At 34.2% G+C, this 121,896-nt stretch overlaps 12 protein-coding genes across 22 annotated transcripts in view; 7 read left to right on the forward strand and 5 right to left on the reverse strand.

Annotated features, from left to right (window-relative positions):
• Window positions 1-1,466, forward strand: part of LOC111010604 (Putative lysine decarboxylase family protein) — a 3,032-nt gene extending 1,566 nt beyond the window's left edge. Inside the window, exons 2-4 of the mRNA XM_022284088.2 lie at window positions 266-394; window positions 601-785; window positions 867-1,466. Coding sequence (XP_022139780.1) covers window positions 266-394; window positions 601-785; window positions 867-1,248 — 696 coding nt within the window. The 3' untranslated portion in view covers window positions 1,249-1,466. The remainder of the gene's footprint in view (window positions 1-265; window positions 395-600; window positions 786-866) is intronic.
• Window positions 1,467-3,163: 1,697 nt separating this feature from the next.
• Window positions 3,164-7,826, reverse strand: LOC111010364 (tornado 1). Its single transcript, XM_022283737.2, has 3 exons — window positions 6,141-7,826; window positions 4,792-6,032; window positions 3,164-4,705 (listed from the first exon to the last, which is right to left on the reverse strand). The coding sequence occupies exons 1-3, from the start codon at window positions 7,633-7,635 to the stop codon at window positions 3,338-3,340; spliced, it is 4,104 nt and encodes a 1,367-aa protein (XP_022139429.1). The 5' UTR covers window positions 7,636-7,826; the 3' UTR covers window positions 3,164-3,337.
• A 3,180-nt stretch (window positions 7,827-11,006) lies between these two features.
• Window positions 11,007-14,269, forward strand: LOC111010584 (Ribosomal protein S10p/S20e family protein). The gene is made up of 4 exons (XM_022284053.2): window positions 11,007-11,361; window positions 11,643-11,702; window positions 12,300-12,630; window positions 14,001-14,269. Exons 1-3 carry the CDS (start codon window positions 11,113-11,115, stop codon window positions 12,609-12,611), a joined length of 621 nt encoding a protein of 206 aa, XP_022139745.1. The 5' UTR covers window positions 11,007-11,112; the 3' UTR covers window positions 12,612-12,630; window positions 14,001-14,269.
• Window positions 14,270-23,448: 9,179 nt separating this feature from the next.
• LOC148208078 (serine acetyltransferase 1, chloroplastic-like) lies at window positions 23,449-24,904 on the forward strand. Its single transcript, XM_088119345.1, has one exon. The coding sequence runs from the start codon at window positions 23,587-23,589 to the stop codon at window positions 24,655-24,657; it is 1,071 nt and encodes a 356-aa protein (XP_087975471.1). The 5' UTR covers window positions 23,449-23,586; the 3' UTR covers window positions 24,658-24,904.
• Window positions 24,905-28,437: 3,533 nt separating this feature from the next.
• On the forward strand, window positions 28,438-35,695 carry LOC111010529 (ABC transporter C family member 3). Of its 2 annotated transcripts, XR_015788762.1 has the most exons (11): window positions 28,438-31,185; window positions 31,339-31,425; window positions 31,510-32,154; window positions 32,249-32,413; window positions 32,562-32,856; window positions 32,952-33,166; window positions 33,265-33,570; window positions 33,658-33,721; window positions 33,810-34,049; window positions 34,133-34,342; window positions 34,969-35,695. XR_015788762.1 is itself a non-coding variant. In XM_088119558.1 (10 exons), the coding sequence occupies exons 1-10, from the start codon at window positions 28,780-28,782 to the stop codon at window positions 34,234-34,236; spliced, it is 4,527 nt and encodes a 1,508-aa protein (XP_087975684.1). In that variant the 5' UTR covers window positions 28,438-28,779; the 3' UTR covers window positions 34,237-34,488. The 2 variants fall into 2 exon arrangements, 1 of the variants encoding a protein (XP_087975684.1); XM_088119558.1 differs by lacking the exon at window positions 34,969-35,695 and having other exon boundaries at window positions 34,133-34,488.
• Window positions 35,696-41,247: 5,552 nt separating this feature from the next.
• Window positions 41,248-47,204, forward strand: LOC111010499 (ABC transporter C family member 3). Its single transcript, XM_022283955.2, has 10 exons — window positions 41,248-43,978; window positions 44,133-44,219; window positions 44,303-44,947; window positions 45,043-45,207; window positions 45,308-45,602; window positions 45,695-45,909; window positions 46,009-46,314; window positions 46,403-46,466; window positions 46,555-46,794; window positions 46,878-47,204. Exons 1-10 carry the CDS (start codon window positions 41,579-41,581, stop codon window positions 46,979-46,981), a joined length of 4,521 nt encoding a protein of 1,506 aa, XP_022139647.2. The 5' UTR covers window positions 41,248-41,578; the 3' UTR covers window positions 46,982-47,204.
• Window positions 47,205-51,783: 4,579 nt separating this feature from the next.
• LOC111010328 (uncharacterized) lies at window positions 51,784-58,831 on the reverse strand. Its single transcript, XM_088120218.1, has 8 exons — window positions 58,561-58,831; window positions 55,917-56,000; window positions 54,696-54,763; window positions 53,871-53,983; window positions 53,157-53,263; window positions 52,712-52,761; window positions 52,513-52,595; window positions 51,784-52,117 (listed from the first exon to the last, which is right to left on the reverse strand). Exons 2-8 carry the CDS (start codon window positions 55,972-55,974, stop codon window positions 52,003-52,005), a joined length of 594 nt encoding a protein of 197 aa, XP_087976344.1. The 5' UTR covers window positions 55,975-56,000; window positions 58,561-58,831; the 3' UTR covers window positions 51,784-52,002.
• Window positions 58,832-60,728: 1,897 nt separating this feature from the next.
• On the forward strand, window positions 60,729-76,345 carry LOC111010379 (DUF21 domain-containing protein At1g55930, chloroplastic). Of its 2 annotated transcripts, XM_088120288.1 has the most exons (15): window positions 60,729-61,720; window positions 64,095-64,192; window positions 64,281-64,374; window positions 66,556-66,633; window positions 66,762-66,865; window positions 67,000-67,081; window positions 67,673-67,812; window positions 68,186-68,264; window positions 68,373-68,436; window positions 68,892-68,983; window positions 71,000-71,065; window positions 71,204-71,320; window positions 71,435-71,454; window positions 74,205-74,372; window positions 75,073-75,214. In XM_088120288.1, exons 1-15 carry the CDS (start codon window positions 61,157-61,159, stop codon window positions 75,077-75,079), a joined length of 1,773 nt encoding a protein of 590 aa, XP_087976414.1. In that variant the 5' UTR covers window positions 60,729-61,156; the 3' UTR covers window positions 75,080-75,214. The 2 variants fall into 2 exon arrangements, with proteins under 2 accessions (XP_087976414.1, XP_022139452.1); XM_022283760.2 differs by lacking the exon at window positions 71,435-71,454 and having other exon boundaries at window positions 60,733-61,720; window positions 75,073-76,345.
• Window positions 76,346-78,119: 1,774 nt separating this feature from the next.
• Window positions 78,120-85,434, reverse strand: LOC111010437 (ARM repeat superfamily protein). Of its 9 annotated transcripts, none has more exons than XR_015789081.1 (3): window positions 83,745-85,434; window positions 80,956-81,032; window positions 78,120-78,727 (listed from the first exon to the last, which is right to left on the reverse strand). XR_015789081.1 is itself a non-coding variant. In XM_022283871.2 (2 exons), exon 1 carries the CDS (start codon window positions 85,170-85,172, stop codon window positions 83,757-83,759), a length of 1,416 nt encoding a protein of 471 aa, XP_022139563.1. In that variant the 5' UTR covers window positions 85,173-85,434; the 3' UTR covers window positions 78,120-78,727; window positions 83,745-83,756. The 9 variants fall into 9 exon arrangements, 2 of the variants coding, with proteins under 2 accessions (XP_022139563.1, XP_087976415.1); XR_015789080.1 differs by having other exon boundaries at window positions 81,688-85,433; XR_015789078.1 differs by having other exon boundaries at window positions 78,120-80,278; window positions 81,688-85,433.
• A 3,547-nt stretch (window positions 85,435-88,981) lies between these two features.
• Window positions 88,982-92,255, reverse strand: LOC111010507 (Mitochondrial transcription termination factor family protein). The gene is made up of 5 exons (XM_022283966.2): window positions 91,874-92,255; window positions 91,218-91,302; window positions 90,975-91,147; window positions 90,194-90,886; window positions 88,982-89,904 (listed from the first exon to the last, which is right to left on the reverse strand). Exons 1-5 carry the CDS (start codon window positions 92,162-92,164, stop codon window positions 89,590-89,592), a joined length of 1,557 nt encoding a protein of 518 aa, XP_022139658.1. The 5' UTR covers window positions 92,165-92,255; the 3' UTR covers window positions 88,982-89,589.
• Window positions 92,256-93,080: 825 nt separating this feature from the next.
• LOC111010469 (FRIGIDA-like protein 1) lies at window positions 93,081-96,935 on the reverse strand. Its single transcript, XM_022283917.1, has 3 exons — window positions 95,911-96,935; window positions 94,976-95,151; window positions 93,081-94,864 (listed from the first exon to the last, which is right to left on the reverse strand). The coding sequence occupies exons 1-3, from the start codon at window positions 96,719-96,721 to the stop codon at window positions 94,124-94,126; spliced, it is 1,728 nt and encodes a 575-aa protein (XP_022139609.1). The 5' UTR covers window positions 96,722-96,935; the 3' UTR covers window positions 93,081-94,123.
• Window positions 96,936-101,426: 4,491 nt separating this feature from the next.
• On the forward strand, window positions 101,427-104,659 carry LOC111010350 (Protein kinase superfamily protein). The gene is made up of 3 exons (XM_022283719.2): window positions 101,427-101,674; window positions 102,693-103,199; window positions 104,009-104,659. Exons 2-3 carry the CDS (start codon window positions 102,693-102,695, stop codon window positions 104,402-104,404), a joined length of 903 nt encoding a protein of 300 aa, XP_022139411.1. The 5' UTR covers window positions 101,427-101,674; the 3' UTR covers window positions 104,405-104,659.
• The last annotated feature ends 17,237 nt before the right edge of the window (window positions 104,660-121,896 follow it).

The following is a 121,896-nucleotide window of genomic DNA, read 5'->3' on the forward strand; positions in this document are numbered from 1 at the left end:
GGGTTAGGCACATTTATGACTGGTTGGTCTTTGGAATTCTCTAACTTGATTTCGAGGAGGGTATTAATAATACCACTTATTCAAGTTCAGAAAATATTAGACGAAATGAAAATTTTTAAAGTTAAATTTCACTTAATTTTCCTTTTTCTTAGCAATACAATCATCTAGCTAATGAAATAAGTTGGTTTATTTTCTGATTGAAATTTTGAACATTATTTTACCTTGCCCAACAGTTGTTTATTTATTTTCTTCTATTGTATTTAAGGTTAGAACAGAGATAGCAAAATGCTATGAATTAATAAGCAGACTAGGTAGAGGAGTTGTTTATCTCGGTTCGTCAAGGATGGGACCTGATCACGCTCATTACCAGGAAGCGTTCGAATTGAGTAGAGAGGTAAGCCCATTCTCCATCGTTTATGATTAAGTTAAGAGGAAAATACATGACAATCAACCGGTAGGTATCACAGTTCAACTGTTACGAAGAGCAGAACATCAAAACTTAGATGCTTACATGTGAAAAGTTGTGATGAAATGCAAAAAACAGATAAAATAAATAACTTTCAATTTTGTGAGTCTATTTCTCAAATCCGTGCTATGCAGATTTCAGAACTTTTGGATTGCACTACTTGGTCAGGTGTCGGTCCAGGCCTTATGGATGCGGTTACAAAAGGCGCTCTGCAGGCAGGAAATCCTGTAGGTGGATTCAAAATTGGTAGAGAATCTGGTGAATGGACATCCTCAAAGTTTCATCCGTACCTACCTTCAGAATCTTATTTTACTTGCAGGTGAAAGACATAGATCCTATAGTTATCTGACAGCACATAACAGTCGATCCTCTCCTGATTGAACTGCTTTATGTAATTCAGGTTTTTCTCTGCAAGAAAGCACGGGCTTGTAGATGCTGGAGTTAGAAGCTGTAGTTCTGATAGGACTGCTTTTGTTACTCTCCCCGGTGGCATCGGTACATTCGACGAGGTGTTTGAGATTCTAGCTTTGATTCAGCTTAGGAGAATAGGGTCAGAACTTCCTGTTCCCTTCCTGCTGATGAACTATGACTCTTTCTACTCGAAGTTACTCGAATTTTTCGATGATTGTGAAAACTGGGGTACCTTGGCCAAGGGAGAGGTCGATTCGCTTTGGAAAGTCTGTGACAATAATGCCGAAGCCCTGGCGTATTTGGCCAGTTTTTACAATCTATCTCCTCATGACAGGGTCAAGAATGAAGTTGGATTGGGAAGCACACATTGAAATCGAGTACTACAACTTGAGAAGTGAAATAATTTTCTACGGTAAATCGACACGATCTTCTTCTCATTACCCCTTATTCTTCTACAAGTGCAATGTAATCGTTTAAAATCGTTATTGTAGCGGTATATTTAACAGGAAAAGGATTGAAGATGCATCGAAACCTCGAGGGAGTATAACGAGCAATAATTCCTTGGGCATTGCTCTTTGCTTGCTTACAACTTGTTCTCTAAATTAGGAAAATATTTTTCACCTGAAAGATGAAAGGAACTTTTTGAGAGGGAATTGTTTGGTTGCTTAGGATTTCAAGTGATTTTAAATTAATTTTGTTGTTAAAAAATTTTAAAATAAATTACTTATTCAATAAATTACTTTTTTTTTTGTCATTTCTAGCGAACATGAAACAAAGTAATTTAATTATAATAATTTTTAAATTATTCTCGTTCCAAATGAGATAAATAATTTAAAATTATATTTTGAATTTCAAATTACAAGATTTAAGAGCACTTCTTGAAACTTTCTTAATACCAAATAGAAGGTAAAGGAATCAAAGGGAAAATATACCATTGTCAAAGGCCAAAGACTATTGAAGTGAAGTGTATTATGGTTTTAAATATTTGTTGATACGTCGACATTTTCATTGACGTATCCGTGTTTCCAAAGTACAAGAAAATCAACAAAATATAAAAAATATGAACGAAATGTCATTAATATATACACAATATTAATATTAATTATTTTTAACTAATTTAGAAATAGGAAAATGTTTATTCGTTAATTTAAATATTTTTTACAATTTTTTAACTTTTCTAACTTTTATAGAAATATCCGTGATTGACATTTTATCAATATTTTCATCAATATTTCCATGAAATCGAGACTTCGACATTTCCATCGACATCGACATTTAAAACATTGATTGTAGTTCATTTATAATCGTGTTTCTTGAACACAATTTATCACGATGCCAACAAATATTACAATTTGCTAAAAAATTACCATACTTTTGTCATTAACTTACATATCATCATATCAAATTTATTGGGTGCCAACCTTGTGGATGTATGGTGCACGACACATGTAATCTGCCATTCGGATTTTTGACTCATTTTCACTTTTTACCTTTGTAAAATTATAAAATATCCCTCCATCAATTTAAAATCGCTAAAGCTAGCACACTTGGCGTATATCTTTTGTTGGAAAGATCAAAGAAAGAAAGGAATTACTAATTAACACATTCCGTCCTAATTAACCGTAGTCCTTTTTGGACCAATGAACCACCTATGATGATTAATACGTACCTTGATCGATACAAAAATTTTGTTTAACTATTTATTTTTCATAAAAAAAAAGATAAATTTTTTTTTCTTCTCCCATTTTATTATGCATTTCCCTCCTATACTTGTTAAAGATATATATATAAAAACATATGTAAGTACTATCACTTCCAGCAACCAAATCTTATAAGGTAAATTTCTAGACTTTACATTAAAAAAATGTTCCTTTATTTTATTTAAACAAGACTTAATTGTTAAACATCCCTACTTTCTTTTAAAAGGTGATTGATTCAAATCTTATCCCAATATAATATTCTAAGAAAAATTATTTTATAACATTACTTGAATTTGTGTGGTAAAGTCACAATCAATATCAAAGTAAATTCGATTAAAAAAGGACCCCACGAATGCCTAAAAAAAACAGTAGACCAAAGTGAATAAGTGAGAAAGTTTAGTACCAAAAAGAGGATTTCAACTTTTTTTTATGGTACAAAATTCATCTAGCAATATAACTAGTTTATGCTATTAGTTGTAATTTCCTCTGTACAATATATACCATCATTTGTGACGAGTCTGTCAAAGCGAGCATAATTCAGCGATAATTGACATTTGTGGTGAGCCCGAGGAATGTCTCCTTTCGATCAAGCTTTTCAAACTAAAATAGCTTTATTTTGGCCCCGACGTTAGAAATTCAAAACAATGGACTATAGAATTTCCACAAGAAATAATTTCAGTAGAAGATCTAAGCTTGGGAGAAAATTTTATTGTTGTAAATTTTGATGTTAGTTTGCATATTATGAATTATGTTGGGCATTTCAAATGGGAACTTCAATAATTTCATGTGCTCTGAGGCTCATGTGCCTTCTGCAGATCCATGCAATGTGACCATCATCCCGGTATCTCACCCTCCACAGCCCGAACTTCTCGGCAATGTCTTTTCCGGTTGAACATCTTTGTTCTCTCAAGTAATCCATAACCCATTGCTGTGCTGTTCTAAGATCTTGGTGAATGTCCCCAGCTCTGCTTCTTCCCCTGCGTCCCATAGCTGCAGCCCCAACCGCTCCTGCAGCTGCTGCCCCGTAAAAAAGAGACGAATCGGCTAGATGCGCAACCTCCCGACTCAAATCTGGGATCATGTGCCCCATTCCTATTGCTACCTGGGCTCCTATTCTGAGAGAGAATGTTACCAGTTTCATGAACTTTGTCATGTATGGAGCTAAAGACCTGACTGCCATATTGTCAATCTGCATTACTTCACAGCCTATCTGATCTTCAACCACATGCATTTCCCTTCGGAACTCGCATAACATGTGTAGTCGGAGAGCATTCATTCCGGAAATCAGGTTGGTAATCAATCTTCTTGAGTAGTTTTCTGTTCTAACAAAATAGAACATGTTGGGTACTCTCCTTTCTTCGATTTCGACGTTGTAATTCACTAGGTAGTTCACTTTGCGATGAAGCTCAAGTAGGAGTCTATGCTCATAATATCTTAGACCTTTTATCTCCTGCTTTAAGTCTCTGATTTCTTGTTCAATGATCTTTAATCTCTGCAAAACAGCTTCGACTCCTTTTGCAATTCCACCAAAGGTTGCTTCGACTTTGTCCGTTTCGTCATTGGATAGCGACTGATCTACTACTTCTAAGTTGTTTTCATGTGGGACTTGCAGTTCAACGGCAAGGTTGTAAAGGTCATGATACCTCCTATGCAAAACTTCCCGGAAATCATCATCGGATAAGAGGTCTCGAGCAAAATCAAAGCCAACTGCAAGAATTTCTCTACCTCCATCTGACACGGGGCACCATGTGTGCTGATATTCATACATCCCCTCAGCAGGAACGGAAAGCAATGCTAGTTTCAGTTGTTGGATGGAGACATGTTGGATTTTCCTGTGTCTCGGTGGTATCAAATTTCTCACGCATTCAGGCCTGATAATGCTTTCGGTCAAGATGATGCCATGGCAGAGGTCGTGAATTGCAGGGATTATAAGCTGCTGGATAAATCGAAGAGTCTCCGTCAAGCTCTTTGTGGAGCACGCCAAGACATCGATATAGTACCCCATTTGGCCTCCAAGCTCTACCCTGACATAAATGCCATTGATGTTTATTGTGATCAGGTATTTCTCCAAACTATAAGTTGCTACATATTGGTTCCTTAGTCCCATGATTTTGTTATGCAGATGCACCTGTATTTCCAACAGAAAACCAAATGATTAGTTATTCAAAACTCACAATGTTCCATCAGAGAGAGAGAGAACAAGAGAATTCTTGCCTGTAGTCGCGGAAAAAAGCCAGGAGTTAGAAACATATGGCTCGAATCATCACACTCTAGGTGTCTCCCTGCGTAGATGCAGTCGGGCATACTTAATGGCCATCTCTGCGGCTTTCCTCTACCCTCTTCGAGAACTGAGGGGATTAACAATGGGGAATTCTGGTCGGATTGGTCTTGTTCGTAACAAAGTTCCAGTTTGAGCATCATTCCCACTACGTCGCTAGCTTGTAAGTTTTCGAATACCTTCGAACTCATGGCCGGGATCTGGCTCTGTAACTTACCTCTTAAAACTTTTTCCAGTTCTTTCCTACTGATAAATCCACTATTGTTGGTTGATTGGCTTTTAAATTCTAATCTGATTAGTTGGCCAAGAACTTCTCCACAGAACCAATCACAATCTAATATTATAAATCCTAATTCTTCAAAGTAAATCACCTCTCCTTGGTCATGTAAGCATCTAGCAATAGCCTTCCTCCTCGTTTCGATCTTATCTTTACTGCCACGCCTCGAGCGGATTCGTAGCTGTGGAATCTGAAGTTGACATAGATCTTGAAACTCTTTCCATCTCATTGCTGGCTTGTTGTAGTTTTCTGATCTCCAGTCTGTCAAAATTTGTATCAGTTCATTACATAGCTGGTAAACTCGCGGAACTCTTTGGAGGATAGTCCGACTCGTTCTCTGAAGGTGATGCAAGAGTTTATTTACTGATGCTGACGAGCGTGCATCGACCGTAAATACTGTCGGGTAGATGTCGACAAAACCTTGGAATTTGTCTCTCAATCCCTGAATCGAAGTCAAAGTTTGCTGCAAGTCATGTGAAGGTTGAATGAGTTTGTCATGATGTGTGAGAACCAAAGTTACATTTGGAAGCACGCATTGTTGTGCTGCTTTTTTCGAGTTGGAGACTATGAACCTTAGCCAATACTGGACATCTTCTTCTATCTCTGTCGGATGTTTCAGTTCTTTGTTACCTGGTTTCCTGAATAAACTGCTGATGATCACAAAAACTGATGCACTTCCTGGCCCTGGAAACATGAGATCTTGGAGAGAACAGAATTCATGCTGACCAGCTAGATTCCAAATTGATAATTTTATGTCTTCATCTTTGAAAGTTTTTATCTTCATTCCAACTGTTCTTACTGCCTGTTCAACTGGAGCCACTAAAGATCTGACTTGGTCTGTGAAGGGAAGTTTTGAAGAACAAAAGTTCTGTAATATGGAGTTACTCAAAGTAGTTTTACCTGAATTTGGGTGTCCAAAGTTAGTTTGATGGTTCAATTTCAAACTATATAAAGTTTAAGAGTAAACTTTCAGGTTTATAAGCTTCATGAAATAGACAATGTTCTTACCTGCATATTCTTGCCCACAGAAGAAAATCCTACAACTTTTTGGCTCTGTCAAGGTCATGTCCAATGAATCTGCCTGGGGCTCGAGATCGGTGTTCCCGTTCTGTCCTAATCTTTGGTAAACTCTATCGGCTTTCCCGGAAGTTTGAAGAGGAGTTCCTGAGAGGTCGATGTCTTCGATCCAGGGGTTCACCTCGAGCATCTCCATTATTGTCTGCAACACCATGTCTCCATCTACACCTTTGGATCCGCGTAACGATAGGTGTCTCAAGGAGGCGTTCTTTTCTAAACTTCTGAAGATTCTTACTACGTCGTTGGGTCTCAAGGTATGATCATCGTATATCCCGAGATGAGTTAGAGTTTCGTTTGTCGTTAGCATCCGTAAAATGGCTGCAAGCCCATCTCTTCCTATCTTATTTTTCCGACCTCCAAATGTTACATATTTGAGAGTTATGTTTGCTTGAAGTTGCAGGGCCGAGAACCGGCTTAAAGGGCAGAGTAAATGCTCGACTCCGATGCCCGTAAACAAGTTTCCATCAAGAAACAAACTCTGCAAGTGCTTGTTCTTGAAAAGTCCAGCTGCTACATGCAGAATTGCCTCATCTCTTAAGTGAGTTTTTGACAACTTCACCTCCTTCAGGCATTGGTTTTGCTCCAACGCCCGTCGGAACTCCTTTGCCCACCGAGATTTCAACCGGATTCCAGTCATGTCCAGCGTCTTAACCGTTGAGTTTAACCCGAGCGCACAGGCAACCCTGCAAGCGCCATTTATGTCGAGCCTATAGATTCTGAGTGTGCTATTACCAGGCACAAACTCAACCACCTTTGAACTTTTTCCTCCATTTTCTCCACTCCAAATGTGCACTTCCATATTCCTATTCATGGCCAAAACTGCAGATATCAATGGGGTTATAGTGATTGAATTTGAGTCAAAAATGGACAACAACTTCAGAGTTGAGTTTTCTTCGACCATCTTCGAGAGTTCTTCCGCTCCTTTCAACCCGATCGAGTCCTCCCAAATCTGTAACTCCTCCAACGAACCATTCTCCTTCAAACCAGAGGCAATCAAACCAACCCCAACTGACCCAATTCCGCATTCTGAAAACATAACCTCCTTCATCCCTTTGTTCGTCCTCAAAACACGACACAACTCCACCAAGCATTCTTTACTCAATCTGTTTCGTCGAAACACAACTTGCCTAACACTCAAATTACCATCAAGCAACTCACAAAGCTCTCGCAATTGCTCGAGTTCCCAATCGACAAGATTGAATTCCAAGCTTCTGAGGGAGCTGTGGCAGCTCAAGGCTGTGAGAAAGCAAGACAAGTATGGAATGTCATCTCTGGAGAGGTCAATTTTCATGGAGTCTTCGGTTTCGACACGGCAGCAGGAAGCAGACTGAGAAAGGTGGAAGGACAGGCTCTGAGGGCCGGGGCTGTCGGGTCCAAGAGCGTTCAATGCCCGATCGAGATCGCCATGGCTCTGGTCAGAAGCCATTGATGGGGAGAAAGCTGAGAGCTGAGAGCTCTCCTTTGTGAAACTGATTTTTGCTTTATTGGGAGGGAAAAAGAAAAATAAGCATTTTTTTTTTATTTTTGTGAGAATTTCAAGATGGAGACTTTTTGTCAAAGAATGATTTGATGATTTACAACTGTAAAATCATATGCAATTATTTAAGACGGGTTTTACTTTCGGTGCAACTGTCTTTCAACTTCTTTCTAATTAACTGTTTTTGTTTTTTAATTTTTAATTTACACTATTAAAATTTAAAATATGAATAAGTGGTGAAATTAAATTAACAGTGTTTTAAATAAATTAAAAATTTACGGGCGAACTAATAAATTAATTAGATTGAATTTAACCAATAAAAATGTTTTGACTAATTAGTATTCAAGATGACAGTAATAACCAATTCCAAGAGAAACAAAATCATCCAACCATAGAAATTCACATTAGCCACAAATTTCCAAAATAAAAAATATATATAATTGAAGGTATTAGTTTTACTTATTCAAGGGTCCAATTTAAGTTTAAGGGTAAAAGGAAATAAAAAATTTCTTTTAATTTAAAGATTCTAATAATTCATATGGTTAATGGGTATTAAAAAAGATATATAGATATGTTGATGCGTGGATTTCGGTCCTCCGGTCCACTTCCTCGCACCCACCAAACTTGTTGATCCGGGACTAGTACCTGCAAAACCAAATCGAGCTAAACCGGTGTGACTCTAGTCACACGAGCTCCGATGCTTAAGTTAGCAAGAGAATAACGTAAATGTAGACAACTTTTTAGATCCTCTTGCCTGTAAGGCTGGATCAATACTTATAGCATGAAGTTATTCCAGAACCTTCCGTAGCTAACCCTAATTCACCGTTGCAGGGCCTGGGCGAAATCGTCGATCAAAGATGGGGATCACTGGCTGGGCCGTGAGCCGAGCACGGCTCGGGACCGAGCCCCGGGTCGGGACCGAGCCCTTCGTGGCTCAGTGGGCTTCCCTCCGGTCGCTTTCCTCGTTCTCTGCCCCGGCGTTAGGTCATTCTTTGGGCCGGCCCGTTATGTCACGGGCCGGTCTTCCCCAATTAGACTTCAACTCCTTGTTTGTTTTGGGTCGTTTTTGTTCTCCATAACAAGATCATAATAGTATCATGTTTTTGTTCACATCATCGATGAAACTAAAAAAGTAAGGTAAATTTAATATTTTTATTTTATTCTCCAACAAATACTTCAATCCACAAATTCAATAATTTCGACTCTTCGTCATTGTGGTATTCTTAAATAATATATGCTAAAACGACTAATAAAACTCGATTAGAGCGAAAATAATCTAATCGAATTTTCTTTAGGTTACTAATAATTAAAAAATATAATATAAGTTTTGTGATGAAGTGATTGTGAAATATTTGGCATTAGGGTATTAATCTTAGCAAAGGAAAGCATTTCTTCCATCAAACTTATTCCATTGGCTTGAAAAGTTTGGTACCAAGGAATAGGAATAACTTATTTGCCCTAATTCCTTGCCTTGCTTGGATTCATATTGGTTGGGCACAAGAAAGTAATAGACCGATAACAGTTTTGTTTTTAGTTTTACGATTCAAAAAGTTAAGTTAATTTGGTAGTATTTGTTCTCCTATGTTTTTTAACGGGTATAATTACTATTTCAACTAAGTTTTAAAACTGAAAAAGTATGACCTATTTGAAAATATCTACGAACTTTGATAGTTTTTATTTTTAGTATAATAAATGTGGGTTTGGAAATTTGAACCTTCGATCTCGAGGGAAATAGTAATACCTTAACCATTGAATTATGTTCGTCAGTGGCTAGAATTTGATACTTGTATCTATTCCGTCACTAAATTTTGGTTATTAACACCGTTAATCAAATGATGATATAAGATATCTCTCTAACTCTACAAGACATGACATCCAAATAACAAAAGAAAGTAGACTGACTAGGTTAAATAAAGTGTTACGGGTCAAGGCAGGTGGGTTAAAAAAATTGTTCATTCTGACCCAACCCCATGTTTGGTCCATGGGCTTTCTACCTACAATTCTACGGCCCCATGGTTACATTTTGTTTTTTTTTTTATAAAAATACAATTTTTTTTCTTTTTCTTAATATATTTTATTTTTATTACTTTTTTTCTTTTTCAACGTCTTCCTTACCAAGGTTTGAAATGTTGAGCAATGGAAATCTCGACATCGACAGATATTTCAAGAAGAAACTTGTAAATTATGAAAATTAATATAAATTATTTAAATTAATAAATGAGAGTTTAATTGTATAATTAAGTTATAGTTGACCATTTTTAATCATCAAATCTAAACATGTAAGTAATATTTATATTGAAATATCGATGTTGATAAAAATTTCATAAATAACACAGAGACATGTGAAAATTGGTGAAAATTGTTGGAATTGAGAGTTTAGTTAATAAATAAAATTTTAATTGTAGCTTAATTAGACAAAAATTCAACCATTTCAATCTCAAACTTTGGTAAATTTAAGTAATGTTGATGTTTTTTAAATTATGAGAAAAATGAAATAATTTTATAATTTTACTACATGACAGAAATAATTTTAATATTTTTCTACCCGAAATAATTTTAGTATAAATATACGAGTACAAATATTTGAATAATATAGTAATTTAAAAAAATAAATATACAAGATTTGAAATTATAAATTATTATTTTAAAACAACAAATAATGTAAAAAATAATATCGATAAATAAAAATAAAAATAATGAGAATGTTGAGAGAGAGGAGATAGTCAATTGAGGTCAATCCCACATTAGTCCAATGGAAATGTAGAAATTCAAATTATGGTTGAAAAATATATAAATTAAGAAAGGTAAATTAAAAAATAGATAGATTAATTGCCTTCTAAAAATTTGGCCACAAATTTAATTAGATTATATCTTGTATTTAACCTTTTGCTAAAAAATAAATAAATAAAGTATGTCAAACTCAGACTATCCAATCATGCACTCAAACACAGGTTACACAAATCCATGTTACCTCAATCTTGCATGCCAAACACTGGTTATTCAAACTCAGACTACACAACACCCCAACATCAAACCCCAAAGTTAACAAATCCAGGCTACTGATTTCAAACCTATGGACTAAACACCCCCTAATAGTCGTCGGATGTTGGTTCATAAACATACTAAAAATATCGTTTTTAAATTCTCTCTCATATATGTGTTGGTATAGAATACGTTGCTCTGACTCTCTAGATTAACTCTCTTGATGGGCCCAGGCCCAAGCCCAATTCAACAAACAGATCCATTGCAATCATGAATTGGGCCTGTCATGACCATGGCCCAAAACAAATGGCAATTTTCTGCTGAATTGAAGAAAATTTCACACAGAGAAATTGATTTGGATAACGCTGGGACTGGGCGAGTAAAGTCGCGAGCTTCTCTTCCATTCTTGCAGAGCTTCCGCCATCGATAACCAGAGCAAGTTCAATGGCTATTTCTTCTCTCTCTGCCTCCATAATTCCATCTCCTACTCTATTGGGTCCTTTGTCATCTCTTTCTTCTAAACCTAGACTTCTTCCCTTCTCTGGTTCCTCTTCTACTGCTCTGAAGCTCAAACCCCTTCAATTTTCATCGTCTTCGACAAGGGTTTATGCCGCTCCTGAAGTTCTCGACTCCTCGGATACCATCGAACCGCCTCCGGAAATCCTGGAGGGCTCTGGAGCTTCCACTCTCGAGGTTTGTGACAATGTTGTTCGGCTAGAATTGTAGTTTGGAAGGGGAGCAAAAAGTAACAATTTCTTTTTACATTCTAGAAGGTGTAACAACGTTCTAAAAGGTTGTAATGGTTCTGGGTTTTGTACATTTTCTTTTCCTTTTTGGGAATTGTGGGTCGGAATCAGGATGTGATAGACTAATGTTTCAATTGATAGACTAATGGATCTATTTTTAATTGAAAATATAATGGATTAGATGTTGCTCCCATTTTTGTTTTATGGTATGTTCATGTTCATGTGTAGGGTGAAGAATATGAGACGCCTGGGACTTCAGCGCTTAGCATTGGTGAAGATGTGGACAGGGTAATTTTTATGTTTTACTCCAGCATCTTGTAGCTTACTAAAGATATAAAATGGTCTGCAAGCAACTCTTAGATATATATCGGTTCTGATGGGTAAAGAAAAAGTGCCAGAAACCATACAATGAAATCATTTAATGAGATTGTATAAGTATCATTATCCTGCCTGGGTTATCAGGCCAGGTTACGAGTGGCTAGCAAATCGATGGGTTATAGTATTACTTAAAAGGCTAAGTATGAAGTGATGGATCTTATGCAACAATGACAGTTCCTATTCTAGTGGGATTGTGTGGAATGTTACATTACAGTTTTCCAGATTCCTTTCTATCCTCAAACCTCCTCCTCAACCGAATTACTGAATATTTCTCCCATTTGTGACTTGTTGATCAGGATGTCCCACTTTGTATCTTTTTTGTTCTCCATATGGTCTTCATCCGATTGGCATGTTGCATTACGTGATTTGTTCGATTATCTGTGCTATGGAGTGTGTTTAGTGACTTAGTTTAGCTAGTTAGTGTTGTTCTTGTAGGTTACTAGTGTCCATATTTTTCTTACGTTTTGCAGATCCTTATGAACTAAAGATGTTTTTGGTTGGTTTCAGCTGGCGCCGAAGCAGAAAATTCGAATTAAACTAAGGTCTTACTGGGTTCCACTCATTGAAGATTCCTGCAAACAGATAATGGATGCTGCAAGGAGTACAAATGCAAAAATCATGGGTCCTGTGCCATTACCTACCAAAAAGCGCATCTATTGTGTTATTAAGTCTCCTCATGTTCATAAAGATTCGAGATTCCATTTCGAAACCCGAACTCACCAGCGCCTAATCGATATTTTGTACCCCACTGCCCAAACAATCGACTCGTTGATGCAACTTGATCTTCCTGCTGGTGTTGATGTGGAGGTCAAACTATGAAGAGAACAGCTTCAGCTAGGTAAAGTTAACTTCCATAAGTCTATTACATTGTCCTTCATGATGCCATTTTACATTGCACTCTGCAAAACAAGTCTATTTACAGCCAGTTGTTTTTTTCTCTTTCTCTATTTTTTTTCAAGAATTCAACCATTACTGGTTCTGCAACACTGTAAAATGCTTGGCAGCATTTCTAAATTTGGCTATATCAGTAAAATTTAGTGATGATGCAGGGAGGCAGATAATCTCACTGTTTTTAGTCTATTGATGTTAGTTTGTCAGAGAGAAAAATTGACCACTGTGAAGAGTCTACCAGTATTATGTGCTATGTAGCGAGCTTTATTTTCTTCATAATTGATAACCTTGTTTTTCATGGAAAAGTCTTGTTCGCTTACGTAATTGATCATCTAGATTGAAATAATACATACTTGTCAATCAGTGGAATGCAGGAATGAGCTGATCTGGGACGCTGCAACATTTGTTGGTTTTTATATGTCAAAAACTAAGGGCCCTTTTGATAACCATTAACCATTTCGTTTTTTGTTTTTTGTTTTGACAAATTAAGTTCAGAAACATTACTTTCGCCTATGTGTTTCTTTGTTTTGTTGTATAGTTTTCATAAACATTTTCAAAATCTATGCCAAATTTTGAAAAGAAATAAAAAACGTAGTTTCTATTTTTGAAAATTGGCTAAGAATTTGAATATGTTTCCAAGAAAGGTGAAAAACTTTCCAATGAAATTGTACAAAAACAAGTGGAATTTTTTAAAACAGAAAACTAAAAACGCAATGGTTTTCAAACAACTACTAATTAGGGAATTTGACTAAGAATTCAAATATGTTCTCCTGTGATGAAGATGGTGGAGGATAGTGCAATACAGCGGCTCTAGGTCTGAGGCGGAAAAGAAGTTGATGCTTGAGATTTAGGTCTTTGATGGAGCTAGGATGAAAAAGGAGAGGAGATGTGGGCTTTGTTTTGAACATTCATAGCAAGGAAATAGAAGGAAGAGTTGGTTATTTGAATTTGTATCTTTTTCATGGGAAGGGATGGCTTTAGCACAGGAAAGAGATGGCTTTATTTTGATTTGGAAACTTCGCATAAAATAGCTTTCAAGTTTAGAGATGGATTTTTCTTCATCTAGTAGTTGCTAAATTGGTCCCTGGTTGATGAAGATTGCATATACCATTTCATTTCCATTTTTTTTTTGCCGAGTCATTTGGGAACTTCTCCCCCTCATTTTCTGTTTGCTAATGGAGGAGCTAGTTTTGCATTTCGTTCATACCGATAGTCATCGGGCAGTCATTTCGATATATTCCCGACTTTTTTGTATGGCTACACCCCATCTTCTCATTCTTTCTTTAACACTTTTTGGTTGGTTTCTTGCATGTCAAGGTTATGGATTTCTGAAGATGTAACTACTGGGATAAAACGGAGCCTGATTGAACGGGTTGTAGAGCCGATAGCTAGTCCCCGTTACATGTTTCTTTGCTTGAGTTTCTATGCCAGTTTGACAATGGGAGCAAGGAAAATATAGGACTGTTGTAATCACATCTTTTTGTTGGTTATTTGCTGCTATGCAGCCTTGTTAATCATTTGTATTAACTGTGTTTTGTATTTTTTTTTGGTACTTAATGGAGCAATGAAAAATATGCATTATCAAATGTTGTCGAGTAGAAAACCTTTTTTTTTTTTTTTCCTCTTTGATAATGATTTTGCTTCTAGTTTTCACTTTTATTTAATGAATGAAGTGGTTTATGACCAACTCCTTTGTATTATTTAACTATTTATATTACGAGACCTTAAATAAAAATGTTGAGACTTCAGTTTTATGAAAATGTCGATAAAAATATCGATACACCATCAACGTTGATGGATGTTTAAAAAATATATATAATTAAAAATATTACAAAAATGATTAAAATGAAGGAAAAAAACATTTTATCCTTCTTAAATAAATTTAAAATATTTATTATGATTATTATGCCTAATTTAATGATGTATATTTTTTATTTTTTTAACATCTTGTCGATGGTTAGACTCACCCCTATAAAAATGTTTGACATTTCGACGGAAATTTAATATTTTTATTATATTTAATAAATATGGTGGTTTTGCTAATATTTGGGTGGAAAATATTTTTATCACTAAATTTGATAGTTGTATTTATACCATCAAATTGAATTTTAGACTTAGACAAAGGTAGCAATTTTTACTTTCTATTTAAATTTTGCTACATTCACCTGTTAATTTTAAGAAAAAGCAAAATAGATATTTCCTAGCACTCACTAATTTCAACGGAGAATAAAAAAAGTTTTTACAAATAAATTCTTTAATATAATTCGAGCTCTCTATATTTTTTCAAGCCCTACCAATTTTATACTAAATATATGTTTACATTATGAGAATATTTTTTTTAACAATTATTTAAACGAATGCCATAGAAAGAATATTTTTATTTATGCTCTGTTTGGTATCTGAGATTTCGAGAGATTTAAAAATCAATCTTGTTTGGTATCATGATTTTGAATGGAATGATTTGAAATCTTACCGAATCAAAATCTTGAATTGGTGAAATTTTAATTATCTTTTCCTTTCCCGTGAATATTAAAATAAAAATTTTTAGTTTAATTCATTTCAACTCATTGTTTTAAATAAGTTGAAAATTTTTTAAAAATCATTTCTTTAATTTTTTTACACCAAAAGGATTAGTTAATTTTTATGAACGACATGTTTTTAATTAAAATTTAAATCACTTTTCTTACGAAATTCATGGTCTCATAAATAAATAGCATTTGACCTTTACACGCAATCACGATCATCATTAAAGTTTTCAAAAGAAAAACTAGAAAATTGTTTTAGAAAAGGTCTCCCTGGTGAATTTTGGGGACCATGTTTAAGCATGAATTATTTTTCCCTCTCATTATTTTTAATTATTATTATTTTTTACGTAATTTCTAAGCATGAGTTTGAAACTCCAAGAGTAGTTGATATAATCTTCAACCCATGAGGTTTTTTAATTCTTCCCTAACACATTTTTTTTAAATAAAACAATATGACGTTATAAATAAAGGGAGAATTCGAACTCATAACTTATAAACAAGACTCTAATACTTGACTGTTGAAAGTACTAATACACTTGACCGCTAGAATTATGCTAAAGATTAGTAATTGGAACAGAAGCTCTTAAGCACTAGCAAATTGATTAAAATGAGTGACGAACATTTTGAAGTTGAAATCTAAGTTTATCTCCGACCACCTAAATGGTGCACGATAAAATGTGAGTGCTCAGATATTAGTGGCGGAAAATGACGTCAAAGTTTCTAGAGTATTCAAAAGGATTGGAAAGTGAGTTCGTAGACAAATGGTTACAGAGAGCAATTAATTTCATTTCCTTTAGGTAGCTCTTAAAATTATAGGGATTATTTTTTCACAATTCTATAAGTGCAATGAAAGGTTAGGGGCAATTTGCCCTAAATATAGATAGAGTTGTGCATAAATTCTCCCATAGAATTGGGCCTTGAGAGAGAAAAGTTTATCAACAAAAAGGAAAAATGATGTGAAGTGTGAGAAGAATATACCAATAAGATTCTAGAGAATCTTATCATCATTATTTATTGTAAATATTTTATGGAAGAGATGCCTACTTCTTCTAAACCCCACAATATAATAGTGATGTATCAATATCTTCTTAAATATGGAAAAAGTGGTGGCAACTCAAGAATTCAATTTCAACATCAATGGTACTCCAAACAAAAAAAAAAATCAACATCAATGAAAATGTCCAACTCTTGATTTCATATTCATAGGGATATTGGTGTAGTTGATGGATTTTTTAGAAAAATTGTAGATGGTTAGGGATGAAATGAAGTCTTAATTTGCGAACGAGAGACAAGAAAGTCAAAGTTTTTGGATTTACAAATGATTCAAAAGGTTGAGCCCGTAGACATGAAATCTATGAGTCATATGCATAGACCGCACGCCATTAATCAAGTTTGTGGTTGTATATTGGGCCAACCTTATGGGCCGACCAATCCAGGTTGAAACCAAAGGACAACTGTGAGCTTGACAACTTCGTCAATTATTTTATAGGGCTAATCGAGATATCCAATTTAAATTCCAAACATTTTGGGAATTCAAAAGGCGAAGGTTTCGATTCAGTCAAGGTATGATACGAAATTCTAACTATCACTATGTTTCATGCCGACTCAATTTTGACTTAAACATAGAAGTGGGTGTGTAATCTTTCTCTACTTTGTAAGTTAAGTTGTATCCATTTATTTATAACTTTGTGTGAGATGTGTACGGAGGAGATTTAAAACATCCAACGTGTTAAGAATGAATAAAATTGGTAAATTTTTTAACACTCCCTCACTGGTGATGAAATAACAATGTAAGGATTCGAATATAAGACCTTGCTCTAATACTATGTTAAAGATGAATAAACCATCCCTTAACCCAAATAAGCTCATGGATGAGATAAATTTTCTAACATAGACCTTTAAGGTTAATTATCAAATGATTAAAAACATACATTTTTACAAAAGTGATTAAAAAATAATATTATCTTGTTAAAAGGGCTATTCAGCCCAAAAACCCTAAAAACAATATTGTTTGATGATGTCAGCCCATTAACGAAAATAGTATTTTAACAAATTTTTTTTGTAACACGATGAGAAAATAAAATAAATAAAAATAAGAGTTAAATAATAAGAATTGTGATTTAATATTGTGATTTAATTAGAATCAAAGTCAAAATTGTTTCTTGTCAAGAAAGAAAAAAGAGCACAAATGTGAAATTGACTTGGCAGCCTCAATCACACGTCATTGGTTACATAATGAAAAGGCAAACAAGTTTAGCCACGTCACCATTTGCGTCACAGCTGCACTTTTAGCTGTTACTTTATCATGCAATTTTTGTTGAGAGAGCAAAAATTTAAGACTCGATGGAAATAATTTTTTTAAATTTTATTAAATTTTGAATTTTGATAGATGGTGTTTGGGGGAGAGAATATTCTGGACACGTGGAGGACCCCTATTGGTGTTCCAAGATGACTCATGAGTCATGCCCAGCTCGGACCGCCGAGGTCACCACCACTAGCGTTGACAGATGCTAAGTATGAGGGCCGAGGTGAACCTGGCCGAGGTCCGACCTACCGGGAAGCTCGGTAGGGGCCGATGTGAGCTACTGTCGGCGGCGTGATTATCGGGTGTAACCGTCAGGCCCGAGATTAGCGGGTGTAACCGACGGTCCCGAGATTACCGGGTGTAACCGTCGCGAGATTAGCGGGACTACCACCCATAAGTAGAGGACCTCACTCCACGATCAGGTACGATGATTTCTGACCTCGAACTATACTGGGAATCCGACCTATACTGACTTGATCGTCGGAGTGCTCACCTTTTTGTGCAGGTCCGCCCAAGTATTCAACTCGGTCCGGAGGCCGAGTTCGAGCTGCAATCTGAAATACACTGCTGTGCATATCCTTGCATAAACATATGGTAACATTAATGTTAAAAATTAAATTAATCAATTATTTAAGAATTAATATTAAATCATAACAAATACACAAATTAAACTCATTTTACCCAAAATTTTAATTTCACCATTTATTTAATTTTATAGTTTAATTTGAAAGAGTACTTTTTTTAAAAGATTAAACTATAAATCTAGTTCTTAAACTTCTATGTTTTTCTTTTTATGTATCTTTTTAATCCCTTTCATCAATATCATTAACATAATATTGGCATGCCATTATTAACTAAACTCGGTATGAGAATTTTTAACATTAATTTTTTTTAACTAAATAATATTTTAAAAATCACGAATCCATAAAATAAAATAATATATTAACTAATTACATATCAAAATATTAATAGAAAAATAGATACTAAAGAAGTTGCAAAAAATTTCTTGCCAATATCTATCCTACTATTAGCCACATCATACCGACTATAAAAAATTATTTAATTAAATAGGCTTCATCAGCATTTCGTTAATAATATATTAATAATAAGAACTAGAAGAATTTATAAAAACCAACCTTAAAAAATATAAGGGAAGAAAGTTTTATTGATCATTTATAGTTTAATAAAATTTTAAAAGTTAATTTCACATAGATTAAAAAAATAATTATTTTTCCTTTATGATGTACCTAGGTTTGATTCTCCTAGAATCTTTGGAGCATTCATTGCACCAAACTTTATACATTTAAATAATTAATTAACAACCTTTCTAGTCTTTGTAGAGATTCAATGATTAACCATTAATATTTTGTCTGTGTTAGGAAAATGTACATTGCCAATATTCAGTGTTTCTTGACATATTGCTTTTGATTTTTTTTCAGACTTAAATAATCTAAGATTGTAATCTTAAAAAAATTTGTTCTTTTAAAAAGCGAAAACGTTTATTAAAAATAAGAAACTAGAAACTGTGACGAAATACTTATATTACTCAATATAAATTAGCATGTGCTTATCATGAAATTTGAATCAATGAGAGAGGGAACATAGAAATCATGTGCACGCTTGAGCCAACGGACCAAAGATTTATTTTGATTAATGTAGGACAATTTATAAAATTTAATCTAACATTTCTCAAACTTCAGAAACAAGAAACAAAAAATAAGAAATACAAAATAGGAACATTACTCAAAATTAAGCTCTTACTTTAAAAATTATTTAACTTTTTGTCCAACAACCTTAATCTTTTATTCTTGTATTTCTTAAAATACATATTAAAGATTAAATTTATCCTAACTATCAAATTTTTAAGATAAATTATTGCATTATAGATGTAGAGAGACAATTCGACCTTATAATATGTGAGAGAAGTAACATATACTTTACTAGTTGAGTTTTGCTCACATCTCAAGATCATCTCTATAAAATTACTTTATACGAATCAAACTCGACCATAATCAATACCCGATTCGAGACCAGAAAAAAGTCAAATTGATTTATTGTCCCCTTTTGAAAACAAGTGGACTATAGGAGAATAAAGACATATAGATATAGAACTTTTTCTTTTCTTTTTTTTTTCCCAATAATTTCCATTGTTGGGAAATTTTACAATATTTTGTTTGTGAAGACTAAGGACCATTGGATTGATGGGTCCTTTTTTTCCCTTTTAATATCTTTTGTGGTGGTGGAGAGAGAGAGAAAAAAGGGAGAAATTCAAAATCATTTTCAAACCAAACAATGACAAATGTTTGGAGGATAGTGAAGGAAGAACTACAACTACACATTGTTGATTCTAAGCATATACAAGTGGAGGAAACATTTGGTTGAATTTTTTAGTGGCTTTTGATGAACATGACCTTTTGAATTTGGATTTTGCTTTCATTTTATCCCCCATTGAATATTGTATAATAACCCCATTTTTTTTTCTTTTTCAGAAATGAAAAATCTATGAGATTCCCATTTCAAAGATATTTTGGAATTTATACGATTAAAAAATCATTGTTTTGTAATACATGAGAGAGAGACGTGTTCTCTTTAACTTAAATGAATCGATAACTCTTCTTGAATGTTACCGAATATAACTGTCAATCAACAATTAGTCCACACTGATGAAGTTTTACTCATGTCTTTAGTACTTTCTTGTCACGGTAATGATGAATCGATAACTCTTGTTGAATGTTACCGAATATAACTGTTAATCAACAATTAGTCCACACTGATGAAGTTTTACTCATGTCTTTAGTACTTTCTTGTCACGGTAATGGTCATATCAAGTACATGTGATATCTTGTTATTTAACCAAAATGGCTCTCTACTATCTTTTGACAAGTAAAAAATTCATATTTCTAGGTAATTTCCTTTGTTTTATTGAGTGATTGGAAAATAACTTTTTTTTAATACAACATGTAAGGGTGGAGATTCAAACTCACGACTTTTTAATCGAAAATAGGTACCTTAACCAGTTGAGTTAAACTCATGTTCGCGACTGGAAAATGACTTACAACTTGAAAACTAATGATTTTAACTCAATGCATATTGTTGGAGGTGAATTATCGTCTGCTACGTGTCAACATCAGAGGTCATCCCTCATTATTCATGAAGGGAAGAACTCGATGAGCATTATCGTTCAGAAGATTCTAGACAACTCGACATGTTTTGCCGAGCCAAATGATGTTTCACCCCTCAACCGACCTTCTCACAAGACGAGCCAATATCTGCACCAAACAGAATCGCAGACACCAGCGTGATTCTCAGGGTAGTCGAAGAGTCGTTGGAACGCTGTCAGAAGCTCACCGCTACAAATAGATATCCCCGCCTCTTGTGCTAGGTATGCAAAACTATATTATCTCTATAAGTGATGATTTGAGCGTTGGGGTGCTAACTCTATTTTGTAGGGTTCTTCTGTTGACATTATATTTGTCCAAATTTTGTTGGAGGTTTTGATCATTTTCTTAATCAAAACACAAGTAAATAAGTTAATATATCCTTAAATTAAAGTACTACTTCCACAATTTATTTTACACAACTTTTGAGTTAATTTACTTGGATTAGCCTAACTCAAATATTACGTGTAGTTAGATCAAGTTTAATACATTGATTAAATCAAGGTATTTAAGAACTGATAAATTTACAACTTTAATGTATTTAATACATTGCTTAGGCATCCATTCATTGTTTGGTGGGCGGTACATACCTGTTATGAGGGATCGCTTATATCGTTGGGATTCTTCTGTTCCTGCTTCCTATGTATTTTGTGCTGGCAGGGAGTCTCGGGATTATCTATTCTTTGAGTGCCCCTTTAGTTGGGAGGTCTGGTCTGGCATGATTGCTTAGGCTGGTTCTTCTCATCGGATTTCATATTAGTCTACCGAACTTGCTTGGGTTTGTCACATTAGTACTAAGAAGTCTGCTCGTCGTCGTGTGTGGCACTTGGTTTGGACTTTGACTATTTCTTTTATCTGGAGGAAGCGTAATGCTAAAATTCTGCAGGTGGGAGGGGTCGATCGCCTTCTATCCTCTCGTGCGCCTTAAAAGCTGAGGTCTATTATCGTTATACTAAAGCATGTCGTTTGAGTTCTGATCATTTGTTTATCTTGGTCTGTGATTTGTTTTCTTGATTTACTTTTTTTTCTTCTTGTCTTATATTTTCCCTTTGAGTGTTGTGCCTCGATCTCGAGCCGTAAGATCTTTCGGATTGGTCTTTTATTTTTATGTGAAAAATCCACCCTCCAGAGTATGAACTAAATTATCTTTTTGGACTTTTCTCATTAAAATTCAAAAGAAAATTTGAGGAAAAAAACTATCTTGATGGAAAAAACAAAAACTTTTTTTTTGTTTGATTTACTTTAAATGATAATAAAAAAAATAAAAAAAAAAAGTTGTAAAAGACATTTGAATCGTGGCATCAACATAAGTGATAAATCAATCTTTCCACTACATCCTAAAAAATCGATTAAGTATTAGAAAATATCTACGAAATATTTTTAATATACACGAAATATTAATGATAAAAATTTTAAATTTATCTTAAAATGGTGAAATACTCATTTTAATTGAATTGAATTTTATTACTTTTTAAAAAAATATACATCGATATCAATATCTTATCGATATATTGTCGTAAGCAATTCTATAAAATTGAAACTTTGACATTTTCATCAATATTGACGTTTAAAATTTTGGTTCTAGTAGGATTTTTCACTAGCATGTGCAATTGGGAAAATTGTTTTTAGAAAAAAATCGTTGTTTAAAGAAAAATTTGTCAAAACTAAATAGTAAGGACACCTATTGATCTTCATCTCGAGGTCGGGAGTTCAAACCCTCCTACCGCAATTTGGTGTACGTATTAATAAATAACTCTAAAGAACAGGTATGGATATACATATTTTATTTCTTTGTTCTAAATAATATAAAATTGTTTGGAAATCAGTTTTGAAATAATTCCTCACCTTTCTTTGTTGAATGTCTACATCTAATACTTTAGAGAGAGAGACGCAACATTTATTTATTATTGTGACAGAGATAAATTATCTTTAATAGTATTTGACTAAAAATAGATAATACGTTATATTTTGAGATAGAGATTAAAAATAATTAAAAAAGAAAAAAGAAAAACCAAACTTAGAGTTATCCAAAAATGTTAGGTTTTTATTTGTTGAAAAAAGAAAACATAATTTTTCTATATATTTCACAAGACGTTTTGTTATAGGTCACTCAAACTAATTACACGATTAATGAATTAGAAATTTGTTCCCTTTGACCAAAAAGTTAGTTCCTAAGTTTTCACATTTATTTTATTTCCTAATCTAAACTCTTAAAATACCAATTTTGCCCTCTAATATCCGCCACAATTTATACAGCTCCAATTCATAACATGGTAAGAAATTTGAAGCGTCTCCCAATTTTGAACAAGTATTCATCATTGTTAAAATTCATAAGTTCGAATCTCACCATGACCCATCACTTTGGTTTATTTTAAGAAAAATATTAAATTACAAATTTAATTTCTATAGCTTGGTTTAGTTTCAATTTAGTTTCTATAGTTTGAATTTGATTTCAATTTCACCGTGGTTTTAAAAGTTTCAACAGTATCCCTCGTAGTTTAGTCAAACTTCACAAAGTTAAACCCAAATTATAATAAAACGTAAAAGAATTATTCACAGGAGAAAACAAGATCACAAAAAGCTTATTTTGTGTTAATTTATACTCAAGAAAGCCGCAAACATTAACTACTTATTTCTTGTCCAACATCTACGTTTCTCATATTAAAAAATCATGAGTATGAATTTCTGAGTAAATTATATATATAATATATTATATATAATATATTTTTCTTATCATTTGATTCGTGGACGTTATAAATTCATTAAATATCATTATCATCATCAACTTCCCAAATCCCAATATTTTTGCTTCCTTCCCTCCCACTTCTTCCATTTCGTTTTCCTTCTCTTTCCAAAACTTTCCGGGAAAATCTCCCAATTTTCCCAGGAAAATTTACAGTCCCCCCCATTCTCCCATGAACCTTCTCCCCCCTCCTCTATATAGACCCCTCTCTCGCCTCCACATGTCCTTCGTGAAGCCCCATTCCTTCAATTTCTCTGCAATTTCTCACCTCCAAGAACTCCCTCGCCCCTCTCCCATGGCCGCTTGCTTCGACACCACTCCCCTTCTCCCCCCCGATCCCCATTTCAAAATCCCCCAATTCTGCCGCTCCAATTTCTCCGATTCCGTCTCCTGCCTCCCTCTTCCCCCAAAATTTGATTCCGATTCCGATTTCGATCTCTGGCTCAAAATCCGCGACGAAGCGTCCGCCGATGTCGAGCACGAACCGATTCTCTCCAACTACTACATCGATTCGATTCTCTCCCACGCCTCCATGGACGCCGCGCTCGCGAATCACCTCTCGATTAAGCTCTGCAACTCAGCGCTCCCGAGCCCTACTCTGTTCGAGCTCTTCTCCGAGGTGGTTAGGGCGGACGGCGGAGAGATTCTGCGGTGCGCGGCGAGGGATTTGCGGGCCGTCAAGGAACGGGACCCGGCTTGTATTAGCTTCGTTCAGTGCTTTTTGAATTACAAAGGGTTTCTCGCGGTTCAATCGCATCGAATCGCGAATAAGCTCTGGTCTCAGGGGAGGAAAGTTCTCGCGATTGTGATTCAGAACAGAGTATCGGAGGTTTTCGCCGTCGATATCCACCCCGGCGCGAAGATCGGCTGCGGGATTCTGCTCGACCACGCCACCGGTGTCGTCGTCGGCGAGACGGCGGTGATCGGAAACGACGTGTCGATTCTCCACCACGTGACGTTGGGGGGAACCGGGAAGGACTCCGGCGACCGGCACCCGAAGATTGGGGACGGCGTGCTGATCGGCGCCGGAACTTGCATTTTGGGGAACATTAATATCGGCGACGGCGCGAAGATCGGAGCTGGGTCGTTGGTGTTGAAGGACGTACCGCCGCGCACGACGGCGGTGGGGAATCCGGCGAGGCTGGTCGGCGGGAAGGCGAATCCGATCAAGCTGGATAAAACGCCGAGTTTCACCATGGATCATACTTCTCATATAAGTGAGTGGTCTGATTATGTTATATAGATAGGGAAATTTCTGAATTCCTGAGGGCTTTTTGGTCTTTTCGACGCTTCAATTTTTTTTTTTTATAATTTTATAAATTAGTTGAAGCTCTCTGATAATGGCAAGAAGAGAAAAGAGAGAAGCCCAGTTTATGATTCTGGGTGTTCTCAAAATTATGTCCATTTTATAGTTTCCAAGTTTGGTTCTTTCTCTCTCTTGGTTTTTTTGAATTTTGAATTTTGAAGCCGTTGGCCATTTCTTTTGAGTTGTTCTAGGGCTCGAGAAATGTTCGTCTCGTAATTTTAGTTTACAAAAGTGATTTGTATATAACATGTACCGATCACAAGTGATTTTGATCACGTGCGAATGTACTTTCCGTTAAATATCATCATCTTTGAAAGTGATTTAGGAAAACACGTGTGTTTTGTTTTAGAAGTACTTTTAAGAGCATAAAAATCAAATATCAAAGTGCTATTTCCTAAAAGAACGAACTCCCAAATCAATGGTTGGTTTATTAACAAATTTGAAACTGAGTGATAAAAGTAATGTAACAATTGTAAATTTGATTCCATAACCTCCCATGCTGTACAATTTCTCTTTACTTAATAAAATGACGTGCTTGTTAGATAGATATTCACTAATGGATGGTATATTTATATTTCTTCCATTCTCTACCTGTCACATCAACATTATATTAAAAATGATATGGGTCTACTAATATTAAAAATTAATTTATAAAAACAAACTTATAGTATGAATAAAAGGGGTATGGTACTCCCATTCATACATCCAATGTGATAAATAAATGATAAAATGAAGTAAATTGTTTAACAAAATTGATTGACAACAGCTATAAAAACTTGTGTGACACTAAAAAAAAGAAAAAAAAAATCAAATTTACAACATTTAGTTTTTTTTTTTTCCTTTCTTTTGAAACAAATCGAAATTTTTTAATAAATTAAACTCAGGTAACGTAAACTTAGCTTCATAACTCTAATTATGTATACGGCCTCAACTCATGAGTCAAACATTCAATTGTACTGTTGCAAACTGCGTAAATCAATGTATGGTTTCATACCCCATGCCAACATCAACATGACAATTTAAAGAAAGCTATTATTGCAACCATGAATGTTCATGATTCGGTTCAATTCGATTTCTTTTACCACATTGTATACTGAACTATGATAGTCGATATATATATATTTTTAGTTCAACAATTCAAGGTGTGACGTCGAACCGTACCTTTAAGATGATAACATATATGCTATGCTTAAATTGATATAATCCGTTTGTTTAAGTAAATTAAAACAAAACTTTTTTTTTCTTGTCAAAAGCGAGCAGAGTTCAACGGAAATTGACATACATCTCTTAGTTGCTGGTTGTTTTTTTTTTTTTAAGGGAAGGAAAAGTAAACTAGTTATTATGATTGATAACCAATTATAATCAAACTAAACCCAATAAGTTAGGTTTCTATTCGATTTTCTTATTCTGGATTTGGGCCTAATTTTACAGTACTATTTTAAGCCCACATTTAATAAAAACATTTAAATCTCGAAGGATTTTGGGCCCAACAGACCCATTTTTCTCTTCTTTTTCTAACAAGATGTTTAAAACAATAATTAATATCTCAATAACATTAAAATTTCAAACATTTTAATAACACAAAATTACTAAAATAAAGGGATTTTTTTCCCTATTTTATAGCAAAAACCAAACTAAACCAAGAATTTTCAATTCTCCCACTTTTAGAATGCTAACATACGAATCAAACTGAAGCACCAATTGATTCGATTTTTCTTTTTTTTTTTTTACGTACAACCCTAATTGCAAGCAAAAGGAAATATGTTTAGCAGTCAAGATTGATGTCTAATATACAAACATTATTTGACCTTTTGAATAATAGCCCAAATGGACTTATGAAAATATGAAACATTACACATGTCATGTAAGAAGAGAGCATCTTGAAGGTCTTTGGTGTTCGAACTAGACAGCTTCCTCTTCCTCTCCGTAAACTCATTCGTTGCAGAAGTTCACTACTTTCCCTGGACTAGAGAAGGGCTTATACTGATCGCGTTTGTTTGAGAAGTTTTTAACTAAAATATTGAGTGTATATAGCTAAATTATAAAATAAGTTTCTTAAAAAAAATGTTTCATAACTCATAAACTTTCATGGTAGTGTCTATAGGTTCCTAAGCTTTCATTGCTGCTAAATTTGAACTTTTAATTTCGTGTCTAATAGATCCATAAATTATAAGGTGTATTTTTAAAGTATAGTGATCTATTTGATATAAAATTGAAAGTTTAGAGACTTATTAGATATTTTTAAGAAAAGTTTAATAACATGTTGGATATGAGATTAAAAGTTCAGGGACTTACTAAGTATCTTTCCAAGTTTAGAAACTTATTAAACACAATCTTGGAACTTTAGAGCCATATCTATCTATTTTAGTTTCTGTACTCCATGTTTTGTTTAATTTAGTTGCGGTACTTTAACAATGTTTATTTTTGTCGAGGGTAAAACCGAGCAAGATACGTGTCGGGCTGCTAGGACCAAACAAGGCTCGAGACCACGAATGGTTACATACATACTCTAGGACAAGGGAGCGAACCTCCACCTCTGTTGTACGAGAAGCACGCCGAACACTGCAACTTGATAGTCGCAAGTGACGGGTTTTAGGCTTGCAAGCCGAGGCGCCATCCACTGATTGTTGGGGGCGTACACTCCCGCGTCAAGCACCGTACAGCTCGGCACACCCGTACCATCTCAACCGTCGTCTTTCCTGGTTAGCCATCTACGCCTGTAAAAGGGAAATGCCAAGTAGGTGAAAAACCTATTACTAAAGGTATCTTTTCCTATTTCCTACTATGATTGCTAACTTAAGTGTTGGAGTATATTAGACGAGACACTACATTGGCTTCAAATTTTCTAGTTGTAGACTCATTTGATCCTTGCTGAAGACCCTCGTCTAGAGACACGTGAACGTCTCAAGAATTCATCGTCAACAATTTTAGTTTTTATACTTCCAATTTTAGTTCATTTTAATCAATGTACTCATAAAATATTCATTTTGATATATTTACTTCTAAAATATTTTAGTCGTTATTTTTAATTTTACCATTTAATATAAAGTTGCGATTATATCTCAATAACTATATTAAAGAGAACGAAACAATAGCCCTTTAAAAATGCACGGATCAAAAGAATACTCGAAACCAAAAAAAATAATTTGAAAATACGGGTCCAAAATAGTATTTTAACCCTAATTATTTTTACACTTACAAAAAGGGGATTTGTGCAACAAAACAAAGGGAAAAAGATGACGAATCATCGACGATCCTTCTTTTCTCCAACTCCGAGACATCGCATCACATCACTCTCCCCTGCTCATCACACAACTCCGCAATTCGCTTTGAAAATTCAAATGTCCCTGCTCATCACGCAACTCCGCAAATGCATTTGCTTGGACGTCCAATTTAACTTTACTTCACTGTCATTGTGGAAATCTCCCAAATTCCAATCCATGTTGCTCCAACAGTCAACATCTCGCAGCAAAAATGTATTAAGAGAGTGCCGAATTTCCTCCAATATAGTGATCTTCTTGGAAACTCTAATGGGTCTGGTTAGTTTTCAAATTAATTTCAATCATCGTCTTGCCCTACCCCACCATGTTTCGATTACATTAGTCAATTATGAAAGTCCGTATATGATTTTTTTCACAAATGAGGACAAAACGGTGATGGGAGAGACCATGAATCTATGATTTTGCAATAGAATATGCAGGACGGAATATTGGGTTTTCACCCAGTTTAAAGAATGAGGAGATTCTCCGTGATAGATTAATGGCAGTCTCAATTCCCAACTATCTTTTTCACTTCACGTTCTCTCTGCCTCTTTCTATTTCGTCGCGCATTGCCTGAAAAGCCAGCGCCCCTTTTCATCTTTTGCTTTCTTTTAATCGCTTTCTCCCTCTGTTTTGCTTTTTACGTTACCTCTGATTCTTGCACACCACGCTGCTCGAAAGGAAGCGAAGTTTGACTCTCTCTCTCTCTGTTTCTTATAAATATATACAGCTCCAGAAGTCGAGGACTCACTTCATCTTGCACAGAATCATGGGAACATCCCAAAAAGCTTTTTGAATCATGGGTTCCTTTGATTACTCAATGCACAGCTTCACTAATTTGTTCTTTGAAGACCCTTCTTCCCATGGCCATGGGCGCTCTGCTGCTCACTTTCTCCTTGAACCCAATTTAGCGCATGGCCTATCTGGTCTGGCTCACCTGGTATTGTTGCTTGTTATTTGCTTATTGTGGGTGTGCTTGAAGTTGAAGGCAGGTAGTGGGGAGTGTCAAAGACAGACGAGGTGTTTGTACTATAAGGGAACGTTCATATGCTGCCTTCTTATCTCTGTTTTCAATCTTGTTTTCTTCTCTCTTGACTGCTTTTACTGGTACAGAAATGGGTGGTCTGAGGAAAATCTGGTGTCCCTTTTGGATTTTGCGCTGAAAACACTTGCATGGGGCATTGTTTCGTCTTACTTCCACTGTCAAGTTCGCAAATCTGGAAAATTAAAGTTTTCAATTCATTTGAGAGTCTGGTGGGTTTCTTACCTTGCTGTTTCTTGTTACTGCCTTGTTGTGGACTCAGTTCTCTATAGACAAACCCATTCCTTGCCTGTTAGATTCTTGGTTTCTGATGTTATGTCGGTCGTCTCTGGTTTGTTGACCATATATTTTGGGTTCTTTGGGAAGAGCGTGAGTGAAAATAACACTCTTGAAGAACACCTTTTAAATGGTGAAACAAGATCTACTGCTCTCAGTAATGGCAGCCTCGAGCCGAAGAAGTGCAGAGGAGATGAAACTGTGACCCCTTACGATACTGCTGGAATTTTCAGTATCCTTTCATTCTCTTGGATCGGTCCTCTGATTGCAACTGGAAATAAGATGGCATTAGACCTTGAGGATATTCCTCAACTTGCAAGTCGGGATGCCGTTTCCGGGACCTTTCAGGTTCTCAGAAACAAACTTGAGTCAGAGTGTGGAACAATCAACAGAGTCACTACCCTTTCTCTAGTCAAGGGTTTACTCTACACGGCATGGAAAGAAATACTTCTAACAGCTTCTTTTGCTTTCATTTACACATTAGCTACTTATGTTGGCCCCTATCTCATTGACACTTTTGTTCAATATCTCAATGGTCATCGAGATTTCGAAAATGAGGGGTATGTTTTGGTCTGTGTATTCTTTGCGGCAAAACTTGTGGAGTGCCTTGCAATGAGGCATTGGTTCTTTAGGATACAACAAGTAGGAATGAGGGTTCGAGCGGCATTGGTTGCAATGATCTACAACAAAGGTCTAACTCTTTCTTGCCAGTCAAGGCAACAACACACAAGTGGGGAGATCATCAACTTCATGACTGTAGACGCTGAGAGGATTGGTGATTTCAGTTGGTATATGCATGATATTTGGCTGTTGGTTTTTCAAGTTGGATTTGCCCTATTGATTTTGTATAAAAATCTTGGTCTTGCTTCAATAGCAGCTCTAGTTGCAACTATAGTTGTTATGTTGGTAAATATTCCATTGGGGAAGTTGCAAGAGAAGTTTCAAGACAAGATAATGGAATCAAAAGATACAAGGATGAAGGCGACATCCGAAATCTTAAGGAATATGAGAATTCTTAAGCTTCAAGGATGGGAGATGAAGTTTCTATCTAAGATATCAGAACTTAGGAATATTGAGGCAGGATGGTTGAAGAAGTTTCTTTATACAATGTCGGTGACCACGTTCGTCTTTTGGGGTGCTCCGACATTTGTGTCTGTCGTTTCTTTCGGGACTTGTATTCTTGTGGGGATCCCATTAGAATCAGGCAAAGTCTTATCTGCACTTGCAACATTTAGGATTCTTCAAGAAACAATTAACAATCTTCCTGACACAATCTCAATGGTGGTTCAAACCAAGGTTTCACTTGATAGAATAGTGTCATTCCTTCGTCTCGATGACTTGCAGTCTGATATTATAGAGAGGCTTCCAACGGGTAGTTCTCCGACAGCAGTTGAGATTGTTAATGGGAACTTTTCTTGGGATTCATCTTCTTCGAACCCCACACTGCGAGATATCAATATCAAAGTGGAACATGGCATGAGAGTTGCTGTTTGTGGTACGGTAGGCTCAGGCAAGTCTAGCTTGCTATCTTGCATCCTGGGAGAGGTACCTAAAATATCCGGGAACCTGAGGGTGTGTGGTGCTAAGGCCTATGTTGCTCAGTCGCCATGGATACAGAGTGGAAAGATTGAAGAGAACATACTTTTTAGCAAAGAGATGGACAGAGAAAGGTACAAAAAAGTTCTTGAAGCATGTTGCCTAGAAAAGGACCTTGAAGTTCTTGCATTCGGCGATCAGACGGTAATAGGAGAAAGAGGAATCAATTTAAGTGGTGGACAGAAGCAAAGAATTCAAATAGCCCGTGCCTTATACCAAGATGCCGATATCTACTTGTTTGATGATCCTTTTAGTGCAGTTGATGCTCACACAGGTTCTCACCTCTTCAAGGTAATTCTTTTTTCTATTTTGCTTCTCTCATCTCCAGAGAGAAGGAAAAAAGTGTCTATGGTCAGTTGTATTATCTTTTTTTTATGGGTTCCACATCTGTTTTGATGCCTGAAGATGTCCTTATAACTCAATTATATCATATTTTTCTGACAGGAATGTTTGCTTGGTCTTTTAAGTTCTAAAACAGTTATTTATGTAACTCATCAAGTAGAATTTTTACCAGCTGCTGATATCATCTTGGTAAGTTTTCAAAGATTTTTATCTTTGTTTTTTGTAGTGCTCCTTCACTTTTACATCTGAGCTAAGTAGATTGATTACTGTCAGGTCATGAAAGATGGAAGAATCGCTCAAGCTGGAAAGTACAACGAAATTCTCAGTTCTGGAACTGACTTTATGGCACTTGTTGGTGCACATGAGGAAGCTTTATCAGCCATTATTTCTGTGCAAGGAGACGCATCTGAAAAATCTGCTAGCAAGGAAGATGGGTCTATGCCAAGTACTAATGGCATTGCAAATGAAGAAGATAAAACAGATATACAAGATGGGAAAGTAGTTGATGCCAATAAGTGGAAAGGGCAGCTTGTTCAAGAAGAAGAGAGAGAGAAAGGACGTGTTGGATTTTCGGTTTACTGGAAATATATCACGGCTGCATATGGCGGAGCTCTTGTGCCATTTATATTGCTTGCTCAAGTTGTCTTTCAGATTCTTCAAATTGGAAGCAATTATTGGATGGCATGGGCTACTCCTGTTTCAGAGGATATGGAGCCTCCCGTTACAAGTTCTCGATTGATTGCTGTCTACGTTGCTTTGGCCATGGGAAGCTCTCTTTGTGTCCTCGTGAGATCAGTCCTCCTTGTGACAGCTGGTTATAAAACAGCTACTCAACTCTTTGTTAAAATGCACACAAGCATCTTTCGGGCGCCGATGTCGTTCTTCGATTCTACTCCAAGTGGAAGAATCCTCAATAGAGTGGGTGAACTTTATCCATAAACCTCTAAAATTGGTCCCTTGAGAGTTGACACGCTTGATCGCAATTTTTAAATACTCGTTCTTTTGTTTACAGGCCTCCACCGACCAGACTGCCATTGATTTGGATATACCATTTCGAGTAGGATCGTTCTGCGTCACTTTGATTCAGCTCCTGGGAACTATTGCAGTAATGTCCCAAGTTGCATGGCAGGTTTTCGTTATCTTTATCCCTGTGATGGCACTGTGCCTCTGGTATGAGGTATATATCTTCTCAACTTTTGGTTTGTCTTGATAGGAAACACGGTGACATAATGTGGAAATAGAGATTTTCAGAGCTTTTGTTATGCTGCAACATTACATTGAGCTTTTGTTATGCTGCAACATTACATTGAGCCTTTCTTATGCAGCAATATTATAATCCGTCCGCACGGGAGCTATCGCGGTTGATCGGAGTGTGCAAAGCTCCAGTGATACAACTTTTCTCCGAAACAATTTTGGGATCAACAACCATTAGGAGCTTCGATCAAGAGTCGAGATTCCAGGACACCAATATGAAACTGACAGATGCGTATTCTAGGCCCAAGTTCCATTCGGCTGGAGCGATGGATTGGCTCTGCTTGCGTCTCGATTTGTTGTCTTCCCTTACTTTTGCTGCCTCTTTGATTTTCTTAATATCTATCCCTGTGGGAGTCATTGATCCAGGTACATTCTTCACTCTGGTCTATCTTCAAACAATGATCTTCAAATTTTCTCTTTCCCTCTGACTATCTAATTCTTTTTTGCTGTCTACACTGAAGGCATTGCTGGCTTGTCAGTAACATATGGACTTAACCTCAATATGTTGCAAGCTTGGCTAATATGGAACCTTTGCAATATGGAGAACAAAATTATATCGGTCGAGAGAATATTTCAATACACTTCAATCCCTAGTGAGCCACCTCTAGTTATCGAGGAAAACCGACCAGATCGTAACTGGCCACTATTCGGAGAAGTTGAACTCCATGATCTGCAGGTAGTTTCAATTCTTTGTGTCCTCGGTGCCAAAAGGCTCTCATATCTGATGCCTGTGATCTTTTCTATGAAATTTCATAATTAATGGATATCACGTAGGTTCGCTATGCACCCCAACTTCCACTTGTGTTGCGAGGTATTACATGTACTTTCCCTGGAGGGAAGAAAACTGGCATTGTTGGGAAAACAGGAAGCGGTAAATCAACTTTGATACAGACACTTTTTCGGATAGTTAACCCTGTAGCTGGTCGAATGATGATAGATTGCATCAACATATCAACGATTGGACTTCATGATTTGCGGTCCAAACTCAGTATCATCCCTCAGGATCCAACCATGTTTGAAGGCACCGTGCGGAGCAATCTCGATCCCCTAGAAGAATACTCGGACGAAGACATTTGGGAGGTAACTTGGTCTGATAGTTTCTTAAAATGAAGTCTCTTGTTTTTTTTTCCCCTTATCATGAAAGCAAACATTTCATTGATGCATCAGTCACTGGATAAATGCCAACTTGGTGATGAAGTGAGAAAAAAGGAAGGAAAGTTGGATTCTGCAGGTACATTTCTGGATATTCTGGTAAAAGTTTCAATGAATTGGTGAAGTTAATGAAATTTATTTATTTGTGAATACAATGCACAATGCAGTTAGTGAGAATGGAGAGAACTGGAGCATGGGTCAGAGGCAGCTCGTTTGCCTCGGTCGCGTGCTGCTCAAGAAGAGTAAGGTGCTGGTCCTTGACGAAGCCACTGCATCGGTCGATACTGCTACAGATAATTTGATTCAACAGACTCTCCGAGAACATTTCTCTAACTGCACAGTCATTACCATAGCACATCGCATCACTTCTGTCCTTGGCAGTGACATGGTTTTGCTTCTAAGTCACGGTTCGTATCGACGTCCATATAGTTCATCAAACTAATTAACTTGTCGATGGACAACTTCTTGATTTTGGTAATTCGTTGTGCAGGACTCATTGAGGAGTATGATACTCCCACGAGATTGTTAGAAGACAAGTCATCCTCATTTTCTCAGCTAGTTGCAGAGTACACACAGAGGTCGAGTTCTCGATGAAAACCAAGGCGGATTACTGAATCATATACCTTACCGATGAACCGGTTGTCGATGATGGTGAAAACGGAAGATCTTCTGAAGATCTTGGTTTGGAATCTTAGATTAGGTACTAGAATAACATATAAAGTTAAATATGTGTTAGCTTTTACTTCTCGATTAGTTTGTACTAGCTTTTCTGCTTTTATGTGTGTGAATTACAAAAGACTTTGAACTGCATGAATTACTTCAGTTAATATTGTTTTCCTAAAGATATATTGACGACTCGTTTAAATACTAATTTTAAGTACTATTTCGAAACAGAGACAACACTATTTTTAAGGGTAAATGAGTTTTAAAATATAGGCTAAATTATTCAAAATGCCCTTGAATTTTAAGATTGGGTGCATCGCAATTATATATCTCTATAAAAAGAAAGTTTCACTTCTACTCTCGATGTTTTAAATCGATTCATATCTGAACAAGTTTATCGTTAAAATTTTAGAAAGAGAAAATTAGGTTCGAAAAAATTTTGGAGTGATAAATAAATTTATTAGAGAGATATGTGAAAGAAGAAAATGAGAATTTATAGTGATGTGCTCATATCTGTCACCCAATTTTAAAAAATGACCAAATGATATAATGAAAAATGTATGTTTTTATTTTTCTAACTGTTTTGTAGATTTGATTTTAACCATTTTACCTTTTTAATTTGGTTATTATTTTTAAAAGCAAAATATTATAATTTCCCTGTAGGATGGAGGATGCGAGTGAGGAACAACGATGGAGGATGGAGTGATAGAGTTTTTTGGTTGCAAGTGGACGAAGAGTAGAGGGGAGAGCAGCCATATGATGAGTTTCACTTGTGTGCCTTTTTGATTTGAGGTGGAGTGTATTTGATTGTTCTTTTGTGTATAGTATTTGTTTATGTGTGTACCGAGGAATCGAAAAGTTTGAAGTGGGATGTGGAATGTGATTGGTGATGGATGGTGGTTATGAAATCCGTTCTGCATCAGATTATGAGCCCACGCAAAAACTTTCTCTTTTATTGGCACCCGATAGGTAGGCTATTAGATTGAGTCGAAAGCCTACCAATGCATAAAGGTTCCGATTCGAGCGAGAGCCCGAACAAGGGAGGCGAGAACATCTTGATCGAAAGCTCGCCCCTATCTCGAATAGAATGAATAGTGAGAAAGACTTTTCCAAATTCGATCAAATCGATCGAGAATCTCATCATCTGTTAGGTGGGCCAACCGACCGAGTTAGTTGGGCAGGGGATTCATGTCACAGAACCTTTCTTCTAGCCAAGAATCCCATTATTGATCAAATCGGGGCGGATCCAAATCATATTTGTTCATGTATTCACTGTATTTGTTTTTTTTTTACATCATGTATTCACTGTATTTGTTCACTAATTACATGTTTATTATATATTCTTTAAGATTTTTTAGTATCATTTTCAATAATAATTTTTCTCCCTTAAGATTTTTTGGTATCATTTTCGATAATGATTTTATTGTTTAAATTTTGTATTTTTAGTATAATTTTTAATTATGATTTTCTTATTTAAAGTTTATTTTAGATTATTTAATTAATATTTTTCTTCCTCAGCTTTGTTAGTATAATTATGGTGTGACAATATTTGAATTTCAAAAATATAGTTAAGATTTTCAAAATATTTGAATTATCCTATAAGAATGTTTGGGAGAAATATAGGTTAGATTCTCCGGTAAAAAAGAAAAATAATATATTTATTTTAGAATCATGAGTAATTTCATACTTAAAAATTAGTAGATTTTGGCTATTTTTTAAATGGTTATATATTTTGTTAAAAAAAATTGAGCATTAAAATAGAGAATGAGATTTTTTTGAAGCAAAAATATGATTTTAAAAAATAGTTTTTGAAATTTACTCAAAGTTTAATTTTTAGAAAAAAAGTTTTTTAAAATAGAAAACAGAAAATTGAATTGGTTATTAACAAGTATATTCTTTAAAATTAAAAACCAAAAACCAAAAAGAAAAAAAAATATTTAAATTTTTATAATTTATCTGCATTCGTGCCCCTAACATGAAATCTTGAATCCTCCACTAGTCGAGATTATTTGAAATTTGTCTTATGGATTTTTTCTCTTACACATGGCTAAAAAAAGAGAATGAGTACAGGGATGCAACGCCATATGTATTATGAAAGGTAGGTATAGTTGAAGTCCAATATGTACCTTATTTGACCTTTTAAATAATAGTCCAAACAATCAAACTTATGAAAATGAAACAATTTCGTCAATATATTTGCTATAGTTGAAAATATATATACATGTGTAATCTGATAAGAGAGTAGCTTAAAGGTCTTTGGTGCACGAACCAGATAATTTATTCTCCTTTTTCGTCGATTCATTCGTTTAGGGTGAGAGCGAAAGCTCGCTACTTTTCCCATGCTGGAGAAGGGTTATACTGACACTTAAATATTGAGTGTATATGGTTAAATTATAAATTTGATCTCTAGACTTTGAAGTTTTTGTCTCATAAATCCTCAAAATTTAATGTTTGTATTTAATAAGTCTCTAAACTAGAAAAAAATAATAATAAATAAGTTTCATAAGTCATAAACTTTCATGAAGTGTCAATGTGTCCTAAGCTTTCGTTGTTGTATCTTATTAATTGTGATCTATTGGTAAAATTGAAAGTTTAGAGATTTATTAGATTTTTTTTAAAGTTTAGTGACTCGTTATTTTTTTTTTATTTTTTGAGTACAAGTGACCCATTAGATATGAGATTGAATGTTTAGGGACTTATTTTTTTCAAGTTCATAAACATATTAGACATCATCCTAAAACATAAGAGACGAACTCACAACCTCTTGGTTGAAAGTATATGTCAATTATCGCTGAGCTATGCTGGTTTTGACTTACGATGAATCCATAGGAGTTTGGAGTTTGTTAGTGACTACCTAATGAATTTAATTTATCATTATTTAAGTCTAAACTTGTGACCCTTGAATCCTAAAAAGTCCAACAATACTTTCATTGTGTTTGTTGGTGGCTTGAATGGCCGCTTTAGCTCATTAGCTTTCCCCCTCAATTCAAAACGTAATTGTAAAATCATTTTTTATATATAAAAATAATTGCATAGGAAAAAAAACCACACCTAATTGTAGTTTTGAATGCTTAATTTTAATTATTTGATTTCTTAAAAAAAGAAAAAAAAAATAATTATTTGATTTGGGTTTTTCTTAACATACCAAGGAGTATTGATTTCTAATCAAGAAAATTCATGTTTTCTAGACATCTTGGATACCAAATTACTTTCCTACCCCTCTCTTCTTCCTTACTTCCTCCCTCTCCTTTGTCTCCCTCCCCTCCTCTCTCTTACTTCATTTCTCCTCCTTCCCCGAAAATTTCTTTTTATTCTCTCTCTCCTCCAATATTTTTCTCTCTTCTCCATCATTCTCATCTCATTCTCCCTTCTTCTATAGTTGTAGGTGTTCTTTTTGTTTTAATCTTCAACAGCAATGTTGGACGAAAAACAAATTTTTCTTTTCCTAGTTTTTTTTGTTCTACTTTGATGGGCGTTCATTCGAATATGTGTGTTCGATTTTGCCTCTTTTTTCATACTGAATATGAACCGTTTTGATTCGAATTTTGGTGGTCGATTAGAAGATTTCAAGTGAAATCTGGAATTTAAAGACCTTCTCACGAGTCCATTTCAGATCGAAGGAACAGAGAACAAAGATTCCTTCATTTGTATTTGAGATCTACCTTTTGGCTATAGTGATCGAGAGCAAGAACCAAGAGGAGAGCGAGAACCAAGAGTTAGATCGAGAGCAGGAACTAAGAGTTGATCGAGAGCGAAAAATCTAGATTTGTTTTTTTTTCCAGGATCAAATAATTAAATCTCCATCTCTCTCACAATCTCAATGATATTAGTGACAAACCATAATTAAATTTAAAATTTAATCCAATTAAATTAAACACAGACTTATTAAATTAGGTGTTAAAGAAAAAATAATTATTTAATTTTTAAAATTGGATGAGATAAAAATAATAAGTAAAAATGAAAAACGCGTTTTTCTTAAGAACTCAATCTTTCGGATTCAAACTAAAAATTTAAAATTTTTAATATAATTTTTTTAAATTATAGAGTACATGTGAAAGTAATAAAAAATAATTATAAAACTCCATCAATCTCTCGTTCTCGTTGTTTCTAAAAAATTAATTAAAAAATAACTCTAATTCTCGCTCTCGATCAAGTCTTGGCTCTCACTCTCGATCATTTCTTGGTTCTCGCTCTCGATCAATTCCTTGTTCTCGCTCTCGATCAACTATTGGTTCTCGCTCTCGCTCTCCTCTTGGTTCTCGCTCTCGCTCACCTCTTGATTCTCTCTCTCGCTCTCGATCACTATAACCAAAAGGTAGATCTCAAATACGAATGAAGGAATCTTTGTTCTCTGTTCCTTCACTCTCGATCTTAAATGAAGGGTTTGTGAGAAGGTCTTCAAATTCCAGGTTTCACTTGAAATCTTCTAATCGACCACCAAAATTTGAATCAAAACGGTTCATATTCAGTATGAAAAAAATAGGCAAAATCGAACACACATCTTCAAATGAACGCCCATCAAAGTAGAACAAAAAAAAACTAGAAAAATAAAAATTTGCTTTCCATCCAACTGGAGAAGAGAGAGAAAATATTGGAGGAGAGAGAATAAAAAGAAATTTTCGAGGGGAGGAGAGAGAATAAGAGAGAGGGGGAAGGAGAGAAAGGGGGGAGTAGGAGAGATGTGAGGGTTAAAAAAGTAATTTGGTATCCAAAGATATCTATAAAACATGGATTTTCTAAAGGGGATTAGAAATTAGTACTCCATCTTATTATTCTCCCTTGTTATTATCTCTCTTCAATTATAACAAAAAAAAATTTCTATACAATGATTGTGAGATCTTGTATTAATTTCTTTTTAGAAAAAAAAATAAACGTGGTATGAATTTGTTGTTTTTATATTCGGAATAATAACTCTTTAATTTTTTTTTTTTACCTACGAGTTCATGTCCCTATATTTGGGATATACTCACGCTCTTCATACCTATACATACGCAAGGAACCCAAGACCTCAAGAATCTTCTTTGAGGTCCCAAGCCACCCAAACTTGCGACCAACTCTGTTTTATTGGATACTTTATTTTCAGATTTCATCACTAACCAAACGTACCTAAGAGTCATCGTTTTCATTAGATGGGGGTAGTGCTAGTTTTTTAGCTTTGATTGATTTTGTCTAATGAAAATGTCACATGAAAATTTATATTTTGTTGATTTTTTTTTGTGACACTTTAAAATTTTATTCATCTTGGATATATACAAATATTAATGAAAATGTCGACATGTCAACGAAAAATTTAATATCCTGTTTATATGACATGAAATCTTAAATATCTATTTTGACAATTAAATTAGTATCCATTATTTGTCAAAAATTGGAAAAGAAAACAATAAAATGAATCATTAAACAAAAAGATATTTAAATCAATAGCATGATGTTGCATTTTTCTTTTTTAGATTATCATTTTGCAAAGGCTTTTTTTTAGAATTTTACATAATTCAAACCTACAACTCTTTTAGAAAAATAGGGACATGTAGCTCGATAAGCTATACTCAAATTTGTTATGAATATGTATTTTCAACTATATAAAAATGTTTAATTTTTTTACCAAGTCCAACCTAAGGATGAATATAACCTAAAATAAAATAATAAAAGCCAAATTTATATTATTTTTTTAATATAATATAAATTTAGCTTTTATTATTTATAGGGAATATTCAGAGTGTCGTGCTCATTCGGATTCAAGATCCCTAACGAATTATCTTTAATCTGGATTTTTTTTAATAATTATTAAAGAAACAAATTTTTGTTTTTTTTTCTTATTGTTATTGTTTTTTTAATGTCGTAGTTTCAAAAGATGGTCTTACCCAAATTGATTAATTTCTCTTTTGGTTTCTCAACAATCTAATTATTAAGAGACGAAATTATCTCAACTAAATTTAGTTTTGAAAATTTTGGAAGATTTGTTTTCCAAAATATCTAGAAAATTGTATACAATAATATTAAAATAGTCTCAAAATAATTATACTTAAATAATTAATTATTGATTAAAATAATATTTTAGTCAACATACCTTCAATTCTTTTATTTTAATCCATATACTTTTAATTTTTATTTAAATAATTAATTATTTATTAAAATTCATGTACTTTCCAAACATTGTTTTTAATCTTTATACTTTTTAAGAATGACGATTTTGATTGTTATTTTAAAAATTTTACCTTTAATATTAATTTACAATTGCATTTCAATAATTATATTTAAGGGATTACTTTTAGTACAGTAATCAAATTGAATATTTGAATAATACATAAATCAAAACAAATATTCTAATAATAGTATTTTAAGTATTAATAATAATTGATTTAACACATAGAAAAAGATATACTTCGTGCAACAAAACAAAGGAAAAAAGATGACGAATCATCGATGATCCTTCTTTTCTCCAACTCCGAGGCATCGCATCACATCACTCTCCAAATCTCATCGAAATTCGTTTTGAAAATTCAAATTTCTTTGCCATCACACAACTTCATAAATGCTTTTGTTTGGACGTCAAATCTGACTTTACTTCACTCTTATCGTGGAAATCCCCCAAATTCCAATCCATGTGCTCCAAGAGTCAACATCTTGCAGTAAAAAATTATTAAAAGAGTGCCGAATTTCCTCGGCTATAGCGATCTTCTTGGAAACTTTGATGGGTCCGGTTAGTTTTTAAATTAATTTCAATCATCGTCTTGTCCTACCCCACCCTGTTTCGATTACATCGGTCAACTATGGAAATCTATATATGATTTTTTTGCTTTTGTCGCAAATGAGGACAAAACGGAGATGGGAAAGAGCAGGAATCCATGATTTTGCAATAGAATATGCAGGTTTTAGTGGGACGGATTATTGGGTTTTCACCCAATTTAAAGGAGAAATAGAGAGATTCTCCGTGATAGTGTAATCGCAGTCTCAATTCTCACCTATCGTTTTCACTTCACGTTCTCTCTGTCTCTTTCTATTTCGTCGCACATTGCCTGAAAAGCCAGCACCCCTTTTAATCTTTCTTTGTTTTTTAATCGCTTTCTCCCTCTGTTTTGCTTCTTTGCATTACCTCTGATTCTTGCACAACACGCTGCTCTAAAGGAAGCGCAGTTTGACTCTCTCTCTCTGTTTATTATATATATATACAGCACCAGAAGCCGAGGACTCACTTCATCTTGTACAGAATCCCCACTTCACCGGATTGAGCCAAACCCATCTCTCATAAACATACCAAAAAGCTTTTTGAATCATGGGTTCCTTTGATTACTCAATGAACAGCCTCGTTAATTTGTTCTTTCAAGAACCTTCTTCCCATGGGCGCTTTGCTGCTCACTTTCTCCTTGAACCCATTTTAGCACACGGCCTATCTGCTCTGGCTCACCTGGTATTGTTGCTTGTTATTTGCTTCTTGTGGGTGTGCTTAAAGTTGAAGGCAGGCAGTGGGGAATGTCAAAGAGAGACGAGGTGTTTGTACTATAAGGAAACGTTCATATGCTGCCTTCTTATCTCTGTTTTCAACCTTGTTTTCTTCTCTCTTGACTGCTTTTACTGGTATAGAAATGGGTGGTCTGAGGAAAATCTGGTGCTCCTTTTGGATTTTGCGCTGAGAACACTTGCATGGGGCTTTGTTTCCTCTTACTTACACTCTCAAGTTCGCAAATCTGGAAAATCAAAGTTTTCAATTCATTTGAGAGTCTGGTGGGTTTCTTACTTTGCTGTTTCTTGTTACTGCCTCGTAGTGGACTCAATTCTTTTTAGACAAACCCATTCCTTGCCCGTTAGACTCTTGGTTTCTGATGTTATGTCGGTCGTCTCTGGTTTGTTGACCATATATTTTGGGTTCTTTGGGAAGAGCGTGAGTGAACAAAACCCTCTTGAAGAACATCTTTTAAATGGTGAAACAAGATCTACTACTCTCAGTAATGGCAGCGTCGAGCCGAAGAAGTGCAGAGGAGATGAAACCGTGACCCCATACGAAACTGCTGGAATTTTCAGTATCCTTTCATTTTCTTGGATCGGTCCTCTGATTGCAACTGGAAATAAGAAGGCATTAGACCTTGAGGATATTCCTCAACTTGCAAGCCGGGATGCGGTTTCCGGGACCTTTCAGGTTCTCAGAAACAAACTTGAGTCAGAGTGTGGAACAATCAACAGAGTCACTACCCTTTCTCTAGTCAAGGGTTTACTCTACACGGCATGGAAAGAGATACTTCTAACAGCTTCTTTTGCATTCATTTACACATTGGCTACTTATGTTGGCCCCTATCTCATTGACACTTTTGTTCAATATCTCAATGGTCATCGAGATTTCGAAAATGAGGGGTATGTTTTGGTCTGTGTATTCTTTGCGGCGAAACTTGTGGAGTGTCTTGCAATGAGGAATTGGTTCTTTAGGATACAACAAGTAGGAATGAGGGTTCGAGCGGCATTGGTTGCAATGATCTACAACAAAGGTCTAACTCTTTCTTGCCAGTCAAGGCAACAACACACAAGTGGGGAGATCATCAACTTTATGACTGTAGACGCTGAGAGGATTGGTGATTTCAGTTGGTATATGCATGATATTTGGCTGGTGGTTTTTCAAGTTGGATTGGCCCTATTGATTTTGTATAAAAATCTTGGTCTTGCTTCAATAGCAGCTCTAGTTGCAACTATAGTTGTTATGCTGGTAAATATTCCATTGGGGAAGTTGCAAGAGAAGTTTCAAGACAAGATAATGGAATCAAAAGACACAAGGATGAAGGCGACATCCGAAATCTTAAGGAATATGAGGATTCTTAAGCTTCAAGGATGGGAGATGAAGTTTCTATCTAAGATATCAGAACTTAGGAATATTGAGGCAGGATGGTTGAAGAAGTTTCTTTATACAATGTCGGTGACCACATTCGTCTTTTGGGGTGCCCCAACATTTGTGTCTGTGGTCACTTTCGGGACTTGTATGTTTGTGGGGATCCCATTAGAATCAGGCAAAGTCTTATCTGCTCTTGCAACATTTAGGATTCTTCAAGAACCAATTTACAATCTTCCTGACACAATCTCAATGGTGGTTCAAACCAAGGTTTCACTTGATAGAATAGTGTCATTCCTTCGCCTCGATGACTTGCAGTCTGATATTATAGAGAGGCTTCCAACGGGTAGTTCTACTACTGCAGTGGAGATTGTTAATGGAAACTTTTCTTGGGATTCATCTTCTTCGAACCCCACACTGCGAGATATCAACATCAAAGTGGAACATGGCATGAGAGTTGCTGTTTGTGGTACGGTAGGCTCAGGCAAGTCTAGTTTGCTATCTTGCATCCTGGGAGAGGTACCTAAGATATCCGGGAACCTGAGGGTATGTGGTACTAAGGCATATGTTGCTCAGTCCCCGTGGATACAGAGTGGAAAGATTGAAGAGAACATACTTTTTAGCAAAGAGATGGACAGAGAAAGGTACAAAACAGTTCTTGAAGCATGTTGCCTAGAAAAGGACCTTGAAGTTCTTTCATTCGGCGATCAGACGGTAATAGGAGAAAGAGGAATCAATTTAAGTGGTGGGCAGAAGCAAAGAATTCAAATAGCCCGTGCCTTATACCAAGATGCTGATATCTACTTGTTTGATGATCCTTTTAGTGCAGTTGATGCTCACACAGGTTCTCACCTCTTCAAGGTAATTCTTTTTTCTATTTTTGCTTCTCTTATCTCCAGAGGGAAGGAAAAAAGTGTCTATGGTCAGTTGTATTATCTTTTTTTTAAGGGTTCCACGTCTGTTTTGATGCCTGAAGATGTCCTTATAGCTCAATTATATCATATTTTTCTGACAGGAATGTTTGCTTGGTCTTTTAAGTTCAAAAACAGTTATTTATGTAACTCATCAAGTAGAATTTTTACCAGCTGCTGATCTCATCTTGGTAAGTTTTCAAGTATTTTTATTTTTGTTTTTTGTAGTGCTCCTTCACTTTACATCTGACCTAAGGAGATCGATTACTGTCAGGTCATGAAGGATGGAAGAATCACTCAAGCTGGAAAATACGATGAAATTCTCAGTTCTGGAACCGACTTTATGGCACTTGTTGGTGCACATGAGGAAGCTTTATCAGCCATTAATTCTGTGGAGGGAGACGCATCTGAAAAATCTGCTAGCAAGGAAGATGGTTCTATGCCAAGTACTAATGGCATTGCAAATGAAGAAGATAAAACAGATATACAAGATGGGAAAGTAGTTGATGCCAATAAGTGGAAAGGGCAGCTTGTTCAAGAAGAAGAGAGAGAGAAAGGACGTGTTGGATTTTCGGTTTACTGGAAATATATCACGGCTGCATATGGCGGAGCTCTTGTGCCATTTATATTGCTTGCTCAGGTTGTCTTTCAGATTCTGCAAATTGGAAGCAATTATTGGATGGCATGGGCTACTCCTGTTTCAGAGGATATGGAGCCTCCCGTTACAAGTTCTCGATTGATTGCCGTCTACGTTGCTTTCGCCATCGGAAGCTCTCTTTGTGTCCTCATGAGATCTGTACTTCTTGTTACAGCTGGTTATAAAACAGCTACTCAACTCTTTGTTAAAATGCACACAAGCATATTTCGGGCACCCATGTCGTTCTTCGATTCTACTCCAAGTGGAAGAATCCTCAATAGAGTGAGTGAATTTATATTCATGAACCTCTTCAATTGGTCCCTTGAGAGTTGAGACACTTGATCGCGATTTGTAAATACTTGTTCTTTTGTTTACAGGCCTCCACCGACCAGACTGCCATTGATTTGGAAATACCATTTCGAGTCGGGTCTTTCTGCTTCTCATTGATTCAGCTCCTGGGAATTATTGCAGTAATGTCCCAAGTTGCATGGCAGGTTTTCATTATCTTTATCCCTGTGATGGCAATTTGCATTTGGTATGAGGTATATATCTTCTGAACTTGTGGTTTGTCTTGATAGGAAACACAGTTATCTTTAGAGCTTTTGCTATGCTGCAGCATTTCATTGAGCCTTTCTTATGCAGCAATATTACATTCCGTCTGCACGGGAGCTGTCGCGGTTGATCGGAGTGTGCAAAGCTCCAGTGATACAACTTTTCTCCGAAACAATTTCAGGATCAACAACCATTAGGAGCTTCGATCAAGAGTCGAGATTCCAGGACACCAATATGAAACTGACAGATGCGTATTCTAGGCCCAAGTTCCATACGGCTGCAGCAATGGAATGGCTCTGCTTCCGTCTCGATTTGTTGTCTTCCCTTACATTTGCCGCCTCTTTGATTTTCTTGATATCTATCCCAGTGGGAGTCATTGATCCAGGTACATTCTTCAGTCTGGTCCATCTTCAAACAATGATCTTCAAAGTTTCTTTTTCCCCTCACTGTAATTCTTTTTTGCTCTCTACACTGAAGGCATTGCTGGCTTGTCAGTAACATATGGACTTAACCTCAATATGTTGCAAGCTTGGCTAATATGGAACCTTTGCAATATGGAGAACAAAATCATATCGGTTGAGAGAATATTTCAATATACTTCAATCCCCAGTGAGCCACCTCTAGTTATCGATGAAAACCAACCAGATCGTAACTGGCCAGCATTCGGAGAAGTTGAACTCCATGATCTGCAGGTAGTTTCAATTCTTTGTGTCCTTTGGTGCCGAAAGGCTCCCATATCTGACGCCTGTGATCATTTCTTGAAATTTTCCTAATTGGTGGATATCATGTAGGTTCGCTATGCACCCCAACTTCCACTCGTGTTGCGAGGTATTACATGTACTTTCCCGGGAGGCAAGAAAACTGGCATTGTTGGGAGAACAGGAAGTGGTAAATCAACTTTGATACAGACACTTTTTCGGATAGTTAACCCTGTAGCTGGTCGAATGATGATAGATTGCATCAACATATCAACGATTGGACTTCATGATTTGCGGTCCAAACTCAGTATCATCCCTCAGGATCCAACCATGTTTGAAGGCACCGTGCGGAGCAATCTCGATCCCCTAGAAGAATACTCGGACGAAGACATTTGGGAGGTAACTTGGTCTGATAGTTTCTTAAAATGAAGTCTCTTGTTTTTTTTTTCCCCTTATCATGAAAGCAAACATTTCATTGATGCATCAGGCACTGGATAAATGCCAACTTGGAGATGAAGTGAGAAAAAAGGAAGGAAAGTTGGATTCTGCAGGTACATTTCTGGATATTCTGGTAAAAGTTTCAATGAATTGGTGAAGTTAATGAAATTTATTTATTTGTGAATACAATGCACAATGCAGTTAGTGAGAATGGAGAGAACTGGAGCATGGGTCAGAGGCAGCTCGTTTGCCTCGGTCGCGTGCTGCTCAAGAAGAGTAAGGTGCTGGTCCTCGACGAAGCCACTGCATCGGTCGATACCGCTACGGATAATTTGATTCAACAGACTCTCCGACAACATTTCTCTAACTGCACAGTCATTACCATAGCACATCGCATAACTTCTGTCCTTGGCAGTGACATGGTTTTGCTTCTAAGTCACGGTTCGTGTTGACATCCATATAGTTCATCAAACTAATTAACTTGACGATGGACAACTTCTTGATTTTGGTAATTTGTTGTGCAGGACTCATTGAGGAGTATGATGCTCCCACAAGATTGTTAGAAGACAAGTCATCCTCATTTTCTCATCTAGTTGCAGAGTACACACAGAGGTCGAGTTCTCGATGAAAACCAAAGCGGATTACTGAATCGTATACCTTACCAAAGAACTGGTTGTTGATGATGGCGAAAATGGAAGCTCTTCTGAAGATCTTGGTTTGGAATCTTGGATTAGGTACAAGAATAACATATAAAGTTAAACATAAGTGTTGGTTTGACTGTATCTGCCTCTGCAAATTTTGAAACTTCATATAAATTTAACCTTTATAAAAAATCTCAAGTTACTCTGTTAGCTCTTACTTCTTGATTGGTTTTTACCAGCTTTTCTAGCTTTGATGTGTGAATTTACAGACACTTTCAACTCATGAGTTATCGTTCTCCTAAAGATATATTGCTGATTCTCATTTAAATACTAATTTATGTACTATTTTGAGACAGGACAAAACACTTTTCTTGCAAGTAAATGAGTAGCAAAATATAGGCTAAATTATTTAAAATGTCATTCAACTTTGAGGTTTGTTTCAATTATATCTATCCTTTAAAAAGTTCCACTTCTACCATCGAGCTTTAAAATTAATTCAACTATCCTGTGAACAAGTTTATCGTTAAATTGATGTGATTGTTGAATTGTAGACTAACGGAATGTTGTAACTAAAAAGAATTATACAAACATTTGCATATAACAAAACTATATAAACTACGATAGTAGCCAATCTTCTTTAACTTTATAAGACAAACAATATAGAAATATTTTCATATAATTAAAAATGGGGTAAAATACATTATTGGTTCTTGAATTTGAAGATTAGAAAATTTGAATTGTTCTAAAAGGTCCTTAGAGTTAGAATTACATTAGTAACACTAACGAAATGCTGACGTGGAAATTTGAGTTACTAGCTGGCATTTGCTCATATATTTATTTTAAATGACATGACATTTGATCTCAATAAATTGTTACTCTAATGAAAGTACATAGACTAAATAGGTCTTTTTAACCCTAAACATAATGTACTTAGTCTCGATAAATCTCACATCTTTTTAACTTTACATAACAAACATATTAATTTTATATAATTTTTTTTTTAAATTTAAAATTCTAATGAACAAGAAACAAGAAATGCTTAGTAAACATATTTCTATTTCTTTTTTTAATAAAGAACAAGAAATAGTTATCAAATGCGATTATGTTTTTCTTGATTGAAAAAGAGAACAAAAAACATGAAACCAGAAACGTACTACCAAACGAGCCCTAAGATTTTTCATTTGTTTCTTGTTTTGTAAATTGCTTTAGAAACTATCTTGCTAAAACAAGCTTTCCACACCAAATAAATATTTTTTTATTTTTCTAAAAATTGAAAAATGTTTTTAAACATCATTTTCAAATAGCATTCATATACCATTTGAACCCAACAAGATTTAGCTAAAGAAAGGTACAATTTATTAATTTTAAGTCACCATAAGATGTTCTTACAAAAATGGAGAAGGAAAATTTCAAGCAATTAAAGGCAAGAGGAAAGAAAAATTTTAATGGTGAGCTTAGTTCCAAATTTTGACTTCTTCATATTATAAAGATTATTTATTTAGATGCCCATACTTGTTCCCCAAGCCACGAATTGTTAGCTTGTTGCCCAAGGAATTCCAAAAAAAAAAAAAAAAAAGTCAAATTGATGCTTGATGTCCAAGCTTAATTTAACTATATAAATAAGGGTGAAATCCATTGTAGGCAAAGGCACAAGAAAAAACTCAAAAAAATTTTCTACTTTTAATTTCAATTTCACAACTTTTTTTTTTAAATTTTATTATTTGTATATGATCTTTTGGGATCAGTTTTTCGAAGTTAAACTTCAAATCTTTTTTAGGATATAAACTAAATATACTTTTCGCTAAAATACTATTTCGGTCTCTATATTTTTAGTTTTTTGTTTATTTCAGGTCTGGTATTTTTAAAATGTCTATTTTGGTTAATGTACTTTCAACTTTTGTCTAGTTTAATCCATTACTTTTGAAACATTCGTTTTGATCTCTATACTTTAAAAAGTTGTCATTTTGGTCATTTCATTTGGATTTTTTACCTTTTTTTTTTCAATTATAATTTCAACACGTCACTACACCAAAAATATTTTTTGCAATGTAGTCATAAATTTATGTTAAAAGTTTTCGTTGTGTATAGAATTTTTGTAAAAATTTTGCAAACATTGACTAAAATTTTCACTTTAAAAACGTATGGGACTAAACGAATGTTTTGAAAGTACATGATTAAAATCAACAAAGTTAAAATTACATAGATCGAAACGAATATTTTGAAAGTAGCGGGACTAAAATGAACTAAAACATTTAAATTTAAACCTTTACTTTTCTATTTTGGGTATTAAATTAGTAAAGGTTAGAATTGGAGCCATACTTTTGAAAGAAAAAACAACCTTGTTTGTTCTAAAAATTAGGTCGTCATCAAAACGAATCCACGAGAACAAAAAATAGAAAGTTTAAAAAAAATAGTTATTCAAACATGTTTCCACCTAATATTTATTCTACAAAATATAATCTATTTTGAAAATCATCCTCAAACAAGTCCTAGAGCTCAAAAACAGCAATATTAATCTTAAATTGTCGAGAAAATGAAAGTGATAAAAAATAAATATTGTAGAAGAAATAATAAAATTTTCAATGTGTGATGAACAATAAACAAATATGAAATATGGGAGAGTAGAAATCAATAGATGAGAAATCAACTTCAAATTGAAATGAGACAAAATTGTGAATAAACAAATGAAATAGTACAAACGTTAGTGATACGAGAAATATGCTAGAAAATATGATGGTACTAAATATTTGGAAGTACAAATTTCTCATGGAAGTTCATCCAATATACCTACAAAACTTGGACCTATTTAATAACCAACATACTATTTAAAACAACATTAAAAAGCTAGAAACTTGATAAGAAAAAAAACAAAACAGAAAATTAAATCTAATGTTTAAAGAAAGAAACTTAAAGAATAAAAAACTGAAAACTTTTAGAAGAAAAACCTAAAATCTCAACACAAAGGTTCCACTTTTGAGTCAGATACTTTTCAAAATTTTAATAATATTTGGTTATATGATCAAAATTGATGTTGAAAATTTTAAGATCAGTTCAAAAATATTTAAATTCATGATCTTTTGATTAAAAATACATATTTTAATTAATTAAACTATGTTCAGGTTGGCTTGCGTTTAAATTTTTTACGAGAAATAAGCAACTCAAAGATGTAAATGATGGGCATTGGAGTGGAGGTGACCATATTTCACTAATAAGAAAAAATGGATTCGACCAATTGGATACAAAGGAAAAATTGGACTCACTAGCAATGTGTGGAAGATCCAATTAGAGCGAAGAAGGAAAGAAAGGATAATTCTCTTTTGTTTCTCTTTAGACTTAAAAATAACAATATTTTGGTGGGGACTGGTAAGCTTATTATTTAAAAAATAAATAAAATAAATAAATTTTTGTATTTTTTCTCTTTTATTTGTCAAAAATTTAATAGCTGTCTAATGAGACATATGTTCACCAGTAAACATCTAAATATTTTACTAGATTTAATACACATAAAATTAAGATTTCAAACTTTTCTTTTTGGCTTTCTTTGTCTAAATTTTTAGAATTTAGATTGTATTATATTATGAAAATGTAGAATGCAAAGTTTTGCTTATCCTTACGAGAATTGTTTGCTCCATCTTGCGTAAACATTTGGAATTTTGTGTGAATTTGTATATGATTAATAAAATGTAGACCATATAAATAGTTTATAAAATATTTTCAAAAGTAAGATAGTTTTGTGAGTATTATTAAATTGTTAATTGAATAGATGATTATAGTTATTTAATTGAAATGGTTTGTTCTAACTCATAACTTTAAACTAATTTCTTAGAGTTGATTTAGAGCATAACTCAACTAGTTAAGGCATATATTTTCAACAAAAAGTTCGTAAATTTGAATCCTCACCTCCACATGCTTTTGTACTGAAAAAAAATTCTTAAAACTTTTGTATTCGTGCCTAAACTCCCTCAACCAAAACTCGCGCCAATGCTATCAACAATACAAGCACCCCCGATGGCTCATGTTGGACCCCTCGACGACCTTCCTTCCAAGGGCCATTCACTTGGCTCTTCTGCATGAGGCTAATCGCACTTAATAGTAGCATGTATTATATAACATGAGAAATAAGAAAACCTTCCAATCCTACACATTGACCTACCATTACTTCATCAAGAACATAAATACTAAGACCCACAAAAATAAGGAATATGATGGGATTGACCATAAGAAATGCTTTCATACAAAAACGAAAAGTTATAGAACAAGAATGTTAAAAGTTCATTTCCGCCCCCTAATAAATGGCCTTAGACTTCCAACTCTTTTGGCAAACAACAATTAAGACTTTAGTAGAGAATTTGCAGTGCAGAATACTTCCAAACATCCATTTGAACTGCTCCATTGTTTTGAAGTTTTTCAGTGTTTTATTACTTTTGGTTGTTGATATGTCAAGTTATTCTATGTTAAATGGATGGTTGGATTCCCCTTTTGCTTGCAATGATTTTGGTGAGCTTTTGTATTCTTCCATTAGGAAAAATTGTTGTTCCTCAAATTTTAATCCAAGCCAAAGTCCATCAAATACTCCTCCCCCACTCGGGCATCGTTCACCTTCTTTTGGGTCCCAACAAACGTGCTCAAAAGATGGTCAGCTAGTGATGCAACCCACAAAGGGATCATACCAGTCAACTCATTAACTCACACGTCAGACTCTTAGGTCCGTGTTTCAAGATGAGTCGGTCCAACGAGCAGCAATAGAATAGCCAGCGAAAGAAATGACTTAGCAAGAACAAAACAAATATATGAGGATCACCAAGAATTTTCAAATAAATTATTGACCTCAAAGTACATAAAGTGAGCTTCAAAACTTCTGAAAAGTAAAAACAGAAATCAAAATTTTTTAATCTACCTCCTTTAGTAGAACTTGATCACGACAATAAATCTGATGGAACAAATAAAAGAGCTAAAAAAAATCTAATGGGTAAACCTTGTTTGATCCTCTTCTCCTGGCAAAAGGCTTTTAGTGTGGTTTTGGAGTATAGCCATCAACAGCAAAATTTCTGGTGGCTGAAGGAATGGCTAAACGAATTCCATCAAGTTCTGGCTTTGCAATAACTTGACATCCCAAACGAGACCTGCAGAATCCGAACAAAGTTTATGCTTAACAAAAATGGGCTAACTATACCATTAGATCCCCGAGTATATTCGTCATTTTTTCAATCTCATCTAAGAGTTTTACTTTCATTCTCTACATTTCTTTATCCGAACTAAAAACTCGTCCAGTGAGATAGTATCAGATGATATATTATACCTCTCAATTAAAAGAATAACCTAAGCATTATGACAAGATATACCAAATGCTACATCACTATCCTATAATTCCATTTTGATGTTATGGAACATGAACTTGGATGCAAACGTTTTAAGCGTTGGAGATGAAATTGAAACATTTAACATATTAAGGAAACTAAAGAACGGTGTAAATGACGTAAATAATGATAATTCCCTAATTTATGCACAAGATACCTACGTTTCTGTAAGCCCAAACGCCAGATCCAACATGTCATTCTCCTCATCAACGGGTTCTTCCAATTTATTGTAGTAGTCCATATCCTGTGATGTGATTCTAACAGGTTAAGCACAAAATTCAAGTCTACAATTGTACAAATCTATATATATAGATATATAATCATTTTTAAAAAATGAAAGAAATTAAAAAACCTACTTACCATCACAATAACATGACAAGTTGAACAAGCTAATGAACCTTCACATGCACCTGGTATGAGAGTGAAAACGGTGCTTTAAATAAGGAAGTAGAAACTCAATAGCCAAAATGCAATTATCTACGCTAAGCTAATCAAAGGAAGTGCTTAAATAATTAAAAAGTGTGTATATATATTAATACCACACTTCATCTTAATACTCAAAATCACACGAGATAATAGAGGATACTTAAAGCTCCCATTCAATAACCATTTGAATTTTCTTTTATTATATACTCTTTAAAAATGTTTTCATAACCAAAATTTTGAAAACTAAAAGACGTAGTTCTTAATAACTTGTTCTTATTTTCTAAAATCAAACATAATTTTTAAAAACAGAAAACTGAAATCAAAATGGTAGTCAAACCGACCCTAAGCTTTTCAGAGCAGGAGGAATCAAACTCCTTACCTTCAAGTTCTATATCATTCAGATGAGCGGCTTCTAACATAGACATTCCTGTGGGAACTCTAATTTGCTGCTCTTCTCCATCCTTAAGGACAAATGTAACGGATATCCTGCAAATCACAGTTTCTGATACAGAAGAATCAACAGAATAATTCAAATGCAGACTTACCTGGGATGTCAGTATACTATATAATTGAAGGCCAAACAAGTGGTACAAAATTTTACAACAAATTGGAGGAAGTTGATTTAAGAAGAGGATGTTCCTCAAGCTTAACAACATTTTACAAGATTTTGGACCTAAATAGAGGAGGTGGACCTACGGTTGTACCTCTATAGTCTCTAGTGTCTCATACTCCGTGATCATCAACAGAAAGTCAATTGTATAATTAGTGTAAAAAATTAAATTGTACAATCTATATTATATCCACTGGTTCTCCAAAAAGTACTGAGAAATGCCATTCAAATGAAAATTTTTAAAAACTGTTTCTGAAAAGCCACAAATACACAACACTAAATCAGTAATGAGACGTGCTTGGGTTATTAACTAACTGTCTAAGAGAAATGCATGAAAACTTGAACATATACTGGTGCTCCAAACCCCACGGGTCATGCTCGTATTATGTACAGTGCATCTACATACTATCTTAATCAATGATAGTGATTCAGCAATCAAAGTCTTCTTGTATATATGTTAAGTAAAAAGCTAAAATAACTTACGTTTCTTTTTGCTCACTCTCTTCAATACTGCCATTCTGAGGACCTGAGGAGGTAGAATACAAACGCTGCTCCGGCCATTTGAAACCTTGAAGCACCTGAACTTGTGCCTGAGGCTGTAAAAAAATAAGGGTCCCACTATTACTCACCTCTACTAATGCCAAATTGCCAACGTTACGCACACCATGTCTCATTAAATAGTTGAAGTATCCTTTATCATTATTAGTGACCTATCCATATTCAAATTTATTCTAGAAGCTATAGGCTAGATATTGCCTATTTATCCTTAACTATGGCTGAAGAATAAAATAAAATGCTTTAAGACAAAAAAAGATTTATCACAGATTGTGAAGCAATATACGATGTATAAAATAATAAATTTCACATCATGGTAAAGATCAGAATTCAAAGGGAATAATAAATCTGAAATAGTTTCCAGCATCCAGTTAAGATGAAATTATGAATATTTCTTTCCTCATAGAAAACCACTTGTCGATAAATGATAAGTACAAAGGACAAGGCCATCAAAAACCCAAATGTTAGCCAAATAAAAATCCCAATTGTCATTGATTAAATAAAAAGGATGTTACGAAATAACTTAGAACTAAAACCCAGGAATAACTCACAAAAGTGACGAAGTCTCAATTGGCATTGATTATCCACATTAATGTATCTATTATTTAATGTGTTGTGGCCCAAATATTGGCTCATGAACTAATATAGCTATTATTAAATTCATATCAGTTATCAATTGTGAATCTGAGCAACAACAATAGCTTGAATATTGAAGGAAAAACTTATACTCATGTAAACTAGAAGTTAACAAACCAGAGGTTGCAAATAATTGAAAAATGGCCCCCGAATGTAGTTTGCTTTAGTCACCAGTAAAGACTGTCCTGTTGGGGAAAAATGGACCAAAAGTCTAATCAGAAACAATTTTTTTTATAAGAAACAAAAGGTGGTATATTCAAGAATCAAAAACCCAACAAAGGGAGAAACAACCTAAAAGCGGAGGGTAGAGGGAACCCTCCACTAAAGCCTATACAATCACAGCTTTCCAATCTTGCATAATCAAAATAAGATTGTAATTACAAAAAACCTTCTTGTGGATTGAAGCCCACCAAGAAGTCGTATGCTTGATATTCACAAAAAAAGAATCCATCAAAGCGACTTTAACATTACTGCATCATGTAACATTACTGAACTCTGAGTCTCTGACCCTAAATTAACGAAGAAACATGTCCAATAAATCGTAGAAAGGAACAAAGAGATGACATTTGTGCTCCGAAACACTAATACAAAGTATATACAGTTGCATTTTCAAATTGAGGCAAGAAATTTTGAACCTCCTCTAAAAACTCTCAAGTTATTGGTAACCTAAACTTCCATAATTCATTAAGGGAATAAGTCCTAAACCAACATGACGAGAAATCAAAAACAAAATAAAGAACCTAAACTAAAGGACCTAAGTAATTAGATCCTAACAATCCTCTTTATTGAAACAGAGAATCAAACCCTAAATATGTTGGAAAAGTAAAGTCAACTCAAGCCTTCAAGTTCTTAAGATTTCTAATTTTCTATAGTTGAATTGTGAAAGGGATTGTGAGAAGAAGAAAATCAAGTAAGGGAGACCTATTTAATGAAGGATAAGTTGAAATGACCATGAAAAAGTGTCAATAAAGGGGGCTTTTTTTTAAAAGCCTCTTTGTAACTCTTTGGCCTCTGAAAAAATGATTTATCCTTCTAATTTCTGTCTCTTTTTGGTTGATGAAATTTTGTTATTCTAGTAACACCCACACTAGTCTCCATAATCAATCTTCTTCTAGAAAAGGACACTCACCACAGCTACTGAATATTCTTTTTGTTCAATGGAAAAGGAACTTGCAAAAAACATGTAAAGGACTCATAAACATAAACTCAGAAAAAGGATCAATCGAAAGGTAAAAAATACCCTCTTACTGACGACCTAGAAGACCACCACATGTCCAAATAGATGTGCACTAAGAAACAAGAATATAAAGGTACTTAAAATGAGGGAGGATAGCATACCAATAAAGAGCTCTTTTATCATCCTAACTCCATTCCTTGAAAGTTTAAAAAGCGACATAATGATTACTACTATTACAAGACCACCTGCAAGAAATATAAGAAATACAAAATTATCAATCACAAAAGGACTTTCGCTTGTCTGACAGATAGTATGGACAATGAAGGGTGAATCAGAAGTCAATCAAATGGATGGTCAGCAAAAAGGGGAAATGACTAACGTGAAAATATATTGAAATACAAACATTCAAAGACTAAACTGTCTCCTCAGAAATTTATCAGGGATTGTCATCAAATATTCTGTATAAATATAAGTCAACATCAACAATTAAAGGGAAAAACAAGCCTGGGCTAAAAAGGAAAAAAAAAATAGGAAGGAAAAGTGGTAAACTTTGAGTCTCGTAAAATGATGAAAACAGACACAATCTTCCAATATGAAAATTGCAATCCATGTGGAGCACTATCAAATGGCAAGGCTTGAAATTCCCATCAGGAAAAATAAGCAAAATTGATGACATGTAATACGGGTAGGGTTAAAGTGGTTATCTAGGAAAAAGTAATTTATACCTACTTTTGAAAATGAACATTGCATTCAACAATTCAACACCATGTTCTACCTGGGCACAGCATCTATTGCTTGACAGTTCTAATTCTTTTAATTGCATGTAAACACTACTGTAATGGACTAACAAATCAGGTTTTGTAAAAATACGACACAGTACTACACATCATTGAAGAATTCATAAGATTTGACAGCATGACACAGCCTAACAGAGACTCACTAATCATGATTGGCAGCTATACTCTCGCAAAAATCAAAATGAATAATGGAGAAAATAATCGGATCTAAAAAGAATTAAGAATGGAGGAAAAACAAACAAATGTTGCGATATACTTTCAAGCCCAGACCTCAACGAACTCTCATCCTTTTACTTTATCACAATCACAATCTTGAATCCCACAAATGTTTTCTGATCTACATACGTGCTTGAGGAAAAGAGTATCCTCGGGTGCCCAAGTCAGATTTTGGGAGGACCCATGGATTGATTCTGCCCCTCTTTCCACCACTTTCTCGGATTTGTTTGCGTAGCCTCCAAGAAAGGTATGTCCATTGCGGATTGTTGGTGTACAGAGGCCTTAGCCTGGAATCTTGGTTTTAGAAGGAATCTCTTTGAAAGGGAAATGAGTAGATGGGCAAACTTCACTGGAAAAATAGAAGGTACAGCTATCGAAAATGGAAGGGGCATTTTATGGTGGAAAGCGGACCCATTCGACCATTCCACAGTCAATTCAGCCTTCATGGCCCTCACGTCCCCTTCTCCTCAACTTAATTTAGCTACTGCAAGCTTGATATGGAATTTTAGAGTCCCAAAGAAGGTAAAATTCTTCATTTGGATTTTGTTCTATAGAGGGGTAAATACCGCAGAGAAACTTCAAAGGAAATTACCTCATTGGGCTCTTTCTTCCTCTGTGTGCACAATGTGTATGAGCAACAATGAAATAGTGGACCACCTTTTTCTCCATTGCCCTTTTGTGTCTTTGGGGGTTTATAGCTTCTTTGCTAGATTTCTCTCTCTGTATTCCTAGAAGAATTGAGGATTTCATTGCTGAAGGTTATGGAGAAGGCAGCTGAAGGGCAAAGCTTGGGTTCTTTGGAATTGTGCGGCCCGGGCTCTTTTATGGTCAATATGGAAGGAACGGTTTTTTGAAGATAAGTTGATTTTGTTAGATTCTTTTTGTGTGAATATTAAGCATCTAGCTTTTTGGTGGGCTTTACTACACAAAAAAGTTTTTTGTAACTACGATCTTCTTTTGCTTACACAAGATTGGAAAGTGGTGATTGTATAGAGCTTTGGGGAGGGTTAGCTCTACCCTCCGCCTTTTGTTTGTATCCCCTTTAGGGCCTTCTTATACACATATTTTGTTTCTTATCAAAAAAAAGAAAAAAGTGCTTGAGGAAAAGAGAGAATCCAAGCATCGCTCCCGACCCCCCCCCCCCCATTTTTGGAAAAAAAATACAAAATTTGAGACAAACTGCAGAAGATTAAAGGTGCAGGAAGAGGAGGAGAGACGTTTACGTTGAAAATGAAAATATAGGCCAAATTAAACCAGTTAAACCTCAAATCCCAGATACCGAAATCACTAACAAGATAAAAATAGTATCTTGTCTAAATGTTCTCCTCTCTTTCATCACTATAATTTTTCTTCTTTGTTATCTAATTGGAGAGCTTTTTTGTAACCCATATGGGTTGGGTTGCTCCCTTTTTGTAATCTTTATTTCATTGCATCAATGAAATAGTTTGTTCCCCAAAAAAAAAATTACACCTAGGCAGGAGGGCCGATTGCTGAGAATTGAGATCGTGCAATACAATAGGAAGCATAGTGTTAAAAACGGATTCCAAACTCAACTCCAGCTTCACATTCAGCAAAATACTATTCTTCCAATTTTACAAAATTACTCCTACCTACAAGGAACCCAACTCGTCCGACAGCAATAAAGAATAAACAAGAAAGAGTAACTGAAAATTTTATGCAATATGAAATGTGGAAGCAAGCAAATATTTCCGGCCAGCAACCTACAATGTGAGGGGTGTGCAAAAATATGGACATTATTCAATAGAATGAACCCAAACAAGAGAAAACGAACCTTTGAAATACAAATTTCCAGCAAAAGAAACTTGGGTTTGTTTCGTGTCTTCAAAATAACGGCTGGAAGCTGAAACACGGGCTGTCGATCGAGAGAAAGGCGAGGTTTTGAAGAAGGGTTTGCGATTAAAGCAACTGGCGAGGTCCTCGCATTCGGGAGACGGCGGAAGTGAGCCTTCGGCGAGGGTTTCACAGAGAGAGCGACGGCGGAAGAGCAAAGTTTTGTTGAGAGCGCGCTGCCGGTTTTGGCAGGGGACCGAGCCGGGATGGAAGAGGTGCGTGGTAAAGTACGAATTTGCCCTCCTTATGGAATCTTTTTTTTTTCTTCTTTTTTTTTTGGTAGAATAATAGAATCAAAGTAAAATTTTTAATTTTAAAATTAAAAAAAAAAAAAAAAAGAGGAAGAAGAAGAAGAGAAAAAAAGGCTAAAAAATACATCAAGTTTGTTAATTCTTAATTTTGTTGTCCTCTGTCTTTTAACATTCTTAATTTTCAATTTTATCTATGATAGATTAAAAATTCTCAAATAAATATTTCCATTAAAAAGAATAATAATAATTATTATAATTGAGAATAAGAGTTTTACTCCCCAATGATCAGGAACATCGTGTTCGTCCCAGATTTTCAACTAGTATTATTTACAACTTTAGTAACTTCTTTCGTCCAACACTATTGTTTCAAGTCATATTTTGTTGTCATCCTCGCCATTACACATCCTAGATCAAATCTCTTGCATAAGCTGAATGAGTAACTTCATAGTTGGAATGCGAGGTCAAGTATTTCTGTGGCTAACATCCCTACCTCAAACTTGTCTATTTTCCTCTAGCTAAATAGACTTTTAAAAAATCGTTAAAGTTTGCTGACAAAAAATTTATATACCATTAAATTACTATTTTATTAACATATTTACATGTGAACACGATACTCATATGCTAGATGGCACATAAATATCAACTCATTCATTACTAAAATATGACTTAGAAATCACTCCTATGATGTGTTGTTTCAATACGATAAATGTAGGGGTGAAGTTTGAACCCTTAATTTAAAGAGGAGCATAATGTCTTAATCATTGAGTTAAGCTTATATTAGCATAATATGACACAGGTGATAATTTGATATGACCTAATTAAAAATATTAAAGACAAGACAATAAAAAAACTCGATACAGCAAATGAGCACAATACATTTTAAACTATCTTATTTGACTCACGAGATTTTTATTTAGTGCAATTTACTCTCTCCTGTTCTTTGTTACCAAGTCATGTTAGGTCATCTATGACGCCCGAGTAAAGATGAATGGGTACGTGAATGAACCAATACCACGTGAATGAGAGATATCATAAGATCATAGAGGCATGATTAAGAGATGATTAAAAGAATTGATAGTCACTGCCTATACCAACAAAATGTACTTCCATTTTTCATCGTTCAATCATAAGAATTTCAAAGTTAATCATGTTTGGTTTTGAGCAATATTGGGTCGTGTTGGTTTGTATACACAGTTTTTACTCTTCTAAATAGCTCAAATAAAGATGGTGGTGCATCCAAATCGTAGGGATGCAGGAAAATGTTAGGACAATTAGGTGCCGAATCCAGATTCCGAATCTTGAATATGGGCATTACAAATGGTATTAGAGCGGAACATTTCGTTACATCGTCGTTAATCAATCTAATCAACAAATCCTGTCAATATCTAAATAACGATTTAATGTAACAAAAAAAAAATACTTATTACAATGGGGTTATAGATATAATTATAATATTTATGGACTAAATAGACGCTAGCATCAAAGTCGAATCGCTCAATTTGCAATTTAAACTTTAAAATGAGTATTATACTGATTTTCTTTTATCTCAATTTTAACTGTCTGTTTCTTAAGTTAGAAACATTTTGGTCAAAGCGAGCATATACCTCAAACAAAGAGATTGTGAGTTCGAATCAATTTTAACTGTTTGTTTCTTAAGTTAGAAACAGTTTGGTCAAAACGAGTGAGTTCGAATCTTCTCTCCAAGATGTTGTACTAAAAAAAATTATAAACAATTATGATATATACAGTAGTGACTTCTTTTTTCTTGTAATAAATGTGAGCCTGCTCTATTAGTCTCTATGAAACATATTGATAATATTCGAATCAAATACAAAGAGTGCAATTTTTCCAAAACTAAGAAAACAGAAGGCCCAGCCAGAACTGCACAACAAAACAATGTGGTGAGGTCCCATCTTCTTCAGGGCATCAAACATATTCTCCAATTTATCTTTGCCCCCATTGACATGTTTGTGAAGAAAGCTACTTTCTGTTCATCCCTGTGAGCCCATCAATTCCAATTTCAGTTATGCTTCAGCCTAGGATCAATTCTACTTCCCTTTAGCTTCCCATATCTTCTCCCTTTTCAGTTCTCTGTCCAGGCAGAAGAAGGAGAAGAAGAAGAAGAAGGGTGCGGCCAAATATCATTTTACGTTACATTTCAATTGATCAATGTGTTCCAGAATGCGTCTATAAGGTGGTTCTTCACTTCTGTTTCGGTTTCATTTGCATTTCTGCATTGGGTTTTGGGTTTTGGGTTTTGGGTTCGGGGTCCTGGAAAGTTAGTCCATGGCGCTCCAGTCTTCGACCCTGAGTCCGCCCGCCTTCATTATCGGCGCGAAACCGTTTTCTATTCTGCATTGCTATCGATATAAGGCAGTACCAGTGAGGATTTTTCGGAGTAACAATCGGTACCCTGGTCTTTATTCGTCGAATTGCGTTCAATTTCGTAGTTCTGGGAGCATTTTGTGTACGATTTATGAAGAAACTGATATGTTTGCAAATGGAGCTCGTTTGGGACGTGGGGTTGGTGAGAGCTCGAACTGCCCAAGTGTTCCGGAGCCGAATCGTGATTTTGTTAGAGCAATAGCTAGCCGTGGGATTGTTTTGACTGCAATTGTCTACGGTGTGCTGGTTGTTGGATGTAAAAATGTTTTGGCAATGGAGAGTGTGGTTAATGCGGGCAAGGGAATTGTTGGGCAGGGCATATTATCGTTTAGAAATGCGTGGCCAAAGGCGTTGATGGTCCTCAAAATTTTCAAGGAGCAGGGTTTGATTTTGGCTGTGCTTTTGGGACTCTCAGCGTTTTTTTCTATGGCTGAGACTTCAATAACCACTCTTTGGCCTTGGAAGGTAACTTAATGCTGCTCATTTGTTATTATTTTTAGATCTTAGAAGAACACACGTGCTTTGAGACCGAGTCATTTGATTTACAGATGAAATTGCTTCTTTTGTTCATCAGTGGCATTCACCTGTTGCTTCTCGCTTAACAGCATGAAACAACCTAAACTTATGTATATATATAGACGTTTGTGGAGCTCTTCAAATGCGAGTTGCAATCCAGAGTTCAAAAAGGCTTTAATATTAATGTTCTGAAACCACTTCGAAAGCAGCCCTCAACTCAAATTTATAATGCATTTGGATTCATTACATCTTTGATTATGCATGTCAACTTCTCGTTCTCAAGTCTCCCTGTTCTCATTCTGTTGGCACCACATCCCTCCCATGAAATTTCTTTCCAAGGAACACATTTTTTCATCAGTTTTGTTTTTGTTTTAAGAAAACATAGAATATTGTTTAAACTCAATTCCAGAACAACACTGAGTGCCTTCGTGCTACATTTGCAAATCATTCACTAGTATTGTTAAAAGATGGAAAAATCACTATGGGTTGGCCTAGTGGTCATTATGGGCCAATGAAAAAAATAAAAGGCTCAGAGGGTATGAATTCAAACTATGGTAGTTACCTACCTAGGATTAAGTATCTTATGTATTTCCTTGGCAACCAAATGTAGTAGGGTCAGACGGTTGTCTCATGAGATTAGTTAAGGTATGAGCAAGTTGTTCCGAACGCTCGGGGATATTATTAAAGAAAAAGGATGGTACATAACTTTCCTATGTGAAACAAGTTGACGTTGCTAATCTAGATGAAGAAGAGGCCATCTATTTTTATTTAACGGAATTTTTGTGAAGCTTACAACAATGTGGAGTGAAAAATTTTGGATTTCATTCTATGGAAAATGGTCTCAAATCAAAATGGAGAATACTGGAGGGGAAATTGTTGTAAATTGACTAACTTCACTATTCTAATTATGGAGACTCATGGATAAAAATTTGCATCCATGAGTATTAGACATGGGTTCCTCTTTCTCATTTTTTTATTATTTTTATTTTAGAGGTGGATGGTCTTGGTTGGATTAAACCCAGAGGTAGGGAAGGGGAGCTCATTGAAGGGTTTAGGATTGGGAGGGACAATGTTGACCTTATTGCTTAAGATTTGTAGACGACACAATTTTCTTCTGCCCTGGTGTGACGTGAGGAGTTTTTGATAAACATTTATGGTGGCCAAGGAGGTGGATGAACTATTGATTCTTAAAGCAGTTGATTGATAATAAATGTTCCATTAAAAACTTCATGTAGAAAGTCATTAATGAGGTTGTGTGCCAAAATGTGATCCAAGTTGACAATACTCCTTGTTTTATAGGTTGTGGAGTAAATTATTAAATATAAAATAAAACAGTTGTGCAGATTCCATGTCCAGTGCACCCCTTTAATGTTGCCTCCAAGAATATTCTGCCGCAAAAAATGTTGATAATAATCAAGAAATATATGAGGAGCGTAGTTCAACCTGTGTTATTGTTGGCGATTTGATGGTAGTGGAGAACTGTACAAGAATCATTTTATGAGGGTTGCAAGATTTCATGAGTTCGTGCCTTTAAAATTTCATTTTGCGGTAGAAACATGTCTTACATTGGAAAATTTATCAATTGCTCAAAAGGTTTAGACTTATAGAAGTGGTTTGATGGGTATGGTCAAAGGTGACAAATGGACATACTATGTAATAAAGAAGATGATGTGAGGAAAACAAGGCATGTCTAGGAGTATGTACTTAATGATGTTTGGTGGGACAGAATGGGTTGTATTCTTTCTGTTGCTTTTTGGCCATATACAAACAAATCTCCTGTTTACCCGGATTAAAGAGGTGAAAATCATTCCATATGGATGTGAAAGAAATGAAAATGACTGAAGAGGTGACTGGTGGCTTGAGAAATATAGTATTTTTGGTGACTGGTGGCTTGAGAAATATAGTATTTTTGTAGAGATAGTAGAGATGTAAATGGAAACCTAGAGACATGGTGTCCTAGTTTTTAAGTGAAGTTCTTCGCTTATTGCAATTATTTCCCCTTTTCCATCAATACTAATTGTTGAGCCTTTTGTAATATTCCTCTCTTTGTATTTGGAGGAGTGTCTTATAATTTTTTTGGTTTTGTACTTTATTCTTATAATGAATGCTTTTTATTCCTAAAAGAAAGCAATTATTTCTTCTACCTCATTGTATTTGTTAACCTTTTCTCTTTGTCTCTCGATATATGGTTTATCATTTTAACGAATATTTAATATTGATGGGTATTTTTTTTTGTAATTATATTTGCTTTAACAAATCTAAAGTTAATGGCTCTCTCTCTCTCCTTTTTTGTTTTTTTTTGGGTAAAACAATACTATATCAGGTACGTGAATTGGCCGAAAAGGAACCTGAAGATGGTGTCTTCAAAATGCTTCGTACTGATGTTACAAGATTTCTCACAACCATACTTATTGGCACAACGTATTACTCTTTTAATCTCTGTCACAACTAATTCAACAATTTTTATCAGCTTGTTTTTTCTCATTTTAGATTCTGCTGATGTACTTAGTGTGGTAAATATTGGGGCAACTGCATTAGTCACAGAAGCTGCAACTGCAATTTTTGGGGAAGCTGGTGTTAGTGCAGCAACTGGAGTGATGACTGTATGTATGAATGTCCTATCTCAAACAATTCAGAAATACAAATTATGGAAAATACCTATCTACTTACATGCATGTATGTATTTATGTATGTATCTCTGTACTTGAATATTGTGAAAATGTATGTATCATGTTGTGTTCAGATAGAACAAGGGAATTTCAACAACTTTTTCAACTCCTTAATAGGGTGTGTATTAACACAAAGGAAGATTGAAAATTGTGGTGCTTACATTCCTTGTGTATGTTCTTGGTAAAGTTAACGTTCTTTCAACTGACAAATACTAGAAGGTGTAAAGAAAAAAAGTTTTCGGCAATTTAACTGGGTAAAGGATCAGAAGTTAAGGATTATTAGGAAGTTGTTCCTTTAATGTTTTTATTTTATTTTTAAAAAAGAAAAAAATATTTTCTATTTTTATAGAAAAAAAGATCAGCAAAAATGTGTTTGATAATTTATTTTTTGAGAGTGGTTTCCTTTGTTTGTGTCTTTGTTTGTTATTACGAGTGACCTATTCATGACAATAACTAAAGACGCTTTTGTTTGATATCACAAATTGTTATGAAAAATGATTGACATTATGAGCCACCTAATCAAAATTCTTAAAACCATTTTTTAAGCAGAATAAGCTGCCAAATAGCCCCTTAAAATTTTCTTGTAGACGTAGGGTCTAGAAGGCTTAAACATGACTGAAAGAATTCAAAGGAGACACCCAAACATGAGTCTTCGTTCAAATTGATGCCTGTTATGTAGAAGGGAAGAGGAAGAAGTGAATAGTTCTTTCAGCCCCCTTAGTTGGAGATGTTGGATTTGTGTGGGTCTTTGATACCTAAGCAAATGAAGACAGCATTAAACAACTATTATGTGGTCAAAGGCTTAGGGGAAAGATAAAAATACTATAGATCAATGAAATAAAGGCTATGCCTAGGGGAATTTTGTTGGAGAGGAATTACGATTACCGGATTTTTAATGAGAAGGTATCTGAGTGGGAGATGAAGTCTTTGAGATGGCTAGGTTTTATTTTCATGGCGTTCCCTGTCACTACTGTTTCGGTAATTATACTCGTATAACTAGTTCCAATTGGAATTATTGTTGTAACCTCCTGTTGGTACTTTGTGTGCAACTTTTCACTTCATCAATAAAAGGGAATTTCCTTTTCAGAAAAGAATTTAATTATGTTATTTACACTAATTTAAAGCATGATGTGTGCATGTTTTGCAATGTGATCCCCGGGGCCCTGAAAAGAGAAAAAGAGTGAAAAAAATAAAACTGTTCACACTATTTCCTGATTTATGTGTCTGAGTAGTTTTCACTATTGGTTCTTGTAAGTGTAGCCCTTTGTTTCTGGTAATACATCATTTGCTATTGACTAGGCAGGAAATATATATTTTTTTTAATAATTTGAGATACCATTTGGATGAAGGGCATTATGTTTAGATATTTACAACTGTGCCTTATATTTCTTTTTCGTTTTGTGTTATGGGTGTCCTCTTAATATAGAAACTATCCTAATCAAGCATTTTTTATGGAACAAATCTATTGTGGCTACGGATCTCTTACTTATCAAGTTATCATCAAGGAGTGACTAGTGAGATCGATATCTGTATCTCTTCCTATCTCCCCAATCAATAAATTGACTGCACTGTGGAGATTTAAGAGCTCTTTATTTTACTCTTGACTTTTTCTCATAACAAGTTCAGGTATATGAATCATAATAGATATAGCTCCTTGGTGGGTGTGAGGTTAAAAAATAAAGCAATGGTGTTGTGGAATTGTACTACTAGCTCTCCTTTGCCCTTTATGGAAAGAAAGAAAAGAGTTTTTTGAAGACTCTTGTTCTACAATGGATTTTTTTTGAAACAGTACAACATAGTTTTTCTTGGTGGTGTTCAAACCATAAGAAATTCTTTTGTAATTACAGCCTCCACCTTATGATTTTGTATGATTGAAATGCTTTGATGTAGTTTTTTTTGGGGATCTCCACCTCTGGCCGTTAGGTTGTCTTTTATTCTTTTGGAATACAACTGTTCTCTGTTTCTAATTTAAAAAAAACATATAGCCCCTATATCTCTTCCTTTCCCAACTATATTGTTGTTGCTCTCAACCTACATGTTAGATAATTGAAAACTTTGTTCGTTGCTAAAGTTTGTGGGAACTAGGCACCAATTTTACCTTCTTAATGTTGTTAGGTTGCCATTTTGCTTCTCACTGAACTCACACCAAAAAGTATTGCCGTGCATAATGCTACGGAGGTTGCTAGAGTTGTGGTACGTTACATATGCTTATTGCATCACTAAACCCTCTATTTGTGGTTTTCTTGTTTCAATGCTTATTGATACTTACAAATTTCAACTTATTTTTTTTCTTATGACTGCATTAATTTTGTTACCTGTAGGTCAGGCCAGTGGCATGGCTTTCTGTGATACTATACCCAGTTGGAAGAATTGTCACCTATTTATCAATGGGGATGCTTAAAATGCTGGGTATGAAAGGGAGAAGGTTAGTTTTGTAATATCCATGTTTCAATTACTTGGAAACTTCTGTGCACTGTTCGATTCTAAAGCTGTGGTTGCGTGAAGGTTTATGAAACTCTTTATTTCTTATTTATTATCTCACCTGTCTTTATGTGTTAGTGAGCCATTTGTAACTGAGGAGGAGTTAAAATTGATGTTGCGAGGGGCAGAACTGAGTGGGGCCATAGAGGAGGAAGAGCAGGTAATGGATAGGCTTTCTAGGACATTCTTATATTAGTAAAACTCTTGAGCTTGAATCTTGAATTACATCATGGATGCCGTTTCTTGTTCACAGCATGTCTGAAGCTCTACATCTAGATGGTCTTTGTGATAGTATACTGCAATACTTATTAAAAGAAAAAATAGTATACTGCACTGCAATATTAACTCTTTCTTTCTCCTTTTGGTGACATAAAACAAACTATTTTAAGAGAGATCAAAGACTTTATTATTGTATCTCACACTAAATTGAATTGATCCCCCCCCAATCTTTTGAAAGAAGCACGCAAAGTAAGAAAGAAAAGTTATGCAAGAGAGAAACAATGAGGAGAGGTTGCATTATCACTTAGTCTTCGTGAACTATAAAGTCTTATGGACACATAAGAGCAATCAGACGTCAGGAACTGGCATTTTAGTTAGACAATTTCATTGTTATTGGCGGAATGTGAACATTCATTGTGCCTTATGACTTATCTATTGTCTGGATATGCCGTCAAGTTATACTTAATTTTTGGGTTATCTGTGTAAAATGTTTGGCATGATGGTTGACTACAGGATATGATTATGACTACAGGATATGATTGAGAATGTTCTTGAGATAAAAGATACACATGTGAGAGAGGTAATGACACCTCTTATTGATGTGGTTGCAATAGATGGCAGTGCTACACTGGTTGACTTCCACAATTTGTGGGTGACTCATCAGTACTCAAGGTACATAAGATTTTTTGGGGTTGAATCAATGATGGTCGTCCCTGAAAATTGTGGTTTGAATACGTACATATTTTTAAATTTTTACTTGTACTGGATTATAGATTTCAAAGTAACGGGAAAAAGGCAAAAGGAAAAAAAAAACCTAATCTTTATTTGGTCTCTTATGTCTCTCAAAGTGGTTGTAAACCTTAATTTCCTTTATTTGAAATTTTTTTGATGAAAAGCCAAACTTTCATGATAAAAATGAAAGAATACCAAGGGTAACAAAAGAAAATCGGCCGGACAAAAAGGTGCCAAACTAAGAAAAAAATGCTCCAATCAAGCAAAACATCTTTTAGCCATTCTATTTATAACTATGTGATTATCTTTCTAGGGTGCCTGTTTTTGAGCAGCGTGTAGATAATATTGTTGGGATTGCATATGCAATGGATCTGCTAGATTTTGTCCAAAAGGTTGAGTAGCTTCTTCCGCTCCCCCAATTTATCATAGTTAAAATTGCATGTTGTTAATTGTAATCAAAATCTCACAGTGCAGATTTATAAACTCTTTTGGTTTTGAAGGGTGAAGTACTAGAGAGCACTACTATTGGGGATATGGCTCATAAACCTGCTTACTTTGTGCCTGGTAATTCTTAACTCAAATGTACTGTTTTTAGTAGAAATTGATAAGCTGATATAAATATACAGTCGATATTGGTGTTTATAGCTTACTTGCAGGCTATAAATTCTACAAGCCTTTCCAATAATAAATACATCTTTCGCATTACACTACATAATTATGGAACCTATTTTTGCATTGGTTCTCAGATTTCTGATTCCCCTGCTTCTCATTCCAGGCTCAATGCTGGCACCCAAAAACCCTCTTACTCAATCTACTAATTAATTTCATTCAAATTGGTTAACTTTGTGCGATAGGTTAAATTTTCAGTCCAAACACATACATGCAAATTATACTTGAGTTTAACCACAAGTTGGGATTGTATTACATAAATCTTTTTCATTTCATTTTCCTGTTGTCATTTTGAGTCTCCCCGTTTATCACTACTGTTTCATGTCAAAGTTGCTTTTTGGGTTTTCCAGATTCAATGTCAGTCTGGAATCTTCTCCGAGAGTTTCGTATCCGGAAAGTTCATATGGCTGTTGTTCTTAATGAATACGGCGGCACTGTTGGAGTATGTAAACTCACCGTGTTTTGATTTTTATCTTATGTAATGATTAATGCTATTTGGAACCAAGATTTGATCCTGAAGTTTAAGAAACTGTACTTTTCATTTTAATTCAGATATCTTCATCTAGGAGCTTTATCTTTAGGTAGCCAGGAGTCTTATTCACTGCATAAAATTTGTTCTCACAATTAAAATTTTATTGCTAGGGAGAGCAGCTAGTAAGGTAAAAGTCAACACAAGGAAACGTGGATCTGCAGCTTGGATCTTCTAACTTATGTACTTGTCACCTATGATTATTTGCTAAGAAGCACGGGCACGGACAGTGACACGCCAATTTTAAAAAATTTAGGACATGAACACGTCTGGGACACGATTTTTAAAATTTTTGAAAGATAATATGTGTATATATTGATGCAGTAATACTTCTAAATAAAAAACTCAAACCTAGTTAGTTGCAGTGGCAGCGACATAGTTGGTCAGAGGCAGTCGGTAGTTTAGTTGACAGAGGTGGAGGGGAGGGCAACTGGAGGTGGAGGAGGCAAAGCACAGGTAGAGAGAGACAGAGAACAATCGGGCAAGGAGAGAGGAAAAGCTCTCCTTCGTTACTGTTTGAGTTTTTTTTTGGAAATTATAACTTTTTATTTATTTTTTATTCTTAGTGGATTTTTAAGTGCTTAATGGACTAGGCTTTTGTTTTTCATTTGATTTTAGCCTTAGGTTTCTTTTGAACTAAAAAAAAAAGTTTATTTTAAGTGGACGTGTCCACCGCGTGTTCCCCATGTGTCCACCGCATGTCCAAAACTTAAAAAAAAAAAAAAACCAGACACGCTATTTTTGCGTGTCAGACATGTGTTTGAAGCATGTCCCTGTCCAACACGGACAGCTTTCTAGATGATTTGTTAGGTTTATGTTCAGGCTTTTATCTTTTCTTTATCATCTAAATTGATGGATATACAAGGAGTTTGGGTTTTATGAACTACCAAGTTAAAAACAATTAGACATTGCCAATGACAGCACTGATTGCAGAGTTTATAATTTGGGTTCAGATACGAGCTTTGATAAGAGTGAGATATTTGTATTTCTGGGAAGAAAGATTTAAGTAAAAAAAATAAAAAAAAGGTGGGGGGGGGGGGGGGGGGGTGCTTTCTAAGGCTATTCTTTCCTAAGGGAGTTGGAGGGATTCATGGTATTTCTTTGTACAGGTAGTGAATTATGGGTTCAAAAATTTGGAAGACAACAATCTGGGTTTGGGGTTTCAGTTTTGTTCCTCTAATTTTTTTGTGAGGTTTCTGTATTTGGAATGAGGTTTGCAGTTTCTATCTTTTCCCTTCTAACGAAGATTTAGATCTTTGTGGTAGTGGTGCTATAGGTTTGTGATCGGTCTTGTTAAGAAAGTATTCTGTCAGGCTTCAGAATTTTTGGGTAGAAATTTTGGTTTCTGCTTCCCTTTCTGGTGCTTTGAGGTCTTCCTTTTTAGCTATTAGTGTGAATAATGCTCTGATTTTTGTATCTCAAAGTTTTCTAGCAGCACCATATTTAATCTCATTTGTTCTATCATAATTTCAACACAACACTGCACTAAATATATTTGTTGAAATATAACCCTGACTTTATATTAAAGGATTTCCGTTATATATAGAATTGGTATTAAAATTTTGAAAATAGAGACCAAAATGGTCACTTTTTAAAAGTATAGGGACCAAAATGAATATTACAATAGTACAAGGACCAAAATGAACCAAAGCTGAAAATATTGAGATCAAAATAGTATTTTAACCTAAAATCAATTACACGACCTTTTATATTTTATCTTAAATTTTCTCTTATATAGGAACCTTATTGCAGTGTATTTTGCTGGTATGTGAATTTCTTTATACTGTTTTTTTTGGTAACTTTACAAAGGAAAAAGGATACGGTAGTTAAGAGTTGCATGATAAGTTTGGGTACTCAAAATATTAACTCATATGATCCTTTCTTTTTAGTGAAGATCTCATTTATCTCTTTAATTTTCTGATGGCTCAGATAGTAACCCTGGAAGATGTGGTTGAGGAAATTGTAGGTGAAATCTTTGATGAAAATGATTCAAAGGTAAATTCCATTGTCATTTTTCTTATGTTCTTATCTAAACTAAAAGTACAACCACTGGCATATTGCTTGTCATGCACTCATGCTAAATTTATTTTTTATTGATTTTTTTGTATTATAAAAAAAAAAAAAAACCTAAAGGAGGAGATCCAGAAGAAAACTGGCTATATTGTGATGCGAGCAGATGGAATATACGATGTGGATGCGAATACTGCAATCGATCAGCTCTCCGAAGATCTTAATATCAAAATGCCAGAGGTATTATACCTTTTTTAGCCTGTAAGATACTAATGTTTCCATTGAAATTTTGATGGTGGGTCCTGTTCTGTTCTGTTCTGGGACTTTGTTACTGCTGCTGTCCAATCGAATCAGTTACCTGAAGGGCCCGTTTGGTAACGTTCCTGTTTCTTATTTCTATTTTTTCTTTTTTATTAAAGAAAAATATAAGTGCATGACCCCAACATCCATGGATTCAAAAATGATGAAATAAGTTATTTATTTATTTTGGAACAAATTGGAAACGGGAACCAGAAACAAGAAACTTGTTTTTTTGTTTTTGTTAGTTTCTGAAATTTCTATACAATATTGAGAATGTTTCTAAAAAAGTGAGAAACGAGAAACATAAATAGTTGTCAAATGCTTAGATTTCTTATGAAAATTGAAAATGAAGAACAAGAAATGAGAACGTTGAGAACGTTAGCAAAAAGGCTAAAGTAAACTTGTTTACTTTTCTACATGTCTAGCCACCTTGAGCTACATAGCAAGAGCATTTCTCAAAACTGTTCACAGTCGGTCATCTGTACACATGCACTCACGTTCGTATTTTAAATTCTTTCAGTTTTTTGGTAAGTAATCATGTCTTAAAAAAAAATTCATACATGTGGAAAAGGGGGACTAGGCACCGTAGAGATTATGAAGAATGTGATAGGTGTCTAGAGCATTATTTATGTATGGAAATATCAAAATTGGGTGAAGAACACCCTATACGCTATGGTCGCAAGCAACCCAGCCAATCGAGAGGGCTGGTGACTTTCTCAAGCTTTAGGACCTTACCAAAATGATAACTAGCTACCTTGCTCACATACTCTCCCCAACTATACCAAGCATAAAATCTAACCGTTGGATACCTAATTTCCCGTTTTGCCTCTCGTAAACTATACTTTCATGATTGAAGGCCTAATAGAATTCCTCCCGTTGATGGAGGCCAGAAAATAGGATACTTGCGGCAAATTCAGTAGAGTTTTTGTCCCATGAGGACACATTCAACTGAATGTTGTTCCAAATTTTCTCGAGGTCTCTATTTCCATCCTAAAAATTGTTTGATTTCTCTTCACTTTTCTAGAAAGTGGCCATCATTATGAGTATTCTAAAATAAAAAAAAAAAAAGGCCAGAGCCTATAACTACTCCTAAAGGGTGTCCACGAGTAAGCAGGAAGAGGAGTTCACATGAACTGAAGGAGGCTGCCACAAAAGATTGAAAGAAAGGTGAAGCTATGCTGAAAACTGACTTAAGGAAAAAGAAACAAACAAATGCTCTAGAATTTGACATATTGCTGCAAAGATAATACCAATAAGGGTTAAGACATACACTTGTTTGATTTTCTTTTCTGGATCCTGTTAGAAGTGTTGAGTAAATGAGCCAAATAAAAGTCTAGGTTTCCATAGGATCTTGTCATTCCAAGTATTATTGCACAACACTTTTTTGGAAGGGAGGGTGTAGATTGCATGAGGCGTAAAGAGGATGATTTGTAACTTGTAAGGAAACAAGCACAACTTCTCCACCTTCAAAACTTTGGAAATTGGAATTCAGAAAAGGGGGTTGGAGAAATTCGAAATTCTAGGAATCCTCTCATCTTTCTCTAACTCCATTCAAAACTCGAGAAGATTTCTTTTTGAACTAGCTATACAAGTTTATTTTTTGTCTAGACACGCAGGAGCCTGTACAAATATATATTTGAAACAAAAACAAAACTTTTTATTGATATTTGAAAAGTTACAGTAAAAAAGTAATAAAGAAAATAAAACATCATCAAGATTCAAAACAAATTCATACATTGGAGACCCTTCTCTAGTTCTTTTTGTAATGCCTTCTCTCTCCTCATCAACCTAGATTGAAGGCCTTTTTTGTTCCCTTCTCTTTTTTAGGCTTAGGGACCCCCCTCAGGCCATTAAGCTGTTTTGTTCCCTAAAAAAAAAGTATTCCTGCATCCCCCCTTGAGCATCATACAGCAAACAAAAACAAAAATATTGCTCTAAGCAGTTTACAAAAATGACCCCACCCCTCCCCCATAAAAATAGTTAGAGAAAGGTTCTGGCTGATGTAAAGCATGACTCTTTGAAATATTCCATATTTTTTAACCAATCTAGTGATTTTATTTTTAAGAGTCTTAATTTCCTTGAAACCGAATAGTCTATAGAGATGCTTCGATCCCTAGAACACCGGAAGGAAACTGTCAAAGAATAGATTTAGGGGAAAAGAATAGTAAGGGTATGTTAGTAATTAGATAGGAAAGTTGTTATAAATGACCTTACTTGAACAGAATCTGTTCTATAAGTTGTACAACTGTATCCTTGAGTTCTAAGGATAGGGAAGTTGTTAAAATAAAATAGAGCGTGGGGAAAAGGATGAATACAGCCAATATTCATAGTGATAGTGTGGTTTAAGCTTGAGTGATTTCAATAGGGGAGGGTCCAAGTACCTGGGAATGACTTGGGATTATTGCAATGCTTTTATCCTTTTTTATCTTTCAATCTATTTTAGCTATTTGGTTTCTATCAACTTCATTGATTACATGGGTTTTAATTTGTTGTCTTGAATTGTAGTGACATTCAGTTGTATATATTTATCCTCGGTTTATTGAAATTTTTGTTACTTAACCAAAGAGCAAAAACCAGAATAGTCATATAACCATTAACTCACATTTTTACTTCTAAATTTATATATAGCATATACCTACATACGTACCTACGTATCTATAATCTTGAAATTGTATTTTGAATGCTAACTACTATTTTATTATTATTATTTTTTTTTATCATTTGTGAGCGTCCAAGTTGGCTTGCACACACTCCAACTAATCTCATGGAACAACCGCTTGAGCATACCTACTAATTTCTTACCTATTACTTCTTGCCACTTTAGGGTCATCAATATGAGACAGTGTCGGGTTTTGTTTGCGAGGCTTTTGGATATATCCCAAGGACTGGTGAAACTGTTAAAGTGGTCCTTGAAAAGGAAGATGAAGAAGAAGAAGAGTCCAATGCTGAAAACAAGATTCAGAAGGAAAGACACTTGGTCTTTAATATTGAGGTATAATTTCATCTCTGTATTGACTACAATTTCATTCGGTATAATTTGTTGGACAAGTACCAAAAAGCATGGGATAATCGATCAACCTTTCATTTTCTTTGGTGTGATTTTTTTATCTGCCACTAGTTCATAATTGATCTGCGTATAATATCATTTACGTCATTGCCTTTGGTCAGTGGTATTTATATGTAGTTTATATAGATTATGAATCTCTTATTTAATAATATGCACAAGAATGCATCACGCAAGTACATTACTCTGTAAATTAAGTCTTTCCAGGCTGTCTTACATGTCTCGTTTAGGTCCCTTTTTCTTGAACTGAGGCTAACTGCCCCTAGTGTTAGTGATACAATTCCTTAACTTTCAGGTTTGGATTTTAGTATTAACTATTAAGCCGAGTATCAGTTGTTTTGTTTCAATTGAATATCAGTACTTAAGATAGAATACTCGGCTGGAATCTATTCTGACTGTTCCTTGTACTTCCTTTTCTCTTCAATGAGAAGTTTTGTTTCTTTTTAAGAAAAGAAAAACTCCATAGTAATATGATTTATGTCTCAGTTCTTCATTTTTTCCGACACCTTGAAAGTTACCTTGTATCTTCACCACAATACTCGCATCTTTTTCAGCAATTTCACGCTATGTCTTGTTCAGTTTCTTTAGTTTCAGAGTAATGGGGTTGATATGTTGGACCTTTGTGCAGATATTAGCAGGAAATGCTAGAAAGGTTAGTGCTGTTCGGTTTGAACGGGTGAATGATGATAACGGTGAAGTGGCTCATCTTGTCCCAAAAGTCGTGAAGAAGAAATGGAGCAGTAATGGGGAGTCTGGTAGTGTAGAAAATGATAATTTATTATCATCAGAGAGACTTGATGACAGCCTCTCTAGTGAGCATCAAAATGATGATCATAATAGTAGTGATAGAAATTAGTGAGCATAACTCATTTTTGTTCCCTCATTCTTACAACACCATATAGAAGGTGAAGGATTACATTGAAAATGCAAGACAAGCACCAACAAACAATAAACTAACGTTATAAATATTTCACAGATGAAGAGAGGTGTCAATATTTGAATCATCAACACAGTTTGTTCTGTGCATGACTGTATCTCTTGACCCCATGTCAATATTATCTGTGACTTGAAGATGAGATTTTCTGCTTTCCAAGATTGGCTGATGGTACGAAGAGCCTTGGAATGGTGGCCTAGGTGGAAGAACTAGTTCAGAATGGAAAAACAAGCCAGTTTGCTCGGAGCAAACGCCTGTATTGGCCTGTATCGCCTCAGACGACATCCTTCGAAACTCTTTCTGCTCTCTCAACTCCTTAGCTTTCTGCAATTGTCTAAATCTCTCCTGCAGCAAGGCAATGGAGGAGTTCATTGCTCTGGCATTACAGTTCTCACTACCCATTGTCAGGAAAAGAAAAAAAAACCAAAAAAAAAGAAGAAAAAAAGAAAAGAAAAGAAAAATCCACTCCACTCCACTCTACTCCGCTCTTCGCCAACGGTACCTGTTAGATAGCTCGTTGAGGAATGTTCGAACATCTGTATCTCTATTTATAGAACGTGGGTAGGTGATATTTTGAGGAAATTAGTAGATGTATTAGGTGAGTTTAAGCTTTCAATTAGATATTTGAATGGCGAAAATAAAGGAGGGAAGAAGCAGGTGCCAAGATGGAAAGGCCAAGTAGAAATGGCCAGAGGAACAAAGCTGAGTTTTGGTTGTTGGATGGTGAAGAGAGGCAGAGACTTCCAAGGAGAGAGATGTGAGTGAGAGGCAGGAATGTAGCTTTTGTAGGCGTATGTTAAGAGTTCAATAATTGGATTGTGATTTCAAGTCTGTTTGTCTGAGGGGCTGTGCTGTGCCTTTTCAAGGGGATTTTGCTTTCAAATGTACCTCTCTCTTTTCCTTTGAACTACTACTCAACATGTGCAATGGACAATGGTGGAAATGTATCCTTTTGGGGTTCCTCTGCTGTTCCTCTCTCTCAATTTTATTCTTGTTGGTTTTAAAAGAGGTAATATTAGGTTTAAATTTCATTTGTAAATTGTTTAACAAAAAATTTGGTCATTTTATTGATTTATATGATGAAGAGTCCTGAATAAGTATGTGAAACCATCTACCGTAGATCAAATGTTAAGTATTGAAATAAGTTGAGATTTATTTTATGATTTAATAAAAATTTAATGGTGAACATCAAAATAGTTTTTTAGACAAAGTTAAGAGATATATTAAAATTTTAATATTTTTTTAGTACAACAATTCGAGGATATAAGAGATCAAACCACCAACTTCAAAGTAAGTGAAACTTGTCAATTACCATTACGCTATCTTCATGTTGGTTATTAGAATTTTAATTTTAAAATTAGAGACCTTCATGTTGGTTATTAGAATTTTAATTTTAAAATTAGAGACGTAGTTTTAAAGTTTTTTTAGAGTACATGGACAAAATGAACGAAGATAATTAAACTGAAGACCCTGCCCCCTTTTCAAAGATCAGCTTCCCCCTTTTCAAAGATCAGCTTGGTCATACCGCCCTTGAATTAAAATTAAAATTAAATTGACAATTATACCCCTCTTTTATCATCTCTCTCCCTTTTCCCTTCTTTCCTTCAAATTTGGGAAAGAATGAAGGCTTTTCTTTCTCTTTGGCTGAAAATTTTCAATACCCTTCATTGTTCCCTCTCTTTGGCATTGGACTTTGTTCATAAAATTAATTTAAAAAAAAAAAAACTGATTTTAATGTAAACACCTACAAAAAGCCACATGGAAATGAAAATGAAAAGGAAAAGGGTTATGAGTTTTGTCGTAGAATAGTTGGATTGAAAAGAGAACTCAATGATACCTTGTTGGATTTTAGGGTTTGGAAGTTTGTTTGTAACACCACGAGTCCATTGACCAATGAGTGAACCTAAAGCCCCACCTTCTCCTTATGACATACAATATTCTTACAGCTAACTTCCAAATCTCCAAAATCCACCACTACACATTGCACCACATTTTCAAGCATTCATCCTCTTCCACACTCCCTCTATTCCTTTCCTCCATGTCCTCTTATGGGATTCTAACTCCACCCCTTCACCTTCTTTCTCCATCTTTTACGACCCCTTCCCGATCATCTGACGTCATATAGCTCGATTACTGGTCAATGGGATGAATCTCTCTTTCTTACTATTGGTTGACAATAGTTGAAGCATTCACCGTCATTTGTTGCCATTGTGTGGTTCATACTTCGTTAGTGCTTCCACTCAAGAAATTGAGAAACTAATGTCGATTTAGGTTGTGCTTGAAATGAGTTTTTCAGAGTGATACTTTTCCTATATAATCATTTTTGGAGGAATCATGACTAAAAGCTTCTTGTGAAAATGCTCTTGAGTGCTTATTTTTATCTGTAAAATTTAACACTATAAAAATTTTAAATTATAGCAATTTTTACTGTTTCAAAAATCATACCAAACTCACTATTAATTTCGTGGCATGTGTCATACAAATAAAGTGTAGGACACGATGAGACATACTTATTGTGATCAAATAAAGTATAGAAACACTTTTCATTACTCTAAAAGTTATACCAAACTCATCCTTAGTCAAAGGCACAATCTGAAATGCTAACTATGATCCAATAAAGGATTTTCCTAACCTCAAGAAGTATATTAAGAGAATGGCCAAAATTAACTATATTGTAAATATAAGATCGTACACAAAAGTAAGTTGTCACAAAAACTGAAAGAAGAGAAATATAGAGAATATGGAGCAATAGACTCAAAAAGAGAAATTGATTCAAACCACTGTAAGATGTTAATATACTATGAGTTTCTAAACTATAAAATATTGTAGGGTCAAGCAACTATTCCTTCGTATTAGTTGAGATCGGAGGAAAAAAACATAGGAGAATAAAAGTAATAGATTTCCTTCTCTCTCTTCACTGGAGATCTAAACATGGAGTTGCTATCATGTCACATATAATTAAAAAGAATGAGAATAGGATATGTGTGTGGAAAGAAGCTTAGCTGATGAAACAGTGCAGATTTGGGCACTGCATGCTGTGTGTGTACGACTCCTCCTAGGATGCCATTGGAGGCTGTGGCAGCTACTTCCATGGCATATTATATTCACATCTCCTCAGCTGCTCTGCTGCCACTGATGTGGGGGGACGGCCAAACAAGTAGTTGTGTTACAGTAAAAACGCCTCGGGATCGGATGGAGTCACAGACCTGCAAACACAAACCAAAATCCAAACAGAAAACCTTTCTGAAGATGGCAGTAGTTTAGTTATGGTGCCATGGCTGCTTTTCTTCTTTCCTTTTCATGGATATTGTTTTTCCTTTTAACTCGAGGGATGGCGATCTAACAAAAGCTGAAAAATCATTCAGATACTTCAGAAATTATGCAGCTATCCCTCTCCCATGCAGAACATTTCAACTTTTGATTTATGTCTCTGATCTTTGATATTTGTAAATAGCTTAGAGAAAGTTGGCTGCCTATATGTCATTTACAGCGAGTGCATCGCCATTTTGGACGCCTAGATGGTCATTGATAAATGAAATGACACCCCCAAAATTCCTAAACAGTAATTTTCACGAATAATCCTAGAATCAAACACTAATTATAATACATCGTTCAAGTTTTATAACTAATTCATTTGCACGATTCAGACACATTTACATAGATGTAGGGTTCTCAATTCTGACTTTATAAATCCAAACTTGCTAAAATTTTGAAGTGCAACCTATTAACAACAAACTATATCATCATGAAATGTGCCAAAACCAAAGCAAAATCCAACCCTAAAATAAATGAATTCAAAAAATCTTCGACAGATCCTAAGAAAGTTTTCCTGTATGTTTATTGTAGTGTTTCAGTGTTTCTTTTAGTGAATTTCAGAGTGGTATATTATCATGCGACTTGTGATCATTAAAGGTGTCCACATCAATAAAGATTCTTTGTAATATCCATGTGGGCCCGAGTCAGCTTGTGCACAACTACGTTTATCAAAGAAATTTGTAGGATATTAAGTTTTACGTAGGTGGCCTAACATTGATGAAAAATAGTTTTTCATTCTTGGGCTTGCAACCATTAACATGAACCATGTCCTAATTTAGCAGGCTCTCTTTTTCCCCCCTTTTTTTGGATAAGGTAATACATTACGAAGAAATGGTTAAATACAAAAGAGGAAGATAAGAAACATCCCTTGCAGCTAATGAGCTTAGAAAAATGCATCCCAATTGGCAAGAACAGAAAAATGACTATAAATATAATATCAGAAGTTTTTTTAAAGAAAATACCAACTAGAAGCAAGAAATTGTCTAAGGTCTCAAAATCACTGAGACTTCTAAGCTAGCTAACCATAAAAAGGTCTTTCTATTTCTTTCCATCCGAATTTCCTACAAAAGATCCTTAATGGAATTACTGCAAAGAACTTCAGCCTCATCTTTGAACAAATGACAACACAACATGAGAGATGGTACATTTACAGTCTTCATGGAAATAACAATGCATCCCAAAAGCTTCCAGCAAGAAGAGCTAAACGAACAGAACAAAAAACAAATGCCCTCTGATCCTGAAAGCCCTTTTTGCAGAGTAGAAGATTGAAAGAAAAGAAAAATGTAGCAGGAATTCTTTGGAATCTTCTCCATAGTATTAACCTTCCCCGGAGCCAGAATCAAGAGGAAAAAACCACATTCCTTTTAAAGTTTTTTATTTCCATATGGAAGCAGCAGGTCCATTAAAGAAGCTTCTTGTGTCCTCTATAGTCTATAGGGCAGCCAACTGGGAAGGGGATTTAACTATCCAACTATTCGTGTTGAATCCTGCAACTCTATTTTAGAAATGCATTTGAATAATACCTGGTACTTATCCCTTTCATTTAAGAACGGCTCAAGAGACCTACTTTCCACGTGGCAAGAGGCTATCAGCCAAAAAAGAAACTCTGATAAGAACTCGAAGAATTTCATATGAAAATTCAGTTGAAAACCTAAATGTCAGTATAAATCAATAATTTCCATATCAACCAAAACCTATGATATTAGCATTGGGAGTGGTGGTGGGGGTAGGGAGGGACCTTTCACTTTTTTCATATATTATGCATGTGCACGAGGTGCAACTAGATTTCATATCCTGCTGAATTATTACTCAGCTTGGAGCTTTGACAGTAGGATATCGAGAGCTGAACTAAAAACTTTCCACTTCAGTAAGCATTAAATTATCAACAGTTCTCAAAATTTAAATTGTCACATTACAATATTTAAATTATTCTTTTAGAATTCTTTCATGTAAATCTATGACTGAATTGCAACCTCCGCCTATTGTATTTTAATGGAAACAAAATTTGATTAAACTTAGAGACTACAGCTGATTGGCTAAGTAGACTGCTCTCGAGAGCCTTCAAGACTGGTTTTATAGAGGGTTTCAACATCAAGAGAGACCTGATCATTAAACTATGCAGTTTGCAGATGATACACTAGTTTCTCTCCTTTTGACAGAGCAATTGGTTTAAAGTAGTCAGCTCCCATTTGAGGGTCAACTTGCACAATTACAAAGGTGGGATCAACAAAATAGTGAAGAAGGTATGTGGCAGATACTTACTCTTGTGTAGTGGAGGATTGGCCTCTAAAGTATCTGGGTTTACTGATAGGCGGCAACTCACCAGGACTTTCGGATACCTGTTTAGGGAAAATTCAGGAAGGAGTTCAAAAACGGAAGAAAATTTATTCTTCTACGAGAAAAAGATTCGTGTTGATCCAAGCCATTCTTGTTAGCATCCCAAACTACTATTCATCGGTTTTTAAGGCTCTGGTAAGTGTGGCTAAAAAAATTGATAAAATTTTGAGAGATTTTCTCCTATGTGAAGGGGCAGACCTTGATGGAAGATGTAATCTTATTAATTAAGACATTGTCTCCCTTCCTTAAGAAGCAGAAGTTTTGTGTATTGGCAATACACCAGTTATGAATACTTCTCTCATAATCAAATGGCTTCTGAAGCAAGATCTCTTATGGCATGAAATTATGAGTAGTAAGTACAGCAAGGAAGATTTTGGATGGCTAACAATTAAAAAGAAGTAAAGCCAGCAGCTGCAACCCATGGATGCATATTTTGAAACTTCCAAACAATCTGATTGAATTTTTTACCTTCAGAGTTGGTGTAGATGGTAAAATTTTGGGAAGATGTGTGGATAATAAAAGATAGCGTGTTGGCAACCATCTTTCCTAAACTTTATGCATCGACAGGTAGCAGAGACTCCTCAATTCAACAGTCTTGAGACCAACACTACAATCATTGGGACTTGACATTACTTCTAAATAGTGGAATGGACAAACCTTCTGCAGGAACCGGAAAATGTTGCTTTTTGAAATTTGGAGGGCCGTGAAGTTTGTAAAATAGATCCTTCAGGTAATTTTATGTGCAAGTCTCTTTTCTGCAAGCTTGTGCAGATCACTCTGTGCCTACAGCATTATTCAAGGCTCTATGGAAAGATTCTTGAAGGACTGAGTAGAAATCTCAGATTAGAAGCAAGAAATCCTCACAAGGGTCTCCACCCGAACTGTTATATCCCCTGTAAAACAGATGAAAAATGCTAGCCATTTGATCTTTTCTCGGCACTTCTCCAGATCCTTATGGTGGAGGCTTCATAGCACGTCTAGAATTAGCTGGAGTATGACATTTCAGTATAAAGTATAAACAGCATGATTAATTTAATTGTGGAACAATTTTAAGAAGAAAGCTGGAGTTCTTTAGTCTAGCCCTATAAGAGAAATTTTGTAGGAGGTTTGACCAGAGAGTAATAGATGAATTTTTCAAGATGAATAAAAGGACCCAAATCTTGGGATACTTTTCTTTGTAGCTTCTCCATGGAGCTCTTGCCCAAAATATTCATGAACTGTTTCCTCTCCTATAAAAACTCTGGGTGGAGTGCCTTTCAAAAACTCAGCAGAGTTTTTTTTCATCTTTTAAAAATTTGATAGATCAATAATTTTTTTCTTAAGAGAATAAAACTTTAAAATTTATTTATTGATTGATTGAAAACAAAGTGTAACAAACAAAAGCGGCCCCGGGATGTATATAGCAAACAAAAAATAAGAATTCAAACCCACCTCTACAAATAGAAACCTTAAATATCAAACAAACAATAATTCAAACAGAAAAGAGGAATATTATGGAAGAAACTAGCAACCAAAGCCCAAATGAAGGCACTGAAATGCATAGCTCCACAATTTCCTCGACCTGATAATGTCCTAAAAAATCTTCCAATTTCTCCAGTTGAGTACACCATAAAATAGAAAAAAATAATAATAATAAAATAAAAAATTAGCCAAAGAAATTATCCTCCATCCTCGAATAACCCACTAAAATCCAAATTAGAAGTGAGGTTGAACCCAAACATTTGCAAGAATCTGCCCCATATTGTGCCGGAAAAAGAGTTGTGCCACAATCAATGATTCTAGTCCTTTGTTGACTCCCTACACAATATGGACCACTGGAGAAACAAACAAAGGATAAACCTCTAAATAGTGTTCACAGTCTTAATTCGCTCATGGGCCACTAGTCAAAAAGAATTTCATACTTTTTGGGAACCTCCAATTTCTAAAACTTCAAAAGGAGATCGAGATAATTAATCAAGGAAGAGGGAATTAAGGTAGAGAAAAAGAAGGTTCACATAAAAACACTAGAAGAGTACAGTACCCAAACCCTCTTGTCCTCAATCCAATGACTAAGGACCACAGCAAGAATGACTTGTGAAAGAAACGCATGGTCCCAACTCTGCCAATCATTAAAGTTTCCCGTAGATTGAAGTTAGAAAGAAGAACTCACGATATGATAATAATTATTTCAAAAGAGAGAGAGAGAGAGAGAGAGAGAGAGAGAGATTAATGCTGATAGAAAGGAGTATAATACCAAAATGAAGGGATCAAGTCCTGTAATTATCACTAGCTACATTCTGATGAATCTTCATTGAAGAAGTAAACTTGGGAATTTCTTACAGAAGAAAAAAACATATTTGCAAAGCAAAGATCCACCCAAAATTAAAATCGAGAGCTAAAGATTCAAAGCTCTAGGGGCATGCTTAAATTAATATTTTTCTTATAAGATATTTGAATCATCTAGAATGTCATAAATTACTCCAACTCAAACAGGAATAATTCATTTTTCTCATGCTGTATTTGAAATGGAAATATCTTAATTTGAAATGTAAATAATTGATCATGAAAACATTGAAACAAGTTAGTTATAAATGTGTTCCTAACATATTTATGTCCTAATTTTATCTTTAAGAAAATAAAGTGCAATGCATCTATCTAAATTTGTATTCATATCTGGTGTATGGTGTATGAGAGCATTCTTTTTAGATTACAAAGACCTATGATGAAAGTAGTACCACAGGAGAAAGTTACAGATCTGGATCCCTTGTAAGTTGGTCAATTCCCATTTGACGCAGGGACCTCATACTGTGCTGTTCAGTAGTGCGAATATGGGTCATTCTTTCCTGCATATTCCGGAAAGCAGGAGTGCTGACTGCTTCAGATACTCTACCACAGTAAAAGAGGTCTTCAGAAAAATTTATAAGGGCCTCAGCAGCATTATCTTTCAGCTCTTCTAACTCATCTTGCAACAGTTCGATTAATCGTTCAATTGCCCCTGCATCAGCAAGTGCAGCCCTATCAATCTCATTATAACTTAATTGGGCTATAGCTCCAGAGACTTTTTCCCTCACTTCATTATTCCTGTCCTGTAATAGATCCACCATAACTGGAATGGCACCTGAATTATGTGCTGTTGATATGGAGTACTTATACCCTGAAAGATCCCACAAAACGTCAGCAGCTGCAGCCTTTGCTTCATCATCACCTTCTTTAAGAATTCTCACTAAATGATCAGAAATTACAACTGCATTCTCCTCAGCAACAGCTAAGAGACAGAAGACGTCCTCAGCAATCTCCTTACCAATAGGGTGGTTAGGCCACTGAAGAAGATCAGCAAACAAAGGGATAGCCCCAGCTTGTGCAACGGGCCTAATGTAGGCTACATGAGCTGAAACTATTCCCAGGGAATTACCTGCTACAAGTTTTGTTGTGCAATCCCCTCCACGAAATAGCTCGATAAGCACCGGCACCACTCCCAGCTCAAAAAGCATGCGTCTTCCACGCTTTGTAATTGCAAGTAACCCAATTGCTTGGCAAGCTCTTTCTCTGGAGGCCAAGCAGCCGCATCTAGCAGCTTCCACAAGAAAGGGGAGGCCTCTTAAACTTATAAGGGCCTTCCTAACCTCTCTCAATAGTGCCAATGCACTCAAAATCTCCAATAAATATCTTCTAGAAGCATCAATCACAGAATCCAACATACCAATAATAACTTCCAAACCCCCATTCCTAGCTATAATCACACGACTAGTTTTACCAAAAGTAACAACACTCCAAACACATTTAACTAGAATCTTCCGGAAACCACCGTTAGAATATGGCAACAACCTCAGCAAAGACTCTAAAGCGCCGGAATTACCTACCGCCATGGCTAACGTACCATCATCACCTCGACAAGATATGCGTCTTAGACAATATGCTGCAGCTCCTTGCATGGACTGGCTCGAATTAGTGATGGGGTTATCTCCAAGATGCTTAGCGATAATGGGTATAGTGCTGTTCAAGATATTCTCCGGGGCACATTGAGAGAGATTAGCCAATTTGACTGTGGCTTTCACTTTAACAGCCTCGGATTCTGAAGCCATAACATTTTGATACTGCCTCAATGCCTCTTCCCAATTTAGGTTCGGCTTTTCGGATTCTTTACGAATCCGTGAGCAACTCATGACGAAATTCAAAGGCCCTAATCAGATGAAGAGACAGAACGCCGTACGAAAATCAGGAAAAGTGACGGAATCAGTGAAGTACTCGAATGGGTTTCGTGTAGGTACATCAGAATCGGAAGAAATAGCAGTCGGAAACTGTGGAGGCATTTTCCGGCGCCGACTGATCGCAATTTTCCCGGCGAATTTTTGGGGCTCGGGTCGTTAAAGCCCAATTTAGAGATTTGGACAAATACTTCTGTAGGGATTTTTACTTATTTAGTTCTCGAGAACACATAAGAAAATGAGACATGGAAAATACTTTTTTTTTTTGGATGGTAGGAAAATACATTACTTACCAGAAATATTTATAAATGTGCTATAATTAAAAAAAATACATTTTGTTCTCTGAGGCTTGAAATAAGTGTTGTTGATCCATCGCTGAAGTTTAAAACTTTGGAGAAAAAAATTAGTCAGCGAGAAGAGACATAAAGAAAATTAGAGAAGTGTAACCAATTTTAGGGGAAAAAAAAAAAGAAGTTAGAGCCAAAAAAGAGAGAGAAAGAGATTAACAAAAAAATCTAGAGGAAAAAGGGTTAAAAAAGAGATGGAAAAAAAACCTTAGAGCGAAAAGCATCTATACAATTATTTTAGAGAGAATAAAAATTAGAGAGGGAAAATTTTAAAGAGAGAAAAATGATAGAAAGATAATAATATTAGATAAAATTCATATACCTCATGGTTGGAGATATATGTCAATTACACCTTAACAAGAATGACAAGAATTTTAGAGAGGAAACGTTAAAGCAACAGGTACAAAAATTTTATAGAGAGAATCTAGAGCAATGTAAAAAATTTTAAAGAATGATAGAAAAAAAAAGGGAGAAAACGGTCCGAGGGAAAAACTTTAGTGAAGAAAAGGTAGAAGATAATTGAAAAATTTTGGAGATAAAAAGGTTTAAAAGAGAGAGAACTTAAATTTTAGAGAACAAAAAGTGAAATAATTTTAAAAAACTAGACACAAAAAAGAAATATAACATTTAAAAAATTTAAGAGGGAGAGAAAGAAATTATGAGAAATGAGATATACAAATTTTGGAGAGGAAAAGTAAATGAGAGAAAGAGGTAAGAGATTTTAGAGAGAAAACTTTAACGAGGACAAAAACTTGAGCGAAAATGACACAAAATTTGGAGAAAAAGGTATAAAAGTAATTTAAAAGAGAAAAAAAAGTAAGGAACAAAAATTTTACGGAGAGAAAAATGTTAGGAGTGTAGATAGAGACGAAATTTTAAAGAAAGAAAAAAAATTAGAAAGAGGGAGGGTCAGAGAGAAATCAAAAGAGAGCAAAAAGATTTGAGAGAAAAAAAAATTAGGACAAATTTTAAAGAGAAAATTTAGAGAGAGAAAAAAGTTAGTGAGAGGAAAAAATAATTATGGAGAAAAAGTTAGAGAAAGAGATATAAAAGACCTAGAGAGAACAGACAGTAAAAAAATTTAAAGAAAGAAGTTGGAGTGGAAGATAAAAAAAAGTCAGTAAGAGAGATTTAAAAAAAATTAAACAAACATTAAAAAGAGAGGGACAAACTTTCAAAGAGAGAAGAAAAGTTAGAGAGATGAAAAAAAAAATTTAAGGAGAGAAAAAAGTTATAGAAAGAGGTATAAAAATTTCAAGGTAAAAATTTTGAGAGAAGCTGTAGGGAGGGAAATTGGGATTTCTACTCCCATTATATAATATTTTTGACCCATTTAAAAAAAAAAAAAACTAATTTGTGATGCCTTCCCACTTTTTGACAATAAGGGCTAAAAGAAACTGGAATTAAGAGAGAGAAAACGCAAAAAAAAAAAAAATCTGGAATTTGGGATCTCGAACTGGGATGGGAGGATCCGAGTTAGAAGGATCCCGGTCCGGGATTGAACCATCTCGGACCGGGATTGCAGAATCCTGGACCGAATAGTAACCTGGTCCGGGATGGTTCAATCCCGGACCGGGATCCCAATTTCCAGATTTTTTTTTTTTGCATTTTCTCTCTTTTTCTCTCTTCTTGGCCCTATTGTTATCAATTAAATCTTGAGCATTTAATGCAATATTGTCTCAAATTTTTGTAATCTTGACTTTTTTTTGTAATTAAATTCGCCCAAATTATGTAATTATGTACTTTTTTTTATTTTTTCCATATTAAACTTTTAATTTACTATTTGAGTTAGATATTTTTTTAAAAGTTAGATTTTTTAGGGTTGGAATTAATTATTGTGAGAAATTTGTGGAGGGAATAAAAATTTGTAAAGAGATTTGTGGGGGGAGATGTTGATTTTGAAACATGAGGGTACTACGGTAATTTTACATTTAAAAATTATGAAATTATTAATAAATAAGGAAGAATGGGGTCATAGATTAGATTTTGTCAAAATGGAGTCATAAATCCAAAGTGAATTATGGGAGCGGTCAAAATTTCAAATTTCTCCGCATGGAGAGATTAAAAAAATGAAGAAATAAGTTAGAGAGCACCGTAAAGAATTAGAAATAAAAGTAAGGAGCTGAGGTAAGGAAAGTTTAAGAGATAAAAGATTTCAGTTAAGTATAGAGAAAAAAAGCTGGATGAAAATAAATTTGTAAGAGAAAAAAATAAGAGACAAATTGAAAAAAAAAATCTTCAAATCTTAACAATAAAAATTTCACTAAATTGACACACTTTAAGTTAAATTATTACATATTAAAATTAAAAGGTTAAATTATTGCCAATTTAGAATTAAGGGAATAAATAGTTACAAATGGGATCCAAAGTATTTTTTAACTTAATTTTGATAATTTTAACTTTCATTCAAGTTTTAATTCTATGTACCATTTAAATGAATAATACTTTATTAACACATCAATAAACTAATAATGTAAAATTAAAACCACTAATAAAACACGTTTAATGGAAAGACATGAAAAATATTATGTCTAAATACTAGTTTATATGTACTTTTAAAAAGTTGTCATTTTGTCCATTCATTTTATTTTAGATCTTATTTTAGATCTTATTTTTTTCTATGACAATTTCAACACAATACTATTTTGATAATTTTTTTGAAATATAATCATAAATTTGTTTTATAAAAAGTTTCCACATATATTAATTTGTATCTAAACTTTGCAAACAATGATTAAAGTAGTCACTTGACCAAAATATTGACGTTTTAAAAATGCATGAACTAAAATAAATAGAAGTTATAAATATATGATGCTAACAAATATTTTGAAAAAATGAACCTTTAAGATAAAATTACAATAACTAAAATACAACACTCTTCTTATGATTTTTTTCAAATATTTTGATACAAGTTAAATTACAAATTTAGTCTCGAAACTTTAAAAAATACCTAATAAAATCCTAAATTTTAAAATTCACATATCTATAATACTAAAAGTTTAAGTTTTATTAGGCACAAAATTATTATTTTTACATTAATAACTTTCGCATATATCCATGAGTTCCTAACCTTCTTTTTTACATTAATAACTGTCCAATACCCATGAGTTCCTAACATTCTAACATGATTTCTATGTCCCATAAGTTTGTAACATGCTAGTCAATATGAACTTGACTTAGTGGTAATTGATACATGTCTCTAACTTAGAACTCGTAAGTTTAAATCTCTCATCTCCACTTGTACTAAAAAAAGAAAAAAAAAATCCTAACATGCTAAAAAAGCCTACCTTAATAATACAAGTTTAAACAATACTAATAGACTATAACGTCCTTCAATCTTGTAGGCAACACAATTATTTTTACCAAATATGGTCATATTAGGCATAAATAAAGAGAAATAATCAGAATTCATACAGAGTATTTGGAAAAGTAATCCATCAAAGAGGGATATATTCAACAATTTCTTAAAGACCAAAATTGATGTCAATTACAATATCTAAAATCCCACCAAAATTTGCCACAAAAAATGTCTACAGAATTTCCAAGGCACAAAAAGATCAGATCATCAGAATCTACTCATCATACATCAATAACCCCATACAAATATCAAGCAGATCCTGGAAAAGAATTATAAGGAGTTTGGTTGAAGAAGTCCTACTCAAGGTACTTTCAAATGAGACCTTACGGTATGTATGCATGTGCCAAGCTCAGCTGCCCCATCTCCAGCCTTACCAAAGGGTCGTAGCCATCACTGCCACTTCTAAATTGGACCAGTTTCTGCACCGATTTTGGCAATGAAAAAACAAATTGTTAGCAGCTTTATGCCCATCAACGACCCGCACAACAACTAGAATGTTCCCGAAGTCAGCGATACTGTGATGACTTGCTGAAAAGGGATTTGCATAGATATAAAGGATTCGAGAACTCGTGACATCTATCTAAGCACTTCCTTTCATGCGAGTAGCTGGAAGAACTCCGAGGTGAGAGCAAGTCAGTTCAGTTATATGATATGATGACTATTAACGTTATCATCTCCTTTCGTATTTCTGGGCGAACTCCTTCAATAGCAATCTCTGCCGAAATTCCAGATACTTATCTAAGCTGGTTTCAGCCCATTGCTGACAAAAGCATTCATCAGTTGGAACCAATGAACTTAGAGGGAATGGCCCCTTGGGTGCTTTCTTAAGAGAAACCAGAAATCTGTGTCGAGGCCGAATTCTTTGATCCAAGGACAAGCTTAGATACATTGGATATTTGGTCAGTGATTGCACTTCGTTACGGAGTTCGTTGATCAGATACTTATATTTGGGCTTCAAATTATCCTCCAGAGATAGAGAAAGAACCTGCAGTATCGACAGATCAGCTTAAGGAACATAAGACAAGAGCTTATGAAGAAATTACTAGTACCATCTCAATTAAGCTTGCAACCGAGGTGTAGCAACAAATAAATGAGAAGAATAAAACAACTTAATACCACTTCTTGGAGCAAGAGAAAGTTTTCAAGTCAAGAAGAACACAAGTACAACCATTACCAGGTGGAGCAGAAAAAACAGTTATGCATATGGTAGGCAACATACAAAGGGACATTTTCTCAAAATATGTTGAAAAAAATAGAAAACGTATGCAAAATACCTGTGTAAGACTAGTTAAGACTTTTAAGATCTCTGAATTCCGCATTCCAATACTTCTAAGGAAATTGATCCTGGGTAGCAACCCGTCATCAATGCTATAATGGAGGAGTTGAGGATGTTTAGTTACCATTTTCACAACACTATCACGAGGTGCTCCTATTTCCTTTGAAAGAAACATATATCTGGTGTTCCATGATACATCAATCCGCTGAACCAGGATTTGAGGACTCAGTTGCACAACTTTACCCAAATCCTTTTCCTTAATGCCTACTTCCTCGACCAAGTATCGGACTGTGGGCTTTAATGAATTCTCAACACTATAAGAAAAGAGAGATGGAGCAGCAGCAATTATCTGCCCCACTCTGGAATTTGGGATTCCCAAACTCAGTAAGAAAGCAACATGGGATTTCAAATTGTTCTCTACTGTGTACTCCAGAATTTGGGGCTGCCTCAAGAGCATTCTTCTAACATCCCTCTGCTTGACACCGACGCTTAACAGGTATTCTAGCCTTTCTTGTGCAGATAAAACATTTATTTGAAGGGAAGGCATGTGTCTCTCATACATTTGGAGAAAATGAGATTCCTTGAGCCCAAACGTTGTAAGATAATCAAGTAGAGGGAACCATTTGTCATCCAACTCTATTTCTTCTGCTAGACGAGGGAATCTAGTTTCCATAGATTTCTTGGTCATCAACTGAATCAATGGAAACACATGAACATTTAACATTTATTACCAATTTGAATTTGAAATGGTTAATAAAGTTGCAAACTTATGGAACCACCTTTCCTTTCCCATTTATGCTGGTAGAACGAACTTCCTCCTCAATACTGAAGTCTTGTTTATCGGTATCATTAACGAGATCTTGAAAGTCAAGGTGGTCGGCTTTAACTTTAAAGCTTTTCCCAGAGTTGGATGATCTTATACCCCTGCTTTCTCTGGGATGTCTCAAGTTATCTGCACAAGAAGATTACCTGAGCCAATAGCTCCTTTACGAGAAGCAGAAAGTATATAAACAAAAGATAACCTCGCTGTGAGCCGTTGTTTCTGGTTCTGCTCTGCAACTTGGCTCTTTTTCTTTTAGCATCATATTCAACATCCGAGAACTCACCCTATAAATGAAAGAATCCCACAATAGACAGCAAATAGTGAGAAACTGATAAACGCAAAAAAGACCTATAAACCGAAAGGCAAACAAAGCCACTTCATAAATTACGCCAACAGAAATGGAAACAACAGCCAACCAAATTAAAGCTATCATTTCCTCGAATTTTCAAGTGCTTTCTTTTCAATACCCAACCACAACTGAACAATAAATCGAGCTGATTACACTATCCCACAGCCAGAAGTACGTTATCATTGGAACTTCCAATCTACGTAATCGAGAAGCGCAGTTCAATTACTCCTTCTACTTCATGCGTACTTTTCACTAATCAATAACAGCCCAGTCCAGACCCTAATCATAAGAAAAATCAATCCAACTACTCGAAACCCATGGAAATTTTTTCCAATTAGCGAAAACCAAACAAAATCATAACATCACCCCAGTTATTTATAAAACGAACCCACATTCAACCAACCATCAGACCCACAAACAGTAACACACAACCATTGAAACATCACACTTCCAGAAACCGAAAATCAGAATTACCACCTCAACGAGAACAGAGTACAAGAACTCACATCATCATCATCACCGTCGCTACTAAAATCATCAACATCCACATCCTCCCCATCTCCATCGCAGTCAAAAGGTGACAAAATCTGGCCAAACCTCGACCTCCTTTTGGGCTTGAGAAGTCTCGCATTCGAGTGGGTCGACCGAACAACGAACCCACGCACGCTCCTCCTCCGAAACTTAGAGACTGAGCTCGAAGAACTGAGCGGGAACTGGGCCGACAGGTAGAAATCCGAAGAAGAGGGAAAATCGGAGTAAATTGTGGGAGAGAAAGAGGAGAGGAACAGAGAAGCCATTTTTGAAGCTACTAAAGATAGATATAGAAAAATGGATAAGAGAGAGAGAGAGAGAATATACCGAAAAACCCTAAACAGAGAGACAGAGCATCTCTCGATTTCCTGATATTTAATTTAATTACCTTTTTCCGAACAACATGTTACGATACGACGCCGTTTTGAAGGGTGACGTGTCCCTTTCGGGAAATTGCGGTTGGCGCGAAACGAAACGGGAAAAGATCGACGTGGCGAAGTAAAAACGACATTCTGAAAGGATTTGGAGTTGGTGGTACGAAATGATTGATAATGACACCTGCGGGTTGCGTGGGCCTTGCAAATACAAGACTACATTAAAACTTAAAATATATATATATATATATTAAGGATTTGAACCAGTTGCCAATTACAACAAAAAAGGATTTTTTTTTCTCGTTCATGTAGAAAAAAAAATCTTAAATTCTAAATCAAATCTATTTAATATTTGAACTTAAAACAAGTTTTAGATTTTCAATCTTTCAAAATTGTCTGGTGGATGATTTATACTATTTCAAAGTTTCTAATTAGCTCAACTTTCAATTTGATACAACTACATACTACTTGAGGATAACATGGTCAATTAATTTCAAGTAGGTTTTTAAACTAACATAGATAGCATAGTTAACTATTTCAGAGTATCGACACTAAATAGACGCGACCAACGATACTTATTGAATTTGCACCAGGTGCAACCGACCTATAACTTTTTCACGTATTAATATATGCAAGCTGAGTGAACTCCATTCATCATTTTTTGTTTTTTTTTTTTTTGAGAAAAAAGACAGTTGAATTGATTGTCAAACATGAACAGGAATGCTAGAACCAAGCACAAACCTTTGAGCATTAGAGATGCGATCCACAAGATTCAGATCCAAGAAAGAACATAATTGCCTCAGCAGGATGTAAAAAGTAGTAATATTTATTAACATCAAACAAGTATATCATTCAACTTTTACACAAATTTATAAGAAAAAAATACCCTGTTCTTATACAAATCAAATCAGCTGAACACAAGCCCTGAAATCAAATCAGCAAGATAATATAACCCTGCAAACCTTTCTATGCAAGGCAATCATAATATAAGAATTCATATGTATGAGAGAGAGCATATCTTAAGAGTTAGAGATGTGAGAGAAAAAAATATGATCACAAGGTTGAGAAAATCAGATGGATGATGCAGAATGATGCTGTGACTTACTTTACTTTACTCTCAAGTCTTACCAACAATGTATTCTGTTTCTATACTATTCCTATTCAAATGGGGAATTTCCTAATGGATAACACAATTTCAACTCTAAAAAAAATATCAAGTGAGAAATAGAGTTGGTTGACAAAAAAAAAAGATGCATTAATCTTTTCCCTTACCTTTTTTCTGAATGGGTTGTGTTTGTGTATAACTCAAGTTATAGATCATGTTTGAAATGAGTTATAACTGCATTTAGAAAAAAAGAAGTGTTTTATGAAAAACACTTATAGAGTGCTTAAGACCTAAGTGATGGTCAAAGAAACACTTAAAAATGAGTGTAACATCAAACATCAAACATCAAACATCAAAGTGATTTGCCATCAAGTACATCTTACTAACATGCTTCTAATCAAAGTATTTTTACTAAAAATACTTACATTAAACGCACTTCCAAACACACCTTTACTAACGTAAGTTTTGAAGAGAAAATTAACAATTTGGAAAGGTAAGAATCAGGCTACATGAAAGATCACCGAAATGAATTATATTTTGCCTTCTAATGGTAGTGGCAATTTGTGCCAAGTCAGGAAAAAAGTTAATGTCCAAAGTATACTTATAAGAAACCAAGATGAAGTCACAGATACTACTACAAAAGATAGGAAGATGGTTGATGCCATGGTCACATTATAGTTATATTCCCACCATAGCCAGCTGATCCAAAATGTATAGTATGATCTATCAGAAGACAGTTAAAACAACTACTGGGGATAGTAAGATGGATGGTAAAGTGGTGGCATAGCCACACCATACCCAGGTGGTGCATATGGTTCTGGTGGGTATATGTGAGAATTAGCAGTGGTTGCATTTACAGGAAAACCCATGGGGCCTCCTGACAAACCATAATACTCAGCTGATGAGCCATGATAAGAGGCAATAGCTGGAGTGGAGCCTGCCACTGCCATGCCATAGGCCATAGCTGATGAGCTCTCAAAAGGAGCAGGATGATGATCTGGCAACAAACCTGCTGGCTGTAGATGAGATTGTGCATATGAAACAGGATGGTTTGGTAACAAACCTGATGATTGTAGAAGAGATTTTTGATAAGGAGCAGCAAGATCAGCTACCAAACCTGCAGGAGGTAGATGTGTTTGTTGGTATGGGGGATAAGGCGGATTCCCAACACCGACAATATTTGCTGCAGAGCCAACTGGAACAGCCATGTGTGGGCGATTAATTGGAACCTGCTGCGGCGTCGGTTTTCTGAGCTGCAGTTTCTGTTTTTTAAACCGTTGTTTCACCTGTTGTGGTTGTTGTGGCTGTTTCTGTTTGGCCACAACAGGAGAAGCTCCAGCAGGGCGCTTCCTGTTGGCCTTCTGCTTCTCCAGCTGTTCAATACGCTTTTCAAGGTGTTCTCGTGGATAATCGGAATCAAGCTTGTACTCTTCAATAAATCTGATCACAGATTTTAATGCACCCACTTCTTTAGCAGTAGCCTCATTCTGTTCAAGAAAATTTACACAAAATAAAGTATTGAAACAATTCGATTCTCTTAAAGCTGAATGTACACCAACTAACCAAGTAGTAAATAAGGTCGGATTGGATGTAAATACCAGTGACCTGAGAGAGTTTTTTCCTTCCTTGCAAACATTCTTGGCCGACTTCTTGGACTCCTTAACATAGTCTTTTAAGATGGGAATAGGTGGGAACTTGTCAGTCAACTCAAACTCAAAGATAAATTTGACAGCTAGAAGTTGCTTTCCGTTGTTTAGTAGTTTCTGAACAAGATCTGTAAAAACACCACAAAGAATATTGAAATTTCAGTAAAGTGCAAGCCAAAGATAAACTGCTACAAAGAATGTCAATGATTCATGTATAGGCAAGCTTGCAATATATAAATACTGAAAACCCCTCTATCTCTGCGATTGTACTTGTCCCATATTTACCCTCCCATAGAACTTGCAACCACATGCTTAAAGATTGATTCCTTCAATTTATCATAGTCAACCAAAATTAAATATTTATACAACCACTTTTGCGTTCCTTTTTGATAAAGCTTCAAATGAGTGTTGTGATCAATAAGTACTATTAACGAAAACCCTGTTGGTCATACACTTATACACACTAGTCTCATTTTTCATTAATAATCCCAATAAATCATCATAACATCCTACTATTTTTGAAACTGTGATTTTCCACTGCCAAAATTCAGTTTTTGAACTACTCATTTATCAGTTTGACCAATTTTATTTAATGAAACAAAGTAATATGGAAAAGAAATGCAGACACGAGCAACACCATATGGCCTACATAAAGATTAAACAACGGCCGAAACAAATATGGCACCCATAATGGATCTCCTAGGATACGCTAATTTCAAAGTTTATATTTTTTCTATGTCACCCCTGAAGTTCTTCCAAATTGGCTTGACATTTTCCAAACTAAATTGCACACTAATGATCATTAAGGGAATGTAACCGACGTGATAAAATAAAATACTCATTGTATCTGCTTCCTATATAACAATGTTTCAAAAGAATGAACCTACCAGTTACTTTATCCCCCAATCCAACGACTTTGCACAGCTTTGTCGCTTGCCGATACCGAGCAATGACAGTGAAATAATCAACAAGCTCATCGGCATCGAATTCCGATGTCAATCCATAAGCTGCTACCAAATGCAAAAACCCCAATGCATCTAATGGATCTTTCCCATCTTTGCCAACACTTTGTTTCCATTCCAGAGCCAATTTCTTCGCCCTTTCTGTTACATGATTGCCCACATTTGGACGATTATCCATCAGAGTTTCCAACAGTTGTATACAGCCCCTCCTCACATTGGCCAATTTCAAGTTATTGCGCTTTGAATCAGGATTGGCATTGACGAATCCCTCCATTGCATCCAGAACCAGAGCTTCCTGGTCCGGCGCGCACTTAAGTGCAGCCGGCAGCTCATACCTCACTGATTCACGATCCTTCGGTAATTCACTCAAGAATTTCCTCAGCCCCTTACCGTCCATTCCCTCGCAGAGACGTTTCAACTCGGGCCGAGGGGACACGCAACCTTCAACCCCATCAGGTCCGTTCTTGTCCTCCGCTTTGAGGTCCAACGACGAACAAAATTCCTTCTCCTGAGGTTGATTTTGAATCACTAGCGCCTCCAAAGACTCGAGCGCGTGGAATCTCTGGGTGAGAGAGTTCTGGATAGAAGCGAAGTGGGAATCGAGGTCGGACCAAGAGAGGGAGAAGGAAGAGAGGAGGTGGGAGTGGCCCTGAAGGTCGTCGAATGCCTTCTTCAAGTTCTCTCTCTTGGAATCTACAAGTTGCAGAGCATCTGATATTGCTTTAAGGGCCGCCATTGGCGATTCGAGAGAAGAAATTGAATAGAAATCCTAATTTCTCCAAGTTGCAGAAACCCTAACCCTCAAAAATGGGGAGACTGAAGAATCATCATTATGCTCTTGTGTTGAAAAGCGAGCTTGTGTCTTCTACATGAATGGCTGCCAGAGAGAGTCGCCATTGAAGAGTGGCTAGGTCAGGTCGATGTACGGATAATCCATGGGAAATTTTGATAAGATATCATTAGGTTAGATTTTAAATTACAATTTTACTTGCCAAGTTTTTTCTTTTTTCTTTTCTTTCAAATCTCATTTCCATCCACGATTTTTTTTTTTTGTATTTTATTTTGATTCATCATATTTAAAATGTTCTGAACCCTTAAAAATGTAGGGCATGTACGTGAATTTTGTTTTTGTTTTTGTTTTTGTTTTTATTAATTAAATAAATTTCAATCCTTTGACATATTTATTTTTTAATTTTGTAACATTTGTAATTTTTTTAAAATAATTTGAAATTCTGTGGTGTTTTTTTTTTCAAATTTAGATTCAATAAATATTTGTTTAGCAGTTTTGTTTTCTCAAATTCTTTTTTGCGATCAAAATAAAAATATTGAAAACAATATTTTGTTAATGGTTTCTGATTTCAATTTTTTTTTTCAAGTAAATTTGAGGAATTCCAACTCGATTTTACATTTTGAAACTTCATAATATACCATTACATAAAAATAATAACAAATAAAAAATAATAATACTTTGATAAATATATTATTGGTTAAAAAACACTCTTAGTCCTTGTAATTTCGCTAAAGTAACAATTTAGTCCCAGAGCTTTAGTTTATAATGATTTAGCACTTGTACTTTCAAATTGGTAACAATTTAGTCCTTGAATTTAATATGTAACAATGTAGTCATTGTAATTTAAAGTTGGTAACGATTTAGTCCTGTAATTTAAATTGTTATATGATAAAATTTGACACTTAATTTTAATAAAAAAATTTACAATAGGGACTAAATCGTTACAAGTTAAAATTCAGGGACTAAATTGTTATTTTATGAAAAGTACGGGGACTAAATTGTTGGACACTAAAGTTGAGGGACTAAATTGTTACTTTAATGAGAGTATAGAGACAAAATGTGTTTTTTAACCTATATTATTTTATATTATAAACTCATTTTATTTTTTATTAAAATGAAAACAGGTAAACCAGTTAATTAATAATATTTTAAATTGGATTAAACATTTATTCCATCACTGCCTTACAAATATATTATTGAGATATAATACAAATTTATTATTCATTGAATCTCTTATTCTCAAATTATATTTTTAGATTCCAAATCAAGAGTATCCAACATTTTTTATTTTGAAATTTCAAACTTTGAAATGTAAAATTATGTTAAAAGAAAAATAAAACTTTTATAAATATATTATTTAAGCCAAATTGAGCAAGGAAAAAGCGACCAAATTGAGTAAACCGGTCCGCGCAGTTCTGCTTCAGAACGGCTTGGTTTGGTCAGTAAATATTGTAAGAATTTGTTTAATATTAACAAATTATAAATAATTAAAATAAAATTACAATTTGATATAATTTTTATTAGAACGCTCATTGATATGAAATATCATTAAGTTTTATTATTATAATATTTAATAATAATAACTCTATTTTAACAATTTTATTGATATTAATTATTAATAATAAATTATTGTTAAATACAAAATCTATAATATTTTATAATAAAATCACATCAACTAATAAAAGTTGCATAATTCTCTTTGCAGCAAGAGCGACAAGAAGTGTTGGGCATTGACCCTACCTGGGTTTCGGATAACGAAACTATTTAATAACAGCTTTCAAGATAGATTCATTTTCATCTTCCTCTCTCACACTTTGTCTGCACAAGAACTTGAAATCGATTGTGTTTATGCAAAAAATCAATCGAGGTATGACTTGGAAGAGCTTGAGTGTCCTTGAGGAACGAGTGACCAGCTTAAGAGGTCAAGGTAAGCTGATTGGAATGAGTTGAAAGACCACTTTGCAATGAAATACTTGCACAAGGGAACAAGCACTTCGACGCTCAAGTTAGTTTTGAGTTCGACCTTGGTATGGAGACCGAGCTAGAATCTAAAGAGTGAAGTGCCCTATTTATAGGTTCGGGTATTTGACAAGTAATCCGACTAACGGTTGAGCATGTCGAGACCAAGGTCGGTCTGTCGGGAGTAACTATTCCAGTTCATACGATTGTCATATGGAATCTGGCTAAGTATGGAAGGTCATTCATTCTTTGAATAATCTTCAGGAAAGACCTTCAAGTTGGCCATTGTGGAAGACGTTCAGGTCAATCACTGGGAAAGACCTTTAGGTTGGCCTTCGAGGAAGACCTTGATGAGGTCGGTCTCAGGGAAGATCTTCAGGTCGCCCATCAAGAAATACCTTGATGAAGTCGGTCCTTAGGGAAGATCTTCAGGTCGACCTTCAGGTAGGCCACTAGAGAAGACCTTCATGTCGGCCTTCAGGGACTTTAGGTCGGCCATTAGGGAAGACTTTGATGAGGTCAGTCCTTAGGGAAGACCTTCAAGTCGGCCTTCAGGGAAGAATTTCAGATCGATCACTAGAGAAGACATCAGGTCGGCCATTAGGGAAGACCTTGATGAGGTCCCTCAGGAAAGACCTTCAGGTCGGTATTCAGGGAAAACCTCCACGTCGGCCAGCAGAGAATTCCTCAGGTCGACCACCAGGGAAGACCTTCTAAGTTGGACTTTTGTCTGTCTTCCACATGGCAGTACGATTTTCACCCCAAAACAACTTATGTGGCCTACTGATCCTTATGGAATGATTGAAATTCAAAATCCTTGACGTTTACTTCATGAGTGCATGGATTTTCTCGTACCTGGAAGAAATTCCAAGATGTGAAGCGAAATAAGTATAACACACAATTGGCTACTCGAACGTGTAGTAGAACTGACAAAGATAGCAAATGGAAGCCTCCTCGTCGGGGCTGGGTTAAAATTAAATATCAATGTTGCCTACCATTTCTCGCTTCAACGAATGGGTGTGGAAATTCTGTGTTGAAATGAGAACGATGAGGTTGTTGCATCATTGACAATGGAGATTCTCATTGCTTATTCACCCCGTGTAAAAATTCGTGCAATTTTGGAAGGCATTCAACTAGTCATTCACCTCAATCTCAGGCAGTTGATCCTCGAACGTGACTCTCTCTCCAATCACGATGATCTTTGGTGAGATTGAAAATATCATTAAATATGGGATTCAAGAAATCCATGAGCTCTCCTCTTTGGTGAAGTTTCCTTTGTGTATACTCTAACAAGGGCTAATTTAGAAGCTCATAGACTAGCCTATGAAGCCCAAAAGTAGCCGTGTTTTAATTTGGTCATCTCAAATCCCTACTTGGCTTTTGCAAGGGGCCACTAGAGATTTTAGCACTCATGTATCCCAAAGTGACATTAGTTCCCTTTATCTCAAATAAATGTTTTATTGAAAAGCAATTAAAATATTACAATATAGTTGAAAAGTAATTAAGATGAGTGGTTCTGGAGGTGGTTTTCACCCATTTTTAAATTTTAATTATACAACTAAAGATAATAAAAATTTTCATTTTTATTATTGTATTATCATTCTTTTAAAATAAACTAAGCCTTTTAGATGGATCAATTCATAAGTATTTGAATGTTTCATATTTTTTTAAATAAATTAAAAGCAGGATATTGCTTGTAGATATAATATTCTTCCACAGTCAACAGTCTATTAAAAACAGAAAATCTTTGACTTTGAACTTTGAAAGTCAACTGCTTGTCAGAATATTATTTGTTAAATTATTCCTTCTTTTTACATATAAAATTTGTTAAAAGTTTTATTTTTCTTTGTCATGTTAAAATTTATTTTTTTAAAATTAATAATTTATTTATTAAATAGTTGATAATTATTTTCTGTGTGAGTTCCTTAATTTATGTATTAATTATTTTGGGTGCAAACAATTTCATTAGTTATTAGTCAGGGTTTAAAATAATTACTCATAATTATTTCGTTTTTAGTTTTCTATTTTTGATCTTTTTTTGCTTCGTTATATTTAATGTTCGTAGTCAAATCGAACATAACTCAACGGTAATTGACATATACTTCCCATCCATGAGATTGTGAGTTCGATCGCTCAACCCACATGTTGTACTAAAAAAAATTAATGTTCGTACATAATCCTCAATTGTTTAAATACAAACTTAATTTAAATCTATTAGAATACATTTGATCTTGTACTTTCGTTAAAGCAATAATTTAGCTTTTGAATTTTTAATCATAACGATTTATTCCATAACAATTTAGTCTGTATAGTTTAAAATTTGTAATAATTTAGTCCCTAACACGAAAATTTCACATCAAAATTAAGCGTCAATTTTTAGTATATAACGATTTAATTTTTGTAATTTATAAATAAATTTGATCTTTTATCCCTTTATTGATCTAAATATATAATAAATTTAACAAAAATATTAACAATGAAGACTAAATCATTACAAACTTTAATGTTATTTAACCTTAAAAATATAAATGCCTATTAAACACCTTCTAGTTTTCATTGTAGAAATATATTTCCCAAACATTTTAGGGAATATATAAAAATATAAAAAAAAATATATATATATATATAAGAGTTTGAAGTGAATTGGGAATCCTATAACGTTTCAAATTTCCTAATCACAGTGTAAATTAATTATCCATGAAATCCGTTTTCTTCACCGAGTTGACTCGCCAATCCCAGAAGCCACCGTGTTCTCCTCCCTCAGTCTCTCCTATAAATTCCCGATTCCGCATTCCAATTTCTTCTCTGTTAATTTAATTCCTTGCTTCGATTTTTAGTTCCTCTTGAATCAGATTTTGGCTCTCTCTCCCTTTTTTCGCCGGTGCGATTTTCTCCGCTATTGAAGCTAAAGAAGCTCGATCGCTCCATTGGTCGTTCAAGGTAAGTTCCGGTTCTTCGATCATCCATGGATTTGATTTCTCATTCTGATTCGGCGTTTTCTGTCTACATTTAATCCGGCCGGGATTTTGAATCTCGGATGGCGCATTCTTCTGTGGTTTCTGAATTTTTTTTTTTTATTCGATTGGAAGGTTTTTGTTTGTTGTTAATGCAGAATTTTGATTTTATCTGCGTCTGTTGAGCTCTGCGATTTTTTAGGTTTTTAGATACGCCTCTCAATCTCTCTCTAGTATTTTGATTGTTGACTGTTGAGTGAAGTTTGGGTTTCACCTTTCATCAAGATTGTGCTTAATTATTGCAATTAAACTATATTTTTATAGACTCCTTCCTTTTAATTGCATCTAAAAACAGATGCGTAAACCACCACTCTTTCTAGAAAAAGTTATTTGAACTAAAACACTAAATCTTATATCTTAAATCTCTCAAAAACTATAAAATTGATACAATTATACTTTCAAATTAACTACCATGGTGGGCCTAATGTTCTTTGAAACCAGAAAGAAAAAAAGCCTTCTATCTAAGAATTAATATTCATGAAACAATGAATATGAAAAGAAAAGAAGAAACTACATTCTAAATTAAAATTTTAAATTTTAATGTCATCATTGTTACAACTATTATATTTTTTTTAGTTCTGCTTAAATAGCGATCGGACCTTAGACTTTAATGTGTAACCAACTTGTATTGTCATATCGTTTAAAAGTCTTATATGGGTAGATCACCACAGATCAAATATGTTCATAATTAAAAAATTAAATCATTATATATGAGATTTTTCACAATATGTTGTTACAAATTTTAAATGATAAAGAAATAAATCTAATAGATTCTAAATTTGGGATTAAAATAGGAGACAACGCAGAGGCATGTATATGAATAGTATTTTCTAATTTATGGAATTGTGTGATGAACTGGAAAACAGAGAGATTCTCCTCTCAATGAAACTTGAAAGAGGGCTTAACAATGTTCCCAAATTGGGCGTTTTCGTTTCCTTCCACAGATGGCGGCGGTTACAATCTCCTCCGAGCCGGAGCCGGAGACAGAGCCGTTCGTGGAGGTGGATCCCACGGGCCGCTACGGCCGCTACAGCGAGCTGCTCGGCGCCGGCGCGGTGAAGAAAGTGTACAGAGCATTCGATCAGGAAGAAGGAATCGAAGTGGCGTGGAACCAGGTCAAGCTCCGGAGCTTCGCCCGCGATCCGGCGATGATCGACCGCCTCTTCTCGGAGGTTCATCTTCTCCGATCGCTGCAGAACGGCAACATCATCGCCCTGTACGACGTGTGGCGGGACAGCGAACACCAAACCCTAAATTTCATAACAGAGGTCTGCACCAGCGGGAATCTCAGAGAGTACCGGAAAAAGCACCGGCAGGTCTCGATCAAGGCGGTGAAGAAATGGGCGAGGCAGATCTTAAGGGGATTGGATTATTTGCATTCTCACGATCCCTGTATCATCCACAGAGATCTCAATTGCAGCAATGTCTTCGTCAACGGCCACATTGGGCAGGTATAAATTCATTTCAGTGCTCAAACTTTTGCCAAACAATTTAATCATTTTCGTTTTTATCTTTGTTTCGCTTTTGACGAATCGACAAATTAACAATATTTAAGAACTGGTTGTTAGTATCCAGATATTATCTCTCTGTTTCTCAATATTTAAAGAGCTTTCTTCGAATTTTGAGTGGCGGTAAGTAAGAAGATAGATGTTTGTTGGTTAGTAACTAAGGTTCTTGGCTAATAGATAGTATGGTTTCGGGGGATGTGTATTAACGTGAGCATGTATTGCAGCCACGTAAATTGGTTCTTGAAGACAGAAATTCGGTGACAAATAATAGAAACATGTATTGAAGCCACATAAGTTGGTGGGTCGAGTGGTCTTTTGAATGGAAAACAACAGGTGGATGTAATGTTATTTTTTTAAAGTTCAGGATTAAAATAGAAATTTGAAAATTTAGAGACCAAAATAGTTATAGTTTTCAAATTAGCAGAAGTTTTGAAGTTTAAAGGGTAGAGCATAACAAATATCAAGCTCATATGAGCTTTGGAAATTAGCATATGACTCAATTCAACTAGTGATTATTTATAATAATTAGATAAAAAATAACAATATAGATATTTTTTTTTAGTAAAACAAGTATGGTAGGGATTTGAACCTCTAACGTCAGAGAAGAGGGTGGATGTCGTGAAGCTACGTTCACGCTTATCATCTGAATAAAACTTGTTTTATGATATCTCTAAACACAAGACCTTCCACTCTCATGCGAAATCCACTCGTAAATTAAGCTAATAGATTTCACCTGATGCTGTTCTTAACAGGTGAAGATCGGCGATTTGGGGCTGGCAGCAACGGTGGGGAAGAGCCACTCGGCGCACTCAGTGATTGGGACGCCGGAGTTCATGGCGCCGGAGCTGTACGAGGAGGATTACACAGAGAAGGTGGACATCTACTCGTTTGGGCTGTGTGTGCTGGAGATGGTGACTCTGGAGATTCCGTACACTGAATGTGAGAATGTGGCAAAGATATACAAGAAGGTGTCGGCCGGAATTCGGCCGGCGGCGATGCAGAAAGTTGCAGATGGTGAAGTGAAGAGGTTCATTGACAAGTGCATTGGGCAGCCGAGGAGACGGCCGTCCGCGGCGGAGCTTCTTCTTGATCCATTCTTCCATGGAGTTGATGATGATGAAAATGATAGTTTTCAAGTTACAGAGTGATTCTGTTGTGTCTTCTGCCTCTCTTAGGAAGAAATATAGGTTTTATTTTGTGTACATGATTGTCTGACTGGAAGTTGGAAGATTAGATTGAATTGAGATCGCTTTCAAGCTCATTTCAATCGATGTTAAATTCCAATCTCAAATGTGGGTTGGAACTTGGAACTTACTATTAGGATTCTTTGGTGGAAGTAAAAATATCTTTAACTATTGAGCTATGTGCTCGAGTTAGTATCTAAATTCGACTATTTTACGTAACTGATGCTGAGTATTTATTTGACATGATTTTAAATATCTTGTGTTAACTCAAATTTATGTCATTTATTGATTTGCTTATGTACTTAGTATCTAAATTCGACTATTTTACGTAACTGCAAATTTATGTCATTTATTGATTTGCTTATGTACTTAGTATCTAAATTTGACTATTTTACGTAATTGATGCTGAGTATTTATCTGACATGATTTTAAATATCTTGTGTTAACTCAAATTTATGTCATTTATTGATTTGCTTAGGTATAATATTCTAATATGGAAAAAACTTGTCAATATGGAAACTATATAATATTCTATATAATCTCTCTTTTTTAATTGTCAAATATTTAATAGTGTTAAGAGGAGGAACTTCAAGAACGTTGCACTCAACGAAGCAGGTGCACAAACATGATACGACTTTACTATGTTGGGGATCGAACCTCTAATCTCGAGGAAAATTGAACTATGATGCTGGTCTTTCGAAACAAATTATTGATGTTGATATGAAATGCAAACAAATTTTATTGTATGGAGGAGAATAGACTGTATAGATAGTTTCGAATGAAAAATAAAAAATTTGATTAACTATCTCTCTACCTAAGTATATAATTTTGTTTTCAATTTGGTCTAATCTCTCATTATTCAAGAATATGTTAAAATTGGATGCTTATAAAACACACAAAAAAAAAACAATATTTTGTTTCCAATCAAATTCTTTCTTAAACGGGAAGGGCTTATTTTTTAATCATATTTTAAGAAATTATAAAATGTGTAAAAAACAGAATATGGGTTTTTGGGTTTTAATTAAAAAAAAAACTTTGAAGGTTTTTTTTCCTGAGAAAAAGTAAAAACTAAATACTATTCACGTTAATAGCAAAAATATTAATTCTCTATAGAATTAATAAATGTTGGAGGTATATGCCAATTACCGCTGAGCTATGCTCGCTTTGGCATAAATTTTCATTTTTAAAAATTGATAAAAAAATAAAGACTTTTGATCTTCTTAATTGCATAAATTAGATCACAACTTGCCTTATCTAAAAAGTCAAAATTTGGAATTTATACCATAAAATATCATGATTTTCAGATATGTTGATAATTACTTTTATAAAATACAATATTTTTATAAATGTTATTAAAAAATATATTTCACTACAAGTTTAGTATTTTTAATCTTAGAATTGTTCTAATAAATTTTAAAATATTTAATAGATTATTAAAATTTTAATTTTGTGTTTAATAAGTTATTAAATTTTAAAAACATTTGAACTTTCATTTTTACGTCGTCTATTAGGTCTTTTGACTCATTTGACATTTTTTAAAATTAACCAACATAGTAAATATAAAATTGACTTTTGTGTCTAATATATTTGTGAATAAAAAAAATATAAAAGATTTCACATGATTATTAAACACAAACAAAATTGAAGGTTTAAAAACATATTAGACAATTAATCATTAAAGATAAGTATTATTGAAATATTTTAAACATCAATTAAAACTTTTAAAAAATTGTATGATTGTCTTATTGTTTTTGGAATTCTTAAAAAATAAGTTCGTTAAATAGTAATTTCTTAATTTTTAAATCTACAAAAACTCTTTCACAAATAAATTTGAAAATTGGAAATTACAGGTTTTAAAGAAGTTTCCTTAAGTAGTTAAACTATGATTGTCAACGTAGAGACTTCAAATTAAAAAGCTTGGCTAGAGTTTTGAGAAATTATTAACTAAAATAAACTTGATTTTTAAATATTAAAAAAATTATCAAATTATTATTTCAAAGAATTAAAATTGACGTTAGGAAAAAGTAGAATCAAAATAAAAAGATAAATATATACTCAACAACTATAATTGAAAATTTAAGGAAAAAAAGAAAAAAAAAGCATTTAACAAATAAGATTAGGAAAAAGGAAATGAACTAAAAAAAACAAAGAAAGAAAGGCAAAAGTAGTAGATATTCATAGGGAAAAAGCTCTAAGTTTTATACCAAATATCTTATTAAAAAACAATACAGTTTTCCAATCAAATTAAGTAACAAACACAAATTGTAAAAAAAAAAAAAAAAAAAAAAAACAGAGAGTCTTTTTTTTTTTCAAAAAATAATTACTTTAATATTTAATCAATTAAATTTATTTTTAGAAATCTTGAATTTGAAATGAAATTTGAAATTTTTAGTATAGAGGCTTTAATGGAGATATGAATTTTGAAATTTTGTCAGATTTGATCAAAATCTTGAACTTTAAAGAAAGATAACGGCAATCCCTGAGGAAAAAAAAGAAAATCAATAAATAAAGATTGGTAAGATTTTGAAAAAAAATTCAAATTCTAAATTAAAAAGAGACGAGAATCATTTGGTGGGGGAAAAGAGTGAAAAAGGAAGAAAAATTTGCTGATCGACAATTGCCGGCGGCAGCCACGAGCGACGGATACGACAGCGGTAAACCCGAGAGTCCCTCCGACGGAGGAGGTTTGCCGATTGGCAGCTGTTTGTCGGAGTTGCCGATCAGGCGTTAATAGCGACGTTGTGTGGCTAAACTTTCTTCCGGTGGATTGGAAGGTCTTCGAAGGTGCCTTCGTGGTTGGTCTTCACGGCTCTATCGAAGAAGGATCTCTTTTATCTACTCTACCGTGATTCTGTACAACACTGACATTGGGAACTACGTATGCAGTCTACTTGGTGTTCAAGTTCAAATCCTTTGAATCCGCATCTATCTTTGAAAACCCGATTCGATTATGCTTGTACCCGAGACGTGGAATTCATATGAAAATGCCACCGCAGTTTGTAGCCTTAAATCCAGTCCAAGGAATGGTGAAAGGTTTTGAAGAAAGACCATATGGATGGATGGAAGTTGAAATTACCAAATTAACCCCACCTGCAAGTAGTATTAGTTTTTCCTTCAAGGTGGAGGAAGTTCCTCCTTACAACTACCCATCCGATTGAAGTGAGGCCTAAAAATGTTTAATTTTGTTTCTTATTGCTTTGCTATGTGTTTATGTTTATGATATGGATGGATTTGTGTTTCTATTTGTGATAATGGCCATTAAAAGTTCATTAAGGTTTAATTATATTTTTTAGTTATGTTCTTATTATTTCAATGAGTTTCCATTTTCAAAATGCTATGATTTTTCTAATATCCATTTTCATCCCCTAAAAAAAAAAAAAAAACATGAATGGTGGAATCTTGAACTTTTTTTTGTAATTAAATCAGTCTCTCGCCACTAAAGTTTCAATGTTGCAGTTTCTATATTTTTAAAAAGTTTATAATAGATATCTAACTTTTAATGCATATCTCCGATCTCAATAAAATTTTTAAGTTAGTCTCTTACTATCAATAAAGGTTAAAATTGACTAAGTATAAACTTACCGGACCAAATATTTAGTGAGTCGACAAAAAGTTATATAAGAAAATATATTATTTAAGAGATGAAAATTTTAAATTTCTAGAGTTATTAAAATTTTTGGGGAGGAATTAGAGACTTTAACGTCTAAAATTATATTTTTTTTCCTCCTCCAAAATTTCATCAATTCATGTAAAATTTATCATTACTCAAATTTAACTTACAAGAGAATAAATTAGAAAATGTAAAACGTAAAAAAATAAATTGAAACTTTTTAATTAACGAAGACTAAATTAAAAAAATACACACATAACTAATAATATACTTTCTCATGAAAGTATTCAACCAACTAAATAAAATTGTATTATCTTTTATTTTTTATGATTTACAAAATAAAACTACATGATAAGAATATATAAAATTAATCCTACTTAATTTTTAAAAATAATTAAACGGAATAATATTTAATCATTTTATTCAACATTTTGAATATTAAAAAAAACACATGCGTGCAATGTGTCACAAACATACTAGTAGAGAGTAGGTTGTGACGCCTACATAGTGGACAAGTGGTGGCGACATACATATGTCGCCCGTCGGGCCATGTTGAGGGTCGAGAGAGAAGTGCCGTGATGCGACCAAGGAGGATGGTACATCACCTATCACACCCCATGGATGTGCACAAGAATGCCTAGAGAAGGCGTACGCAGAATGCAAGGCAAAGGCGATGTCAGTGGTGTCGGTGACAAGCTCAACGGGGGCCACTTGGGGCCCCGGGCCATGACCCTAGAAGCTAGGGTTCCGTCGAGAGTTTGGACGAGCAGCTTTAGAGTTAGATGCATATTAGTGAGATATGCAAGCACGTCAAGTTTTGTGTCAATCGGAGTTCATACGTGCGCTCTACGTTGGCGAGTGACTCCTTGCCACTTTGCACGTACACGCCTACTAGACCAAGAATGCCTTATAATGTACCTTAGGGGGAGGCATGATGTCAGCTCTCCACCACCCTTGGGCCCTGTGCCTGAGTGAGCTACCCCATGGCACATGCGTGTGTCATGGCGTGGGCGAGCGTTGCAAGACTAAGGTCTTGGGCATCTTCCTTCGAGAATAGGAATCTCAAGGACAGTGTTGGACGACATGGGTGTGCCGGCATTGCACCTCGTGCCATGGGCTGGAGGTTGAACATAGGGGCCGTTATGCGGTACGGTATGCTCGAACGACACGACATGAGCGCAAGAGTCGTCGTGCCTCGATAGTGTCCGGATGGTTGGATGTCTGGAAGGCCCCGACATAAATAAAAGTCCATGGGTCAGTTCTTAATATGCGTGCCCAAGTGAGCAATGAAGCCCGATGACATCCCGATGCTCGGTTTGGCATCCTAGGTATAAACCGGTGGGCACCCGATAAGTGAGAAAAAGCTTGTCTTGGCTCAGTAGGCGGCAAGACTCATCTCGGTTGCCAAGTTTAGTCATTTCTTGTCCGGATCTCAGCAGGAATCATCCCGGCAGTATTCGGTAAGACCGTTTAGCCCGTTATTGACTAGATTCTCGACAGGAATGGTCTTAGAGGCATCAGATGGACCCGATAAGCTAGTTTTGACATAGTTAAGCGGCAGGAATCTCCCGGTTGTACCCGATTGGCGTTTTAAGCTCGTTCTGACCCTGTTATTGTTGGGATAAACACTTAAATTTATGGACCAATTATCCCCTTTTGTGTGAACCTAGTAGGAAATAGCAAGTAAAAATAATAATCCAAACAAGTACAGGACACAAGGAATTTTAACGTGGAAAAACCCCTCAATGTGAGGAGTAAAAAACCACGGACTGAAGTCAAAATCTCCACTATAATCAATAATGGGAACACCAAGTTCTCCCTAGCAACAACTAGAGGCATACAATAATAATATCTCGAGACAATAAATCTCGGTAAACAAAAGGGAATAAATCGGGGAAGAAAATTAGAAAGATCTCACTTAGAAAGTGGCACCAACTACCCACTGTATCTGACTGTAGGCAGCTCCAAAAGAAATCTCCACCGTCCAGATTGAAGACGCTCGTGTTACGAACACGCTGTCAAAATTTCACCTCGATCGGACCACGGATCGACTTCCGATCGTTCAAAAAACTTCACTGTACGGAATTGAATTTCTTTTCCTTTTTCTTTTCTGTTTTCTCTCCTCGATCTGCGTGCATAGACTCTCTCTCTCTCCTCAATTGTGGTTGACCGGCTAGGTTAGTAATATATATATAGATATAAAAAAACCGTAAAACATTAATGGCCCATGTGTGCCTAAAGTTGGGCTTTTCACACAATGTGAAAAATACCCAACAGTTATAGGTTAGAACTCATCCCGGTAAGGTCCTGCCTCATCGTAGGAGCGGGACGGTCGAGTGGCCGAGAACCAAGATGGTTGGAAAAGTGAGTTGAAGCTCAGTCGAAGAAGAAAGAACCTCGTCTAAGGTCCGACGAAGCCACAAAGGGCGCGAAAAGTGGATTGGGGCTAGAGTTTCCCAGTAAGGTTGGTCATGGTCGAGCTTAGATCATGGTGCCGCACGGTTGAAAAATGTACAACCATGACACAATGCACGGGGTAAAACACTAGTCTTTTAAAGTTCATTTTTCTGACGGCTTGTAATTTCTCTGGCGAATTCTGAGTGTCCTTTATAATTTCTTTGTTTTATGGTCATTTTCGCATTGAATCTCATTATCGATAATAATTCGAGAACCGTGAACGATGAACAAATCCCAAGTTATAAATAAAATAAAAAAATTGGAATGACATGAATGCATTTTCAATGTTGGTTTCTATATTAAAAAAAAAAAAGTTGATAATACATATCTAACTTTCGATGCAACTCATTTCATCTCGTACACTCACTTTCTTGACATCTTTATTTCAAGCAATTGTATGACAAAATATAAGATGTTCAAGTAAAAAAGGTAGAGCCATGAGTCGAGTTATTGTCATAGGACCAAATACTAAAAACAAACTTCATAACAATACGGTAATTATTTAAAATCAACTCTAAATTATTATTAGTAATTTAAAGAAAAAATTTTATAACAAAATGGTTATTCATTAATAATGAAATAAAATCAAGTTTTTATTTGGATTATTTATAACTGTTGAGTATATATTTATCTTTTTATTTGGATTCTACTTTTTCCTATTGTCAATTTTAATTCTTTTAAATAATAATTTGATCATTTTTTTAATATTTAAAAATCAAGTTTATTTTTGTTAATAATTTCTCAAAACTCTAGCCAGGTTTTTTAATTTGAAGTCTCTATGATAATCATAGTTTAACTACTTAAGGAAACTTCTTTAAAAGCTTTAAATTCAAATTTTTAAATTTAGTTATGAATGAGTTTTTGTATAATAAAAATTAAGATTTTTTTTTTTCAAATTTAGTTGTGAAAAAGTTTTAGTAGAATAAAAATTAAGATTATTATTTTACGAACATATTTTATAAAAATTCCAAAAACAATAGGATGATCATACAATTTGTTAGAAAAATTTTAATTGATGTTTAAAATATTTGAATAATACTTAACTTTAATTGTTAACTGTGTAATATATATTTAAACTTTTAATTTTGTGTTTAATAGTCCTTGAAATGTGCCACCTCTATTTTTTTTTTCAATTCACAAACCTATTCAACACAAAATTCAATTTTATATTTATTATGTTGATTAATTTTAAAAATTTCAAATAAGTCAACGACCTAATAGACTTAAAAATGAAAGTTCAAGGGTCTAACATTTAGATGTTTTAAAAATTCAATGAACTGTTAAATATAAAATTGAAAATATAGTCGTCTATAAGATATTTTTAAAATTTAAAATTTTATTGGGCACAATTCTAAGATTCAAAATACTAAAGTAGTGGAAGATATTTTTTAATAAAATTTATAAAAATGAATGTATTTTATAAAAGTAATTATGAACATATCTGAAAATCGTGATATTTTATGGTATAAACTACAAAATTTGACTTTTTAAATAAGGCAAGCTGTGATCTAACCTCCACAATTAGTGAAATCAAAAGTTTTTCTTTTTTATCAAATTGAAAATTTATTAATTCAAATAATATAGGGAATTGATATTTTTGCTATTAACATGAATAGACTTTAGTTTTTACTCAATAGACTACAAAGTTTTTTTTTTTCTTAATTAAAACCTAAAAATCCCTATTTTGTTTTTTACACATTTTATGATTTCTCAAAATATGATTAAAAAAGAAAAACCCTTCCCGTTTGAGAAAGGATTTGATTGGAAAAAAAAAAAGCTTTATCATGGTCCAATCTTAACATATTCTCTAATAAAAGCCATTAATTCGACCAAATTGAAAACAAAATATACCTACCATAATATATACTTAGGTACATATTTCTGTTTACATGATTGGTTCCTCTTATTTTATTTTTCATTTTTTTCAAATTTATAAACTCTACTTTCACCTTTATATTTATTTTCGTGTTCCTTTCTTTAGTTATCCTTTTTTACAGCAAAGTGACATTCTTTAACGCCCACAGCAAAGTGTCATTCTTTAACGCGTCGTTTAAACTTTCAGCGACATCTTCGTTCCGTCATTGAAAATAAATTTCAAACTTTGACTCGTAAGATAAGGTAAGTTGTGTGATCTAACTTCGGCCATTAAGGAAATCAAAAGTCTTTCTTTTTTATCAATTTTAAAAGTGAAGATTTATTAATTCAAATAATATAGGGAATTAATATTTTTACTATTAACATAAATAGTCTTTGGTTTTTACTATTTCTAAAAAAAAAAAAAACTACAAAGGTCTTTTTTTTAATTAAAACCCAAAATTTCATGTTAGGTTTTTAACACATTTTATGATTTCTTAAAAGCGAGTATAGCTCAACTTTAATTGGTATATACTCCAACTAAGAGGTTGTGAGTTCGATACTCTACCTCTACCTAACTCACCCCACTCTCGTCATCTATCATAGGGTATTTTGGGTAAAAAAAAATGTAACAAAATCTGAAAACAAACCGGTTTTAAAAATTAGATTAAACATTATTCTTAAAAAAAAAAATTAAACAGAGAGTTCTTTTTTTTTTCAAAAAAGATTTAGTTTGATGTTTGATTAATTAAAATTATTTTTAAAAATCTTGAATTTGAAATGAAATTTGAAATTTTTAGCATAGAGGCTTTTTTGGAGATATGAAGTGTGAAATTTTATGTCAGATTTGATCCAAATCTTGAATTTTAAACAAAGATAACGGTAATCTCTCAAAAAAAAAAATCAATAAATAAAGATAACGGTAAGATTTTGAAACAAAATTAAAATTCTAAATTCATTGTTTCTGGTTATATATAGAGAGAGGTTCACCCAAAAAAAAAAAACAAGAGAGAAAATATGAGAATCATTTGGTGGGGAAAAGAGTGAAAAAGGAAGAAAAATTTCCTCATCCACGATCCGTCGGCGGCAGCCACGGGCGACGACCTGCAGCATCGGATACGGCGGCTGTAAACCCGAGAGTCCCTCCGGCGGCCGTTCCTTGGACAGTGATAGATACATGGATTTGTTGCCAGAAAGAGTGCATTGTGAACATTCTGTCGTTCATGGCCACGGCGGAGGAGGTTTGCCGATTGGCGGCTGTTTCTCGGACTTTCCGATCAGGCGTTAATAGCGACGTTGTGTGGCTAAACTTTCTTCCGGTGGATTGGGAGCTCATGGTTTCTTCTATAAGGTCTTCGGAGGTGCCTTCGTGGTTGGTCTTCACGGCTGTACTGAAGAAGGATCTCTTTTATCTACTATGTCGTCAGTATGTACATCTCCATCCTCCTATATTTCCAGATCATTACACATCTTCCGTGTACGATAACCTGGAGAGTGTAAAGGTTAGTGGCTTTAAATTTCTCCAACCAGCCCATCTCATTATTCTAAGTAGTGGGTTGGATTAGTGGTTATTTACTTTTCCTATAATTATAATAGTTTTCTCTTGATTTGACTTTGTTGCTGAATCGAATTTTCAATTTTGTTTCTACTTCTTTTTCATCCGAAGGTCATATTTGTCACTTGTTCCAATGACGCCTTTCGAATATCGTACAATACTGACGTTGGGAACTACGTATGCAGTCTACTTGGTGTTCAAGTTCAAGTCTGTTGAACCCGCATCAAACCCGGTTCGATTATGCTTGTACCTTACACTTGGAATTGATATGGAAGTGCAAAAACAGTTTGTAGCCTTAAATCGTGTCCAAGGAATGATGAAAAGTTTTGAAGAAAGACCAGACGGGTGGATGGAAGTTGAAATTACCAAATTTACCCCACCTAAAGATACTATTGAATTTTCCTTCGGAGTGGACGAAGTCCCTCCTTACGACTACCCAATGGGATCGAAGTGAGGCCTAAAAATGTTTAATTTCGTTTCTTATTGCTTGCTCTTCCTCTTCCTCTTCCTCTTCCTCTTGCTTTGCTATATTTTTATGTTTATGGATTTGTTTTCTATTCGTTATAATGGCCATAAAAGGTTCATTAAGGTTTAATTATGTTTTGTGATTATGTTCTTATCATCCCCTCCTTTGAATTTCTTATTTTTTCCTTGCATTCAATTTTTTTCAAGCATCATCTCTGGCCATATTTGTTCACTCTTTCCAGAGTCCTTTATAATTTCTTGGTTCGCATTGAATCTCAATTACCAATAGTAATTTAAGATAATCCATCCCAACTTATAAATTAAAAAAAAAAAAAAAAAGGATCCTGACCCGAGATTCATGGAATCTTGAATTTTTCATAAATTTTCAATGCCCCATCTATTTGGTTTCTATATTTTAAAAACTTTCATAATAAATAGGTAATATTTATTTTCTTAGTTTTTTTTTTCTACGCGACCCATCCCATACTCATAGTGATCAAATTACTCACAATAATTATCAAAAATCAACTCTAAATGATTATTAGTAATTTAATGAAAAAAAAACTTATAACAAAATGGTTATTCATTAGTAATTCCTTTCTCATAAATAGAAAACTTAAACATATCAATTATAAACTTAACTAATAATTTTCAAAACTTACATCAATCTCATGTATGGCTAAGCCTATTTTGAAAATAGGTGGTAAAGAAGAAATTACTCCAAATGAAATAAAATTTTGATAGATAATTAATGAGAGTGGGGTGAATTTCGTCATTTCATCTTCCATCAACCCATCTGACTTTTTTTTTTATTTTTTTTAAATGCAAAGATAAGAGTAGATTCAAAATTGATAACTAAAGAAAGGAACACGAAAATAAATATAAAGGTAAAAGTAGAGGTTATAAATTTGAAAAAAATGAAAAATAAAATAAGAGAACCAATCATGTAAACAAAAATATGTACCTATTATGGTAGGTATGTTTTGTTTTAAATTTGGTCGAATTAATCTCTCATTATTAGACAATACGTTAAGATTTGACCATGATAAAACAAAAAAAAAACTTTTTTTTTCCAATCAAATCCTTTCTTAAACGGAAAGGGTTTTTTTTAATCATATTTTGATAAATCATAAAATGTGTAAAAAAGAAAATAGGGATTTTTGGGTTTTAATTAAGAAGAAAAAACTTTGTAGTCTATTTAGTAAAAACTAAAGACTATTCATGTTAAATACAAAAATATTAATTTCTTATATTATTTGAATTAATAAATTTTCAATTTTAAAAATTGATAAAAGGATAAAGACTTTTGATTTCATTAAATGCCTAGATTAGATCACAGCTTTCCTTACCTAAAAAGTCAAATTTTGTAGTTTATACCATAAAATATCACGGTTTCTAGATATGTTCATAATTACTTTTATAAAATACAATCATTTTTATAAATGATATTAAAAAAATCTTCCAATACAAGTTTAGTATTTTGAATCCATCTTAGAATTGTGTCCAATAAAATTTTAAATTTTAAAAATATCTAATAGATGATTATATTTTCAATTTTGTATTTAATAGGTCATTGAATTTTTAAAACAACTAAATGTTAGACCCTTGAACCTTCATTTTTAAGTCTATTAGGTCGTTGACTTATTGACATTTTTAAAATTAACCTAACATAATAAATATAAAATTGAATTTTGTGTTGAATAAGTTTGTGAATTGGAAAAAAAAAAAAGTGGCACACGTCAAGGATTATTAAACACAAAATTGAAAGTTTAAAAAAATATTACGCACTCAACAATTAAAGTCAAGTATTATTCAAATATTTTAAACTATCAATTAAATTTTTTTAAAAAAATTATATGATCATCCTATTGTTTTTGGAATTCTTAAAAATAAATTCGTAAAATAATAATCTTAAGTTTTATTCTACAAACTTTTTCACAACTAAATTTGAAAAAAAAAAATCTTAATTTGTATCCTACAAAAACTCATTCATAACTAAATTTGAAAATTTAAATTTACAGGTTTTAAATAAATTTTCTTAAATAGTTAAATTATGATGGCCAACATAGGGATGGCATTTGGTTATATAGTGAAAAGAAAGATGAAATGAAATATGAGATTTGAGAGAAAAGTAGGATTCATAGTTACAAAATTGCCCTTAAATTTTATTTTTTAATATAAATATTGGGATGAGGTTGTATTTACAAAATAAATAAATAATTAATGAACCTAGATTAAAATGATTGAATTTTAAATATACACTTTTTTTTTTTGAGAAATGCCAAATATACACCTACTTTTTATAGAATTAAAAGAATAATAATAACGAAATTATAATGCACTACATTAATATCAGAATTTTCATATTTTAAAAAAATCATAATTTTCATTGATGGTACAAAGTGGCGTAATAAATTTTTATTATTTATTTGTGGTTGACAATATTTCAAAAGGAAAATTTTCATTTGGTAACTTATCTTTTCCATTCATAGTCATCATTAATGTTTCCTCTCCATAGTCGTTTCCATATTTGCATTTAAAAGTAATAATTAAATAAAGCACAAAATTAAAAAATAGATACAATCATACTAAACTCATATGATATATGAGATAAATTTTTTTTTTGTACTATTTTTTTTGAAAGGTACTTTATTTTTGTACTAATGAATGTAAAAAAGACTAAGTAAAAGAATATATTATAATTAAAAAAATTATTATAATTATTCAAATTTGCCCCAAAGCAATTTTAAATAAAGTTATTTCAATTAATAAAACACTTATTACAATACTAAAAAAATTCTTACAAAAAATAAAATTATATTTACGGATAAATAATCATCTTAAACATTTTATTTGATTTTTTTAATACAACATATGTGATTGGGGTTGGAACCCTATGGATATGTGGATATCTACCCAAACATATATTGTTGTTAAAATATTAATCAATTTTATTAAACTAACAAAAAAGTCATGTATATAGATTATCTATTTCTTATATTTTTTGTAGTAGGAAGTGATTTATGCGAATAAAAGTTAAAAATGTCCGATTAAGACATGAACTTCTTCATGAGTAGATAGCTCAAATCTCACTCTTATAATTGTCATCTATATCCAAAACAAATTTATAATTTAAAAATAATAATTAAGCGAGCAACATTAGAATCACATCCATGGAGATTATAAAATGTGAAAAAATGCTATAATATAGGTTATCATTGGAGTGTTTTTCCAACTCAGTTATATTATTTTAAAATTTTGAATTTAGTCTCTTATATTATAAAATTTTTAAGTTAGTCTCTTACCATCAATAAATGTTAAAATTGACTAAGTATAAACTTATAGGACACACCACTTAATAAATTGACCGAAATTGAGGGGACGAAAATATTATAATATTTAGTGAGTCAACAAAAAGTTATATAAGAAAATATATTAATTATTTAAGCGAAGAAAAATTTAAATTTCTACTAAGTTATTAAAATTTTTGGGGAGGAATGAGAGACTAATTTCACCTCTAAAATTATGTTTTTTTTTCTCCTACAAAATTCACCAATTTCATGTAAATTTATCATTATTCAAATTTAACTTAGAAGTGACTAAATTAAAAAATGTAAAACGTAAGAAAATAAATTGAAACTTTTTAATTAACGAATACTAAATTAAAAAAATACACACATAACTAATAATATACTTTCTCGTAAAAGTATTCAACCAACCGAATAAAATTGTATTATCTTTTATTTTTTATTTTTTGCAAAATAAAACTACTTTATAAGAATGTATAAAATTAGTCCTACTTAATTTTTAAAAATAATTAAACTGAATAATATTTAATCAATTTATTCAACATTTTGAATATTAAGAAAAACACACGCGTGCAATGCACGGGGTAAAGCACTAGTCTTTTAAAGTTCATTTTTCTAACGGCTTGTAATTTCTCAGGCGAATTCTGAGTGTTCTTTAAAATTTCTTGATTTTATTGTCATTTTCGCATTGAATCTCGTTACCGATAATAATTCGAGAACCGTGAACGATGAACAAATCCCAAGTTATAAATAAAATAAAAAATTGGAATGACATGAATGCCAACCTCTAAATTTTCAATGTTGCATCTATTTGGTTTCTATATAAAAAAAAAAAATTGATAATAGATATCTAACGCATTTGATCTCACTCACTTCCTTGACATCTTTATTTCAAGCAATTGTATGACAAAATATAAGATGGTAAAGTAAAAAAGGTAGAACCACGAGACGAGTTATTGTCATAGGACCAAATTACTCATTGAAATACTAAAAACAAACTTCATAACAATACCGTAATTATAAAAAATCAACTCTAAATTATTATTAGTAATTTAAAGAAAAAAACTTATAACAAAATGGTTATTCATTAGTAATCAAATAACATCGCCATTTTCATAAATAGAAAATTGAAATCAAAGATACACAATTGCTTAAACATATCAATCATAAACTTAACTAATCATCTTTGGGACTCACTTCAATCCCACGTATGGCTAAATCATATTTTGGGAATAGGTGGTAAGGAAGAAATTCCTTCAAATGAAATAAAATTTTGATAGATGACGAGAGTGGGGTGAGTTTCGTCGTTTCAAACATCAACCCATCTGGTCTTTTTTTCAAAAAAATTTTAAAAATTTTTAACACCCAAAAGTGTTCTTTTGTCTTTCTTACATTCCAAATGAATTGGTAGAAGAATAATCCAATAATTGTTGGATTTCTTCAAAACAGCTCGGCAAAGATAAGCGTAGGTACAAAAGATTCTATCTTGAAAATGAAATAGACTGCATACGTTATTTCTTCGAAGGTCAATGTTATAATAAATGTCATAAAAACTTTTGGAAACAACATGTGGGTGTTAAAGAGTGTCTCTTCATTGTAAAAATAGATAATAAAAGAAAGGAACACGAAAATAAGTATAAAGGTAAAAGTAGAGTTTATAAATTAAAAAAATTACAGTAAAAATAGACAATAAAAGAAAGGAACACGAAAATAAGTATAAAGGTAAAATTAGAGTTTATAAACTTAAAAAAGAATACAATATTTTGTTTACCATCAAATCCTTATCTAGAGGGGAATGACTTATTTTTTAATTATAATTTGAGAGTACAATGGAGCTATGCGCTGAGTTAGGCTCGCTTTTAAGAAAATTTATAATTGAAAATATATACTCAACAACTATAATTGAAAATTTAAGAAAAAAATCATGAAGTTAAATAAGAAAAGAGAAGAAAATTTAGAACAAGACTTGAAAGAAATGAAAAGAAAAGGCTAGGGGAAGGTAAAATGTAAACCAAAAGTTTCAAAAGAAAAAAAAAGCATTTAACAAATAAGATTAGGAAAAAGGAAATGAACTAAAAAAATTAAAAAAAAAAAAACAAAGAAAGAACGGCAAAAGTAGTAGAGCGGTACAAAGATATAAAAATACAGTTTTCCAATCAAATTAAGTAACGAACACAAAAACATAAAAATAATTTCTTTTGGGTTAAAAAAAAAGGCAATTGTAGGAATGGTAAAATAAATAACACGTTTTAAAAAATGGTCAAAGAGATATTGTTATAATGGTTAAATGATGTTTTTTTTAAAATACTTAGAAAATGTTTGGACAAATATAACCTGTAACCATGCATAATTTTAGGGATTTAGAATTTTCAACTAATAGCAAAAACAATCGTCCTTAAGTTACGGAATCAACTGTATCTAATAACAAATAAATGAAATTCAAATAATCATTTTAAATCTAATTTTAAATTGCTAATTACAATTTGAAAGTACATCTAAAAATAATTATAATAATGTGTTAAGGTAGATTTTGGAATTTCCTCATCTTAAATATAAAATTTCTAAATAAGATAGTAAGTATAATTATAACTAGATAAAAAAAATTAATAAAAAATAAATGAAATTCAAAAATCATCCTCTGAAAGTAGATTTAAATAAAAGTTTAAAAGAATATATTGAGGTAGATTTTGAAATTTACCTATTTAAAACATAAATTTTCCAAATAAGATAGTGAATATAATTATTACTAGATAAAAAATAAAATTTGACTCTTACCTTTTACTTGAATCTGCCTGTAACGTCGACCACATGAGTTGTATACATCCCTGCATGATAATTGTTGGGTGTATATACACATATACACCCAAATTGAAGAATCAATAAAAAAATATATGGTAATGATGACGTTTGGAACATATACATATATACAAAGATCTACGTATCAATAAATATATATACATTACCTGGATTTTTCTCGATCAACTTTGATGCAAACGACGGAATAAGTGCGTACGACTCTTCGGCTTACCCCATAATTGATTCAAATGCATTCTCTTTTCCTCTCCAAGCCTTGTAGTAACTAATATTAACACCGTGGTTCTTTCGAGTGTAATTAATAATGTCACGAGGACTACAGCTACTTTTCATGTCCATGATTGTTTTCGCACACTGACTAACCATCATTGAGGTCGCCTGCCAATGATCATTCTTTACAACATCAATAGGACAACTATGTTCCTCCACAAGTTTCCTAATAAGTCATATTTTACCATCTAAGTAACGAGAAGAGCGGAGGTACCACTTGCATGATTCGTCTAGGCACTTTAATACCAATTGTTTTTCTTGGATTTTACTGTTTTGAACTGAAAACTACATTTTAACTCAACTCATTCGACAACATAGTTAAAAACCATGTGACATTCCTATCTTCAGCTAGTCTTATAATAAGAGACTTGTGACTATCATTCTTGACCAACCATACTTTTTCCCTCTTTGTTAAATAAATATTCTTCCTAATGCCTTCGATAAGGTGTGACCTTCGGACTAACATTTGAGAGCTGCCAAAATTGTTGTACCCATTTTTTCATTCCACGTACCACCATACCATTGTTGCAAAGAAAGAAATGACAAAACGATAAGATAGGGACCCTGGAACACTACGTTTAAATTAATTGAAATTGTAATAAAATAATTAAAATAATTGAGGGAAAATCGCTTGAAGGCAGGAAACAAATTTGAATTGAAAAGTTCATTCTTGTTGGATGGTTAAATAATTGTAAATTCAAAAAACATAAGAAGGATATTGTGGGGGAAAAACTAAAAAATGTAAAATATATTTTAGCCATTTTTACAAATTTATAAACAAATTGACATTTAATTTTCTTAAGTGATTGTCAAAATTTAGCGACTTACCCAAAATTTCCTTCTTTTAACTGTCGAGACTTAGCTGTGGTCTTTCCAGTATTGGGCCCAACTTCTCGTCTCTATTTTCAGACGGGCCGACAACTGGGCCCTCTAAATCCAGCCCAAACATCTCTAAAGCCCACAATCTTCATGCTGGTGATGGGCTCAATCAAAAATTAAGTGAATGGGCCACCGGGACAAGGTCTCCTCAATTCAGAGGTATAAATATATCATTATTTTATACCACATCTTGTTATAGAATATAATCTTGGCACTATCAATATAGAGTAAATAAAATTTAAAT

Source organism: Momordica charantia (assembly GCF_013281855.1).
Source record: "Momordica charantia cultivar OHB3-1 chromosome 11 unlocalized genomic scaffold, Mcharantia_2.0 BLBB01000011.1, whole genome shotgun sequence".
Lineage (NCBI taxonomy): Eukaryota > Viridiplantae > Streptophyta > Magnoliopsida > Cucurbitales > Cucurbitaceae > Momordica > Momordica charantia.

What these genes read in the sequence shown, in the direction of transcription:
- LOC111010364 (XM_022283737.2), bottom strand. Translation starts at nt 7,635, where the DNA reads ATGGCTTCTGACCAGAGCCATGGCGATCTCGATCGGGCATTGAACGCT. An exon ending in CTGTGGGCAAGAATATGCAG is followed by an intron (nt 6,033 to 6,140) that starts GTAAGAACATTG and finishes ACCCAAATTCAG; the next exon opens with GTAAAACTACTTTGAGTAAC. An exon ending in GCTTTTTTCCGCGACTACAG is followed by an intron (nt 4,706 to 4,791) that starts GCAAGAATTCTC and finishes TTGGAAATACAG; the next exon opens with GTGCATCTGCATAACAAAAT.
- LOC111010584 (XM_022284053.2), top strand. Translation starts at nt 11,113, where the DNA reads ATGGCTATTTCTTCTCTCTCTGCCTCCATAATTCCATCTCCTACTCTA. An exon ending in CTGGAGCTTCCACTCTCGAG is followed by an intron (nt 11,362 to 11,642) that starts GTTTGTGACAAT and finishes GTTCATGTGTAG; the next exon opens with GGTGAAGAATATGAGACGCC. An exon ending in TTGGTGAAGATGTGGACAGG is followed by an intron (nt 11,703 to 12,299) that starts GTAATTTTTATG and finishes GGTTGGTTTCAG; the next exon opens with CTGGCGCCGAAGCAGAAAAT.
- LOC148208078 (XM_088119345.1), top strand. Translation starts at nt 23,587, where the DNA reads ATGAACCTTCTCCCCCCTCCTCTATATAGACCCCTCTCTCGCCTCCAC.
- LOC111010529 (XM_088119558.1), top strand. Translation starts at nt 28,780, where the DNA reads ATGGGTTCCTTTGATTACTCAATGCACAGCTTCACTAATTTGTTCTTT. An exon ending in GTGGAAGAATCCTCAATAGA is followed by an intron (nt 32,155 to 32,248) that starts GTGGGTGAACTT and finishes TTTTGTTTACAG; the next exon opens with GCCTCCACCGACCAGACTGC. An exon ending in CGGACGAAGACATTTGGGAG is followed by an intron (nt 33,571 to 33,657) that starts GTAACTTGGTCT and finishes TTGATGCATCAG; the next exon opens with TCACTGGATAAATGCCAACT.
- LOC111010499 (XM_022283955.2), top strand. Translation starts at nt 41,579, where the DNA reads ATGGGTTCCTTTGATTACTCAATGAACAGCCTCGTTAATTTGTTCTTT. An exon ending in CAATTTGCATTTGGTATGAG is followed by an intron (nt 45,208 to 45,307) that starts GTATATATCTTC and finishes TTTCTTATGCAG; the next exon opens with CAATATTACATTCCGTCTGC. An exon ending in TTGAACTCCATGATCTGCAG is followed by an intron (nt 45,910 to 46,008) that starts GTAGTTTCAATT and finishes GATATCATGTAG; the next exon opens with GTTCGCTATGCACCCCAACT.
- LOC111010328 (XM_088120218.1), bottom strand. Translation starts at nt 55,974, where the DNA reads ATGTCGCTTTTTAAACTTTCAAGGAATGGAGTTAGGATGATAAAAGAG. An exon ending in GAATGATATAGAACTTGAAG is followed by an intron (nt 52,762 to 53,156) that starts GTAAGGAGTTTG and finishes CTCTCATACCAG; the next exon opens with GTGCATGTGAAGGTTCATTA. An exon ending in GCGTTTGGGCTTACAGAAAC is followed by an intron (nt 52,118 to 52,512) that starts GTAGGTATCTTG and finishes CGGATTCTGCAG; the next exon opens with GTCTCGTTTGGGATGTCAAG.
- LOC111010379 (XM_022283760.2), top strand. Translation starts at nt 61,157, where the DNA reads ATGGCGCTCCAGTCTTCGACCCTGAGTCCGCCCGCCTTCATTATCGGC. An exon ending in AATACGGCGGCACTGTTGGA is followed by an intron (nt 68,984 to 70,999) that starts GTATGTAAACTC and finishes CTGATGGCTCAG; the next exon opens with ATAGTAACCCTGGAAGATGT. An exon ending in TTAATATCAAAATGCCAGAG is followed by an intron (nt 71,321 to 74,204) that starts GTATTATACCTT and finishes TTGCCACTTTAG; the next exon opens with GGTCATCAATATGAGACAGT.
- LOC111010437 (XM_022283871.2), bottom strand. Translation starts at nt 85,172, where the DNA reads ATGAGTTGCTCACGGATTCGTAAAGAATCCGAAAAGCCGAACCTAAAT.
- LOC111010507 (XM_022283966.2), bottom strand. Translation starts at nt 92,164, where the DNA reads ATGGCTTCTCTGTTCCTCTCCTCTTTCTCTCCCACAATTTACTCCGAT. An exon ending in GCGACGGTGATGATGATGAT is followed by an intron (nt 91,303 to 91,873) that starts GTGAGTTCTTGT and finishes TTTCATTTATAG; the next exon opens with GGTGAGTTCTCGGATGTTGA. An exon ending in GCATAAATGGGAAAGGAAAG is followed by an intron (nt 90,887 to 90,974) that starts GTGGTTCCATAA and finishes CCATTGATTCAG; the next exon opens with TTGATGACCAAGAAATCTAT.
- LOC111010469 (XM_022283917.1), bottom strand. Translation starts at nt 96,721, where the DNA reads ATGGCGGCCCTTAAAGCAATATCAGATGCTCTGCAACTTGTAGATTCC. An exon ending in ATTGGGGGATAAAGTAACTG is followed by an intron (nt 95,152 to 95,910) that starts GTAGGTTCATTC and finishes GTGTTTTTACAG; the next exon opens with ATCTTGTTCAGAAACTACTA. An exon ending in AAAACTCTCTCAGGTCACTG is followed by an intron (nt 94,865 to 94,975) that starts GTATTTACATCC and finishes TTTCTTGAACAG; the next exon opens with AATGAGGCTACTGCTAAAGA.
- LOC111010350 (XM_022283719.2), top strand. Translation starts at nt 102,693, where the DNA reads ATGGCGGCGGTTACAATCTCCTCCGAGCCGGAGCCGGAGACAGAGCCG. An exon ending in TCAACGGCCACATTGGGCAG is followed by an intron (nt 103,200 to 104,008) that starts GTATAAATTCAT and finishes TGTTCTTAACAG; the next exon opens with GTGAAGATCGGCGATTTGGG.